This window comes from Echiichthys vipera, assembly GCF_963691815.1.
Source record: "Echiichthys vipera genome assembly, chromosome: 15".
NCBI classification, from domain to species: domain Eukaryota; kingdom Metazoa; phylum Chordata; class Actinopteri; order Perciformes; family Trachinidae; genus Echiichthys; species Echiichthys vipera.
Genome location: NC_139840.1, coordinates 16,920,908 through 17,065,086, shown reverse-complemented (window position 1 = coordinate 17,065,086; position 144,179 = coordinate 16,920,908). Strand labels below are relative to the sequence as shown.

Sequence of the window (144,179 nt, the reverse complement as noted above, 5' to 3'; positions counted from 1 at the left end):
TATAAGACGTATGAATGCTAATGTTGTATTTAAGGCCTAATAAAAAGTCAATTTAAAGCATGTGTACTCTGGATAACTCCCAACGTTTTGTGCTGCATTTCACTCGCCTTTTTTTATGCAGAAGATATGTGAAGGAACATTTTACCTCGCATTAAAATGAAGGGCAAACAGTAAATAGAAAATGAACACAAATGGATATTGTGAAACAGTAATTTAAAATCATGAAATTTAAAAAAAGTTTGACATCTTTTCAAATACACCATGATATAATACTAAGGCTACAGATCATTTTTTGCAGAAGTCTAGATATACTGTGTGTGTTTGCACAGTTGCCAGTGTAACCATTAAACCATTGGTGTGTGCACAGTTTATTTTTAAGTTTTTTATGTGGGGGGGTGGGTGGAAAATGAAACAATTTCAATCATATACCAACATTTCTTTGTAGATTCACATTTAAAGAGAATGTGTATATAAGTTTCGTGGATATTAGAGTTTACTGGATATATTTTATGTAAAAATGTATTATTTTACCTTGTTAAAAATACAAAATGTATGAGGTAAAAGCCAAGTTATTTTCCAGGGTAGGTCTTCAAAATTCCAATAAAACTTCTATCCTCTAGGAATAGTTTTTTTTTTTTTACTTTGCAAAACTCGACAAATCTATTTATTATTATTACATTTGTATCATGAAATCCAATGCCATTCAAAGACAACGTAGGTTGAACATGTGAGGTATTTATTTAATTAAAACGTAAATGACTCCTGAGATGAAAACATTGAATGGCGCCTCATCCTCCATGTTGACGTACTGACGGGAACAGAGAGACTCGGTTCACACTGCGCCACTTAACAGTTACAGTTCCGGTTCCACCTCGCAACAGCATTTTAGCTACAGCGACGGCGGGAAGCTGTTATCGGCAATTAAACCAAGAAGTCAACAACAAGTTAACGGACGTAACATTGTTAACGATCGACATTTCACTCGATGTGATGGATTTGTAATCGGAAACACGGTAACTGTACACTGAAGCTTGGCGGCGTGGGATTGAGCTAACATGGCTAACGTGGGAAACCAGCTACCAACACAGGCCGCGAGCAAGCCCGCACCGGGAAAACACGGAAATGTACTGCCTCTGTGGGGCAACGAAAAGACTATGAACCTCAACCCGATGATTCTCACAAATGTGCTGTCTTCGCCGTATTTCAAAGTTCAGCTTTATGAACTAAAGACCTACCATGAAGTCGTGGACGAAATCTACTTCAAGGTAACGTTAGCTGAATGCTAACCCGCATGATAGTTAGGTAACCACCAGTCAAGCTCTCGCTACGGCGGTAAAGTTAGCAACTGCAGTCGTCAAAAAACAAGAAACTGGAATAACACAGCGTTAGTTTTAACTTGTCTAACTTTAGGATTTTTCAGAAAGATTTCCGCTGTCTTGTCCTTCACTTTTTGCGCTAAAAACTATGTAACATTTGTGTTCTTCTCACTTAGTTGTTCGTAAGCCGCCGCTACCTAACATTAGCCACGGAGCTAGCCTTACCTCAATCAAATAAGGCGCTGTTTGCTGCCGTTACAACGCCACGTCTGGTTTACTTAAAAGTGATTATATTAACGTTAACGCTTACTAGTAGTTTAAATATCTTGGGGGTTTAGTCTTCAACAGGAGGTCCGGGACCCCCAGGGGTCCTCAGAGTTATTGCAAGGGGTCCGCCAAATTGTTTGATAATCCTTCCAATCTATTAAAAAAAAAAAAAAAAAAAAATATATATATATATATATATATATATATATATATACTAGCATGAATGTAACGTATAATTAGAAAAGATACACTTGTAAATAACTTTGATGATAGGGTTACTGGCTTATAGGCAAGGTAGACACTAAGGGAGCCATGCACAGATAGCTGGAGGATTCAATGTGCCTTCGTAGTGTATTTTAACATTAACATATGATGTATATGAATATGCAAATAATGGTGATTGTAATATAGCAGTATTGTATGCATCATTAAAAAGCTGTGTGTATAGGCTGTAGGCCATCATATAGCTGTTAGGCCCAACTTCATATACTACATTTAATACCATATTTGTAGTAGGGGGTTCCCGCTTGATCTATGTCTGCTAAGGGGTCCCTGGCCTGAAAAACGTGGAAGACCCCATGGTTTAAAGGTGAAGAGTAGTTATAGGTCAGAACTTAATGATGGATTATGACAGTTCAGCACTGTTATGCAACCCATAGTTATTGGTTGTAGAGTTAAATAGAAATGCTTTATGGTAATTGTACAGAAAACAATGGAATTACGATGCTACTCCTGATCAGTGCAATAAAATACACAGGGAAATAGAACAAATGTAAAACAATTCAAGGTGTGTTATTAGTACTGTTATTTGGAGTGGCAACATTCATGAAGATCAGCATTTCACATGAAGCTCCTGATGTAAGTTTTCAAGGAGAGGGACGGGATCTCCCTGAGCGTGGTGGGTAATGGCAGCTCTAATAATAATAATGCCTTTATTCATATATCACTTTTCACATTAAGTTACGTGTTTTACATGTGGATAAAAAAGTAATGGTTGATACAGCTCTACAAAAGATAACAAATCAACTATAAAATCTGTAGAAATGTTTAAAAACAAAAAGGTGAGACGTGTGGGTGTGTAAACTATCTTATATATAGTTTTGTGGGCCTACAGGTGACTCATGCTGAGCCATGGGAAAAAGGGAGCAGAAAGACTGCAGGCCAGACTGGAATGTGCGGAGGGGTAAGTGGGAAGTACGTGCTTTTTATATTCCCCATCTTTTTACCCCCCCTTTACATTTCCTTTAGCAATGTGGAGAATGGTGATTTATGTATGACACCTTACATTATTTCTTTGTTCTTGGATTATTGTTCTTCAATCAGTATTGTTGTCAAAAGATAGTTTGTCCGGAATGGTTTTGCTGTGTACAATGATCAACGATGTGCGTTACAAATATCTTTTCATCCTTGATAGGTGCGTGGAGTTGGGACTGGTGGTATCGTGTCTACTGCTTTCTGTCTTCTATACAAACTGTTTACTCTCAAGCTGACTCGCAAACAGCTGATGGGTCTGATCACTCACACAGACTCTCCATACATCAGAGCGCTTGGCTTCATGTACATACGGTATGATTTTTTTGGTTTGACCAAATTTGACCACCATAATTCTTCTATGTTTAGGTTTTTTTTAATAGTTCCAGAAATGTTGTGTATTACTAGATAATTGGCACATTTTTGTTCAGACAGCCTTTGATTGTTGAATTACCTGCCTTTTTCCGAAGAAAGACAGACACTTTTTATTGTTACGGCAATATATGTATTGAAAATATAATTTTTATAGAAAGGGAGTTAATGGAGGATTGTAGGCATTGTTACTAGGTGTGTAAAAAAAAAAAAGACACTTGAGTATCGCAATATTATGTTTTGTCTGTATAGATTTTTAATAAATAGTTTACATGAAAAGAGAGTGGTTCATTTTGTTTAGTTTGAACCCATAACCACTAGACTGCAGTATTGTAATGTACTGTATCTCCTCTTCCCCTCCAATGTAACAATATATCATAGTGGTATTGGTAGTTTATAATATGCATAAGGGAAATGTTATTGTAATGTCTTAGTTGCATCATTGATGCGGCTCACAAAGTATTTGCCGTAAATCATTGCCCATATTAACCTCACCTATCTTGACAATGAGTGTATGAGGTATCATTCGAAGTCCATAATTGAAACTATAACTGTGCAACATGATATTCTGATGCGGATGCTCATATGGTGCTCTCTGTTTTGTTCTACCTCAGGTACACTCAGCCTCCAGCAGATTTAATAGATTGGTACGACGGCTTCCTGGATGATGAGGAGGTATGTCACCTCGGGTAATAATTTGATGTTTCTTTCTCTCCATTGAATACAGAGTCATACGCACACGACATACGTTAAAAACTGTCAGCCCCCGCCCCTATTGTGATGCTCCTAGCTGATTTTTCACCTTTGCCTTCATTTGGCTTAATTGTCCCGCAGTTTTTGTCCTCTAAACCTGAGTAGCTAGGTTACTTTCTCACTGCTCTGCGGCTGATTTTTGACAGGGTAAGTACCGTATATGATGCTGAGTAAATCAATGTAATAATATATTACGGCATGCCCTTTGTTTTTGATAAACTTTTATCAGGACTTGTTGCACAAAACTTAATCTGGGATAAATAGATCGATACAAACTATACAACACATGTCAAGTGTAAATCTGTTGTGTTTTCATCATCTTGAATAGAATATAATTTGACACCAGGCTGTGCAGCCATGCCTCCTTTGATGTTCTGTTGCATTATATTTGAATTGATCATATGAAATCCTACCCAACTGGTTAATCCCCCTGTTTTTTTCTTTAGATCCCCATTGTGCAGCAGGTGAATTGGATATTGTATCTCAGCACTGTTGGGTTGCGTGTGTGAGTGCAAAGCGGCTGTTCTCTACCATATAAAGTCAATAACTCTTTAACTGGTGTGCACTTTGCCTTCCTGCTCCAATCTGTGCTTACACTGTGGGCCGTTTTTACGCTACTAAGCCCCCTTAAACGTTCATTGTGCTTTTGGGAGGCTGAAGAAAGAAGCCAGGGCTTCTCTCTCTCTTTGTCCCTTTGGCTCAATGAGGATGCGTCTCAATGTTTTCAGATGCTGCTCTCCCCCTCCCTTCATGTCTGGACTGTAGAAAACAGTATGTTTTGAACGTGCTGTCTTAAACCAATGATGTGAAGGAAAGGGGGGTGGATCTTATAAATATGATCTTTTTAAAGCCCACTCTGTAAATACAGACTCCAGGAACTACCAGGCAGTTTAGATGAGGCAAAGTTTTTTTAAATATACTTATTTATAGCTTTGTTTCCTCTTAATATTATCAAAATAAATCCAGCCACATTTTGATTGATATGAGATATTAAGCTAGATGAACAGAGGTGAAGGTTCAGTACATGGTCATCACAAATAACTTTTTGATTAGAGGCAAGTTTGTAAAAGCAATGACATTTGTCTGATCTTGTCTGTGTGTGCTAATTGAGTTTCTCTATGGTTCTTCCCCACCGTTTGATTCAAGGAACTCGACGTGAAGGCAGGAGGTGGCTGTGTGATGACTGTTGGAGAGATGCTGCGCTCATTTTTGACCAAACTAGAGTGGTTCTCCACTCTGTTCCCCCGTATCCCAGTGCCTGTGCAGAAGCTTATTGACCAGCAGATGAAGGCCAGGCCTCGTAAGGTTGTTCAGAAGGAGCCGCAGGAGGAAGAAGCCGCTGTGGCAGAGGCAGGGAGGCAAGGGGAACGACGCCGCTCCAGGTAATGCAGCAAATGATTCAAGCTATTTAGTGTTGACTTGTGTTTTCTCAAGCTAATCTTACCTGGCTCCATAAGTTATTTTTCCTGTTTTATCCCAGCTTTTACTCCAAGCTATTTAACAGGGAAAACTATACAAATTATAAAACTTTTTAAACTTACAGAAATTAATGCCTGTTGCCAACACTGGCCATTATTCTGTGGACTCTTCAATTATTCTGATGTGTGTAGGTATACAGTATGTGTTCTATAATTTATTAAATCTTAGCTCTCTGGTTTAACATTACCATGCCTACCTCTTGCCAGGACACCCAGACGGACACCAAGCCCCCGCAGGTCACCTAAACGGTCAAGGAGCAGGAGCCACCAACGTGAGAAAGAACGCCACGGACCCAGCTTTGACCGAGAGCTGGAGAGGGAGCGTGACCGCCAGAAGAAGGAGAGGGATGGGAGGGATGGTAGGGAAGTCAGGGAAGTCAGGGAAGTCAGGGACCGGGATAGGGAGAGAGGGGACAGGGAGAGACGACGGTCTCGCAGTGCAGATAGGAACCAAGACCGACGAGAACGTAGAAGAAGTCGCAGCGGCAGCCGCGACCGAAGGAACGAACGTCGAGACAAAGAAAGAGACGGCGGGGATGAAAAGAGCAGGAAGAAGGATAGGGAACACCATAAAGATCGAGGCGCCGAGAGGGAGAGGTCCAAGGATAAAAAGAACAGGGGACAGACCGACGACAGGAGGCATAAAGACGACAGGGAAAGGCACAGAGAAGAGAGGAAGGCCAAAAAGTCGAGCCGTAGTCGAAGCAGGGAGAGGAAGCACAAAAGTGGGGGAGAGGAGAAGAGCAGGAAAAAAGAGCGCAGCCACGACAGGGAGAAAGACGGAGAGCAGCGCTCTCACAAACATAGTGGTAGCAAAGACAGGAGCCATCATCAGCGAGAGTCCAGTAATGACCACAGTAAACATATTGAACGCAGAAGGAGTCAGAGCACTGAGTAAACGTCGCCTCCCAGCAATATTACTTCTTCTACTCCTATGTTTTCCCTCCTTTTTTTCTATCAAGCTGTCTGGTCCGTCACTTGTGCTAAAGAGAAGGAATGTCAGCACATTGGACATCTGGAACTGTCGTATTTGGCCGATGTAATGTTGCTTTACTTTTATGTTTTTCTGCCTTTTTCACTCCCCATTAGACCATTGTTAGTCTTCACTTGAAATTTAAAAAGTGGCAAAAATGTTATTTTAATTTTCTATGATGCATTTGTTTGCCCAGTGAAGAAATGGGTTTGTAAATACAGTTTTGGAGGCTGTCACTACACACGATAAATGGTCCGACTTGCATTGCTTGCTGGGTTGGGTACAGTCGGTGCTGAAAGCTCAGCTCAACACTGGCATCATATAATTTATATGATGTATAAAGAATAAGTGTTATTTCTCGTTCAAAAGCCAAACAAATTTGTATTGCTAAATGTGACTACTGTTACAGTGCATATGTCTGGAATTTCGTCATATGCGGATTTGAGCGTAGCAACGATGTGGACCAACAACGGCTCAGCACAAAGCAATTCTGTCCATGGTCGTGTGTAGACAGCCTGAGAATGTTTTAATCCTCTAAAGAGCAGTCTGCAAAGGGTAAAAAATTTTACCACACAGTGAGCCCTGCCCGTGCTGTGTTTGGGTTATTGCTCTGTTGCATTTTGTTTTCTAATAAAAACGCTTTTACAAACAACATGTTTTGTTCTTGTTTTTGAGAGAAAAAAATGCATGCAAATGTCAGTCAAACGCATATTTCTATGGAAGCTGCAGAATCATTAAGCTGAGACACAAATGTAAACAATATTTTTGACTTTTATTACAATATAGCCTGAGAATATTTTACATTATATTAAATACATATTTAGAAATTGTAAAAAGTAAATACTCCTGTTAAAAACATCCTGATAAATTAACTTTAAGACGACTAATGTATAATTTACAAAAGTGATTCAAATTTAAAAAAGTAGCAGTGCCCCAGGTATAAAATATATAACCTCCACCACTAGCAGACAAAAGATCGATAAAGTTTTTTTTTACACAAGCATAGCACAGAGGAAGTTACAAATAATTTGGGCATGGGTGCTTACTTGGAAGACACATCGCCCCTTGTGTCATGACCTGATTGGACAAATTGTAAGACACATCACATTTTAATTGGGACACGTGCAGACTTCTAGGTTTGTCTGGAAAAGTTTTTTCCTTATTGGGCTAGCTCTTGTCCTGTTTGCAAACACACAGGCTCTGACTCCGGTCCACCTGCGCCCATGGCCTTCACGTAGAAACAGTAGGTCGAGTTCGAGCTCAGGTCAGTGAGAATGATGCTCTCGCCGTACACCTCCATCTCCTGAGCTTTGCTGGAGTGGCCCTGCTGCCTGATAACCAGGCTGTAATGGGAAGCGGCATCTACTGGAGACCACTCAACAAAAACAACTGTTGGCGTTGCTTGTGTGACCTTCAGGACTGGAGCTGATTGGTCTCCTGTTAGGGGTAACAAGGAACAGTTGTGAATTAGGTTGTCTGATCGATAAATGTGGACTGAATTATGAGAAAGCTAATGGTAAGTCATTTTGCTTTAAAGGCAGAATTAAAGACTTGTTTGGCTCAACTACATCATGTATGAATACTGAGAAAATAATATATCACGCCAATTATGAATGGTTCACTGTTATACTATAATTTCTGTAACAGCTGTTCTTACAAATACAAACTCACCATTCTCAGGTATTTGTTCCCCAAGATCTCTCCTCCTGCGTCCTTGTGTGACCACTAGAGAGTAAAAGCTTAAATCAATGAGTTTGTTTTAAAAAACAAGATCAACCTTTATTGATCGCCAGAGGGGAAGTTCGGTTGTTACAGCAGCACAAGGACAGCAACAGTACACATAAATGGATAACAAAAAAATAATAAATAATAAAGCATTTAAAAACTATACTAAAATTGCAGTCATTAAGTTTATATTACCAGTATACACCACCCTGATGATATGATTAATTAAACACTAAGTGGCACATTGTGTTTGACTGTAATAATATAGAGAAGTAATATAACTATAATATAAAATATGATGCAAAAATCACAAACCAGAACATATTTACATATTATAGAATAATAATATATGTAATGTGATATGATATAAAGTTAAATGTGAAAGGTAGTCGTATAATATACCGTAGTAATAAAACAGGATGGAATAGAATAGAGTTTGAAATATAACTATAAAAATACACAGTAAAATGTGTCTTTTTAAATGTGTCAAATCTTGATGAGCACACACATCAGTTCCTACCGTTTGTGACTAACGTCCCTTCACTTTCTCCAGCTGTGTTGCCAGCTGTGATCACCAGGTTAGTGGAAGCAATGTTGGAAAGAGAGCAGGACAGGCCTGCAGTGCTGCACAGCTGGGTCTCTGGCGTCACACTGTTGTTGTACACCGTGTATGTTGTGGCAAACACAGACGTGTTCCACGAAACTGTGACAAAGGAGCTGTTACCGTCGTACACCACTCCTGATGGTGGACAAGGAGCTGTGAGAAGAGAAATTGGAGTTATTTAAAACATCTAAAACTTTAAAAGGTTGTGCTTTTGCCTTTAACTGTGACTCATAGCAATTCTTGTGTTACAGTAAGACATTACAGTATGACAGTGAACCAACATGCAAAATACCAGGACCCTGAGACAGAGGCACCGATACACCAATCGCTCATGTGAAATAATCTATTCTTGTAGGACCCCGTCGCTCATACTGTTAGAAACCGACTCAGAAAATATGTTTTGAAGGCCTTTAAAGTGTGGATAAGAGCTTTATTTTTTCCTGATTGATATAATCCAGTTAGACCTCCTATTGTTAATATTTTAATCACCATTTCGGTTGGTCACAGTAGGAATAAGACAGGTATAACTACATGTTTGAGGTAATTGTATTTGTAGAGTATATCTATTTCCAGCTACTTCATACTTCTACTCCACTGCATTTATTAGAAAGCAAAAAACCTGCCATATCAAGGTCATTTTTGAAGGGAAGTGTTATTTTTTCTCATCTTATATTTACTATTATTAATAAAAAGTTCTTAAATTCAGTAAAAAAAAACAAGGCAAAAACAGTACTAATAGCAAATATGATACCATCCCAAGTATATCGGCAACATATGCTTAAAGTAGTGAAAGTAGTCATTGTGCAGTAAAATGTTCCCTGTCAGTGTTTCACTATTGTGTTATGTCACCTTTTCCTGCTGTAGATGTTTACGGTTGTGCTAATATTAAATTAGTGTTGTTGGCGGGTAGTTTAATCTACAGCAAAATGCCAAAGACGTGAAAAGTGTAGTTTACCTGTTGTGTCGTTGAGAGGCACAGATGGCTCGCTGGTACCGCCAGCGTTCCTGCTTTCCACTGTAGCGACGTAGGATGAACCGCAGGGGAGAGGAATTTCAAAGTATATCCGGCTCGTCCAGGAGGAAGAGAGGTCGAACTGAGCCTGGCTGTCTCCCAGGAGACTTCCTGTTAACTTCAGCCTGTACTCTGTGTCTCTACAGGTGATCTCTGTCCAGCTGAAGCTCATCACCTGGATCTCCATATGCATCGGCAACAGCTGCACCTCAACAGTATCTGGAGGACAGGGAGCTAAGAGAGATAGAGAGGGAGGATTTAATGTATTAATGCATTTAAGTGCAAATGTTACATTTACTGAATCTTATGCAGCTCTTATACCTATTCCACTTTGCACTGGGTCACTGAAGGAGCTGTTGCATGTCCCATCTGAGGCCTGGACAGAGAAATTGTAAAGTGATCCACAATCGAGACCCTGGATCGTGCAGGTGGGATTTGTGCTGTGACAGTAAAGCATGTCTCTGTTTCCAGCCTGGGCACAGCCATAGTAATCTACAGCGTTATCTCTGGGCGTCCATGACAGCAACGCAGACTGGTTGTTACAGTTGAAAGTAACTGAGAGACCATCAGGCTGGCAGGGACCTGGACAGAAAAGAAAAAGATTAAACTGCGGAATCTAATATTGTTCAGTCATGTCAGGTCAATGTATGTTCATGCACTGGTACGCTCCATGTCTTCTCTATATAACGACCAATACCTGTGTTGACCGTAGCATTTTGACTGGCCTTGCTGGAGCAGTTTTCGTGGCTGGCCGTCACAAAGACTGTATACTGCTGGTCACAGTGGAGCTCTGATATGCTGCAGTTACTGGAGGTGGTGTTGCAAGTGTGCACATGCCCGTCTACACCCATGGCGACGACATGATAGGTCTCAGCCACAGGAGAGGTGCTCCAGGACACCATTGCGCTGTCGTCCTCACAGGTGGCGTTAACCACCACGTTCCTGGGTGGACACGGCTCTGTGGAAACATCCGAAATAGATGATAAATTAACTGCAGTTATATTGTGCTTTTATCCAAAGTGCTTAATATTTTTAGTCTCTCATTTACCCATTCACGCACACTCTCACACACCGATGGCTATAAGCTACAATGCAAGGTGCTGGCCAATCATCTGGAGCAATTTGGGGTTCAATGTCACACTCGAGGACAGTTCGACATGTGGACAGGAGGAGCAGGGGGTCAGACCGCAGACCAATCGGTGGACAACCCACTCTTCCTCCTAAGTCACAGATGTCTCGTACTCCCGTGCAGATTTAGCAGCACTTGAATTTATTTTATGAATTTCCAAATCTTTATGTAATTTTTATGAATCGTACTTTATTTTAACTGCTAAATTTTTGTATTTATTGTGTTACTTTTCTATTGTACTATGGACCTTCCATTGGGTCCTGACTAAATTGTATTAATAATAAAAGTAATATATAGACAGAAAACAAACCAAAAATCTACAAACCCATGCTAATTTTGTACGGTGGACTTCTGAGACTGCTGCACTGGTCTGATGAAGTAGCAACAATGATGGTGTAATGGAGATCACATCGCGCTCCTTGGAGGTAGCAGCTAGTGCCAGTGTTGTTGCAGGATAGGTAGGTATGGTCACTGGCTTCTGCTGTGGCAGTGTACACAGTGTTTCCCTCGCCGCCCTCCGCCACATTCCACAAGACGAGGATGGAGGAATTGCGGCACTGAGGGACCGCAGTGATAGCAGAGAGGGAGCAGGGGGCTGGGGCAAGAGACACATGCCATTAACTGACGCTGCAGCACGCATGGGTTTCTGTTTAACTCATTATTTTTTGAATTAAAGAGTGAAACATGAAATTGAAATATTACCTGTCTGCAAATCGATGGTGGCACTCGGCGGACTCTCACATTTGCTGTTTTTCGCAATAACACTGAAGTTATAGAGCACGCCACACGCAAGGTCTTCCACCTCACAGGTAGTGTTGGAGGAAGTGGTGCAGTTGGCTGTATAGTCCCCTCCACCTACAGCTGACACAGTGTAACTGTCCGCCCCAGAAGCAGCATCCCATGATATCCAGGCAGAGTTGGTCACACAGTCGAGGTTGCCTCGGATTCCCTGAGGCCGGCAGGGAGCTAGAAGGTAAACGTGATTGTTAAAATGGTGACAAAATAAATGGATTTATGCAAAGATGGATGAGAAAACGACGGTACACTGTCTGCTTATAGCTAACTTCTGACATATATGACTGGATCACAAAGACCCTCCATAGGCCTCCCATTGGATGATTGGGGCAGCATCTATGTATGTATATAAGTAGATGTTGTGTTGCTGCTCATTATACTTATTCACGAACAGTGGCGGGAGATTTTCTCATTGTTTAAGATTACACTTTCCTCCGACACATTCAGGTGTGCAGAGATTTTCTTCAAAGAAGTTTTCATACCTGACAGGATGCTGTAGGTCTGACTGTGCTGGCTGTGGCAGGTGTCTCTGACGGACGTGACTTGAACACTGAATGTATTTCCACAGGTCACATTAGTGATGGAGCACGCAGTGTTTGTGGTGTTACAGGACTCGCTGGTTCCTCCATTGTCCGCAATTACTGACACCAAAAAGTGGTCTGCTTCTCTGATGGTATCCCAAGAAATCGCCATGTCGTTTGACAAACAGTTGAGCTCGGTACTCACATTCTGAGGCGGGCAGGGGGCTGGGAATAAGACAACTTGAGTTAAAAAGCACAAACGTATAAAACTAGCTGTGTATAAGAGTGTATTCTTGTTTCCTCTCTTACCTGAGTTGATTATAAGAGCCTGGCTGGAGATACTAGAGCAGCCGTCATCCATAGCAACTACCTGAACAGTGTAGCGGTTGCCACATGTGAGGTTGCCAAGGCTACAGCTGAGGTCAGAGGTCTGGCAGCTGACGTTGCCATGACTACTGTTGGCCATCACTGAGTACTGTAGAGCACCCCGACTGGCCGACCAGGACACAACAGCAGTGTTGTTGGCACAGTCCATCACCGCTGAGACATTAGTGGGAACACACGGCACTGCAGGGGCAGACAAGAGCATGATGGGTAAAAAGGTCATCATGTTTATGTTGTTGTTGATGAAGTTCAGCAATAATAAATGAAGGTTTGTGTAGAAGAGTGATACAAATGAGGTCATCCTCAAGAGTAGTAAACGAGCAGTTCACCAAAAAGTCAGAAAAACGCTGTCAATGTCATTTTACCTCTTATAAAACTAATGTTGACATATATTTGAAAAAAAGTACAATAAAAAATAATAATAAATAGGATATTAATTGAATTTGGACATACAGTATGATATATATTTATCTCTCATAGTTATTATATAGTTATTTAGTTTAATACATTCCATCATCATTTTTCTTTTTTTTTTAAATACAATGCCCATATACTGTATAGATTTTTTTACATTTATATATATATTGGCCACCTAAAAAGTATTAGGTTTTAAGTGTAATGAAGTAATATCGAATTGGCAACAAACGCTACAAATGCTGCACAAGCTAGTAGGAAAATAATTTAATTTAGTCAGTCAATAATATCGGCCAATATTAGCTTACAACAGACATATCGGTATGCATTGATATCTATCGCTACTGGCGTGTATGTTTTATCGCCATATTGATAATCTGAGAATTATTTCCCATATCTGCTGGGCCCTAGTTAAATGTAATTTTTTTGGGACTCTAGTCTTTGCTGCATCAGCTAATAATAAATACTATAGCAATGAAAGGAAATTATGCCAGTGAGCTCTTGATACATACTAACAAACAGCCTTTCTTTAAAACCTCACCTGACTGCAGACTTGTGGTGTGACTGCAGGTGATGTTACACTGCTGGTTGGAGGCTGTGACTGACACCGAGAAGTTGTGCCCGCAGGTCAGACCAGGGACACTGCACTCATTAGAGTCAGACATGCACATTTGTGAGATGCCAGTGTCAGTCTGCATGGTGGCTTCGTAGTAGTCAGACCCATTACTGGCCTGCCAGGTTACCATGACGATGCCAGAGAGACAATCCTGCATGGTCGTGACTCCTGAAGGTGGACACGGCCCTGGGAACAGCAACGTAAAAGTTCATTTTAGACTTGTTTGAGCAAACTTTTGTCATATGAAAGTGAACTGAACTCATGTCAGACCAGTACGCACAGGTCTGTATGGAAGCTGGTGCACCGGTGTTTCCAGGACAGTGCTGGTTGTGAGGGGTGACTGTGAGGCTGTAGTTTTGTCCACAGGTTAAGTCAGAGAAGTGAGCTGTGGTGACATTAGTGGTGAGCGCAACTGCTGTGTTTCCGGCCTCGGCTGATACCGCATACAACTTTGTCCCATTACTGGCATCCCAGCTCAGCGAGACAACTTTCATCTCACAATCCACAGTGGCAGACAAATTCTGGGGCACACAGGGATCTGAAAGAAACAAAGATAAATTATGTTAAAACAGAGATGTCAACTACATGTAGGTTTTAGTACACCACCTGACTTCAGTGGTTCTATAAATGGATGTGTTCGTAAATTTATTTTATGGGTCGATAATTTGGTGGGAAATTTCTTGGAAGGAGCGATGTAATTCGATACTAATTACAAGGACAATGCTGTAGAAACGACTATACCCGTGCAGTAGTGGCATTTTCTATTTATAAACAGAATAGTTGTGACATCACAACTGTACGAATGTCCAGACGGCTCGTTTAAAGACACGGGCTGTGAGCATTGAGGTTTATGATACTTTCACGGCAGGGCCGGAGTGGTACTCATTTTCAGCCCTGGAGTTTCATACCTCAGACCGGCCCACTTTAGATCACGACCTATTATATTAAAATAATGTAATTATAACTTTACATGTTAAGCAAACAATAGCGCACTGTTCTCTAAAGCCTTGTAATTCCTACTGTAATTCTTACTATTACTAATGATCAAAAGTATAACGGGCCACTACTATCAGTGGGGCAAAGAAAGTGGTTTTATTGGAACTGATGCTTGCTTGTTCACACACTAGCTCACCTGTTTCTTCCTCACCACTGGCTCCTGGCTCTGCCTCTGACTCTAAATCATAAAAATGTTCATAAATCTCGTCACAAATCTCCCCTTTTTCAAGTCAAAAATTCAAGTCAGTTTCATTATTGTAGTGCTGAATCCTCTATCATCATCAATTGCAATCTGGGTCCAATCAGCTCTCGTTTACATCTTCATGCAGTGTTTGTTTACAGCCTGCGCGCAACGTGATTCCCGGCCAAACGTTAGCGATTGGTTATGGCAGATCCAGAGTGGCACTGGGCAGATCCAATAGTTTTAAATTTCAACAGACACCTGCCTGCCAAGTTAGTTAAAGTCTATCAATTGAGTAGGTCCAGACTCTCTGTGCAAATGAAATGAAGTACGAGTCTGGTAGGACCAGGCTAGGTCTACACCATGCTCTTCATTATCTCATCTCACCTCATCTCATCTTCATCCGCTTATCCTGGATCAGGTCTCAGGGGCAGCAGCTTTAGCAGGGGACCCCAAACTTCCCTTTCCCGGGCCACATAAACCAGCTCTAACTGGGGGATCCTGAGGTGTTCCCAGGCCAGTGTGGAGATCTAATCTCTCCACCTGGTCCTGGGTCTTCCCAGAGGCCTCCTCCCAGCTGGACGTGCCTGGAACACCTCCCTAGGGAGGCGCCCAGGGTTCATCCTTACCAGATGATCCTGAACCACCTCAATATTCACTTAATGAGCAATCCTACCTGCACACTCTGGACCTGTGGGCTGATGGCTGGTGCTTGGTGATGCATCTTGTATCTGAAGGGCTACAAATCCCCTAAAGTTTGTGGCCAGTTATGTGGCGTTGCATCATAATATTATTTAAATTATGTAACGTTAGGTTAGACAGGCTATAAGAAATTATTATGCCAATTATTAGTAACATTCAGGGTTGCCGCGGTATGCGGTATTACCAGTGGTTGAGGCCAACACCGAGTTATTTTGTATTATTTTTTTCCAGTAATAAAGAAAAATCCGGTCTTGTGTGGAACGCGGAAGACCGGTTCCACACAGCAACGCCGGTAAACAAACCCCGGGAAGCCCAATCCCTACGAGAGCTCCTCGTGCTACGGCCATCCGGAGGCGCACAGAGCTTTTGGCCGTGATATTATATATAAAATTATATTATACTATTATATGATCGTTATAAGACGCTGTCACCGAGTGTGAGAGGAGAGTTGGCTGCGTCTGTCTCCAGAGCTTTTCTCTTTTTAATCCTCGCTTTTTCTGCGCCACCCTTGCTCTTTTTATTTTCCATTTTGGTTTATTATTTTCCTTGTACATCTGTGGTTGGAGCTAGGCAAACACCACTGAAGTGTGCGGACTAGTGCACGACACGTACGTTACATCAGGCTGCGTCTGCGTCTGTGTCTTGTTGGTGGCCGTGCCCTTAACGTGCGTCCGCGTCCCAGTTTCATTGGCATGATCTAACAGATCGCCAGCTCCCTGATATGACCAGCGACAGCGGTAACAGCATACACGTGATACCCACTCCACTCAGTGCCATGACTGAACACCGGCACAAAATAAATAAAAATAATAATTGAACACCGGCCCTCGCGGCCCAAAAGTCAGACCGGCCCACCGGGAATTGTCCCGGTCCTCCCGATTAGCCACTCCGGGCCTGTTTCACGGTATTTAAATAGCACTTCAACTTGCTTTATGTTAAAAAACAACATAGAAAAATCTCACTTTTTACAATATGGGGCCTTTAAATCCAAGCAAAGATTCATTTTTTTCAGTTATTATTGGAAGCTTTATGCTGCATATGTTGAATTATATTTATTATATCAATTTTACATTTTCACCTGACCTTCTGTTCACTGACTAAAATCTTAAATTATACTAGAAATAAATATGATTCTGAATAACTGAATTAAAGGTTTACCAATTAAACTATATTTAATTATCACCAAATTATATTTTCACACAGCACTTGTCTTATTAAACTTTGCACCACATACCCATATGGATGACAGAGCTGTTGCTGGGAAGACTGGTGCAGTTGCCATCCTTTGCTTTAACTACAACAGTGTACTCCTCTCCACAGTGCAGGCCGTTCCAGGTGCAGGACGTGGTGTTGGTGAGACACTGTTGGGTGTGGCCATCAAGCCCAGTTGCTACGGCAACATATGTTTCAGCACCATCACTGGGCCCCCAGCTGACAGAGCCCATGTTAAACTCACACTGCACATAGGTCGTCACATCACGGGGGATACATGGAGCTGGGGAGAGAGGAAGGTGGTGAACTCAAATACACACAAGTGTGTGACGGAAGTTGTGCGTGTGGTGTAAGATATAAGATCGTACTAGTTTTAAAGAAGGCCGGGCTGCTGGGGATGCTGTCACACTCGCTGCCCTGTCCCTGTACAGTGACATTGTAGTCCTGTCCGCACGGTAAAGCAGCTGTCAGATGGGTCTGGGTTGTATTGTGGATCTTCACACTCCCAAGGCTCCCGTTCACCGTTATTAAGTAATTCACAACACCACTTGCTTGTTGCCAGGAGATCTGGACTTCCTCACTGTGACAGAGCGCCAGAGCAGATACAATCACAGGCTGGCAGGGCTCTGAGGGGAAAACAAGGGAAAAAAGGAGAGAAATGATGATTAGGATGATTACCACTCTACCAGAGACAAACAGAGTTATCAGATCCTTTACTTAAGTAAAAGTAGAAATACCACTAAAGCTGAAAAGATAAGTTGATTGATCAATAACCAGTTGGACACAAAATTCCTACTAACTAACTATTGTGATAATCAATTAATTGTTTAAGTCATTTTGCTGCTTCCAGCTTCTCAAATGTGAGGATTTTCTGCTTCTCTTTGTTTTACCTTAAGTGTACTAACATTTTCTGTCATTTTATAGATCAAATGATTGATTAGTTAGTAACAATAAAAATAATCGCTAACAAAGCATTATATTAAAATATATATTTTATTAATGTTTTAACATTACTGACGCCTTAATGTGTAAGCAATATTTAAATGTTTCAGCTGGTGGTGGAGGAGCTAAACCACTTTAAATATGGGTAATTCATTCACTGCATCGTATTTTATAAAAGTCAAGCAACTACAGCTGCAATAACAGGGAAAAGTGCATATTTAACCTTGAAATGTAGTTAAGTAGAAGTATGAAGTAAAAATGTATTTGAGTAAGTGTACTTAGTTATTTTCCACCTTTGAATGAGGCATATAAAACAGTTGAGCTTCTGCAGTACCTGTTTGGATGACCAGAGTGCTACTGGCCTGGCTACGGCAGCCTTGACTGTGTGCTGTTACAGTAAAGTTGTACGTCTCTCCACAGTCCAGACTGGCAAACTGACAGGTAGAGCCTGTAGAGTTAGATGTCTGCACCTCCCCTCCTGATGTCTTGATGGCACTCACTACGTACAGTTCAACATCAGACCTCTGCTCCCAGGACAGGACTGCGGTGCGGGAGCCACACTGCAGGTCGACAGCTACACGCTGAGGAGGACAAGGACCTGAGAAGAGGTGTTACAGGGTGAGGGTTAAATTTGAAACAAGAAAAGCTTGGCTCATGGTTGCAACTTGTGAGGATTGGCTGTATACACTCACGTGTGGTGAGGTTGGTGTGTATAGGCGCTATGAGGTTGCACTCTTTGTTGCTGGTGGTCAAGCTGAGGTTGTAAGTTTCCCCGCAACTTAAACCTGTCACATTACAACTGTTCTGCTTAGTTGCACACAGAATCTGAAGACTCCCACTGACAATGGCTGTCAGGGAAAAGTTTGCTGCACCATTAGTAGAATTCCATGACACAACGGCAGCGCCATCAGACTTACAGTCAACCTCTACCTCTACCTCTCTGGGCAGACATGGAGCTGAGGAAACAGCATGAGAAAGCATATGACTGGACAAAAGAACCCCAAAATGGACAGAAAAGGATATGTACACTGATTATATCTCTACCTGATGTGAGAGAGATCGCTGTGCTGTCAGAGCTGTTGTACTGCTGTCCCAAGGCCTTGACCCAGACGTTGTACACGGTGCCACACATCAGTCCTGTGACGACACAGACAGTTCCTGTGTCAGCACAAGAAGTGTGGTGGCCATTCTGGTCATCAAAGTAGGCAACGTAACCCACAGCGAAGTCGCTCTGCTGCCAGGAAACTGTCGAAGTGAGTTGTTCACACGCCACGTTGGCTTGAACATTGGTGGGTGGGCAGGGTTCTGAATGAAGGGAAAAAAACACATTAGGGAACAACACAAAGAGAGCCATACCTGCATGTGAAGGAAATATTTCACACATTTCTTCCTCCTTCAGATAACAAACCTGTCATGAGGAGGTAGGGTTCAGAAGTCACACCGTCACAGGCCCGGTTCTGTGCCATCACAGTGACATTGTAGATCTGACTACACTGCAGGCCATTCAAGGAGCAGTTGGTGTTGGTGGTGTTACAGGTGACTGTCAAGCCCTGGTCAGTAACAGCCTGGACGGAGTATGAGCTGGCACCTCTTGCTGCCGCCCACATCACCTGAGCAATGCTCACATTATAGTGGACAGAGAGATTCATGGGGACACAGGGCTCTGGAGGGAGAAAGGGTTAACTTAGTGGAAGTTACATTCAAAGCGATATAAACCTAATGTGAACAACTTGGCTCTACTCTTGGGTTTCTACTGGTTGTAAAATGGTTGGTCTCCCACAAAAACAATGTCTGACATGCTACAAATAGACCTGTACCTGTGGCGAGGTGTCCTCCCATTCGAGCGGTGTTGTTGCAAGTGTCTCCCAGTGTCTTCACAGTGACATTGTATTCCTCTCCACACTGCAGGGAACTCAGCTGACAGTTGGTGTGGTTGGTGGTGCAGCTGGTGGTGTGGCCTGATAAAGTAGTAAGCTCAGTAAGAAATGACATGGCTCCAACGCTTGGCTGCCAGGATACAGCAGCAGAGTGGGCCTCACAGTCCATAATGGCTTCGATGCTGCTTGTCTGGCAAGGTCCTGTGGGATTTAAAAGAATATGAATATGTACCAATATTGTCGTGATTAGTTCTGGACAGTTTCTCTCTCCTTTTTAATTGTTGTTTTTGTCTCCCTCTGTAGGTGTTTTTCTGTATGTGCTTTCTTTCTGTTTTCTGGTGTTGAGTTTGTTTTCCTGGCAGGTGATCCTTGTTAACATTGATCACCTGCCACTCTGTATATTAACCCGGTACTGAGCCTCACTCGGTGCCGGATCATACCCTCTACCTACCCTGATGTCTCCCTGTGTACCTGTTCCTCTTGTGTCCATTCATCGTGTCAGTTTGTATCAAGTTCTCTTCTTGTTTTTCCTTTGTGTTTAGTCCGACTTTTGTAAATAAGTTTTATTAAATTTGTTAATACCGTCTCCTGAGTTCCGTGTCTGCATTTGGGTTCCCTCCTCTGTGTATTCTCCGTCATCACACATGACAAATATAAGAAGAGAAACCGTATGTTGCTGCTAAACATCAAAAGAGCAAACACCCATGCACAAATTAAACTAACAAGCGTACATGTGTGGACCTGTAAGCATCCACCAGCTAATTAAGTTATTGAATTTACTTTGTTTATTAGCTGGTAACACTTTCTGTGTCACTGTAGACTGATACAGTCTCTGTACTAGAGCAGCCAACACATCTAACACCTGCCTGTCAGTTGATCCACCACATTGGTCCAGACTTTAATATCTCAGCGAACATTGGATTGGATCGATTGCCATAACATTTTGTGGACACTGATAGTCCCCAGACGAAGGACCATATTGACTTAAGTGATCCCTTCTTGCACCACAATGAGATTGACATTTGTGGTTTCGAGTAAAATGTCTCAGCAACGATTGAACGGATTACTGACACAATCAATCTGGATAACTTTATTGATGTATGTAATATGTGTAAATCTATAAATATCAAGTATGTCTTTACCTGATGTAAGAGTGGTTACTGTGCTGTCAGAGCTGTTGTACTGCCGCCCCAAGGCCTTGACCCAGACGTTGTACACAGTGCCACACATCAGTCCTGAGACGACACATTGATTATCTGTGTCTGATCCAACACAAGAAGCGCTGTGGCCATTCTGGTCGTCGATGTAGGCGACATAACCCACAGCGAGGTCGCTCTGCTGCCAGGAAATGGTCGCAGCAAGTAGATCACACGCCTTAGTGGCTTGAACGTTGGTGGGTGGGCAGGGTTCTGAATGAAGTGAAAGCACACACATTTAAGAATGAAAAAAAGCCATACTGCAAATATTTTCACGTACATCATTTACCGATTGGATAACGAACCTGTCATGAGGCGATGGGTTTCAGAAATCACACCGTCACAGGCCCGGTTCTGTGCCATCACAGTGACGTTGTAGAAACGACTACACTGCAGGCCATTCAAGGAGCAGTTGGTGTTGGTGGTGTTACAGGTGACCGTCATGCCCTGCTCTGTAACAGCCTGGACGGAGTATGAGCTGGCACCTCTTGCTGCCGCCCACATCACCTGGGCAGTGCTCACATTGTAGTGGACAGAGAGATTCATGGGGACACAGGGCTCTGGAGGGAGAAAGACATACTGTAGTTTTAGTTTTGTTCAAGAAAAACGCCTCAATGATAGTGGTCTTCATCATCCACAATGTCATTCTTACTCACGATTCCAAAAGCAGTAATTTGATCCCCATTCCCGAAGACTATCGACTATCTATAGTGACAGTTACTGTCAGTATGTATTGACTGGGTTACTGTGACTCCATCAGGTTTGGGTCTGTGTTAAAAAAGTATTAGCTGTGTGAGATTTGAGTTATATTCACCTGTGGTGAGCCCTGTTGGGGCACTGGCAGGGCCAGGACAGCCAGTATGCATTGCCTCCACAACAACAGAGTATTCCTGTCCACAGACCAGGTTGTTGAGGTTACAGGATGTGCCCATCTCACTGCAGGAGGAGTTGTGTCCATTCATGGAGGTTGCCTGGACGCTGTAGGCTGTGGCTGCAGCTGTGCTAGGGCTAATCCAGCTGATCAGAGCGTTACGTGCAGTACAATTCAGTTCAGCCGACACATTGGTGGGAGGACATGGGGCTAAGGAGAGAGGAGAGACACACAGGTGAGAAGAAGAGACCAGGGGAGCAACACTGATGTAAAAACCCCCAACTAAAATAGGAGAAATAGTTTGACATTTTGGGAAATAGGCTTACTTATTTTCTTTCCAGCAGTCATATGAGAAGATTAACACCACTCTCGTGTCTGTATGTTAAATGAAGCTAACGCTAGCATATAGTTAGCTTAGCTTAGCATACAAACAGGAAACAGAGGGAAAACAGCTAGCCCCTTTAAAGTTCATGATATATCTTATTTTATTAAGTGTATGTAAATTAACATTAAAGGTTGAATATGTAGAATCTTTATTAAAAGCCATAAAAAGACACCCATGGGGCATTTTGAGGGCTACAGAACGAAAGTATTTATTTTCCATAAACTAATATATTTACTCTGAATTAATATTTAAAAAAAATGTTGACAGGTTTGACAATGACTTTCTGTCACATTCTGTTTACATTGTACCAGCATTGCGGGTTGCCAGGGTTGTCTTTTGTTAGGGGGCAGCTACTGTAGGCTGGCACTGGGTAAAATGGAGTTTGCCAATCCTGCAACTGCTTTGTTATTTGTCCCAGCAGCTGAGTGACCGCAGACGGGCAAAAATGAGAGCCAATATAGGCCAAGCATTCACTCGATGGACTGAGAGTTCAACGGCATTAAAATAGTTATGTTTCTCCTTGATCGGTAAGCTAACTTTCACGTTTACTTAGCTGTAACGGCAAGAGATAATGGCTAGTGGTAACTGTCAGTCAATACTTGTTTTTATGTGGAGATTTGCCGGAGGGGATGGGTTCAAACAAACAAACCTGGCAACCCAATTGCTGAAATTATTTTTTTGTTGTTGCAACTACAATCTTGAGACACTAGATTGTGGTGTTCCACTCATTCTCCATATTCAACCTTTAACATCCTCCTATCAGGGGGACACTAGCAACCAGTTTGTTTCCCCCTGTTTCCAGTCATGGTGCTAAGCTAAGCTACACAGTGGTATCAATCTTTTCAGCTAACTCTCAGCAAGAAAGCGAAGAAGTATATTTTTGAAAAACTATTCCTTTTAGAAGTTGTTGTCAAAGTAATCCTAGTCAGCATACCTGTGAGCTTCTCTATAGGGGTGCTCATCTCGCTCATGCACACATTAGTGTTCCCCATCACAGTGAAAGTGTAGAGCTGACCACAGCTCAGGTCCAGGAAGGAGCAGCTGCTCTCAATGGACTGACAGGTGGAGTTAACACCTGAGGCACATGTCGCTGTAACACTGTAGTTCTGTGTTGTGCCTCTCTGGTGCCACTTTACTGTCATGACGTTGCTGCTACAGTTCTGGTTGACAGTGGTGTTCTCTGGTTTACAAGGAGCTAGAGGTGGTTAAAAGAAGAAGAACATTTATCAACATAACTTAGTTTTACAATGATCGTATACTGAAGTCATGCACGTGAAAGGGCTGCACTGACCAGACTGAACCTTGTAGTCAGAGCCAGCAATGATTTTGCAATGAACGGAGGAGGAGGTGACGACCACCTCGTACACTTTGCCACACAGCAGATCCTGAATGGAGCAGGAGTTGGACGTCGAGTTACAGGAGGCTTTGTGTCCATCAGTGCTGATGGCCCAGGCAGTGTAATTGTCTGAGCCTGGGGTTTGTGTCCAGTTCACACTCATCACACTGGTATTACATTGTAACTCTGCAAATACATCTTCTGGGAGACAGGGAGCTATGGGAGAAAGTTGGATTGCAGGTAAGAGCATACTCTACAGTATTCATAGAAAGTTCATATTGACAATGTGAGATTTAATACATAAATGATTAAACTGTTCATTAGTCATAACCATTAGGTGACAAAATATGCATAGATGGCCCCAAACAAAAAAACCTTCTGTCCTTACAGCTTACCAGAGTCAAAATTAATGTAAGCATGTTTGCTGCTGTTGCAGCTTTCTGTGGAAGCCACCAGCGTAGCTGAGTATGTCCGGCCACAGTGAAGTTTTACGGCGCATGAGGTGTCAGTGGAGGAACAAGATGCTTCGTGGCCGTGCTCTCCTGTCACCTCAACGGTGTAGAAACCTGCTCCAGTGCTCTCAGACCAGGAGAAATTCCCTCTGTTTGTCCCACAGTCCACACGAGCAGTGAGATTGGTTGGCTGACAAGGAGCTGAAAGAGGAGGAATTTCAATTATGTTCATGTTTTTTTACTCTACTGCAGTAGGTAAAACCTTTAAAGATGTTGCCATAGAAACACATCCTACCTGTGCTTATTTCTATGGGAGGACTCAAGCTGCTGCGGCAGTTTCCATCCTGTGCTGCGATGCGGAAAGCATATCTCTGTCCACACAGCAGGTTGGTGAAAGTGTGGGAGGTATTATAGGTAGTGTGCACTGAAGGAGGAAGTGTGCTGTCTGTCCTTTCAGTTTGTAAAGTGTAGTTGACCCCAGACACTGGACTCTGGTCCCATGTGAGGGTCAGTGTGTTGGAATCACAACTGACTTGGCCAGTCAAGTTAGTAGATGGACACAAAGCTAGGATAATACGGAAGGGAAATGATGAGAAAGGTGTCACTTAGCACAATTGCTCTATCTATGGATTGACATTGACATTACACATTATACTTTCTTCTCACCTGATCTCAGGAGCACGGCTGGGCTGGGCTCGCTCCAGCAGCCCCTGTCTACAGTCAGAACAGTGACAGCATAGGTTTCCCCACAGTTGAGGTCATTAAAATTGCATGAGCTGGAATTGTATCTGCAAGTGTGATTATGTCCATCATCTGCTGTTGCTGTTGCTATGTACATCTCAGCCCCTGGCACATCAGACCAAGAGACAGTGCTGTCATTACATGCCGGAGACACGGTGACATTACTGGGAGCGCAAAGACCTGGAGAGAAGAGGAGAACGAAGGGTTTAATATTGTCTCTCTTAGAAATATGTGGATATTTTTGTTCCAGAATATGGTTATTGAACTTCAAGTCTCTCTGCACCTGCTTTTAAGATGTAAACTGCACTTGGGTGTCCTGCGCATGTCTCAGAGTACGGTGTGATCGTGATGCCATAGGTTTCACTGCAGTGGATGTCAGGTATCTGACAGCTGGTAGTGTTGGTGTGGCAGTGGTGTGTGTGTCCATCCTGGCCCGTCACTGTCACGTTGTACCTTACAGCAGTGGGGCTTCCTAACCATGAGACCAAGGCTGAGTGATTGAAACAGACCAGAGTGGCGCTGACATTCTGCGGGGCACACGGGACTGAGGAGTGAAAAGACAAAAGACACAGTGACAAAGTAGTTATTAACATACAGTGCTTCAACTGACATTTTGTTAGGTAAAAAAAAAGCAGATAAATCAATCATTTGACATTTTGATAAAATACAAAATTGAAAATGTGTTAGGTAAAAAAAAAGCAGATAAATCAATCATTTGACATTTTCATAAAATACAAAATTGAAAATTTGTATTACATTTTTTTTCTTGCCAAGAGTCAGATTAGAGATTGAGAGATCAATACGACTGGTGTCTCTACACTCAATATGGAGATAGAGTGAGTATCTGGTTAGCTTAACCTCTAAACCTCTCTAAACAATACATTTTATCTATCTATTATATCTATCTTTAAAAGTGACAATATCTCTTGCAGAAATAGTTTCAGATCATATTCGACCTATTCAGCCTCATGGTGACTACACAATTACAACTTTTTGCTTCGGACAGAGCCAGGCTAGCTGTTTCCATCATGCTAAGCTAAACCTACCAGGTACTGGCTGCAGCCATACATGTACTAGACAGATATGAAGGTGTTATCAATCTTAAAGGAAATATGCATATTTTCCAAAATATCGAACTACTGGTTTATAATCATCCTTTTCCAGGACCTCTGTAAAAATCAGAAGTTTTTAGCTTGTTTTTAAGCACTACAACAGTGGAAGGATTACCTGTTTCAAGAGATTCACTGACACTTGGGATGCTGTTGCACTGCGCCCCCTGAGCCTGGACTGTTAAACTGAAATTCAAGCCACAAGGAAGATTTTGGAACGCACAACTGGTATTTGTAGTGTGGCAGCTATCCTGATACCCGTCTCCTGCTATCTGAGCCAGGAAGCTGAGGTGTCCCACAGGATCAGTCCAACTGAACACTGCTGTGTTGGTGCCACACGTATATTGCTTAGATACGATGGCTGGAGCACAGGGAGCTGAAAGCAAAGCAGGAGAAACTATATGTAGATGTGGGTTTAGCAGAAAGCAGTGTCTTTTTCACACGTATCTTTTCCACACACTCACCTGTGACAATGTTGGTGCTGGAACCATATTCACTATCACACTGGCTTCCGTTTGCCATGGCTTTGATCGTGTAGTTTTCACCGCACAGGAGATCCGTAAGGGTGAACGTAGCATTCGGTGAGGCGTGCACAATTGTGTGCAAGTTTGTAGATGTCGCAATAACTAAGTAACCTGTGGCATGGGTCACCGGCATCAGTGAAAGAGAGGAAGAATTGGTGCCACAGATCAGGGTGTTGTTCTGGATAGAGGGAGAGCACGGAGCTGAGAAGGAGAGTTGAAAGGAAGTTAGTTGTTTATAAAGACACTTAATAAAAATCTCTTTGTACTTTTAGGTCAAGCTCAAGTCTGTCCATGTTTCCTCTTTTCTACCTGTCATCAGGACTGTACGGATGCTTCCAGTGCTGTTACAGGTGGCGTCCTCAGCCATCACAGTCAGGTTGTAAACTTTTCCGCACTGCAGACGGTTCAGCTGGCAGGAAGTTGTGTTGCTCCTACAGGAAGTATAATGCTGAGAGCTGTCCTCTTGAGCGAGTACAGTGTAGGCCACGGCCCCGGCAGCAGCTCCCCAGGACACCGTGGCAGTGTCTGAATCACACTGGCTGGTCACATTGACGGGGTCACATGGTCCTGGTGGAAGAGGTAGAGAGAGAGCAAATGGTGTCACGCGATGTGATCCAAGTAAAAAACATGCTTTACACAAAATGTACAAACGTATGTAAACCCAACCTGTCATCAGGAAGGTCCAACTCGGAGAGCTGGAGCAGTTGCCTTGGGACATCACCGTGACGTTGTACTGACTGGCACACTGCAGGCCAGAGACAGAGCATGTGAGGTTCGATGAGGAGCAGCTTTCAGAGAAGCCGCCGGGGCCCATCACAGTCACTGTGTAGGAGGTGGCACCAAGAGAGGCGTTCCAGGAGGCCAGAAGAGAGTTTGTGCCACAGTCTGTCACTGCTGTTAAGCTCTGAGGGGGGCAAGGTGCTGGAGGAAGACATCACAGTACATGAAATGAATCAAAGCAACAAAATATAGGTCATTGAAATGATCATCGTCATCAACATCTTTATTACCTGTCTGAACAGTCTCTGCGGGGCTAAATGGGCCACTGCAGCTGCCAGAGGAAGCTCTGACAGAGACATTGTAAGTCCCTCCACACTGAAAACCACTCAGCCTACAGCTGCGGCCGCTAGTGTGGCACGTAACTGAGCGATTATTTCCAGCCAGCGGCACAGCAACAACACTGTAGTTGAGGGGCACAGCAGAAATGTTCCAGCTGACCGTCGCATCATTGGTGCCACATATCAGCTGCGTACTGATGTCCTCTGGAGGGCATGGTACTAACAGAGACAGAACATTAAGTAAATTATTTCTCAGTCAAAACAGGAAGTTGTTGAAGGAACAGTTCAACAATTTCCAAAAGTCAATAAAAAATACCTTGTTTGATTATTCAAATCAAAAAAAATGTGTAAAAACAACAAGTTGTGGCTTTACGGTGGTGTTATGTGGGGGACTATTTCTTGGGGGTGTGCAGCCACTTTCTGATGTCAAATGAGATATAGCATGTTTCTATTTTTGATTATGCCTCATTGCTTGCTGTTTCTACTTACTACTACTTAGTCTTTATGCTAAACTAACAGTCTCCTGTCTAACCATTTGCTTCATATTACTACCCAGAAATCAATCTACTCCTCAACTAGAAATCAAATAAGCCTATACACCAAAATGTCGAACTATGGCTTTATGATAGCTCTTTAACAGCTGATTAAACTAACTGTCACTCTTGGCAACTTAAATCTTCATCATCATTATTCTGCTCTTCTCTTGGCTGAATGTTTTAAGATCTGCTATTTCTTATCAGATTATGTGTCTTTTTCAATAGTTGATCATAAAAAGCACTTCGAAATGTATTACGTAAAACTCCTCATGTGAAATTCCAAAGTATTCACTGTCACTATGAGGAAATATTGGTGTCCATTTTATTATCACTGTTGGATACAACAATCTGAAATACGTACGCCTAGCTTCTCCACATCAGAGTGAGTGCCAGTCACAAAAGATGTGTGTTAGGTCTGATCAAACATGGTCAGACCTATCTCTCAGTACCTGGGTCTTGTCTGAAGGGGGCACTGAAGTTGCTGCCACAGGTGTCGTCAGTGGCATTCACAACGATGGCGTACGCCTGGCCACAGACCAGGTTACTCAGCGTACAGTTGGGGCTGGGGCTACTGCAGGTGAGGGTCTGTCCGTTGCTTGTGGCTTTCACGGTATACCTCACTGCATTAACACTCGGGGCCCAGAAAACCTGCGTAGTGGCAGCACTACACATCAGCTGGCTGGATACATTAGAGGGAGAACATGGCTCTGGAGAGGCAAGCAAATACAACATTATTCACAAGTCTTTATAAACTATTTAATATATCTAAAAACACTTCCATTTAAGTCTTGCTGGCGGTCAGTGTTACCTGTGTTCAAAGAGACAGTGTCACTCTGTTGACCTGTACAGTTGTCATCAGCTCCTGAAACACCAATGGTGTAAAACTCCCCACACTGGAGTCCAGGGAGACTGCAGGAAGTTTTATTGGTCGTGCAGTTTGATGTGTGACCTCTGCTGCTCACAGCAACAGCAGTGTAGTATTTGGCACTGTCGCTGGCCACCCATGAAACAGGAACGGGATCCGGAGCACATGTGTGAATGGCTTCGACGTTGGTGGGAGGACATGGCACTGAAGGGAAAAAAAGGAGAAGTTTGAGACTGCATTCAAGGAAAGTCCTGCTGCACTGTCTTACACCCTTAAAGATGACACATCTGTGTTTCTCACATGTTTGCACTGTGACCTCTGGACTTGGCAGACTGAAGCATGTCCCAGTGACGGAGGAGACGGTCACCATGTAGGAGCTTCCACACAACAACCCTCCCGTGGTGCACTGTGTCTCTGTAGAGTTACAATACAGAGGCTGACCCATTCCTCTGGAGATCATGGTGGTGTAGTTCTCCGCAGGAACTGAGATGTTCCAGGCGACTGATAGCTCGCCGGTAACGCAGGCCACACTGGCCGTCACATCCTCAGGACCGCATGGCACTAAAAGAAGAAGAGGACATAATACATCAAAAGAAATTTGTTATATTCATTATTCTTCCACTCAGAAATGGTTCGCCCTTCTCTACCTGAGTCCATGTTGATAGGGGTAGAAGTGGACGGACAGTTGCCGTCATCGTAGGTGACAGTGACGTTGTACCTCTTCCCACAGGGCAGAGAGGTGATTTTACAGTTGTTGACTGTGTTGCTGGTGCAGTTGAGCTGAGCTCTTCTCTGATCCTCTATGGTTGCTGTGTAGAGGCCGGTAGGCTTATGGTTCTGCCAGACTATCAGAGCATGGTTGGCATCACAGTCTCTGAACGCCTCAATGTTGGTTGGAGGACAAGGAGCTGATGGAGAGGAAGAGGAAGGAGATGAATAACCAGAGTTTACAGTTCTCGTGGGTCCTCTTCCTGATAACGCAACCATGACTCAATATTATAAATTCAGTTTTGATGAAATCCAATCTTCTGACCTACCTGTCATAAAGTTGACCTCATCGCTAGCGCTGCTGTTGCACTTCAGATTGGTGCCGACAACGCTGGCAGTGTAATTCTGTCCGCATCTCAGGCCTTCGATCAAGCAGCTGGTGCCCATTGAATTGCAGCTGTGTGAATTCCCATTTTCATCCACAGCGACGGCGATGTAGAATATAGCCCCGATGCTCGTCGTCCAGTTAACTCTAGCAGAGTCTTGCCTGCAGTCAACTGCTGCTGAGAAATTGATGGGGTTGCAGGGAACTGGAGAGGGAGAAAAAGTTTGTGTTTAATGTCAATATCGCAGAATAACAGAGCATCAATGATATCTGTCAAAAAAAATCTCGTAACTTAAGGACCAGTTTGGAATCATAATATATAATAAAATGACATTTATTCTTGCACAACAAGAGAACACAGTACACTTCAAATCAGTGTCTCCCAGCAGGTTCTGAGGTCAGACATCCTGAACCAAGTCTTTTAACAGTCAGGTGAAAGAGAAACAGTTGTCATGGTTACATAATTTGAAAACATTAGTATTTATCTCCAGAGTTCCCAAAAATAATTTGCCGAACTCTCAACCGGAGTTCACACATTATAGTATTCTGAAATTTCCCATCAATATCATTTGTCCATGTGTCACTAAGTGTCTCCCAGTACATACCTGTCTGAGCAATGTCTCCCAACACCCTGCTAGTGGAGCAGTTGTCATTGGAGGCGACGATCCACACGCTGAGGTGTTCACCACACGGCACCCCGTTCACCACGCAGCTGTTGGAGGAGGAGCTGCAGTTGTACGTTTCTCCAGTGTTCCCCTGTGCTTCTACAGTGTAGGAAAGAGCTCCAGCAGCAGAGTCCCAGGTTGTGATCAGTTTGTCAGAGTGACACCCAGCTCCTGTCCTGACGTTCGTTGGTAGACAAGGAGCTGCAGGAAAGGAGAGAAATGAACAAAGACGTATTTACTCTCTCTTCGTTTGTCTTACCACAAGTCGATATTGGAAAAATGCCACATTAATTTCATATATATATATATACTGTATATTTAATAAAAACTGATTTCCTTTCAGTTAGTCCAACTGCTTTGGATTCATTATCACACCAACTAAGTCTTATGTGGTAAGTTACAATGGTGCCAGTACTGTGGCACGTCTAATTATTGGCCACATCAAAATATTATATCTCAATATATTTAATATATCACAGTGATTATGTAGGTAACGTTTTATCATTTGATGACATGGCTGTAAGTAGAGTTGACAGAAAAAGAATTCCCTACTATTTTGAGAATGGATTCATTGTTAGAGTCATTTTTCATTCAAAAATGCAGTAAATGCTGTTTGCAGCCTCTCATTTTCATGTTTTATCTGTCTTATGTCATATTTAACTGAATATATTTGGGTTTTTTGATGGACAAACAAGACGTTTAAAGACATCACTTTGGACATTTCTCGCACTATTAATCGATGAATCCAGAAATGGTAATAATGAAAACTTTACATTAGTTGCAGCCCTAAATTTAAGTCAGTCAGTCAGTCAGTCAGTCAAAGAAAAGACATTTCATCCATTCAGACATCCATTCAACCAAACTTGTATTAAATCATATTTAATTGAATTCAACAGTAATGTTTGTTCTAAGGCTAAATTATGTAGTAATAATGTAGTTTTAGCACATGCTACTCAAACAGGAGGAAATAATTGCATTTGTTTGCTTATCAGTAGAGGATTACTACACACTTGGCACTATTAAATGTAGCAGGGAGGACGGTGCATGTGTGATTTAATCTAAATCAACTACAGCTCCCATGTTCATTGTTATAAGGGAACAGTCACTGTGATGGTGAGGAACATTAACGCGCTAACCTACTTAGAACACTTGGTGGATCAATATGGTGGGTATCTTATCACCAACATTACCTTATTACAGTTTCAGAAAAATAACAACAAAGACTATATTTTACCCCTCTATGTAAACAAAATCAAATCCTACTCACAGGTCCGGACAAACTCGGGTTGGCTGACTTCACTGTTGCATTCATGGCTGACGGCGTACACGTTGTACGTGTAGAACTGACCACAGCCTGTATCAGTGAAGTAACATGTGTTGTCTGGGGTCCTGCACTCAGTCGTTTTGCCAGTGTTGTCCACAGCCGTGGCCACATAGTAGAGGGTGTTGTTGGTGTGCTGCCAGCTGAAGACAATCACATTGCTGGAGCAATCGTGAAGGGTCTGAGAATAAGCTGGAGCACAGGGGACTGAGGGGACGGAATTAGACATTAAAACACAGTTAATGTGCAGGAAATAAAAGGGTGGAATATGTCCAAAATGTCTGAAATGGGAAAAAACGAACAGGTATGCGCGGAAAGAAGATCACAGTTCATATTGATTAAAGTGAATCTGCACTGTATTTGTCAAAAGCTGCCATTTACAGCAGATTCACCTGTTGTTTGGAAGCCTTCAAAGTGTAATCTACCTCTTTGTTGCATTTACCATTTCATTGAAGTAAACAGGCATCTATGCTGGATGTGTGCTAGCCGGTAGATCATTTCTCTGGGCAGACAGTATGTGTGTGTGTGTGTGTGTGTGTGTGTTCCAGACTGACACTATAGCTGACCTTTGAGATAACATGACTTCAATAGACTGTAAAGAGCTTTAGACTGACTGGTGTTGGATGGCAGGTCTTGCTGGCTAATGAGAGGGTGCGTTTCACCACTCATCATGAGAAAAGACCATAGGACACCATGGGAGGAACCTAAACAGCTTCCCACAGGACAGACTTATGGGGAAGGATTGTGATAAAGAGTTCTATATCCAGAGGTGTGAGGTAAAATGAGAAGCTGTTCTCTTGCATGTTGGAAACATATACAGACATGTGATGAGGCACGAAGAAAGGTGTAGATAATACGAGCGATAAAAAGGGAAATGACAGATAAATTCAAGCCACGTTTTGTAGTTTCCACACCTGTCTCGAACAAAGAGGTGGCGTTGGAGGTGGCCTCACAGTCGTCAGAGATGGCTGTCACATGGACCCGGTATTTCTCACCACATTTAAGCATGGTGATCTGGCAGCTGGTGGAGGCAGATGTGCAGTTAAGGGACGCCCCGGTGCCATCGACGGCCTCGGCCCTATACAGGTTAGCCCCGAATACCAAATCCCAAGTTACTGTCACCATGCCGCTGGAGCAGCTGTAGTCCACAGAGATGGTCGTCACCGGGTTAATGGCTGAAGAAAAATATGTGAACAGATGTTTGGGCTCAAAAGCATATTTTACTTTGTTTCATCAGCTTGATAGTTGATCATGATTTCTTCTAAATATAATTTTGAAATGACCTGAAAGACCTCAGCTGTTGAATATGGTTAAATACAACATATTTCTGTATGTTTTAAGCAACACTAACAGCTTGTATATAAAGAGGACGAGTTAGACCCTTCTGGCGTCTGACTGATCCCAGTCAACTAAAGTCATTATGCAAATGACCTTTAGGCCAACAAAATTACATTTTTGTTCAAGCATAACCCATCAAGTAGAACATACAACACTATAGATATTTGTTGTGTTAACGATTGCTCAGTTTATGGCAAAGCGAAGAATGATCGCTTCAATACTTCTCTACATATTGGTTGATTTTGCATTTAGGATTATTATTTCACACATGCAGCAGTGTGGAAGAAGTTCAGTAAAGTATCCATTATAACAAATGAATCATATTCCTTAAATACTCACTTGAGGTATTAAGTGAAACACTAGCAGCCTCCCCAGGAACTAAAAAGACGTTGACTGATGATACTCCCACTGTGTAGGTGGAGCAGGGCTCCAGATTACTGATGTCCATGGTTGTGGCCGAAGTGTTCCTGATGACTGGGGCGTTGTTGGTGTTGACGTCGCTCACAGCCACTTGATAAAGCAGGACTTTACTTACAGTGTTCCACGTCACTCGGGCTGTGCTCTTTCCCGTGGATACAAGGCCCACACCAGTTGGTGGCTGCACCACTTCCAAGAGAAAATACAGGTGTTAATCTAAAGCATTTACAAATCCCCATTGTTGTTTTTTATATACCCTATAATTTAAAGGATTGGCTCAGTAGATTTCTGGTAATCAGGCTTATAAATCTGCATTATATAGGTGATGCCCTCTGAATGAAAATCAACAACTCCAGCGTCTCATGTGCACTTACATGTCATGATTGTCTTTGTATTACTTCTGGCACCTCTTCCGGCACTGTTTGATGAGTAAACATAACAGGTGTAAGTTGTAGAAGGAGTCAGGCCGTCCACTTGTCCATCCAGGGTTGTGAAGGTCTGGTTGTATTTTTTCGCAGGAGAACTGAACAACTCTGCCAAATACAAGATGTAGCTGTCCGCCCCTATCACGCTGGACCACTCAAACTTTATAGATGTACTGGAAATAGCTTTGGAAAAAGTGATCTGAGATGTGGCGGGCACTGTGGGATTGTAGGATAAAGAATTTAACATTATTCAACAAAGGGATTATTCTATTTTATATAACTTTCAACTTTTTAAAAAATTGTGTCTTTACCTGTTTTTGTTATTTCAACGTCTGTGCACATGACTTTAAAATAGGAAAAGGCCTTCAGTGTGACCTGATAGGTACGCCCAGGTCTTAACCCCTGAATCAGCCTCTGTGTACTCGGGGCAGTCTGCATCACCACCACTGGGGCGATAGTGGTCGAGTTCACAACTCTCAAGTCCAGCATATAATACGACGCTCCAGCGTAGTTGCTCCACTTCACATCCAGTGTTGATGCTGAAGGAGAAGTCACTGACACAAGCTCACATCCTGAAAAAAGAAAGAAGAAGAAAATGATCTCTCTAGGAATATAATAAAGGGATAATGTTAATACTTACCATTTTGTTTAAGGGGGCAAATTCCAACTAATACAGAAGTATATTTTACAGAAGTGCAGAGCAAATTTCTTATCATGTCAGGAATTAAAAATTGAAATATTCTTCTTGTCTGAAGAGAAAATACAAAATTGAATGTATGTGCGTTAAAAAGATGTTTTTTCTGTGCTCGAAATGTTCCACTACTTTTTATTTGAATCGAAGCACAAATATAATTCCATATAGAAGAGAAACGTTTGTCGTGGTGTAAAAATAAATAAAAAATGGAATAAACAAAAAAGTAAGAAATAAAGAAAGAAAATGAAATATGCTTGAGAAGTTTTAGCACTAATACACATACTAATGGTTTCACTGGATGTCTATTATTCGTCCACCCTCTAGTGGAGGGCAGCAGCTATCATCATTTCCAATTAATCAAATCTTCAGTCGATCGAATCGACAAGCCTTTCATTTACCAGCAGTAAACGCACACTGTCTTATCAAGATACATGTGTCTTGGAGGAATTCCTGGATTGGCATGCATTAATTGACAAAACTTTTTGCTTTTCTTCCTCTATTTGCTCTTGTATTTTCTTTAATTTGGTCATTATCTGTAATTCTACAACAGAAGAGCCACTGTGCAAATATCTGGATGAATACAAACATTCAAATCTGTATCTCTATTCATCTATTTTCCCATATCATTATCAAATTTTAAACATCTACTGTACAAATCACCGTCAGCATCTCCCCTTACATGTAACATCGGCAAGAACATATGGCACTCACCTGTAGCCAAAACATGTTGTATCTAAAAAAAAGACAAAATAAATTAGTTAAAATCTATCCAAAAGAAAGAAAATATTGATACAGTTAAAGCATTAAAACAGCATAATTACCTGTATGACAGACAATAAAATGACTGATGAATAAAACATCTTATCCATTGTGATTACCAGGGTTTCACTGTGTTACTGTACATCCATACGTGGGTTCTGCAAACAGCAGCTCGTCTGAAATCTTTACAGGCCGAGCGCTGTAGATCAACTCCATGGGAACCAATCAGGGCATCTTAAATGAGGACATGTACATGCCTGTGGGCTCCCTGTCATCATGAAAAGGTAACAAAGTATGTGGCCTGTTACTGTAGGGGGGGTTTGATTAAGCTCAAACTGCACTTCCTCCACTTTCCCGGAATACTTCATTTCTTAAAATCTTTGATGGTGAAAACACAAGCTGTAACATCTGACATTAAGAATACATTTTTCTCTAAATATCTATATTTCTTTAATAAAGTTGACTTTCTAGACTTTCTATTGCCTGCTGTAAGGTAATATGATCTCCTTTGTATCACACACCAAGTAAACTCCCTCTGCTGCATCCTTCCTGGAATTATGTCATTTTTCTGCTCTTCCGTATACACAATAGCTGTCATGTGGTTGATATATTGTTAATATTTTGGTTGTACGAAGTAATTTGTTGATGTATTGATTTGTATTCCTGCTTTTGTATAAACCCCATTTTAACAGTAACAGCACAAAAGACAAATAAGAAGGTCAGCAATTAAAAAATACAGAAAAATTCCCCAATAAGAATCATGTAAAAGTAAATGTAAAAACCGTCAGAGCAGTTTAAAACCGTCACACAATGAATTAATAATAAGCAAGCATACTTTATTTCCAAAGCACATATATAAAGTGCTTTACGTGAGAAGAAATGGAAAAGATAGAAATAGACAAAAAGATACTTTAATACCAGCAGCCACATTGTGGTGTGATCAGTTTTCCGGTAAAAAGATTTACCCGATTAACACAATTTTCACAGGTATTTTTATTTTACAGTTTTGTGGTGAAAGTTCCTGAATCCAGCAAAACAAGCAAACAGCTAAGAAAGTAAATGGTAAATGGACTTGTACTTATATAGCGCCTTTCTAGTCTTCTGACAACTCAAGGCGCTTCACAGTGTTTGTCACATTCACCCATTCACACAGACATTCACACTGATGGCAGTGGACATCTACATACCATCTAATCTGATCTAACCATTCACACCACATTTACACACCCATGCGCAGCACGGGGAGCAATTCAGGGTTCAGTGTCTTGCCCAAGGACACTTCGACATGTGGACCGGGGGGAGATGGGGATCGAACCACCAATCTCTCGAACAGAGGACGACCCACTCTGTCACCAAGCCACAGCCGCCCAAAGTCAAAGGCATGTGTTGAAAGAATCCTGATCAAACTATTTCACCTCAATTTCTAACTCCACATTTGTCGTGAAAAGTAAACCAAAGACGAGGAGTTCAATAGATTCCCACGACTAACAGACAAGTAAATAAAAGTATCATCAGCATAAAATGTAAACATCACATCATGTTTTGACACTGTTTACATAGATACAAAATGATCATTGGTCGTATGATGGATCTCTGCGTCACACCACTGTAAGTTTAACTTAAGTTTTCAAATACATTTCACATCACGTCAAAATATTTGGACGGGTCAACAAATGATTATTTTCGCCAATTATCATCTCGACTACATGTAATATAAAACTATTATGAAGATTGTGTCCAGGTAGAACTGGACATTAACAATTACAATTGTGTTAGTGTAGTTTTCAATTATATTTATGTGTTATGTTTGTATGTATCCTATTTAATCATTTTTATTCTGCTTATTATTGTGGCGGAGTCACATCATTTGGGCTGTTACCTGGAGCACAAAGCCATGCCAAGTGTTAAATGATAAATCTGTCTAGATCCTTTTTGATTTCCTTATATTCCTGACTGTCAGGAGCATTAAGAGCACAGTGTCCTCAGTGCTACTGTGATGTAATTTCAGTGTATCATGTTATACAAAGTATTAACTCTACAAAGCAGAGCAAATTAATATAAACCACAGACAAAAATGTACGTTTCTCAGCTTTAGTTTGTCACAGTTTTCATCTTAATCTCTCCTTGATGCTGCTGGTTCCCTCTCCTACGCTTAAGTGGTCAAGAAGATATATGTGATGTCCAAAACAAACTCTCTAAAAATCTTGTGATAAAGTGCATTTTATTAATCAATAAAGTTCGATTGCTTTATATAAGTAATACATCTTTGATTATTAATTTTTGTGACCCAGGATATCGCATCTATAAATGATTATGGACCAGCAAATATTTTTTATAATGAAATGGATTTCATGTTCATATTATGTACAGTCTCCAGATTTTAAGCTCACTATTCTGCTGTAGCTGTTACATAAACGATTGTGATAGCCTGTAGCGTGTTGCATTGTGTGACAATGAGAGCTGTTGACAATAGGTCCACTCCTCTGTCTCCTCTCTGAGCTCTGGCCGCTGGCTTCAACAAGAGCTTTGAGTATTTGAGTATGCAAATTATCAGGGTGAAATTCAGTATATACACCTGAGTGTCGAGAGGCTTGTATCTGCCACGTGTGAACAAAACGCTCTTGAACACATGCAGTTTTTTTTGTGAATTTAGCCAGTAATTGTATTTGAAAGTCAACCTTTGTGATGTCTAACCATCCTGCTTGTTGGAATAGAAAATACACTGAATGGAAACAGGAATAAATAAATAAAGTTATTTTTTGTACCAGATACAGTTTAGAAATAATCCAAATTGGACAACGAAGATTTTATTTCCCTAACATCTGAAAAAAACAGAAAGATTTTGCAAAAACAACTATTTTTGAGATGCGTAATTGTGCATTGTTGTGTATGGTGTGTGTTGTTTTATAGATACATTTACATTTAACACAAATCTAAATAAAGTCATCTGATTCTGAATCTGAATGAATCATTAAACAATGCATATATACATGGGTACTCTTTTAACCTTTATAATACATAAGTTTATCTCAATGTTCATACAATTTTCTACATTTGTATGTATTAGACATTGAAAATGGTGGAAGGTTTTGTATTTTGTTTTTTTTTCACTGTGATTTAACTGTGAATCACAGATTTTAACCGTGCTGTTTTTTTTATGGTGATATGGATCCACTGGGTCAGAAACAAAGGAAAAACTAAACTAATATAGTGTGAAACTGAATTCAAATGATTTAAGTTTTCAAACTATTCATTGTTATCTTATTAGATTCAATAATAAGCAGCTTGTTCAAATTTGGTGGTCATTGTCAAAATTTCCAGCCAAATCATCATGTTTAATACCTAAAGCTCAAGCAGAGACACTTGGGTCAGTTATGCAACTTTAAGGTCAGTGAAAGTGAAAACAAGTTTCCTGAAAGACCTATTTCAAGACGTATTTCTGATGGATTTATTTCAGGATTACATTTGGAGGAATGAATATAGCTCATGTACCCAGCCCCACACACGCCTGAACAAAATATCTTCCCAATCATGAAGGAAACCCACACAGATGATTGACAGCAAAACACGCGGTGTTGGTATGTAAAAACAATATGCTTTATTGTCGTCGTCTGTCAACAGAGAGAAAACAAACCCAACCGAGGCAAAGTTGACATTGAATCTATCTGCAGCAATCTGATCGGACATGTCATCCACAGGCCCTTCCATGCATGACTGCGGGCTAACGAGATGGATACCTGCTGCTCCACTTAAACAGACCCACTTCTGGGTCACCAACCAGCTTTTATAACCCGGTGTCGCGCGGCCGCCGTGTGGAGGTCTTCTACTTGGAGAAGCCCTAACATATTATTTTAAATATATTTTGTCTTTCAGAGACTATTTCCATGATAAAGTGGGAGGTTTATTGTAACGTTTCTGTTTCTTCTTCTTTTTCATCTTTTCTTGATGTCATTGCATGTTAAGTTAATATTGATAATGGATATCATTTTTATGGATAGTATTTTTTAATATTATCTTAAGTATTACAGTTCATCATCATGTGCTATACTAAATTCAATACCATGAGCTATATTGTTTTCGTTATCGTGCAATATACAGTATATCTCTATTACATCATATTGTGTTATGCATTAATACAATGTGCAATACCTTCACTATCATGTGCATTATTACTTTTTATTATTATGATTAATATCATGCCCAATAACCTTTAATATTATGTTATATCTTAACATTCATTATCTGATGCAATACAGCTTCCTTTTCTAACATTACTCTTAATGTAAATTGCGATTGCTATTAATTTGTCAGTTTAGTTTACTTTTGTACCTAACTTATCTTATCTTCCATTGTTATTCTATTAGGGACTGTTTATTTTTCACTTTACTCTCAAGACACTTTATGCTCTATTCTTATATTCTATTGTTATTGTTACTGTAATTTTGGAGCAATCTGGTACAAGAATTCTCCTAATTTTAATTTTAATAAAGTTCCATCTTATCTTGTCATAGATTATCTTATCTTATTTTAAATGCCTGCAGTTACATATTTTAAAGCACTCTTCCAAATATTTCATTGCTTTAATTGAGTGTTGTAACTTTTGTCTTTCATATTTATTCAGTGGAAAACAGAGAAATACCTAAACAAAAGTGTTATTTCTTGATCTTTACAGTTGTCGTTGATGTTAAACAGATGCTTCTGTCCGCGCTGGTAGTGATGGGGTTGTTGTTGGGGTGGTGGTGATTACTGTAGGGAAAGAAAGAGAGAGAGAGAGAGAGAGAGAGAGAGAGAGAGAGAGAGAGAGAGAGAGAGAGAGAGAGAGAGAGAGAGAGAGAGAGAGAGAGAGAGATAGAGAGAGAGTGAGAGAGAGAGAGAGAGAGAGAGAGAGAGAGAGAGAGAGAGAGAGAGAGAGAGAGAGAGAGAAATTATCAACCTGGTCTTTGTGGGGTGGGGGGGGGGGGGGGGTGATTATTACAAATGTCTCATCATAGCTCCAGTACTCATTCATCACACTCAATGAGCAGTTGTTTTGTGCAAAATAAACTTTCTTTGTGGAACTTTATGGTTTATGTGAAAAAAGCAGAATCCAGGCTCGTCATACTGAGTCAGGGGATATTAAATATCCATCATTTTGTGTATCATCACAGACACAATAAGATGCCTGTGTCACGTTGCAGCAGCAGCTCGCCATCTTCATTTACCTGAGTCACGTTCCCCTCATTATTCACCCGTGTTTTATAGACATACACGTGAAGTCCCAGAGGTAAAGACAGATAGAGATCAGCCTCACCTGTGCTTGTCTATACCATATACTCAAACCTGCCTATTGTCATTCCAGAGTCCCCTTAAAGATGCTTATAATGCTGTCACAAGATACCCTTTGAGCTGTGAAGTAGCACAATGGATGTGTCCTGCGAAAGCAGCGTTCATCAATTTCTTTCACACGTGTTCACAATCACGAAACACTGTCATGTCAAGGAAAGAACATTGTTTGTCTCAGGTTGTTACATAACTCCAATTGGTACATTGTTTTCTTATCTGGAGTGACAATAAACTTACCGTAATTAATCCACACTTCGTCTTCCGCGAGAGATCACTTTAGAAGAAGAGAGAGATAAAGTTTCAGTGCAGTTGCATTTTTAAACAGTTTAATTTGAGTTCAATAGCTGTGACATTTTCATAAATACAATTATTCTATTTCTCACCCAGAGTTAAATTAGAAGATCAATACCACTTTGATTACCTTAGCTTAGCATAAAAACTGAGTGGTGTCAATCAAATAAGCACATAACAAAACTACTCCTTTAACTACTGCAAAACAAAATAGGAAGTTTAGAGTATACTCACCAGCATTGCCAGCATTGCTTCCGGGGCACAGAACTGAGAATATGACAAACAATATAAAACATTAATGCAGCTTCTCACTACAAATATTAAGAACAAATATCAAATGTGTGATATTATTCATCCACTTCTTGACTCACCTGAGTATGTCCTGGGTTGACAGAAGCTGACTTTGATCCCATTCTGTCCCACTGGTGCCGCCACTACCGTGTACACGTCCCCACACTTTGTCTCCTGGATATCACAGTATTTGCTGCCCGCAGCTGCGACACAGGTGTAGTTGGCTCTCGTCCCCTCCAGCTCTACCGTGTGGTTCTGCATCTGAGGGCCCATAGAGCGCCAGTACACCCTGAGGGTGTTGTTGGCCCTGCGATAGAGCTTGATGCTGGTTGGACAGCAGGCACCTAAAAGAGCAAGTTTTGAGGAGTTGAGTTTGTGGCGGTGTTCATGTCAAGGATAACACTTGCTATGGATGTTTTGTCCAATTAATTACAAACTACTTTACTACTGACCATGCCCAAAATTAGTTTAAGCATTTTACATTTCTGTTATTATCTTAGCTTCAGTTATTTTCATTCTAAATTAATCTATATATATATATTATTCTAATGGATTATTTATTTAATGCATTGATCTATTTAACAGTGCATTAGTAAAGATTGGTGTAAAGCACGAGAGGTACTAATAAAAACATGCAACACAGAATCACTGAATGTCTAGACTAGAATGTCTCGAAGACTGTCTTGTCCTACCTCTTAAATTTCTTAATAAATTAATTAATTAATTATAAAATGTTTGCACATTGTCATTCAAACATTCATACTATGACAAAGTGACTATTTGTATCCGCTCCGCTCTTTTGACAATGTAGCATTAAAGTATGTGTGAGTTGCAGTGAACTGCTCAAATATTCAAAACCACCGGAATATTCCTTTAAGGTTACAGAAACATATTAGTCAAGCTTTTTTCACATCAACCTTAACGTTCACCCTTCGCCTCACAGGCATCCATGTGTATATTTCTGTGTGTTTGTGTATGCATTTGTCCTCACTGGATGAGAATCCACGATATTTGCACTCTGACTTGTGTCCTGTGCTGCTGATGGCCTCCAGGGTGACGCTGTAGTTGGTGCCACAGATGATGCATCCCATCAGGCAGTGGGTGTCCAGGGTGTGGCACTTCGCGTGTCCGCGTGAGGACGTCAGGGCGGTGATGTAGGAGCGAGCTCCGCTGCCAGGTGACCAGGTCACATTGGTCATAGCCTGAGTGACCTGGGTCACATTCACATACATGGGGCAGCAAGGACCTAGGGGAGTGAATTACCGAACAATAATCAATACCAAAGCAGATAATGAGAACATTTTTGAGTGATTCTGTTGCTGGACTTCATGATGTGTTCTCATCCATTCATTTAAGACACGGGTGATAAAAAAGTACTATTTTAAGTTACAGTCAGCATTATTTGTTTGATCATATTTACTGAAGCTGACATTATGCTATGATAAAACAACATAAATCATCCAGTTTTAGAAAAAAAACTACACCTCTACGCACGCTTGAGCTAGTTGTTTGTGTTACACAAATCCACCGCGCCCGTATCATCCTGTCCACTCAGCGCAGTTCACAGTTCGTGCACACACCACAGATCCCCCCTCGCGCATGTTACAATGTCACAGGCACAAGCTAGGCATAGGCTAAATGACGTTAGCAGTTGCTATCTCTGAGTAAGTTAGCCAGCCTACTACTAACTTCGACTGCAGCTCATATTCTTTCTACACGGGATCTATTAGCCTATTATTGCAGCCTGATCAATATTTAACTCCCCTGGTTTTGGCCTTAGTTTTCATACTTTTTGCTGGTGTTTTATATTATTTGCAGGATATGGTTCAGCTAGGAAAGTAAAAAAGAGATTCAATATAAATACTTTACACATAATAAAATTGTGGGTTTTTTGGAGGGGGGGGAGAAGGGGCTACATAAATAAAATTGATATGACTTGCCATTTAATCCCAGTGATAATCAATCATACCGACATACCTGTTTCCAAATGTTTACTGTATCCGGGTAAACTTCTCCCCACACTTGAGGTGGCCACTGCCATGACCTCATAGGTTGAACCACAGGACAGCTCTGTGAGCTCACAGGAGTTGTTTCTTGATTCGCAGGTGTGTGTTTCGTAATGTCCGATGGCTTTGATGGTATAATCTGTGTTGGGGTTGTTGGGGGTAGTAAAGTGGACTCTGTATGTGGAGTTGTTGCTCTTCGTCATATTCAGGATCTCTGGAGCGCATGGAGCTGTTAATGATGTGAATGCAGTGAGAAATTATTTTAAAAGGGTAGTTTGACACATTTTTGATATATGATCATTGACTTTCATGCCAAAAGTACATAGTTCCTGGCTGTGTATTTTCATATTTACTGTACAGAATGAGAGTGGTATCAATCCTCATCTAATTCTTGGCAAGAAAAGCAAAAAGGTTTATTTCCCAAAATGTCAAACTAGCAGTACTGTTTCATGTTTCAGCTGTTTGATCAAATAATTCCCTAACTTCCCTCTCCTGTGTGTATTTATGATGCAAGATGTCACTTTAAACACTTTGTTAATACCTGTCTCATGTGTGTTGGCTGTGCAGGTGCGGTTGCATCCTCTTAACTCGCTGCAAGGTGTGACAGTCACAGAATAGGCCATGTTGCACCTCAAATCTGACAGCGCGCACACCGGCGCCGTGTCATTACAGTGGATGACATCATCAGTCTGTGCCGCTGTTGTCTCGTACAGCTCGGCCCCTTTGACTGGTGACCACATGATCTCCAGGGTCTCTGTAGAAACTAGCTTTATGCTAACATCCTGTGGGCAACAAGGAACTGGGAGAGAGGTGGAGAGGAGAAGTGCAAAATGATGTGAGAATATTAACTAACACCGTACAAAGGACCATAGTGCAGATTTTACATGTTCAAAGTTGCTGCTAATAAAAAGGCACTGGCATGTATTGGAAGATCGTTGGTTGTAATGGACACAATCTTTAAAAACAAAACAACAAAAAAACACTAGTATTGTGATTTGACCTGATATCAAATACATGCATTGGTGGAGGTACTATATGTTTGTGCTTCTGGGCCCTACTGGTGGTGTAGTTGCGGGCGTGTGCATATGGGCTGGAGCCGGCCTGGTTGTGGGGGAAGACAGTGGTGTGGTAGGTGTAGCCACACATGCAGGAAAATGGGCAGGTGGTTTCAGTGGTGTTACACGACTTCTCAGTCCCGTCGTCCCTCTTTATGAAAGCCACGTAGTACTCCACCAGTGGCACCTCATCCCACACCACCGAGCAGTTGCCTGCTTCGGGCTCCTCCACCCAGATGTTCTCTGGGGGACAAGGATCTGTCAGGGAAAGAGACATCACTTGTGAAATGTATAGTTTGACATTTTTGGAAACATGATTAATTGCTTTTTTGCCAAGAGTGACATGAGAAAATGCACACCAATCTCACCTCATGGGGAGCTACAGATATGACATGATTAGCTTAGTTTAGCATAAAGACTTGAAGCAGGGGGAACAGCTAGCCTGGCTCTAAAGCACTTTTGTAACTTTTGTGAGTTTGGTGAAAGTAGTGTTTTATTTTGTTTAACAGTTGGACAGAATCATGCTAGCTGTTCCCCCAGGTTTCCAGTCTTTCTGCTAAGCTGAGCTAAACTAAGATAAGTGGCTACTGTAGCTTCATATTTACAGACATTAGTTGTATTGATCTTCTCTCAGCAAGAAAGCTAATAAGTATACCAAATTCATCCAAGTAGCTATGTTGTATCTAACTTGGCCGTTGTTGTGTGTGATATACCCACATGTAATGTAGTCTACTGGTTGTGATGGGCTGCTGCCACCAGCTATGTTAAAGGCTCTGGCAGAGACAGAGTGGTTCTGGCCACACTCCACAGGTGTGATAATACAGTATGCATTATTTGTTGTACAGTTTTGGCCATTAGTTGTCCAGGCCATGTAGTTCTCAGCTCCCAGAACTGACGTCCAGTACACAGTGAGGCCAAGACCCCGACCCTGAGTCACCAGGACATAAGTCACATCTGGGCTTAGAGGACCTGGAAATGAAACCAGACGGAAATTAGTAACAAAGATCTGCTTTGTTCACGTTTAAGTATTTATCATGCTTACGAGTGATCTGGCAGACTGTGATGTCGTCTCCAGCTCGACCCTCAGAGTCCCAGGCTGTGCCCTTTATACAGTAGGAGGTCCCGGCTTCGAGGTCACCGAAGGTCACAGTGGTGTCAGTGGTGTTCAGTTTGTGGCGGGAGCTGGAGCCCTGCCGGATGATGCAGAGCGTGTAGCGGACGGCGTTCTCCACCGGGGTCCAAGTCACAAGGATGGTGCTGTCTTCAGGAGAGGTGGTGTTCAACTCGGGCGCCATTACCACTGCAGACAGGAAGCGAGTGGCGAGGGGAAAAAAAATGAAATGGAAAAACACATTTTTCACACTTCTTAATGGAAACAATTTCCCCGTGATTATGTTACATTACTCCTTCGGGAAGGGAGACAACCCAATTCTCATGGTTTCATTTTTCACATTATGAAAATAGTAAAGTGCAAATGCATGGATAAAGTTTCCAGCCTCCTGAGTAGGGACTCTATGACAATGGGTGGTGAAATGACATGCCGTTATGGCCCGCGGAATGAGTAACAAACTATTGTCTTGCAGGAACAACAGAAAGACTGCGTTTCACCCTTCGTACAGTGTCTGGACATGTGAAAGTGGTCAAAGGAGGTCATGATTATTCCAGTTAATTTGTAATAACATCATTAGTCTCCATGAGTAAATTCATAAATGTGTTAAATGAATGTTGTTGAGTATTTGAAATGCGTGTGAGTGTTTTTAGGAATATCGTATAATTGTCTGTACCTGTCCTGGAGTCCATGGGGTACGAGGGCTGGCTCCTCCCTCCAGAGTTGACGGACATCACACTCAGCCTGTAGTCCGTGTAGGGCTGGAGCCGCACCACGGTGCCTGGGGAGCTGCTCACCTCGATCTCAGAGAAGAAATCACCGTTCTCTGACTGTGCCCTCAGGATGTAGCTAGTTGCCCCGGAAACCTCTGTGAACTCCACAGTGATGCTGTCGCTGTGTTTGGAGTAGGCCTGTTCAATGCTGGGGACTTCAGGAGCTGAAGAACATAGATAGAAGAGACACCAGTTAGACAGTTAACAAAATAAAATGCTTTATGATCACAATACTATTAGGACTGTAATGAAGGTTTTTTTTTTTACTCCTCAAAATGTGGAGTGAAACTAACATTTTCCCTTGTTGGGGTCATTTAAACATCTAAGAAATAGTGAAATGTTTTGTCTGACAGTCCAAAACCCAAAGATACTCAGTTTAAAATTATATGAAATGGGGAAAAGCAACAAATCTTCACAGCGGAGAAACGAGAGGGGATGTTGGCATTTCATGAGAAAATGACGATCATTCAATTACTAAATAGTTGCAGATTAATTTCCTGTGGATCAGCAAATCATTTTACCTCTAAAATATGATGCATGACTTAAGATAAACTACAGTATCTTAAGTAGTTAAAATGAGCTCCACCTCAATCAATTAAAATGCTGCTACCATATTGATGCATCTCTAATACTAATACAATACTAGTGCAGTGGAGTATTTTTACATTGTAGTATTGCTATTTTTACTTAAGCAAAGAATCGTCCACCACTGTAGAAATGTAAGATACATGAAGTCTGTCTTAATTGATCTGAATGTAAATCACCACCAGCACTCATTGTCCTCTTTGACCTCTCCTGGCTGGTATTACCGACCTGTTGTCTCCTCTGTCTCTGCACTGCTGAGGACATTGAGAGCATTGTCCATGGCTTCTAGCTGCATGTTGTACACTGTGTTTGGTGACAGGGAGTTGACTGAACCCATCACGGTTTTCCCACTGAAATGAGCGAAGACAGGTCTGTCCGGAGAGTTCCTTGGTGTTGCTGTGATCTTAAAGGAGCTGGCACCGTCATAGCCGCTCCACTGCACTGTCATACTCTTAGATGTGACCGTAAACACAGACAGAGTGATGTCTGAGGAAGATAGAAAAGAGAACAACGATGAGAAAATGGGTAGAAAATGGCCTGATCCTGAGGTAATTTGCATTTGAAGGGATACTTCACATTTGAATTTGGGACCATCACAAAGTAACTTAAGGCAAATGTCAAAGAAGATACTTTACCATCCTGAGCAGCACAGATCTGAAAATAACAAAACACGGCAGGTTAATGAATGAAAGAAGGAAATAACCTGATGATAACTATTACAGGAAATATAGTATTTTCAGGACATCATTCCAAGGGTAGCAAGCTATTGGTATTTCACGTTATATCCTGAGGCTAATTATGCCACAGGATATAATGGCTGTATCATATTCTCGGCGCATGAGAGGCAGCAGGCTGCACATTACCTTCACTCAACACAGATTTCAGGACTGGTCAGTGCAGGTATTTCTTTCAGGTCGGAATGAATTTGTCTATTGAGCTAAGGTTGGGGCATGCCACACACACTTGTTGAAAGCAGTGGCACTCAAAAGAGCCTGTGTTCATACAGTATGTTTCAAAAGTGCTCCATTTATACATATTTATCTGGATGTATTCTATATGTATTATATCAAAGTTAGGATAACAAGCCAACAACTGCACACTGATGATGTTAAAATTGATGTCTGAATTGCTTTTTGTTCAAATATTTAAGAGACAGTCAGTGTGTAATGAAAAAAAGAATCATCTCTTACCTCTGTGAAGGTCAACAAAAGGAAAAGTTTTAACATTTTTAACTGTGTTGTTCCCATGCCTTCAGCGTTTTTCTGCTGCCTGGAGGCGAGATGTGTGATGCTGTTTCTCAAAATGACTTCAGGGAAGCAGCTCAGGCTTAGGTTTGACTTTTTTTTGTTCTCCCTCACTCCCTCCCTCCCTCAGATGAAACGACAGGTCCTTTATTGTTTCAGCAAATACCAAAGAGCCCAGAGGCTGTAACTCCTCCCCACAGGGGTGTTTGGGTGTCCTATCAGAGCGAGAGGAGTACGCTCATCTGTCTTAGATGAGGATGTAGATAAAAAAAACACAACTGTGTCTGAAGTATTTAGTTTTTACAAGCATGTCTTTAACATGCACAAATGGTGCAAATTGATTCCGGTCTTGTAGTCTTAAAATCTTTTGCACACACGCTAGAAACTAGTTGAGAAACATGCATCATTACCCCTTCCATAGAAGAGATAACTTGATACAGGTGGGGCCCTATTTCCTTGTCTGAAAGAAAGTTTTATGGCGTGTTTAAGGTTTCATCCAAACAATATTTGATCTCTCCTGGTTTCCACGTCTGTGAAATCTTGTGACATATGAAACCTCTTTTTCAGCAATTACTCATTTTGCCCTCAATTTGTCAAGGCATCTAGTGACATCTAGTCTTGTTTGCTTTAAATATACTCTAGATATGACCTGTTGGTTGGGTGTCAATAAAGTACAACTTAATATCTCTTTTGGAGTCAACTGAGTCACTGTCACTTTCACCTCAACACTGACAAACAAATCAAGTGAGCAGAAAGGGCTTATGTAACCACACACAACATGCATTTGGATAACTGTAACTTCATACTAAGGAACTAGACTGTTCCCTATAGAATTACTGTACGTACAGTACGGTGTGTTCAAATAGTCCCAGTCAAGGTATAATAGCTTTTCTGTTCCCCAGTGGCTGAGTATCCGCGTCAGTTGTGTATTATGAAGATGGGCTGGGTGCATCCCAGAGGACCAGATAAACGCTTTTGTGCTTAAAGGCCAAACGGAGGGAGCTCATCGAATTCAACTCCACACAAATGAGATAATCACTGTTTTCACAGAGTTCAAAGAACAAAAAGTGACAGTGTCTGTTTTCCCAAATCACCAGTCTAATTGTTTTGTATATAATGCTCAAGCGTACATCAATGATAGAAATATTTGTTTTGTGTTATTAAATTGGCTATTTGAGTCATTGACCATTAAGAAACTTAAATCAAAACTAACAAATAATGGAATTGAACCTTTAAGATTCTGTTCAAGTTGGACAATCAATCAATCATTGTTCAGGAGGTAGAGTGGACCATCCACTAATCATAGGAAAATCATTAGGTATTTGTCTCCAGTCAGCATGGTGGCACCTGTCGCAAGAGAGCCTCTGTCATCAGTGCATGAATGTGTGCAGGTCCATTTATCAATGGAGTGCACAGAAAAAGAGTCAACCAGTTGAATGGATCCTTAAAATGCACATCTTTTCAAGCTTGTCTTCAGCTCTAATAGGTGAAAAACTGCTTTTTCAGTTTGAGCTGTGTAATCCAAGGCTCCATGGTCTTTTTCAGCATAAAAATACATCAAATTAGCCACCGACACATTTTTTTCATTAAACAACCATGTATAGTGAATGCCTGGAGATACGCTAACAGCCCCAAAGGGCTAACACTGATTAGCTTGGGGTGGTGCACTGAGCGCATCCAAAACGTCATTTTTGAACCACTAATATTGCTCAAAATAGCACCAAACCTCTGCAGTAGCATGATTAGGGTCCCTACACATAAACCGAAGCACCAACAACGTAGATAGCAAACTTAGTTAAGAGTTTATTAAAAAAATGTCCTCCTTGAACTGAACTCCAGTGCATTGGTAATCAACCTGTAAGGACTACCTGTCAACATGGACCTACTGGTAAGGCATAAAACAGTCTCTTTTATAAATGTCCAGGTTGGCTAACTGTGTTGTTGGTGCATTGTTCTATGTGTAGGGAACCAATTCATGCTGCAGAGGTTTGGTGCTATTGTTAGCAGTATTAGTGGTAAAAAAAAAATGCCGTTTTGGATGCGTTCATCGCATGGCCACAAAATCACCAGTGTTAGCCCTTTGTTGTCTCTCCGGGCATTGACTATACATGGTTGATGTACGAAAAGAAAAATTGTCTTGATGGCTTATTTGATGTATTTTCATGCTGAAAAAGATGGAGTCCATTTTCGCCGGACTTACACTTTAAAGATATCTCTAATTGAGAAAATGTTAAATGTGAGAGGTCAACTGTGCTGGTTGAGAAGTCGTGCTTGCTGCTGCCCTGCTGATGGCCTACAGGTTAGTGAACAGAGAAGTTTATCTGTTCTTTGAACAATCAGAGGGAACGGTTGAGGAATGTTCTTTGGACACATCTTCTTCTCTGATACCCGTCTCGGAACAACAGTGAAACTAGATATCCCACAACAAAAACTGAACACACACTGCCCGGCACCAGCAAAGCCCTCCAACAGAAACTCAGTAAGGGGACACTGTGTCACTAGCACCCACAGGCCACCAGAGGTGCGTATTAGAGGCGTCAAATGAGCGTATTAGCTAAAAGGGTAACAGTGGATACTCATTCAAACTAAAGGCAGAGAGGGATTTTCCTGTAATGTAATATTACAAATCTGACCTACATTTAATGTGATTTAACTTTATCTCCTTAGCCTGTGGCTGCTTTTACACTGGATAGCTAACAGTTGGAAGGAAGGTGAAATAAAGCAACAAAAGAGTTATGTGAAGGGTACTGACATGGAGAATTGTGAAAAGATAAAGTTTATGTTGATTGCCTCATCTGATGTGTCTAATATTGCCGCCCCCACTAACTAGAGGTCACAACTTGATCATATTGTTCCTCATATGGAATTTACATTGATGCAAACATTACAGATAAAGCAATGTTTGATCTAATGCTGCTCTTTATAATAATAGAAAAAACTCCAGAAAGTAATTTTGTCCCACTTTAGTGGTTATAACGTATTTTGGGTTGCATTTATTTGATGAATATAAATGCTGTCCATCAACAAAAGTATCAATCTGCTTTAAAACAAATCCCCAAACCTAACAATATCAGGTATAGTTTAAATATCATTCATTAATTCATTCAACTTCAACCGCTTGTCCCAATCGGGGTCATAGGGGGGCTGGAGCCGATCCCAGCTAATATCGGGCGTGAGGCGGGGTACACCCTGGACAGGACGCCAGTCTATCACAGGGTATATAGTTCAAATATCCAATTTTTTTATTTTTACAGTGTTATTCAAGACTTTTACATGTATAAACATACACCCATGTAAAGCATCACACAAACAGCATTGATCAAAGATATATTCTACCGAGGCTTCAGGTATCACAGGGACAATCAGACTGATGATTACTGAGTAAACTGATCAGTGCTGCTTGTCATAATGCATGGTGTTTCCTGCCCCCTGGTGGCTGCGTGCTGTGCAGTTTCCTGTGGAGTTGAGCCTCAGCCAGGTCAGCTGACAGCCTCTTGGCCATTCGGTCGGTGGTCCTCTTCATACTGCGGGCCACCTCAATAGCCTGGTCTAGAGTCCTGTTCATGTCTTCCTCCTAGAAAACAGTTTTCAGCAATGACAACTATTGGCTCTGTTTTTTGAGAAACAGCAGCGGATCTCAGCAAACGTGCATGTGAACAGATGACACATCTTACTTTACTCCCTCTGCGTCTGCCTGTCCTGCTTCCAATCTTTGAGGGCACTGATACTGGGGAGGGTGTCCGCTGGAAGTACACATTACTGGGCAGGAGTGCCGTGTCTGACTGGGTAGAGCGCTTTCTGTGATGGGACATAGGCTGCAGAGGCGGCTCCCTCACTTTATAGCTAGATTTGAAGACACACGGTAAGAAAGAATGATTCTAGGGCCCGGCAACTGTCACGTTTTTTTAAGGCCGATACCGATTTTAGACGGTAAAAATTCACAGATAACCAATATGATGACTGATATGGAATGAAAATAGACCTTTTCTAAGTGGATTTTGCACTGATATGACTCCGCAAAGGTACTCGAAAGGCTAAGGTCTAAACAAATAACTTTATTAAAGAATATTTAACCTTATTATACATCATTAAACATTATATATACATACAATGTAATACATTGGCAACCAATTCTAAATAAATACATTTAAAATGAATAGCACTGTATGTTCAGTATCAGTCAACTGCTTAACATTTAAATAAACAAAAAATAACAAATAGCTACGACACCAATTCAAAATCAACCCAAGCACAGTTTTCTGCATTATATGTTTTGTAAAAAAGGTTTTCATATCAGTGCATATCTGAAAACATATACGCCAATACTGATAGATACCGAAGTGTCTGTGATATCGGCCAGAAATATCAGCTGACCGCTGGATCTAAATGATTCACCTTCAACAGAACTAATTATATATAAAAAAAGACAATATATATGCATATATATTATTATTATCTTTTTGCTTTTAGAAAGTTACGTGTCATGTGCATACCTTGCAGGCAGGCTGCTGGAGGAGCCGTAGCTGACCTGGAGAAGGGGCTTCTGAAGAGATGAAGAGGAGAAAAGAGACCACCTCTCCTTGGAGTAAAAACGCTCCATGATGGCTGCTGACCGCGGAAACATGAGAAGCACTACAGTATGCATGCCAACACAATACTGCACATATTTACAGCCCTGGTGTTTGTGTTGAAGTTTCAAAGAAGGACTTTAACGATGATCTTGGTAATGACAACGTATTGTCTCAGCCCTGTTTCTCCACTGTCACTCTTGTGCTTTTCTTGTTAACAGTATATTCTGAATTTTCCAAAATGTTATAAACATTAGAAGATAAAATCACTTACTTTGGGGTCTCTGCTTGTCATAGTTGTGAGAAGCCTTCCCTCCTTTTAAAATAGAGCTGGTCAGACGAGGGGTTTTCACTGAACTGTTTCCCTCCGACCCTAATAATAATAACACACATGTCAATATTTTGGATACAATATCACATCACCCATGTCAATTATATATCTGAAAATGCTGTACTATACTGTGAAGAAACTGCTGTGGCTCTGACCTCTGTTGGATTGCAGAGCCCAATTAAGTTTATATTGAAAGTCAAGTGACGAGCGCGCTCTGTCGCTGCCTCTCCTGCTCGCTATAGGTGAGTTGTGGAGCTGCAACATGACCTCAGAGCCAGCTGTGTCACCACTGTCTGTACCTGTGTAGAAACACACTTTGAAAATGTTTTGCTACAATTTGCCTACAAGTGTGTTGCGGCGGTGGAGTACCGTTGCTCTTGCTGGGGTCCATGTCTGAAGAGATCCAGTCGTCTATCCTCACCCTACTGGAAATGAGATCGCTCACATTTTGTGTGCTACTTGATGGTTTCCAAACACTATAGAGTAGAATAAAAAGGGTTACAATAATGATTGTATGATGAATAAATGGTAAGAACATGAAAGGACTACCCTGGACCGTATATAGTATCTCATGGAAGCATGTATGTGCAGTTGTGTGTTTATTATCCGATAATTAAATTTTTTTAAACTAAATGTCACATCAATACAACCCAACGTGATGAATGAACATTTTCCTTGTGTATCTCCACTAATATCACCCAGCAGGATCACCTGTTGCAGGCTGTTCTGTGGTGGGTCCGGGGTCTGGTTTTACACCTGCGCTCCTGTCGATCCTGTCTGTATTTGGAGGTGAGATAGTCCATCTTCTGTGCTAGGTGAGGCAGCTGGACCAAACCTTCCTCCAGGTCCTTCTTAAGCCGGGTTACCTCTGACTGCAAGGCCAGAATAGCCTCACTAAACACAGATGTAAACAACAGGCAACAGCGTAGAACAAGATGATTATCTTTGCTGAGACCCCTGCTTTAAGTTCTAGTTTTTAGTAGTTGTAGCTGTCAAACTCCACCGCTTGTTGCTCCTGAGCATATACAGTACTGACCTATTACAAGAGCAGGAGTTCAGTGGGCTGCCCCTCTCTTCTGTATCCATGGTGGTGCTGAGTGCGGTTTCAGATACGTGGTGATGGAGCTGGGCAGGCAGGCTGCATTCAGATCCTGTTCCGTCAGCGGTGGAGAGAAGTTTATCGTTTCAGCATTGACCAGACAAGATGTAATAAAAAGAGAACTTTCCTTATGCAGAATAACTCACCCTGCAACCTCACTGAAGGCTCCTTAGTGGTGCTCTCCACCCACTGCTCCACTGCAGCTGCTGCACCACAGGACTGTGTTTGGACTGATGGGTGAGGGCTGGCCCACCGCTGGCTGGTGAGGGAGGCTGGGTGGATGGCTGTCTGCAGGTTGGAGCAGGAGCATTCACTGTCTGAGCTGCTTAAACCATCATTCTGGGACTGCACACTGTAGATGGGAGGAACAAAATGTGGTTTCAAATTGAGATGTAGATGGCGACTGTGGCTCTACAGGAACTCATTTTACTACATACTTCAAAATGTATTTCACTGTTGCTTTGTATATAGACTTGTACCTTTCTGTGAGCAGATGTGGTTGAAATGGTCCAGAGGCTGATTGATTCAAGTAAGAGCTCCCAAATCCACTGTCAGTCTCTGGGCTCACAATCCTCTGCACCCCAGAAACCCAAACAACAGTTAAAATAAAGCAGCCAAGTGTAACCTCCACACTGCTGTCATTTAAACAGCATCCCTGAAAATCTGTTGCACAAGTCAAGTCAAGTTTATTTATAAAGCAAAAAATCGCATTACATGCCCCAATGGGCTTCACAAACGCACATTGATGGATTGAAGTAGGCAACCACTACCAAACCAATAAAAGTGCTTTAAAACAATTAAAAGCAGTGTATTGCTTTAAAAACAAACATAAAAACAAATAATAAAAACCCAAAAGCAGATGCATAATTACAAATAATACAATTAAGGGTCAGTCATAGGTAACAGAGAAAAAATGGGTATTAAGCCTGGATTTAAAAATCTTGATCTATCTAACCTTAGCTGGTAGTTTGCTCCATAGTGGAGCACAGTGAGAGAAGGCTCTGCTGCCTGCAGACTGCTTATTGACCCAAGGTGCCAGCATTTTGGGAACAAAGGGCGCGTGCTGGTAAATAGGGTGTGATAATGATAAGGTCAGATAGTGCTTGTCCATGTGATATTTTGTATGTTAGCAATAGTACTTTAAAATCAGATCCAGCCTGTATAGGAAGCCATTGTAGGGAGGACAGAATTGGTGCAATGTGGTCACATATTTTGGTTTTGGGGAGGATCCTAGCAGCTGCATTCTGAACAAGTTGGAGGCTTCTTACACTAGACTTAGGTAGGCCAGAAAACAGTACATTACAATTCTGGAGTCTGGATGAGACAAAGGCGTGAACAAGGGTTTCAGCATCAGGCAGAGATAGAAACAAAACAGATTTTTGAAATGTTGCGGGGGCTGACAGAAGGCCGTTCTGTTATTCTCTTTAATATATAAGTTGAATGCAACAAACCAAAACAGTTGCGACTGACCTGTGATATAGATGAGCTGTTGAGAGGAGGCTCTGAAAGGCTGTCAGCGTATCTGGGTGCATCAGAGGAAGATGAGACCTCCACAGCCAGACTCACACAGTCACCCAGATCACATTCACCCACTGGGTTCAGGACACTGTCTGGGGTGCAACGACTGCAGCAGCAGCAGCAGCAGCAGCAACAACAACAACAACAAGATATTTAGAGTCTATGGGGTGGAAAAGAGGGAAGTTAGGGAGGGGTGATTGTTTTGTTTACAAAATGACAATACATACAGTATGCAAAGGTAGCTCACTTACACTGTGACAAGATTACAAGGCAGATTACTTGTATGCAAAGCAAAGCAGTAGAAAAATACCACAACAGAGAGTCACAGTAAGCTCTCTCATATGGTCAGGTAGACTTTAATAACACAACACTGACCTGTCAGGCGTCCACTGCTTCTGTCTTGAGGATGAGCTGCTTCCACTTAAGTACGCTAAGACGTTACTGTGATCTATCACCTCTGACGAGACAGAGGTCCTCTCCTCCTCGGACTCAGCTGTTCCCAGTCCCTCCACAGAGCCCTGCAAGCTCCTGACACAGGACAGAGAAAAAAAAAACCTTCACACAGAGACTGGAACACTCGGTGGAACCTAACACCAGTAATGCACCTGAAACACTATCTGCCAGTGGGGAGGCTGAGAACGTGCCTGTTATGAGCACAAACACACAGCAAAGCCCCGCTCAAAACACCAATAGCTATAGACACAATAGTAAAAGTGAAACATGCACAACAGTGGTGTGTTATGTGTATGTCCTAACATTTTTTCATTTTTATATATAGAATTAAACCTGGTACCCGTTGGACTACATCATCCACATCATTGTTATTTTATTGCAGCATTTCAAATATTTTAACACGTACCTTGAATGGAAGTAGCTGTGTCCGGTATGTTCTAGTGGATCGTCAGTTATTATGAGTTCACTGCTTTGCTGTAATTCATCATCTCCATGGACCACACTGTTCTCCTCCACCTCCCCCTCTTTTTCTTCTTTTTTCCATGCCTCCATCTTATATGCCACAGTGGAAAAACCTGTACTTGGCCCCTGAAACAAGAGACCCAGTCAAATAATTTGTGGTTAGTGTAATCTTACACACACACACACACACACACACACACACACACACACACACACACACACACACACACACACACACACACACACACACACACACACACACACACACACACACACACACACACACTCAGAAATTCCTCCAGGAAAGGATTTATCACAAATGAAGGTGCAGGGTTTGGATGCTACAAATTAGCTTCTGCTGTTCAACAGAGCAGAGCAGGTTGCCCCCAGGCTGGAGTATATAACATTATAATTATATATATATAATGTTATATAATTATATAATTATATAACATACATTTTGGATTCAGACATTTTGACAGAATCCAAATGGAAATATTAATCTGTGAGGAACATAAATTTCAGTAACGGTAATTTATTTAAAGGTTACGTGTTGTAAAAAGTGAGAATTGGCTATTTTCTAATATGAAAGAGTTCAGGGTGCTATATAAACACTGTGAAAGTATCAAAATGCTCAATCCTCAGAGAAATGCAGAGAACCTATTTGAGGGTGAGGGTGAATACAGGTAACGTGACTCCAGATGTATTGATTCGCAGGATTCCATTTGCTTTGCAGATCTTTTGGGAAGGGGCGAAAATACTGGTTGCTGATAGGATAAACCATCTGTCTATCACCAACATACAGGCCAAATCAACCAATCAGATCAATGAAGCATATGACGTACTAGCAACGTTGAGGCAAAGCCCAGAAAGTAAACAACATGTCGGTAAAGGATATTTGCCGTTTGTGTAACGTGTGTTTGCAGATAAATGGCACAATTTCAGATGCCAGGACCATATTCCAACAGAAGGATCAAAGAGAAAAAGCGTTAGCAAGCGGCAGCTCTCATCTCATCTACGGAGTCGCTTCTCGTTTTGTCACACTTAAATCCGCCTCAAAACCAACGCTGATTGGTCGTTCGCTTGGCAAACGGCTCTAAATTCTCTCCGTCGCATGTTACCAGACTGATCTGTGACTGAACAGTAAAATATAATGGAGCCCGCGAGATCAGGATGGCTAGAGTACAGGTATATAAAGACAGACAGCATGAGAAAAATAATGTGTTTTTTGAACAATAGAGAATGTTAATGTGTTCTTTTAGAAACTAACAATACAAGTATGAATATGGAAACGAACATAATATTTTTTATTAATTTATTAAGAAATTATTTAACCAGGAAAATCCTCACTGAAATCATAATTCTCCTTGACAAGAATAAATGATTCCCCATTTAAAGAATAAAAATATAAACAAACAATCAGAAAACAGTATTTCACTATGCTGCTGACAATTTCAACAATTTTATTTTCATAGTTTTTAGGTATCAGTTGCATAAATTGTGATAAGATTATTATAAACACAGACACCAATGGGAGATTTTTATACACACTGCTATACAAAAGCTGGAAAGCTGAAGAAGTGACCACAAAAAGCAAGTTAAGTATATACGTTTAGCATTTCAACTGTAAAATAACTTTCCACTCCTCACAGCCCACTGTGAGGAGTGGAAAACACTGCTCAGCCACATTTATAAACGTTTTTTTTCTACTGACACATTGTGATCTGTGTAAAACAACATGTCATACCAGAACTCTTAATATGAAGCGTGTAAGGTTCTAGAATTCTACAGGAGTGGACAGTATAGAGTCAGAAGTTCATATCTGAAGATGAAGATTTATTACAGTGTGTAAGACAAAGCTCTCATTAGACTATTAGCAGAGAAAAGTATTTTCAGTGACGTGGAGAATATAAGAAAATGGAGAACTTGAGCAGCCAAAAGCAAACTGAGGACCTCTTCGAATTATATGAGAATGAGTTCAGGGTCCTTTGCAGCAAACACGACGCCCTTCAGCTGGAGAATGCAGCGGTAAAATTGCGCTACATAAACAAGCTCACATCGGAGGGGAAGAAAAAGATGGCTCTGAGTCAAGAAATCGACCAACTGAAGAAAAAGCTTCAGGGAGTTAACTCCATGAGAGTCGACAAGGTGACTGGTGTGAAGGAGGTCTCCTACTCAGGCGCGGAGGGGCCTGGTCAACACCTGGAGGTTAAGTGTTCGCTTGAATACCAGATACTTGCTGCTGAGCTCGACATGGTCATACAGAAAAAGGAAGTTCTCTCTGAAAAAATAACAGAGCTCAACCGTCAGCTCCAGACGGAGAGGGACCTGAGGGCTGAGGCAGAGGCCGAAGCAGGTGAGGCGTGTGATATTGCAGATGAAGCTATGCAGAAACTGATTGAAATGCACAAAATCTCACATGAGCCCTCAGTAACACCCCAGCTGCTCGATGCTGAGCTTAAAACGAACCCGGAAATTCTGCAGCTCGGCCACATCCTTCAGGAGGCAAAAGAATTAAAAGCCCAGACGGAGGCCGACAAATCTGAGGCGGTCAAGGTTGCAGAGGCACTCAGCAAAGAAGTAGCGGATATGCAAAGGGTCCTCAGTGTGTCAAAGAGGTGCTCCCATAATGCCCTGCAGACGCTCAACACAATGGAGAAGAGCATTGAGAATGTTACCAACAGGTACGTGGCAGAGAAGAAGGAAAGGGATGGTCTCCAACAGGAAATTGTGGAGCTGCTCCAGAAGCAAATTGACCTGAGTGACCGGATCGACACAAACAGCCTAAGGGATTTTGAAATCCTTGAAGTTCTTTGCCAAGAATGGGTAGAGTTGGAAAGAGTCTCCAAGGACCTATTGGCTAAAAGGCAGAATCTTGAAATGGAAGAACAGAAGCAGAAAGGCCTCTGCCACAACATGTTGATGCGCATTCAAATGTTCGAGAAGGAGATGGAGTTGAGGGCACGGGCAGAAACTGAACAGCTTGAGGCCGTTGAAGTTGGGGAGGAGCTTTGCCAAAAAAATGAAGCAATGCAAAGTGTGCCCAGGGTCCCAGGAAGGTCCTCTTCCAAGACAGTGACACCCAGAGGGAACAATGATGCTTTTGTATGCAATTTCTAACATCAATATAATGTTTTAAAAAAAAGTTTGCATTAGTTTTGGGGCGCCTAGTAGCCCCAAATACAGAAGCTAAAGATCCTTCGACTTTTCGAGCACTTTGCTGCCTTTCATCCCCTCTCTTTGCCCATTTCCTGTCACTGTACTAAGAATTAAATGCATAAAAAGCCCCCAAAAGTTTGCATTTGTTTAAATCTATTATATGATATAGTAATGTAGTAGTATGTTTTGTTATTATGAGCAGCCAGCTTGGTGGTGTGTGCCAGCGCAAAGGGAAAAACACAAACTGCCACAGCAATATTGACTGTTAACACAAGTTTAACCCATGAAACTAGTGACCTGGAACTCTGTTTTTGAGACATTTCACACAGAGCTATAAATGTCTGTGACCCGGGTGGTTAACATGCCATTCGAACCCCGCTTCCACAGTGGCAAAAAACTTGAAGGTGAGTGAGTGTTGTTGAGGCAGTAAGGGTGTCTGTGAGTTTGTTACCTCGTGCAGGGATGGGGTAGGTGAGGGTGTGGACATGCAGAGACGACCGGACTTCACACGCAGCGCCTCTTTTATGGGCGTAGGAGTGGAGGATGAGTGAGGGGGAGAAATCTGCTCACACAAGTTTCTGTCGATCATCTCCTTTATGTCCTCAAGGTGCATCCCTATCCTGAATATGTCTCCCTCCAAAAGCCTGCACACATAATAACACACACACACATCCATAAATGAATGGATGCATTAACATGATGCTGACACATTCACAAAGGTGCCATAGCGGGGTCTCTTAAACCTGTTTGGGTCAAAGGTGCCAGTGTTCCTGGACAGGCCCATGTAGTTTTGCATCTCCAGTGCTCTATGCTCTTCCTTCTTACTGATGTATTTTCTCTCCAGTTGGTCCTGGGCCTCCATAATGCTCCTCAACATCTGCCAATGGGCACATTTTACATGTATACACATGCAGAAGGAAGAAATTATAATGTACATCAGAGACATAAAATCAAAATGTTCAATATTCCCGTATTCAGTGCATTGCAGGACGTAAACAATACTTACCATTTGCTGTTCTGAGGTGTTCACTGACATGTTGCTTACACTCAATTTGAATTCTTCCACCTGAATAAAAGTTCATAAATAGTTTTGTGCATTTAATGGTACATGTACTTATAGTTAGTGATTTCGTTTTTTGACCATTCAAGGTGGTTTTTACACTACTTGTCACTGTCAACCATAAACAGACATTCATACACTGATGGCAGAGACTCCTCTAATTTAATCATTCAAACCACATTCACACAATTTGAGGTGTTGGCACATCAAAGTTACCTGCTGCATAAACTGGCTGATGATGTCCGTCAGCTCATAGGTCATTCTTTCCCCATCACTGAGACCCTCCTCAGGCCGGCTGGACGAAGCTGTGTTCGTCTCTTTAGTATTGCTCTGCTGGGTTGTTTCTCCTTTCTCATCAAAGTTTTCTGAAAAGAAAGCAAGACTAGAGCGATATGCACCAATCATAGGCCGTCAAATGATGTGTAACTGATATTGAGTCTTTGGTAAACTTCCATATTTGCATCTCATCTATCCTGTTGGTTGCCTACTGATACGGGGAATCAAAGGATTTTTTTTTTCTGACCTGTCTTTACCTCATCTATGGAAGCCGGTGAGACAAGTGAGAATTTTTTTTTTTAAATTACAAAATCAGGGGGCAAAAAATCTTACTTGGCTTCCAGGACTTCTATACTCATCAGTGTACGTGATGGATAAAGTGAGCTAATATCTTGTACTTTTAGTATACACTTATATTGTAAACAATATATTCATTTTTGAACTGATGTCACACGATGCATACACTGATGATCTTCTGATTTAAAACTGACAGAAATCAAAAGTGAAATATTTCAGTGTTAGGTATTCATAGTCTACAGTCATTGTTTCACACTTAATTAAAGTGCTCCAAAAGCAAAGGAAGATGTTTGTGTAACTCGAATAGTGTCATCAGACCCCATTTGTCTCTATGGAAACCAGCTGCACTTCACTGCGTGAGTTAAAGGTACGGCGTAGCAAAGCGGTGACCTGTCATAATATCAGATGTCAGACACAGAGACATACCTGACGTGGGAAGGAGAGGAGGAGCCGAGGATCCAAGACGACTTCCCTCAACTAAGTTTACCTGATGATCATCATCACGCTCTAAATAAGGCATCAGTTCTGAGGAGGGCTGAGCCTGTGGAAGATCCATAAACTTTAAACTTTCACTGCAAATATGGCTCTGAAACTGTAGTTGATTTCTCACGTCTACACACTTTAGGTCAGTCAAAAAGCAACACTTTTTTACTTACATTGGTTCCTATTCTCATTTGATCTATAAGGTTCTCTGCCTCGGCATATTTAGTTAGTAATTTATCATATTCAGCCTAAAGACATGAAATGAGACGGATGTTAGTCCTATGTACCATGAATAGCATGCATATGTGTTACTGTTACTGAAATACAAGCAAAATACAGTTGTAGGTGCAGGTGCACTGTAAACTCTGAATGTTTTCTACCTGCAGGTGATGCACTAGTGCTGGAGCAGACTGTTTGTTCTCTTCTTTGAATGTGTAGGGCTTTTCTGATGGATAGACTGAATCCTCCAGGACTCTGTTGATCACCTCTAATATCCCTGGAGAAGACTGGGCTCTGTGCATGGAGCTCAGAGGAACAAGTCTGGCTGGTCCACTTGGAGCTTTGGGGATTTTTACCTTGGGGGCAATCTTGGAGAAGTCAGGGAGAGGGTAATGGACTTGACCTTGGCCATACTTCATTTCACTGAAGGACCTAGCGCGAACAAGTGGCACTCTCTGAACCTGCTCATCCTCCTCTGCTTTGTTCTGTGTCTCTACATCTACGGCACTTGTATCCCCACTGTCCTGTTCTGAGCGTATACTTGCGTCCATTTGCCATTCTGCTTCTTCCTCTAAGATTGAATTTTTTGAAGCACTCTTCTCATCTATCCTGTCAGAGCAGAAACTCTGATTAATCTCAGAATTACATGTAGGGCTCTCAGAGTGCTTACAATGAATCGTTGTGCTGTTGTGTGCTGGAGCCCAGCTAAAAACACTTTCATCCACGCTCTCCAGTAGAGACACCTCCGGCAAGGTCTCTGCCTCGATCAGCCTACCCGACCGTAGCAACTCCTCCTGGGAGAAGTGTCGCAGAAACAACTGGTTAATGTCTGGAGGACAAGGGCAGTTGTCCTGTTTGATGTTGGTGTCCTCCTGCGATGGACTTGATGGTTTTTCAGAACCATGCTCAACAGAAACCAAGTGTTCAATAATATCATCTCTATTTCTTGTATTACATTCAGGAAAACCAGGAACATCAGGACTTGAATGAACTGTTTCTCTTCCATCGGAGCTCATATTGGCTTCAGAGTCAGCAGTCTGGTTGAAGTAGGGGCTTCCAAGGTCACCATCGTAAGGTAGATCATCGTGATCCTCATCACTAGTATCTTGTCCTGGGTCCTCGCGCTTTAAGGGCAGCTCATCTTGCATGGTGTTTGGTCTTTGGGCGGACATGTGCAATATGCTGCTCTTGGTCTTGCCCTCTGCCACCCCCTCACTCTTACCGCTGACAATACTGGACTCAGAGGAGGTGACATCGAAGCCTGACAGCTCTGCACTCCCTAAAAAAAGAAAGAACACCAACATAAAAACCAAATTAGATGGTTTCATTTCTTTGCATTTACTTTTTTTTAAGACCACCCACCATAAACAATGACAGCTCCAATTTAATCTGTGACTCTTCTAACATCATTACATGTCACCAAAAAGGAACAATAGCTCCAAAAAATAAAAAAGATGTCCCCCATTTGTGTTGTATCCTTAAGTCTTTTCCATTTTATGGATTTCAATTCATGTCCTAGCCTCACCACTAATTAATTGATTTGATATGAATCTGTGAGAGAGCTGTTGCTTGCCCTTAAATGCAAACGTTGCTACATATGTGTTATATAACTACATAGAATTATTCAGACAGTGTGATGGATACCGTAGCTTAGTGCAGATTAAAACAAAGTTTAACATCCAACAAAAACAACTCAATAGAAAAAAGTAAACGGTGGTGATTCTAGGACTTACCGCTGAGATGGATGCTGGCCTCGGAGGCTGCAGACTCTGCCCGGGACAGATGTAAGGCTAAAGAGCTCTCTAAATCACTGAGGTGGAGACTTTCATCCTCACTGAGGTCGACAAAGATGCTCTGCTGAATGCACTTCTCCCAGAGCACGGTGGGCTTGCCCTCTCCCTCAACATCTTCGTCTGGTTCCTCTGGTTCTCCCTCCATGGACACTTTGTCTTCACCTGTGTCAAGACAGGGGGGTAAGAAAGGAGGAGGGAGCACCTGCTTATCACTTAGCAACGCAACTTGCGAGCTGACAACATTGGATCAAAATGTGCTAAGCTGTCAATTATTTAACAATCAATGCATTGTGTGCTCAGAGCTTTGCGTGACATGTGTAAGCTGTGTGTGAATGACATTTATGGGTGAAAGTGTGTGTGGAAGAAATAAGAATGGCAATTGCAGACCATACAAATATTCCATGACTAAAAAACATTTTTTGTTAAGTACTCATTCTGCTGCATATAACAGAAGCAGTACTTTTAACATGGCCCTGTCAGTTTTATATTAATGAAGTATAATTATGCATTATTATTCATTGAAATGTTTGCGGCATTTTAACACTGTAGATGGTCAAGGGAGATTTTAACATTCTGCTGGGCACATCATATTTTATAAGATGACACGTTTTGCATACATAATAACAATATGTAGGCTATGTACTATAGAACTTTACTTTAAGATAAATGTAAAAAGTCCTTTTGGTTCTGAACTGTAGTGGTATAACGTTATAAGTATAAAGTAGCAAAAATGGAAATAATCAACACTGTATTTAAGTTCATAAGTAAAGCGACATTAACTTTAGTAAATGTGCTCAGTTACTTTCTACCACTGGTGAGTGTGGAGTGTGACATAACAACAAAGTCATGTAGAATAGCCTCCTACACTACAGACTGTTAAAAAGGCATTTCCAGCGTCTCTTTTACCTTTTAAGTATCATATTGTAATGTGGTGGTAACTTACTCGGGTTTTGAACTGGTCCTTCAGCAGCACGACATTAGTTTTAAGTTGATCCGATCCACAGCCGTGCTCTTGCTCCTCCTGACATCTTCTTGCACCTATAGCTGCCGTATTTCCTGCCTCTCTCTTCCTTGACATATGGTTTCTGGGACAGGTTTAGTGTCTGCGGCATCATCAATAATGTACAGTGGCCTGCACGGCAGCGCTGAGCGTCTGGAGCCGGGCTGGCAGCAGGACAGGCGGAATGTGGTTGCTAGGTAACGGTAATCTCCGATCTCCACACAAAAAAAGACCAGTAAACACAGTTTTTAAACAGTCAACTTTAGTATTTTAAGTTTCTATTGAGAGTATTTTATAAGGTCTGAGTAAATGGAAAGTTACCGCCTCACCTCCCTTAACAATACTTAGTGGTCCTTCGTGCTTTATGGAGTAAACTAAAGTGACTTAAGTCTCGGTTAAAAAAAATAAATAAACAAATAAATAAATGAATAAATAAATAAATGTGTACCTAAATGTACTAAATGGATGGACCTTTTCAAAGTTGTAAACATAAACATGTCACAAAACAGTCCTAGTTTATTTCCTGTTGCAGTGCGTATGAATGACATCAGCTGACAGGAAGTTACCAAGGACCAAGGCTGTTGCCTAGCAATGGAATTCCGTTGAAAGGTCTATAAACAAATAAATACAAGAATAAATAAATAAATACAGAAATAAAGAAAAACATGGATAAATAAATGCTGAAATAAATGAATAAATAAATAAATGCGTACATCAATGTATAAATAAATAAATACACCTTAAATACATAAATGCATAAATACAGAAATAAAGAAAAAATGGATGAAGAAATGCTGAAATAAATAGATAAATAAATAAATATTTATTTAAATATATAAATACATAAATAAATAGACCTCCTACCTCATTAACATATGGACACAGAAATACAGAAATAAATAAATGTAGGTGAACAAAAAAATGTAGAAATAAATGTAAAGCATTTATTTATTATTTTATTTTATTATTTATTTAAGTATTGTACATGTATTTCTGCATTCATTTATTTATTACTTTATTTACGACGTTATTCCTTTCTTTATTTGTAGATTTATTAATGCATTTATTAATTGAGTCTGAGGTCATGTTTAGTCCTCCACGGTGCTTAGGCTACTTTGAACGCCACAGGGCGTCAAAATGTCAAGATAAAGCCCGTCAGGTAGAGTCTGGCAAAGCGAAGTAGTCACTTCAATTCAATTTAATTCAATAGAGCTTTATTAGCATGACCATATTGCAACGGTGTATTTAACAATTATGATAATTGCATTGAACAAGTAAGAAATATGAGTATGAACAACGTCCAAGAATACAAATACATACAAATGATACAAATGTTGATACAATAAAATACAAATATATAATGGAAATATATTAAAATAAAGAGATCAAATGATAATAACAAAAAATAATAGTACATAAGTATAAAGTTTAATTACTGACAGCCAAATAATGACTATACGTCATCCTTTCTATTCAAATCTATTGGTCCGATGACTGTTACTCGGGGGCGTGGCTACCTTTGAATGTCGTGCCCTGATTGGCTACTCGGCGAAAACACATAGGGTAGTACAGCCACACAAGGTTTCGTCTTGTCTCCCATCGAAGTTAAGTCGAAGTTTTACGAAAGTTAAAGGATAATGTAGAGTTAGGGTTTGACATCGTACAGTTTGTCCTTATTTTACAGACGCCCGTTTAGTTGTTTTAAATCGTCTTTATGTTTTTATTCTCGTGAGAAAGTAAAGAAGAGAAGTCACCGTTGTTCGAACTGGATCGTCTAACGTAAGTTTAGCAGCTAACGTGCTAACTTGCTAATCCTTTGCTGGATGTGGATAACTGTGTTAAAGTTATAACTGACAGTAGTGACGCTACCCATCATGAACATGTGGTGTTCACAGACCTCTCTATCGAGCCTCCTCACCATGAAGAGAAAAGGCACTAAATGTGTCTGAGTAGAGCTCATACTGACAGGGATGTGTCCAGTAGAGATTAATAATAATAATCAATAGTGTAACTCTTTGTTCATGTGTGAAATATGAAATAACTGTAAGAATCACAGACCCATGTTGAGCATGTTGTATTATATTAACCTTTACTATATGAATATAGTGCATAACTGTATGTATGTATGATTGTGGCCACTTTGATACAGGCATGCCATGTTATTCTTACATCATTTAATTTATATGCCAGTTTAGAAATATACAGTTACACCCATCAGCCAGGCCTTTAGAGCATATACAGTCTACCCTCAGTTGCCAGTTTAGGGGGTACACTTAACTAAAACGAATGCAAAAGCCCTGCAAGAAATATTTAAATGTTTAGTTTTTGTCAAAACATAAGAGTTGATTCAAATGTATGGTCATTTTTTTAAGGCTGTAGTTTGAAGTGATGTTGAGATGTATTACTTTATACTATGATGTGTTTCTAATATTCAGCCTTCCCTCATTGATAGTTATTAATTAGGTTTACCTGGTTTATTATGTACAGGTAATTGTAGGTTGGTGTAACTGGCAACATATCATCTGAAGTACCAATGTACGTACTGTTAGTTTAATGCTATATAAAATGTGTATCACAGGCTAAAACACTCAAATGCGTATTACTGTAACACCAGTTTATATTTAGGTGTAAAGTTATTCATGGTCACAACACTCTTCCTTACAGGCTTCCCAGATTTCCTGTTCCTGTGTGGAAGACTTACCGGTCAGTATCCCAGTGCGTATTGTTTCTTTCTGGTGTTTTCGTAGGCTTTTGCTGGCTCATGGTGTAATGCTGAGTTGTGTTTCTATCTTTAGATTTTGCTCTCAGTAGCAGCAATCATTTTTAAAGAATCAATGGGGCTGTACGCACAATTAAAATAGATCACATCTGTGTGTGTTCAGGATGAAATCATGGCCTTTTTGCGACCGATGAGTCAGTGATTACCGAGCGGTGAAGCTGTCATTAAAAAACAACCTTGTTTCTTTTGATGTGCCTTTACACTTCACTTCCCCCTGTACCACACTTCATGCCCGCTGTAGCTGTAACACACCCAGTTGGCGTACAATGGTGGAAAAGGCTGCACCAACACTGGCAGACATCAATCTGTGATTATAATAAAGTGCAGGAACCTGTACTGCACAGGCTCCCAAAAGCCCTGGGTATTAGTTTGTGTTAATACGGTTCACATGCACATGGCAGCAGGAAGAACCGGCTGGACACAGAGCTGATTTCATTCTCATTTATTTTTTAATTTTTCTCAGACAGGTTGATTAAAACACAATTACTCAGTATACAGTATATGGGCTAGAACTTGTCTCTTTTTCGTAAGTTCATGGATGGATTATGGTAGAATACAAACCTCTGTAGAAACTTGCGATATCAGCAACAACGTTACCCTTATATTCACACTTGTTTGAGAGTGCAAACAAGCTCCTCTCTGTGTATTTGTTTCTAGAAAGCCTTAATCTATAAAATGTCCCCTCAGTTCTACAGTAAGTTTACTGTTGTATTTCTACTGCTACTCATACTGTGTTGAGTCTTTTCATAGAGAGAAATTTACCAGCGGAACAAGAAACTTTGACATCAACAAGACATGATGGAGCTGTTGCAGTTTGTCAAAACAGTTCTTGTTTTTGTTTCAGTTTTTGTTATAATCTGTGGTTTTTTTTTAAAGATTTGCGCTCTTCCTTTTATGAGTTCAGTGCTGATCGAGCAAGCCTGTTTCAGATCAAAGGTCCTAATTCAGGCTACTTTATAGTAGACTGGCCTCCTTTCTATGTCCAGTCAGTAGAACTGGGCCTTGATTAATAAATGCAGTACCTACATATATATATATATATATATATATATATATATATATATATATATATATATATATATATATATGTATGTATATATATGTATATATATATATATATATATATATATATATATGTATATATATATGTATATATATATATATATATATATATATATATGTATATATATATATATATATATATATGTATATATGTATATGTATATGTATATGTATATATATATATATGTATATATATATATATATATATATGTATGTATATATATATGTATATATATGTATATATATATATATATATGTATATATATGTATATATATGTATATATATGTATATATATGTATATATGTATATGTATATGTATATATATATATATATATGTATATATATATATGTATATATATATATATATATACATATATATATGTATATATATATATATATATGTATATATATATATATATATATATGTATATATATATATATATATATATATATATATATGTATATATATAAGAAGCTAACTAAGCATACCATTGAGTGGCCTATATAAAGTAGGGCTAAGCATATTTAGAGTAGTTTAATGTGCAAGTGCCATGTGTTTTAAATGTCCCTGAACAGTCTTTAAATTAACACAAGACACACTGTTATTCAGCATAAAGAATTAACCTAGTTTGCAAATAACTGGTCTGCCCCATTTTCCATTTTGTGTGAGTGGGGGAGGGGAGGGGCTAATGGGTTAAATTTGGGGGACAAATGGGTGTGGCTGATATGACCTCATGGAGAAATGAGGTAATGGTTGGTTCTGGTCTTTACTTGATGCAGTCTGTCTTATCCATATAGCTTGCTTATCACTGTCCTTTCCTTTGGTGGAAGTTGTAATTCTGTCCAGTATGTTCTTCTGTTTGCTGTTTTCTTTTTTCTGCAGGGCTTCAGTTTTAATTTAGTGACCTTTCTCTTGATGAATCATGCAACTACCTCTCATTTGCATTTAATTACACACTCTGGAGAGGATATTTTTCCGGCCATCTCTGCCCGCATAGGTTACATTCTGTGCCGTTCATAGCTTGCTCACCTTGTAGCCACTTTAGAGCACACACCCACATCTCCAAGCCTGGATCAATTGAGTCACCTTCTTAGATTGACAGCTTGCTTGTGTTGACCGCCATCCATTCATCCCCACTCTGCTCTCTTACTTTTCTGCCTGCCCCGCTTGTGCACGCTGCTGTTTGGTTGGTGTTGCCATGGCACCGTGTGGCCAGAATGAGGCTTCACACACAGCATCTTGTGTTCTCTTCACAGAGGGCCGCTGACGAGATTGAGGTGCAGTGACGCAAAACTCACAAGTATACGAACGCAGCCGTGTGGACTGACGCTCAGGACTCTGCAACTTTGTCTAACACTCGTGGGGTTACTTTGCCCCCGTCAACATTCGACAGAGGGATGGTCACAGGCTTGACCACATTTCCTAACTTTGTTTGGTTAACCTCCTCTTGCCACGCTCCGTTTGACCAAAGATTATTTTTTTTTCTTTCTCGTTGACTATTGTTTTTAAACGCAACCATTTTTTCCGGAACAAAACTGGGATTTTCCCTCATATTATGCACATCAATGGATACCAGTGGCTCAGTGGTTAGCACAGGAACTGAAGAGCAGTCCTTTCATGTCCGCTACAGGTAGGAATCCCTCCTCTTTCAACTAAGGTATGGTTGTAGAGTAGATTTCCTGGCTCTCTTTTTTTATAATAACATTTCTCTCATTAGTTTTAGAAGGGAAAATTAAAGTAGGGTAAATTAAAGTATTGGTCTTTGGTTAAGAGAAGAAAAAATCTCTTTATATTTCTAATTATTTTAACACTTGTTACATAAGATGTGTCAGGTATTTATTTATTTAGTGTTACCTTGTTGAGGAAGTGATGGTGTATCGTGGGATATTTCAATGAAAATTAAGGCCTAGGTTAAATTATCGAGTAGGAGGACTGTTTGTTCACTAAAGACAGGTGAGTTTCCCACAAAGGCATCAGCCAGCTGTCCCCACAGTACGTACCCAGGTATAGAGCTCTGGCAGCAGGTGTGACCTGCTCCGGTTGGCTTCAATATTTAACAAGCCCTGAAAAATTCATCACTCACCGCTTGCTTTGTTTTTCGCCACGTGTGTCCAACTTATTTGGACAGAGTAGGCGTTGTTTTTCCCCGTGGATACTACTGTCTGGATGGTTATCGTTAATGACTTGATTCCATTAAACTTCACTACAGAGTCTGCTTGTGCTTGACACGTCTAATAAATCTACTTAGTACTCACCAGCAATGTAATCCGTCAGGTGCGCACTCAACAGACATAATCTCAGGTGACCAGGTCATAAGAGAGAGCTTTAAAGACAGGCAGATTAGCCAATAAAATGCTGATTCTGCAGCTTCCTTGCTGCCATGCATTGGAAGTTAATACTCTGACAACATCACATGCGTCTGAAAGTTTTCCGATGCGTGATGCTAAAATCTCTAATGATGTCAGATGACAAATGGTTTTGATGTCGCAGGAAAGGAATGCTATTTTTATTATTCTTTTTTTTTTTTTAACCTTTTTAGATTTAAATCAACAACAAACAGGATCTTGATCAGCTTCCTTTAGTAGAGACCACTAAACTGGGTTAAATCGCTCTCTCTATGCGAGCTGCAACCTGGAAGTTTTTCTATCGGAAACGTCGGTAGATGCCTTTCAGAAGTTTCATGTGCTACTGTTGTTGTTGTTGTTGTAAGACACGAAAAGCGAGCAGGTAGGCTAGTATTTGCTACACTGTTCGAAAAGTATGTTGTTAACTTGGTAGTCAACAGAAAGTAGGCTTTGATCAACATGAAGATGTAAGACTGCTGATTATATGAGCTTTATCAATTATTCACAACTCTATGGTCGCTTTTGTTATTAATTATAGCCTAGCTTGATGATAAAACAAGCTACCTTGTTCGGTATTTTTGTGTCATTTTAAAAGCACATCATGGATTATGTAAGCTATTACGTCATGTCAGGAATCTAAACTAGATTGTGTCTTATGTTAGTGTTTCTGGCCCTGTTTTTGAGAGCTTTCAGTACACGCAGAAAAGTTTAAGATTAACTGATTAGACTTTGTTTGAAGCCGATCACGTCCCAACAATACGGTTTCCTGAAAAACAAAACTTGGCAGATGCACAATTTTTGCTTTGCACACATTTGCCGCTTAATCTAAAGATAATCTGCGTGCAGATAAGCCGCCGGCCATTGTCGTGACACTCCTTTTATCTGGCCTTGAAACGCCCAAGCCGAACATCATTTGAATTCAAAAAGGCTTAGGTTATTCAGTTTTCTCAACACCCCCATTCGGATTGCATGTTACATATTATATCCTATGTAATTTCCTACAATACCCAATCTAGATGTTTTAAGGCATAACACACAAAGTATTTCTAATTCTAAAGCTCAAACTAATGAACATGTTAATGGTGAACATTTCTGCCCATTGCTCTTTGCCTCATTGACTGTAAAATGAACCCACTTCACTTTCTCAGGCATGTCAGAAGGATGTGAGATTTATCATAACAAACAGACCCCAGTTTGAGCCATTGTTCTCCGTAAGTGGAAGGAAGCAGCTAAAAGCCCTCTTTCGAGCTGAAAGCTTTGTTCCTCTGGTTGCGAGTGGAGTTGAGTCAGTTGGCTGTAGGTTTCAGCCAGAGAAGATCATCTATTTTTCCACAACTTCTTCATAATTGGACCTTAATTGTTGTCTTTGGATTCTAGATACCTTGCTGCTGCTCAGTAAGAAACCAGTTCAAACAGCAGCCAAGAACCTTGACTCTTCTTCTTTCTGCTGTAGGATGGAGGTGTCCTGCCTGGAGCTGGCGTTGGAAGGCGAGCGGCTCTGTAAGGTGGGAGACTACAGAGCAGGCGTCTCCTTCTTTGAAGCTGCAATTCAGGTGGGCACGGAGGACCTGCAGGTGCTCAGCGCCATCTACAGCCAGCTGGGCAATGCCTACTTCCACCTGCACGACTATGCGAAGGCCCTGGAGTTCCACCGGCATGACCTCACCTTGACCAGGTTGGACCTCCACAAGAACCCCCACATACCTGTTATCATTACTATATCTATTATTACTAACATAATGTGTGTTGCATAGGACAATTGGTGACCTGCTCGGAGAAGCCAAAGCCAGTGGAAACCTTGGCAACACATTAAAGGTGCTGGGGCGGTTTGACGAAGCTGTGGTTTGCTGTCAGAGGCACTTGGACATAGCGAGAGACATTAATGACAAGGTGAGGCAGCTGGATGTTAGAGCCCATTAGTGATAATGTATCCAGTGAATTATTCTGTAGTGTATGAGAGGGGTTCAGAAGACATCAACCTTCAGCACTGATGTGCTTTTTTCTTTCTTGATTTGTGTTAGGTAGGTCAGGCGCGAGCTCTGTATAACTTTGGGAACGTGTACCACGCAAAAGGCAAAAGTATCTGTTGGAGTGGAGCCGAGCCTGGAGATTTCCCAGAGGAGGTCATGACGGCACTGAGGAAGGCAGCTGAGTACTACGAGTAAGTGACTGTACAGTATGGGGCTGGTGAATATTTCTGGGTGTCATTTTAATCATACCATGCCTTCCTGTTATTGACTGAACGTGTATTTTCAGAGCAAACTTGGCGATAGTGAAGGAGCTTGGGGATCGCGCCGCTCAAGGTCGAACCTATGGCAACCTCGGCAATACCTACTACTTGTTGGGAAACTTTCACAAAGCGGTAGCTTCTCACGAACAGGTGTGGTGTAACCCTTGACAGCCCTTTCACTAACAAAGCCTACACGCTCCATAGACAAGCATTATGTGACTGATCCAGTAATCAGTCTTAACAGAAATGATGAAATGTGTGTCTGTGTCTTTTTCTTGAACAGCGTTTGCTCATAGCTAAGGAGTTTGGTGACCGCTCGGCCGAGAGACGAGCTTACTGCAACCTGGGGAACGCCTACATCTTTTTAGGGGAATTTGAAGTGGCAGCTGAGCATTACAAGTAAGCCACAACCTACACACTCATCGTTTTGAATAACTTTCTGTATAAATAATGTATAATATCATGTCACATGCAAATACATTCTTACTTCAACAAGAGGGACACTGGGAACTGTGTGAGCTGATTCTAAGCTGATGTAAGAAGCCAGAGGCAAATATCAAGGCCTCTCCACAGTGTTTTGAAGCAGCTTGTCTCCGTGTTTGTCAGGAGGACACTGCAGCTGGCTAGGCAGTTGAAGGATCGAGCTGTGGAGGCCCAGGCCTGCTACAGTCTGGGCAACACCTACACCCTTCTCCAGGATTATGAGAGAGCCATAGACTACCACCTCAAACACCTCATCATAGCCCAGGACCTCAATGACAGGTGCACACACAGAACACACACATTCACTATAAGACGGAAAAAATGTCCTATGTCCCCATACATATATTTAATGCGGTGTGTTTTTTTTAAATGTAGGATTGGAGAGGGCCGTGCATGCTGGAGTCTTGGAAATGCTTACACTGCACTGGGGAACCATGACCAAGCCATGCACTTTGCCGAGAAACACCTAGAGATCTGCAAAGAGGTACATAACCTAAATGAAAGCTGTGTAAAATATTATTTGCTGCATTATAAGCAGTTTTACTAAGGTAAATAGAATAATAGTAATAATAGTAATAGTACCTCTCTATGTATATATGTATATTCTATATATTTTTCTAGACTGGAGACCGGAGCGGGGAGCTGACCGCTCGTATGAACGTGTCTGATCTCCAGATGGTTCTGGGTCTCAGTTATAGCACAAACAACTCCACTATTTCAGAGAATAAGGATATAGACTACAACCTGCATGGTAAGCTTAAAGTTATATGTCTCCTCTTAATGGTGTAGTTTGTTTATCTGGTATTTATGTTGTTGTAATTGTTGTGTTTTAGGAGCAAGGCCCAGGATGAGCAGAAGACACAGCATGGAGAACCTGGAGCTGATGAAACTCACTCCAGATAAGCTGAATGTAAGAACTTTTGTCCCGTCACATGAAGTCCACAATCCACTAATGCACATAAAGTTCCATGTCATCTTTTCTGGCTAAAACCTTATTTTCTGACCACATAAAAGAAATGGATGCTTTATCTTCCCCAAGCTTATCGTCCTTTTCCTCATTTCCTTCTGCGTTGTGGTAACTCATCTATTCCTTTGTGTTGAAGGGTCAGAAGTGGAACAGTGACATCTTGACCAAACAGTCCAAACCCTCCCTGGCTAAAAGCTCCTCCAAGCTGTTCTTTGTCAGCCGCCTGCGGGGGAAGAAGTACAAGTTTGGTGGCTCCAGTAAGGTCCTCCAGGACACCAGCAACACCCTGGACACCAGCCAGACGCCCGCACAGGGACCACAGAAGGTACACACAGTACAGCATTCAGCTGATTATCGCACACATTTAGTATCCTGCAGCTATCATCAAACACAGCTGGTTCTGTTAAGCTATTTTTCACATTTGTGTTTTTGTACTTAATCAGCGACTCAGTCCTGACATGCTCGGAGACGAGGGCTTCTTCGATCTGCTGAGCCGTTTCCAGAGCAACCGTATGGATGACCAACGCTGTTCAATACAGGATAAGGACAGCAGGTTATCATTAAGCAGTGGTCCAGAGTCGCCTCCCAGAACCATCAGGAAATGTGAGTCCTTGAATTCACATTCAAAAGTCATCCACTTATCACAGTATATGTAACTTTGCATACTGACATCAAACTTCTCTGCTGTGTATCTCTTCTGGCTGCATTCTCTTGAACTCTGTAGCTTTATCAGAGTCTGCCAACGTCTCTGGTGCCCAAGGCCGGCGGTTAGAGGAGTCGTCAGCAGCAGCGGGGGGAAGCCTTCCTGGCCTCAGGCTCAATCAAAACAGCAACCAGGCCGTGCTCAGCCACCTGATGGCCAACGCTGACAATGCTGAGCCTGATGACGACTTCTTTGATATGCTTGTCAAGTGCCAGGTAATTGATCTATACTACTGTCTCCTGCATAAGCATACAGTACATAGAGAAGTTATAATGTGCTTTTCTAAGCAGATCTCAAACTGCTGCTCTCTTCCTCCCTCTCTCTACCAGGGGTCCCGTTTGGACGACCAGCGCTGCGCCCCTCCCCCTCCTCCGGTCCGAGGGCCGACCGTACCTGACGAGGACTTCTTTAGCCTCATCATGCGCTCTCAGGCCAAACGAATGGACGAGCAACGCGTCACCCTGCCTTCTGCAGCAAACACTACAGCCAGGCCCAGCTCCAACTGAACTAAGCACTAAAAAGGACCTCCTTTTTTTAAATTTTTCTTTTTGTTCATTTCATGAAGGTTGGACCAGTGGGGTGGTCTCTCATAAGAAAACCTTGTGTATCTTTAATTTTGTCCTTTTGGACAAAACAAAGCACTGTCAGCAGTATATGTAGTGTACAGTATGGAAACATCTCAAATTAACACGGACTTTGTTTCAAACTTGTTTCGCCCAAGTTGCACACAAACAAACTCTCAGCGGTATCAGGGACAAAATAGTGTTTTGTTTTTTTTTAATCCTTTTAATTTCACCTTTTGTGTATTTTTCAATACACAACTGCAGATATGTCTGTATTTATTGTACTTTTCATGATTATGTTGTAATTTTGACTGCCGTCCCACCACTATGAACTAATGTGGTTTTTACTCACCGTGGTGTCTGAGTCAGGGTTGACACAGAAATACAGCACTCTTTCCATGTATTTAGTTTGTATGTGACTTTTTTTTCAGATGGGGGTTAAGAGTTACCGAGGTCAGGGTAAGGAACTGGTATTTTAAACAAGCTGTTTGATAAAAGAATTTAACCCATGTACAGCCTTTATACTTGTTTGTACTAAATGTTTCAATGATGTCGGATGAATAAAGCCTCATCCGTGTAGGCTTCTTGTTTTGACTTTTTAAAATGTGAACTCTTCATTTCAACCAACCACAAATGCTCCAGCTTGTGTAAAAGACACTTTATTGAACGTACCAGCAGTCAGACTTGAGTTAGCTTTAATTAATTTAAGTCACTTTTAAAAACAAGAATTAGAAAGGCTTAATACATGAGCCACTAGCATTTCAAAAACATTAACTGTACATTCATAAACAAGAGAAATAAATACATCTATGTACGTATTAGTTTGGCCTTATTTGTTTAAACAATATATACTATACATTAACATAAAATATGCATCTTTGTAGGTAAATCAATATTAGAAGACGATGTTAAAAGACAAAGTGCGCATGTAAAATACAAGAAAAAAATAAAATGCATATGCCTCAAATACTGGTACTAAATAAATATCAAAACACCCGTGCTTCCACTCATATCATTGTGCATATGGTTAAAGACTGCCACCTACTGTTGTTAAATTGTTATAGCGGTAGACGAACCAAAGTTTGGAACACTAAAAACTCCTAAACTGAATGCTAGGGTGTTCAAACACGAATTAAACTTTGTATTTCCCTTTGATGCTGACATATCTTCCATTGCAAGCAAGCCATTGCAAGACACTAACAGCTTCAGCGCAAAAAAAACACTGATTTCAAATAAAAAAACAAAACAAATGCACAAGCTAATTTGTACAATTTGAGTTGTAGCAATGCAGTACAGTAAGTACAGTCACATTAGACATCAGCACATCCCACAGGGAAGCAACAGCTGACTGATCAACTGATAGTAGGACTTCCACATATTCAGCTTCACTACTGGAAAAAATTTACGCTCAATATTCAACTTATTTTCCCACACAATAGCAGCATAACACCAGCTGAGAGAAAATGATATGTAAAAGAAGGAGGAATGTAGGACTTCTCAAATGACTTAACACAATTTGATCTCTAAAAATGACCACATTTTCTTTTTTCTGTTTGTTTTTACACTTTTGCTATGGAAAGTGAGAACTCAAGGAAGGCACCATCATGAACAATGCACTCTGTCCTGTCTAACCTCAACAACTCCTCGGTGAAAAGAACATGCAGCAACTGACTGGTGTGTGTGTAAGGAGTGACGATGTGCATGAAGTGATGGTGAGAAATAATGAGTGATCCCACTGTTTTTCCCTCGCGATGACGACAGCCGGTGTGACAAATGCAATGTGAGTGATGTAAAGAAATAAAAGAACGTGCAACATGTGCTTTTGATGCGTCACAGGTTTGTATCCATTTGGTTTCCTAAAGACGGGGTGAAAGGCTCATTTACCTGTATGTGTGTTCATATGTGTGTGTGTGTTTCTAAAGCTGTGAGTGTGTTGAAAGTAGGGCTGGGCGATGTGGACAAAATCTTCTATTTTAATAGATTATTTTATATCTCAATGATAAACTGTATGTTTTCTGGCAATTACATAGTCTATACGATATTACATGACATTTGATATATGTATGAATTAAATACTTGACAAATGAAGAGTACTGAGTATTTTCCCATTTTAATAAAAACTTTGGTGCAAATTAAAAAAAAGTCCAGCTATACGCTCACTATGTTTACATGCATGCACACAAATAGTGTGATGTAAAAAACAAAACCCTAATCTCCAAATGATTTTCTTAGAAATTTGAGTTAATGTGGGTATCAGTTTAAATTACGAAATTGTATATCACAATATGATGTATGATTTAATCACAATACGGTGCCACTGAAAGAGGATAAATTATCATTGAAATATCGCCCAGCCCTAGTTGAGAGGATGTGACGTGTGGATAGTGCAGGAGGAGTAGTGTTGTTGTTTTAGGGGGGAACGTGTGTCTTTGATTATAACTGGCTGTTTGTGTGCGTGTGTTTGTGTGTTACGGGTTGTGTGTCCACAGTGTGACAGTGCGGTCAGCGGAGGATGACAGGAAGGACAGGTCTTGTGTGTGCCATCGACACTGAATCACCTTGTCGCCGTGCTCTCCCACCACGGTCTGAGGCAGCGGTTTGGTCAAGTCCCCTGGGAACACACAAATTATGACACACACTGAAACCAAACTACTAAGATTAAAAACAGTTTTTCCTGTAAGACGCTGTCGATGTGGCGTTTGCTTTTGGTTCAAGGATCCAGGATCATTCCTGAGCTTAGGTAAGGACCCCTTTCTAAATATTCAGGAAAAAACATGCAAGTGAATAGGTAAGTCTTAAAACCCTGTACAAGCCAGATAATCGCTTTCTTTTTCGTTCTGTAGACATTACAAGCTGGGGAAACATACTGTAGTAGAGTCTCCCTTTCTTCATAAGAAGGTACAGAACAATATCTACTTAGAACAGATGTTTTCATTCATGGCAACAATATCGGTGTAAAACTAGATGTGATGAAGCCACAGGGATCTCTACACAATTTTCTACACATCAAGCAGGTTTTGCACCCAATAAAAAGCCACTAATGTATAGCGTAGAGAGATAACATAGCTTTTCAGCCACTGTAAGTGCCCTGCTTATTCTGGGAATAGTTCAACATTTTGGGGAATATGCCAATAATTTTTTTTGCAGATGGGAAGATTGATATCACTCTAAGTATGTACAGTAAATATGGGGCTACTGCCAGTAGCTTAGCTTGGTAAAGACCAGAAAGAGCTAGCCTGGCTCTGTCCGCTAACAGAATCCAAAGTGTACAAACGACACATTTGAGGTTTTGCAAGGGTTTATGTGCCTGCTTCTTGGCTGGGAGTCGTGACTTCGGGAAGACTTGTAGTTTCCCAGAGCCAATTAGTCTTCCAATTATCATTCACCATGATGGATTTGTATGTATTGTGCTGTTTTATGTAATGTATTTGTGTGGTTTTGTGGTTGTTGCCCAGGGACAGACAGATGTAAATTAGCTGCGTTATCATTAATATGTGAGCAGATGAGACATACCTTGGAGGTTGGTGACTATGACCTTTGTGTCGTAGGAGCCAGTGAGCAGGTAGTGTGCTCCAGGGGAGAACCTGACGGATCGCACGTCACTCGAGTGTGGCCGGTACACCTGAACAATTCGTCCACCTCTGATGTCATACAGCATGCATGCACTGTCTTCCTGACCTGTTGCTAGGAGACGCCCACTCGGATCTACTGCTACCGAGGCAACAGGACTGCCTGTGAATACATTTTTTTTTTTAAACAAAAAGGGTGGTGAAGCTGTTAAAATCAGTACATGATTACCGGTAAAATCCTTCTGTATTGACAGAGAATATTGTTTTCGTATGGAGATACATTCCATAAAAACATTTGTTTTTGGAAATAAAAGTCATAACACACAGGCGATACCTGAGCCATGGAAGGCAGTTCCCACTACTCGGACACAGCTGGGCACCCTGAGGTCCCAGAAACGAACTGTCTTGTCTTGAGAGCCAGAGGCAATCATCCAGCCTCCCCAAGTATACAGAGACAGGATGTGACCTGAAAAAAACAACACGTCACACACTTGCCTGAGGCAGTCTTTCTCTCTACATCCTGTTTTGAGTTCAGGTTGATAGGTGGAAGGATGTGTACCTGTGTGTCCACTGAGGGCGTGCAGGCCCTGTCCTCTCTGACAGTCAGTGGTGTAGATGTTACAGTCTCCAGCTCCGGCGCTGATCAAGATGGCTCCTCCACTTTCTGGACCCTCCATGAAGGCCAGGTCTCTGATGGTGCCGTCATGCATGCTGAACTCCAGGTCTGGGCCTTTGGCACAGAGAGACAAACATGAGAATGACTTGGAGATTCTGATAATAACAGGCCCATGCCCTAATTTCAAAAATCAAGGAGGTAATCCTATGTATGTATTGTACCTGTGGCGTTGCAGGTCTCTGCACTAAAAGGTAGGACTTTGACATATTTGTCATTGGAGCCTGTAGCCAGCAGCTGCCCACAGTGGCTCCAGGCCACACAGTAGATGGACCCTTTGTGGTGTTTGTTCCTCTTGAAGCGCACAACTGGCTGCTTCAATGGACTTGAAACACTGAGTTGAGGAAGAGAGGAAAAAAAGAAAGGAGAGGAAAGAAAGGTGGGAGAGAAGACGAGTTAACAGGTATTGTTTACCTGTAGTCAACATACTGAGTATTTTCTGAAATAAAAAGTGTTCAATTAATTTAAAATCCTACATAAGTAACGTCTCACATTTTAAGGCGCCCCCCAAAAAGATGGAAATTTGAACTTCTATGACACGTGATAAGGTAAAAAGCTCCACAACTGTTGAGTGGTGACTGAGTGGACCTTGTGGTGCGGTTGTTTTTGAAATTTCCATCTCATCTCAGTTTAGTGTAATAGCTTTCTTTTACAAAGACCATCATCAGTCGTTCTAGTTAGTAGTCCTTGTCCAGTGAACATTAAAGCCCTTAAATCAAAGTGTAGGTGACTAAAAGAAACATCTGTACCATCTATGAGCCAATTTATACAGTGCTTTGGATATACTGTAGGATAACTGTCACTGTCACCAGATGATTTTTGTTCCGCCTTGACTCCGCCTAGCTCCACTCAACCATCTGGAGTCGCTGCATAGGAAATTTCAGGAATGATTTCAGGTGCTCGAGCCAAAAGCAGGCGTCAACATTGATGCTGCTATTTCATCCGTGTTGTCCAAACTAGCGAATATATCTTTCTCTCTGAAAGCTTTTGTTGGTGGAAACAATGTTTTCGCCCTTCTCCCGACCAGATTTGGCTTTTCCCTGCGTCGCCCTCATCAGTGTCACCAAGTAGCAAGTCAATAAAGATGTTGGACAAGTGGTTTATCCAATCATATGCAAGGATTTTTCATGAAATCACTTTCCTTTGGAGCGATCCCAGATGTATAAGTCAAGCAAGGCAGAACAAAATTCATCTGGCGATAGTAAGGTTAGATATAGGATTCCCTGGATTACATACTTTTATCTGCACACTGCAAGAGACGGGCAATGGGATGCATCGCACAATCAATCATATCAATAATTCTGTAATGGAGCTACTCTTGATGGAACTGTTTTTTTCTTGAGGCGACTCTCCATGTTACCTTGTGTCTAATGTTTCTGGATAAGCACAGACACGTAGAGTTTTGGAGTTGGATCCAACAGCGTAGAGCGATCCAGACGGGTGAAAGGCAACAGCTCGAATGGCCTGAGTATCTTCCAGAGAATGCACTGGCAAAAACAGGTCTTTAGACTTGGCGTCCTGAAAACACAGCCACATACGAAAACACATGAAGACACAGATTACATTAATTAGCAGTATAATCTCCCTGCTTCTTATCAACCCTGTGATATCCGTTATGATGCCAGCATGACATAATTATGATCTGATTAGTCAAATGCCAAATAAGCGTTACACTGTGTCCACACAAACAAGAGGGAATGTGCTCAAGTTTAAAATCAGATCAGAGAAGTTAAGAGTGACAGAAAACTATTGCTCTGTGACAGTAATAACTGCTTAAGTAAGAGAAGCTTGTTTAAGTATTTACAGCAGGTCTGACAGGACTGTTTGAGTGTTACCTACCTCTTTACTTCGGGATAAGGAGCCCTGAGAGTCATCGTGTTGACTTTCTTTCTGTTTCTGCTCACTGCAAAAGAACGTAAATACAGTTATCACCAAATTCACTCCTGCAACAAACTCTGGTATAAAACAAAAGAAACCGCACCCACAGTACCTTTGGGAGACGACGGGGGACTCATTTGGGGGCGGGACCGGGCTACCCCCCACGGTGCGTTGTGGGGTGCTGCTAAGTACCCCTCCCCCTCGGGTCTGCTCTAAGGTCACAGCTCGAGGGTTGTTATTGTCCTCAGAAGCAGGCGTGTTCCCGTTGCCATTACACTGCTGGGCCAGAGACTTCACCTCCTCCCCTAAATCCTCCATCCCTACATTGAGCTCCTCCAGCTTCTGGATGGACCTGAGGAGCACACACACATACACACTCATGAACTGTCTCCACAAATCTTACTTTCTTTTAGCCTTCTCCCCTTCTTCCTCTCTCATTTCATAAGAGCTTTCTTATAATTACAGTTTGGAAAAGGAGAAAAGTATTTCCCATTTTATTCTTGCCTACAGGCTGTCAGTACACTGACTGAGTTGACTCAGTTAAATCTAGTTCAAACTACAAAAGGAAAAGACCTGGAAGGAGTACAAACGGCTTTAAATTTCAATTTGCCACTTTGTCAGCACAGAGATTGATCCCACTCTACAGGGGGACACCTCATCCACCAAGCTGCTCAGTAGCTGACGGAGGTGATGCACCATCTGTAACTTGAGAAACTGAGATTCACAATACATGTGTCCTCTGATAATTTGGAAACCATAAATGGATTAGATCAGAGCTACGCTTTACACTCCGTGTATGTTCTTTTGTCTTTTTATATTGTTGTATAGCTGTTCTGTATGCTTTAAACCACAAAGGGCAGAGGACAAAAGAAAAGGGGAGTAATAATGTAATTATGCACAGCTACCCTTGTGAATAATGTAGAGGATCCAGAGACAGGGAGAGGATGGGGAAAGGGAGGACTGGAGCAACTCTCGAGGGACAAATCAAAAGGGCCTTTGTCCTGCTCACAGCATAAATTGACAATTTTCCAATGTGATTTTTGTCATAGACTCAAAGCTAAATATACCCTGTGTTGGTTTGGGAGAATGCTTAAGTTGACAAGATACATGTTTATGTTGGGTGCGAGTCTGGGGCTATTATTGTGTAAAACTAATACACATGGGTGATGTGATGGTCCCATGTGATGTGATGTAGCTGATCCCCACAGATGGTGCCGTGTGGACTGGCGGCGAGTTTTGGGGGAGGTGTGTGTCATATTAGGAAAAGCCACATGGGGCTCATCATTATCACAGCCTTAACATCTACTTCTCCTTGTCTGACAGCTGCTCCTCTATTGTATGAATATTTAGACATAATCTATATTTAGACAAGCTGCATCAAAACTACCCCAATATGGAACACTGATTTCAGGAAGTTTTCCATAGGACTTGACAGGTGTCTATATGTCACAGGTGTATACTATCTGTCTTGAAAGCGGAACATTTCGGGTATCCCTTTGCCGTGTCTGTACCTGTTGAGGAACTTCTCTGTAAGGCTGTGCTGCATGTCGCTGGGCGGGGGCTCCTGCTGGACCCCTCCCTCCAGCAGCATCTGCTGGTACAGCTGCCTCTGCTGCTGCTTCTGCTCCAGGTGCTGCTGCACGCGAAGACGTTGCCGATAGTACTCCTCGTACTTCTCTGTTGAGTCACGAAGCTGAGGATTGAACATGATGGCACAAAAAAACTGATTAAATCACTCTGAAGAAGAAAAAGGTAAATGCACACAGGTATGTGCAAATGAAGGAGACAATTTTGCACATACAACGCATAATATTCCCAAATCCATCTGAAGAAAGTCAATGCCAGCTCCTATTAACTCTACTCAAAGGCAGCATTGTGATCAGTTGACCCCTGCTCTGCCCGAATCTTCTGGCAGTTTCGGGTATTAGAGGAGGAAGGAGGGCGAGTCTGCGAGCTGAGGACAGGTCACTTCCCCTCTCTGTCCTTCGCTTCCTGTCCTGACAATCTGATTGAAACGGATCTACTGTCTGTTTGGAGAGGGGAGAGACACTGGCACTGTGCCCGCGCTTGAAAAGGGGATGGAGGGCAGAGGGGAAAACAAGAAAGAAAGGGTAGGAGGAGTGTGGCAGTGAGATCACAGAGGCCCCAAAGTCTGCTTCAGTTTCGGGCCTCTATGCGTCTCTAGGGTGACGGGGAAGGCAGTACAAAGCACTAACTTCACACTGAGCTGCACAAGGAGACCAGAATAGAAAGCATGAGACAGACATACACGGATACTGTGTTAACACTGTGTTTACAGGCAACACGAGGGCAGTAATGACTCATTTTTGTGGTTAAGCTCCTGAGTTACTGAGCCACGTGTCTCCACTGACCTAGAACCCAAATCCACCTGGGCTTCTTTTCCCCTCTTTCTGTCCTGCTCAGTCTTCTTTGTTAGTGGCTGTATACTAAAACAACTAGAGTAGCATTATGTCTCATAACAATCACAGTGTAAGGGTGGAAAAATAGGACCATAACCGTTAAATAATGAAACACCTCTTCATTATTAATATAGGAATTTATGCAGAAAGTTGCCCCTAGACAAGAATCAAGACAACTTCATCTTGTTGCCATCGGTATAGAGTCAGCTGTGGGCTAGAACTTGAGCTCATTTTTTAAGCTTCAACTTGTATACATTTTTGGCAAATTAGCACCATTAGAAAAGTATGCCGAATTAGCTAATAGCAGTTCCAGTTTGCACTGAACTCTTGGATGTACAGACAACTATCACTGGATTATATTGATACTAAAGAAAACGTGATTATTCTCAAGCAAGTTCTGGAGTTATAAGGAGAGTCTTTCTTCTAAGATTTGTAGACGTTACACTGAATCTAGCAATATGTGCATCATTGTCTGTATGTTTGGATTTGAGTTTTAAGTACGAAATGTGACAATTTAGCAGGAAAAACTACAATAACTAACTTCCATGTGTCTACACAGACATACAGACACAGCCCCTCTCACACATGCTCACAAGTTTAAGGTGTACATGAAGTGGTGGGAAATGATGAAAGCATACTGAGGACGTTTTCACACCTGAAGTTTAAGTCCGGATGTATTTGTTACCCCCCTTGGTGCAATTCGTTTGGGCAGGTGTGAACAAAGTAATCACCCTCAGGTGCGGACCGAAACAACTGCACTGAGGCCCGAGGAGGTGCTGTTGGTTCGGTTACAAACAAACTCTGAAATGGTTCGTTCACAGTGGAAAACTTCGATCCGACCTCAATCCGACCCAGCTATCAGGTGTACAGCTCCTGAAGAGATGTTTTTAAGGGGTGCTTCGCTTTTCTGGGATGCGGCAGAGCAGACAAACTGTTGCAGCCAAATGATTGCATAGGAGTGTTACTCCAGATATATGCACTAGTCCAAAACACAGACCCCAGACACATCTAACCAATAGGCAGAGTGAACATTATCGTGTTATTTGTAATGATGCATTGTGGTTCACTTTTTTTGCCAACCAAGAGGTAAATGGTCCAAGTTTACAAACCTGCTCATATGGACCAGAGAAAACAAACTACAAGTGAAAAACGCACTACACCACAAACAAACCAAAACACAACACAGAGAACTTAAACCGAGTTTTTCATGCAGGCAGAGGACAACAGAGCTAGTATCAGACTATCACTAAAAATGTTAATCAGGAACTGGTCTATATAGAGAGCTTAAGTGTAGGCAACACCCATCAAGGAAAGAAAACAATGCAGGGACATAAAATAAAGTACTTCAGTACTGTGTGACGTACAACAGGTCCACCAAGTTAAATAGCAAAAGCCACTGATGTTTACCTCGTTCCTGTCGCCAGAGTCAGCTGAAGGCGCATCCTCGCCCGGAGCTGACGCAGGACGCAGGTTCTGAGCTCCACCTGAACTCATCATCTTATCCACAGGCGTGTCTGTCCTTGACCTTCACAGAGAAAACAAAAACAGGTTATCCAAGAAATCTGAAAAGGTACTGCATAAAACTAGAGACTGACAAAAACTTGTCCAAACTTGTCTGCTCCAAACCCTTACGTTTCAGGGGATTCTTCAAAGATGCTGTGGCAGTCAGAGCTCTCCATCATGAGACTCCTGCTCAGGCTCTGCCCTCCTGCTCCGGGGTAGTGAAAGTTGGCAAACGAGTGGGACATAGGAGAGACCCCTTTACCCGGCGCTACCTCCCCGCCACTCGCTCTCTTATCCTGGCCAGACAGCCCGTAAGACAACCCGTCCAACGCTGGGTTCAAGGAGCGTGACATGTAGGTGTCAGCGGACTGAGGGCGGCGCAGTGGGGAGGAGGGGTATGGTGAAAGTTTGCTGATGAGTGGGGTGAGGAGGTCAGAGTAGCCGGTCTTTGCGGGCTTGGCCAAGCGGTCCACATGGATGTTGAGTTGCTTCTGTTCGAAGGCGCAGGAGAAGACGGTGTGTGAGAGGTTCTGCATCCAGGAGAGCAGGGACAGGTCCAGGTCATCACAGCCATTACCGCAGAGCATGTCGACACCCAGGAGGACCTCGCTCTCTGTGATCTCTTCGCCCGTCGCCTTGCTCTGCACACAAATTCATCCAACAAATTGGAAGTTTAATCGTGTGCAAACAATACCCCAACTGGTTTAGACATCAGTATTTATGTTTGGATTCAGTGACTCTAACCTGGCAGAACTCCACACAGCACTCATAGAGGACTCCCTTGAGGAGCAGCTGGAAGAGTCGATCCCTACTGGCCTTGAATCCAGCCTCACTTAGCTTCCTGTCTGCAGGGATGAACTCTGCTACCATGGCGCAGGCCTCCTCAAAACACTGCACTCTGGCCGTGCTCGGGTTCCAGTCCTGCAAGGCGCCAGCAGAGAAATAACAAATCAACATACTGTACATGTCGAACATATGGAAGTAAAAATTCCAACAAAAGTAATTAAAAGGAGATGCATCCTGACAAAAACAAACAAGAAACGTCAAGTATAAATCCAGCATCATATTCTTGCCTTGAACTCAGCGTGGTTTGTGAGGCGAGGCAGTGTGAGGAGCAGACACAGTTTGCTGTAGTCATCTTTAGAGGGACAGAACTCTTCCAAGGCATGAAGACACTTAACTGCTTCCTGCATGGTAAACTCCAACTAAAAAACATTGAAATAAATTTCAGATGGTCACAGATGACTGCGTAGAAGTTTCCCTCTGAACACCAGGGATAGAAAAATGTGTGACTTTTAGAGAGAGCTTTATCTCCAGCAGCAGACTGGAGGCCCATATGACTTTTAAATGTCAGTGAGGCAACAAAAGATCAGCTTCCAGGATAACATGCACGATAAATCGGAAAATGATACAGACAAAGAGGACAACGCTTTGGTCTTATTCTGAAAAATTTGAACTGCACCACCCTGAAAAATCATTGCCAATACACATCCAACAACAACCAATACACACCCGTCTGCACTAGAGATTAAACGATTAGATTTCGACTTCTAAATGAATTGCCTACTATATTGACAATCGATTAATCACTTTTGAGGAAAAAAAGTAAAAATTCTCTGATTCCAGCTTCTTAAATTTTAATATTTTATAGTTTCACAGACAAAACAAGACATCTGAGGATGTCATTTGGGGATTTGGGAAACACTGATCAACATTTTTCACCATTTTAAAGACAAAAAAAAAAAAACTTGAGTAATCGAGAATATAATTGACAGATTAATCGACAATGCAAAAAATCATTAGCTGCAGCCCTACTCTGCACGCCACTGACTGATGCCCACAGATGTCCAAAGAAGTCTGACCTAATCCAGTTAATTGGGCACGATAGCTCTGGCACAGTGCCACGAACTGCAGCTCTGTCATGTGACAGTAGGCCCACAGCTAGAGCGTGATTAAAAAACAAAGAATGAGTTCTAATTATACATGTGATTGACACAGATTTATCGATTTGTTTGATAACTTTTTTTGTAAATACTTATAATTCAAACAATTTAATCTGAATCTGTCAAGTGTTTATGACAAGACGGCCACCGGCATTAACGTCAATATTTCATTACGCATTTGTTGTGGTGACATTTCTACAATTCATAAAAAAACTGGAAGGAGTCTTTGTCCAAACGTCTGTTTGAACCTAATTTTTCTTGATGGCCGTTCATCCGATCGACACACTTGGCGGGTTTATTATTGATGACCCCAGGAAGTGCGGTGTTCTTCTTGAGCTCTACAGGACATATTTACTAGTAGTGCGTTATGTACACACTATGTAGTGTATTGAGAGCCGTCTAATAACTGCTCTCTGTCGCTCACTACAGTATATTCAAAAACAAATGAAGACAGAGAGACCGGGAATGTTATACAGTAGCAAACTCAAACATTTCAAGCATTGGCGATATAACTTTTGAAATGAACATTTTGTTCCCAAAAACAGCCTGGTCCCAAATAGCTAGCCGTATAGCACACATATAGTCTAGCATTGCTATGGAGACAGCTGTGTCATCATGGTCAGGTGTATCGCTCAGGACCCGAAAAAGTTAGCGCCAAGTGTGAAGTTGTTTGAGCGGTTTTTGAGCAATACCAGAGGTCTTCAGTTGTATTTTATTCTTCACTCACTGTTTTTAAGTCCTCTGATCTCCCGTCCTCAATTATTTTAATGGCAACATTTACATGTACTATGTGTTATTCGGTAACAACATTTTGGATTGACACGTCATTATTGAGCGACAGTACAAAAAAGCCAACACTCTGATTATCAGAAGCTGCAACTTCCCATAAATCACTGCAGCATAGAAACATCTTATTTTTGGATTTCTCTTTAGATCAATTTTAATTTCTGTGCATGTTCATAACTGTCTTGAACACAGGTGAATTACCTTATACTAACATGGACAGTTGATCATGTAGTATCAGAGGCACGCATAAACATCTTAATCTGGATAAATCCTTTTGTGCAGTGAAGCCAACAGCAATGTCACTCCCTGCATGCAAATGCAGCCAATTTTGAGCATGCACGCACACAACCTGCCTTCTCTCTTATAAAACACAAAGATGGTGAGGTTTGTTCAGATGACTTGGAGATTTGCAGTTTCAAACCTCATGTATTGAACACATTGTCTTTAAAGATTGAGCCTTCTTGTTTACTGTCATGACAACCATTGACAGTCAGTGGGAAGTCAAGGCAGCGCTGTTACCACGTCTAATCAGAAAACAGGAAACAGGATGAGAATTCAAGGCTGTGTCGTCACTCAGGAGGCTTAGAGAACATTAATATAATACTGATTATTAGTACAGTTACAAAGCTTCCTGACTTACATGCTGTGGCTCATCTTCTGCAGACATGGCATTATTCACACACAGAGCCTCTAGAAACTTCTGCTTGAGGATGATGTAACGAAACCTGCAGGACAGGACAGTCGACATTAGACATCGTGACACAAAAAGAAGCAATTTAAGTGTTGACAGAGGATACATGGACCTCGACACACTACCAGTGACTCCCAGAGAGAACAGGGAACCCACCTTTTTCTGTCAAACTTATCCATGCACTCCAAAGGCTGAATGAACTGCAAGACTTCATCCCACTGGCCATCAAGCACCAGTTGCCTGGAACAGAAAGAGTTAATTTTTAATACACAGACGACCTCCTTATTGTCCTTATTTTCAAATGTCCCACAAACTTTAGTGAAACATGGCCATATAACTAAACTCTCTGTGGTATTGCTTAATAAAGGTTTACCATGACAAGGTAAGACAGCCTATTATTGGACACTTCAGAAGGTGAAATGCCGAAATGTATTTAATACTCTGAGTGTATTTGCAGATTGCACATTGTTGGCTGACTTTCAAGGGAGCACTCAGTCAACAGTAGCAGTGCAGTGTTACATTAGCCCCAATGTAGAGGATACTATCAGAAACACTAAACTTATGAGTGGAACAGTTGCCTGTTGTTTCTGCATTATAGAAGGCAGCTTTTTAGAGAAAACCCGAGACGAGTGTATCAGAGACTTGTCGCTGTTGAGTTCATCTACCTGAGGAAGAGCATGTCGTCTGAGTAGAGCCCGTTGATGACGCCGCTCTCCTTCTCCAGAGCCAGCATGCTGATGTGCAACTTTCTGGTGTTGAGAAAGTCCAGGATCCCCTTGATGATCTCCACCTCCTTCACATTTATGGTTTCCTCCGCTGTCATGGTGACGACGGGCTGCCAATGACAAGGGCAATGAAGTAAAGCACTAATAAAACCACACACACACACACACACACACACACACACACACACACACACACACAGACAGACAGACAGACAGACAGACAGACAGACAGACAGACAGACAGACAGACAGACAGACAGACAGACAGACAGACACACACAGACACACACACACACACACACACACACACACACACACACACACACACACACACACCACATCTAGATAAACATTAATATATGGCTGGGTGTTACGGTCAATCTAGATTTAGGAATTTAATATCTTGTTAACAGTATTTCATAATATAGGATATTTAAATAGTCTATATAAATAACCCACATGGTAAAGCCAAGTTTTTTTCTCTCCATATTCTATTAATAAATTTAGTGCAAAGTGAACCGTTTCAATTTAAATTATAGAGATCCAGCTTTACACTGAGTATGTTTACATGCATGCAAACAAAACTGCAATCTTCAAAGGATATTCAGATTTTCTGTGATAGTATGTGCTTGTTATTATCAATTTAGAAAATGCAACTGTTTATAAGACAATACGTTATCATATTGAGTTATCACCCAGCCCTGCATGAATATCAGAAAATATCCTTGATGATATTGTGAGAATGATTTCAGCCCTAGAGGCAAGTTTCTCTTGGAGATATCATCTTAAATGCAAATGTTTAAGTGAAGGTCAGTGGCAATGACTGGATGTCTGAGGTTGAACTGGAAATCTCCCCAATATGCATGTGTGAAACTGTATGCATCTGAAATGAGTAGTGCCTCATTTTGCAGCAACAACAAACTGCTTCATGAATCTGAATGTGTAACTGAATCTAAAATGCATGGAAACCCAAAATGCATAGTCACATTACTTCTACTCTTAAGAATTAAACTTTTACAGATCAAAGGTGTATGTAACCGGACAGCTGTGCAGTCTGTTGTGATTTGCAACAAACTACTGTTTCCACCTTATCTTTATGCTACAACTTGAGCCCGAGACTGTGCAAGAGACATTTCAGCATTTGATTTACCCAGCATCATTAGGATAGTGTCTGCAGATCAGTCCCTTAATCACATTTAACCTACAACTTAAAGAGGTTGTTCACTCAAGAAGACAGTAAGTTAACTGCTGAATGTAACTGGGCTTGATAAAGGATTAACACTCCTCCTCTACATACAGAAAATCATCTTTTTATATTATTGTCATGACAGTTAAGTAGCCTCTCATGCATTTATGGTTAAATATCTATCCACAGTTGCACACAATCAACTTCAAAACTAGCAGAAAAGCATTACAAGGCACCACAGACACTGCAGTGCTGCTTCAGTGGAGCTAGCTTGGGAGATGGTTAGCTAATAACAGTGGCATTAAAACCTCAAGTCAAACAGTATTAAGAGGCTTAGGCTACTTGTTAGCGTTACGCAGCTTCTGGATTTAACGACCGGATTAAAGCGAAAAACAACAAATAGCTAGTTACCGTGAGAGCTCGTACGAAGCAGGCTAATTTAACCGGCGGTTGGTTGGAGGGGGGAGACCGTCTAGCTAGCCCAGGCCGAGGGGAGAGGCTCCATGAACGGGCGGGGTGCGCACTGTCAGCCTCCCCAAGAACAACACAAATGCGTGCTGCGTTCAATGCTCACCTGTTTCTAAAGATACATGTGATGGGAAAAAAAGCTTCCCCCGGGTGTTTCTGCGCTGTTGACAGACGCTGTCACGACGAGTACCGCCGAGTACTGTCAGTTTTGTGTCGCCTTGGCTGTCCTTTCCCTCCTCCTTCTTGTTTGACTGTGTCTCCTCCCTGCTGGATCTTTCTCTGCCGCTCCGCTGCGGTCGTCTGCTGTTGCCCAGCCCAGCCCAGCCCAGCCCAGCCTAGCCTGCTGCTGCCGCCCGCCTGCTGTCTGCAGGAGCACCGCCTCCATCCATCTCTCCATCTCCAGAGAAGTAAATCAAATGAATGCATATTGTGAAGGAAGATAGAAAATTAAACATGTCGAGCATCAAAACGGTTCGTATAAATGCTGTCATGAAACAGTGGCGTGCACAGAAAGTGAAATAGGGGGCCTTTTTCATTTTACAGTATGTGCAAAAGAGTACTTTCAGTTGGTTTTACTTTCCTCACTCATGGCCTTTTGTTCAGTGGTGGGGGGCATTTTAAAGGCACTTGAGTATTTGCATTTTCTTTTGCTCTATACCGTATCCACTATATTTTGGAAGCCAATATAGCACTTATTTTTCACTCCATAACATTTATTATCGTTGTGTACACCTTACTTTGCAGAGTCAGATTATTAATACAAGATAGAAATGAACAAAAAAAGATGTATTTGGAAGTAGCCCCATCTTTAACAGCTGCAACATGAGTGATACTTAAATGCATTACTAAATATATTCCATGGATATTATTTTGATATGAGCCATTCTGCACGAGTACTTTTACTTTTGGTACTTTAATGTATATTTTGATTCCAGTATTTTGACTTCACCAAGATTTTGAATGCAGTATTTTAACACTGTCTTCCCAAAGATGGCGTAAATGTGTGTCAGCTGTTAGTGCTCTGTATGCCTGCAGTGTCCTGTCCTCATTAGCACTGACCCTCTGAGGCTCCTGAGACAGGGCAAACCTTGAACCCCCTGACTGCCCCTGTTAGTGTTTGTGCACTACGCTGGTCTAATTCTTCATGAAATCCACAGTCCATTCAAAAGGAAATATCACATATAACATTTATATATGTATAAATACTGTATGCATTTATAATGATCTTTCTGAGGATATCACATGTGTCCATAGGCAGCTATTATAGGTTTAGAATTTGAAAAATAGCAAACAGCAGAACAATTAGAGCCCAATACTGGTATTTGATCAGAATTGATGGGAATATATCAGCTAATATCCATTTCTTTTGAAAATAAATAAACATTTCGATAAGGATTCCTTTAATTCATGTATTAGATAATTGTCACCAAGATATTTGAGTGGATTGCCAAATAACCCTGAGGAATAAACACTTGACACACTTTACTAAACAAATTACCTCTTTGGCATTTCTGTCTGCAATTTCCTGTTAATAATCAGCCAACATAGATACCAATATATCTGCAATAAGCTGATATTGGCTGATATATGGACCCAGCTGATTTATTTATCGATAAGAACAAGATAAGGATATGATTGAGAAAGTGCAGACTTTTCTGAATAACTCTTATGTTTTATTTCACAGCCAAAAGTCTCTAGTATTAAGTGTCTGCCTCAGTAGTCTGAACAAAAATACACAGCTACACTACTAGAGATAATAACTATGATGATGAGAGGTGAAGGCAACGGTCTGAGTCCCTCTGATGGTCTGTGTTTGTGCAGACTACATTGCACAGTAATGATGATGGTGATGAAGGCAGGTATTGCATAGGTAGGCTATATGATACTTCTGTTATTTACTTTGCTCTTGTAGTGGTGGAGTGATATTATTTCCATTTAAATAATGCTGTTATTAGACTTAAATCAGTCAAGACAGGGAGGTCAAATGAGACACCATGAATACTGTTGATAGCTGGCATTTTAATAAAGCTCAAAGTAATAAAAAAACAAAAAATTGAACATGAACATTTGAGCATATTTAGTTAACTGAAAAGAAAATGAACTCAGAGTTGGGAAAAATATTATGATTGCATCAGTATACTTAATGGATTTCATACAATACCACAAAATAAAGCCATCATTAAGACTTTATATACCTTGCTTTTGCTTTCAACACATTTCCTTCAAACAACCGTACGGCTTCATTAGTAAGCACCTCCAACAGGTCAATGTCATTACAAAAAATACTTCTATATGTCAAAATATATCTGTACAGTGTCAACACATACTGAAGAAACATGATAAAAAAATGTATCAGCAATGTTAAAGTAACAAGCACGACAGAAGCGGAAACAGTGGACAGGGTCTTGAAGTGCTTACATAGGTGAATTCATTTATTTACAACTGTGGACTACTTTGAGGGTGATCAAGATCTAATAGTTAAGACACATTAAAGTGGCATTTTGAGTATTTGTTAGTTCCACCTGCAACATGGTCAAGGTTGTTATTAAAATGACTCTTAAATTGCACAGACTGATGACACAGGGTGGGATTTCCGTCTATTATACTACTGATGATCGTCTTACCGGTGATGTTGTTGCGTGATCACACTTTTTGCATTTGTAGAACAATTAAAGGCCCCAAACAACAACATACTGAAACACACACGTGATAAATTATAAAAGCTACTCAAAAGCTACCACAAGCGGACTTGTTCATTTTGAATGGATCTGCCATCATATACAAACTAATTTAACTTATATACCTACAGTATATTATCTTTCTCTGAATAAAATCTGAGAATATCTTCAAAGCATTATCAAAATGAAATAAATTAAGTCGATTGCAGGTGCTTTCCAGAATCGTTTGATGATATGCCATTCGCTCAAAACACTCATCATATCACACTTGGCTTGGAAAGTAATTGCCATCCAACTGAGGTATTTTCCTCACTTGTCTTGGCACTTCACTGTACACACACAAATCTGAACTGTTAATATGTTTTCAGTCACATGTACAAAAAAGAAACTAAAAAAACTTGCCTGTATAGCAGCAAAACGCTCATCAAAAATGCTGCCTCTACCTGATCACAGATCAGAAAAAGGCCACCCTTTTAACAACCTGGGCTTGGGTAGGGTGGGGTGGGGGTGGGAGGGGGGTGTAATCTGATCCCAGACCCATGAGTACACACAACCTCACCTGTTATCACAACACACTTTTTCAACAGGCGCTGACAAAATGACACCAACACTCACAGCGCATCCATATGACACAAAACAAGCATAAGGCCACACATGATCAACTTATAGAAACCAAACTGCCTCTTTCTGAGGCGTGACATTCAGTGCTTCAGTGGTTCAACTAGGTAAGGCAACGGTCCGCCTATTTGTTTCTTCTCTTTTTTTTGGCACATGAGAACATTGATACACATGCTGTAAGTACAAACTTGTGCCCCATTTAAGTGGTCCAGAGTGTAACAGTCAACTCTGTCACAATAACGTCTCTGAGGTGTGTTCTACATTCCAGTTGTGATTTATTACAGTGGGACCGTGTGTCCTTCTAATGAAAAAATAAAATCCACAAATTCCAGAGAATCATGTCCAAAAATCCTCCCCGGCATCTGGCGCTACTTAGTGTGCAGTTTTTTGGGCGTCCCCTGCTTCTTGGTTTGCCACAGATGGCTGGCGATGGTGATGGCGTCCACACTGGCGGACATGGTTTTGGCTGGGATCTGGCTGAACTGCTTCCTGTCCGAGTTGTACTTGTACAGGCCCTCGATCATCTTGGTCGTGATGCTCCTCGGCCCGATGCCCGCCAGTTTGGTAATCTCCTCTGTCTCGGGGCAGTAGGCGTACACAGACCTGAACTGGCATCCGCCGTCACGGAACAGCACCAGGAAGTTATTGGCTTCCGATTTCTCCATTTCCTGCAAAAAACACAGAGAAAAGTCATTGTATAGTGCAGATCATTAGTGCAGAAAGACACAGAAACATATATGCAAAAAACATACATCAAGTATCTTGTTCTTCTGCCCTTCATTGACTTTGCCAGCAAGGCAGCAGTGAGCCAGGGCATTCTGGATGATGTGCTTGTTGGACTTGGCACTGGGCTCCTTGTACAGTTTGGGTCCTGTGGGAAGAAAGCACAAACAAGAGATTGCAAAAATGAAATGTCAAGTCATATATAGTAACTGTTTAAATGTTGACAAACACTACATATATGTCTCCTACCTGTGTACTCATTGTTGGAGGGAGTGGAGGAGGTGGTGGAGTCATTTTCCCAATCCTTTTCTCCGTTACGACTACCAGTCGAAGGACAAGAAGAGAAACCTTCTGCAGAGTCTGGCCTGGAGACGATCACATACAAACCAACAAATGACGCACGGACAGGACAAAACCCCACAACAAACACGTAAATGTTGAAACACATAAGCATGACATGCACACACACAGACACATTACACGCACATACAGAGAGATGTAGGAAAACAAGGTCAGACGCTGTGACACATTTCTCCAAACCCTGCCTGTTGTCTTGCATTACATCATACTGTACATACTCTTGATGAAAGATGTGCAGTGAGGACACAGAAAAGGCATGTTCAGCCAAGCAAAGCAAACTCTCAGTGCTGTCTTTATGGCTACTGTGAGGGATGAGCTTGAGTACTTGTGGAGGAAACAGCAAACACAGTGTTGAAGCGCAGAGCAAACAACAGCCTGAGAGCAATACTGCAAAAGGCAGAGAGAGGGTAAAGAGCAGGAGAACTGAGGCCGAAACATTTCAGCAGCGCAGGTCCCATGTAGCCTAATGCAGAAGCAAAAACTGCAAAAATGAAATATGTCAGATTATTTTACTGTTGACACATCTGTCTACTCTTATGGGAGTCTGTGTTGAAAGAATGAATGATACAGGTTAAAGTCACATGGTGCCATTTCTACAGGGAGACACATCCAGAACACTTCGTCTGTTGAAGGGTCACTTTTCGAAAGCATTACTAACCTTCCCTTTCTTTCTTTGGGAGAGCTTAGAAAGAACGGGATATGGGATACTTTATTGCCTCTGAAGGATGCATGCAAAATAGAAAGAGAAATGAGACAGGGATACAAGAGTATCAAGAGTTTAAGCCTCAACATGAAAACACCCCATGGAATTAAAATCACAGCAGAATTTATTCAAGTTAAATCTGAGGTGGGACTTGTGAAGTGTTAAAAGTTAAATTGTGCACATCACAATAGTGATTATATAACGATGATTGGTCAACTGCACAAACTAATTGTTGCATTTGAAGAGGTAAAAATGAAAGAAGTAATTCTGAAATACTTGTCATAGTTTACCTAACATTATAAACATACATAACTAGTGTGACATAATTGTTTGGAGCCTGAAGAAACAGGTCATAAAAAGACATAGTCAATTCATAGTACTATAAATTGTCAGCCATCTTTTATGAGTAACTCTAATTTGGCAGAAGATTAGTTATTTAGTTTATCGTTTGGGGTTTTTATACAGATCCAACGAGAGAATATGATTTCAATTATTAGATACGACCAACCCACCACAAGGTTTACAAAGCAGCACACTGTGCAGTATTTAAAGGATGCCTAATAACTTCTTTCATCGACATTGAGCCTCCTTGATACTTAGGTTTTTTAACATCTTACATTTCTTCACATTATATGTCCACCTGATTATGTGATTCCAATGTTTTTTTAAGCTAACAGGGTTGTTATTCACAAAGATGATGCTGGTAGAATATCTGTACGTGTTGTGCTTTTTACATCAACGATTTGTAAATCAAGTGCAAGGTAAGAGAGTCTAAAGTCCACACTACAGGCAGAGAACAGGCCTTACCTGTTGTTCTTCCTGTTATTTGGCTGATCTCTGTCGTTGTCAGCCAGATTGAGAGACGCCAAAGAGACACTTGATACTGAGAAGCCTCGAGGACGCACCCCTGCAACACAAGGATGGATGAAGCACGGATGAGTGGCTGTCACGCAGCGATAAGCATGGGTTTGTGCATGTGATTTGTCTACTGCTCACCTGTCACTCTCACGGGGGGCGTAGACGACTCCACGACGTCCCTGTGGATAGACTTGGGTCGTGGCTTCTTCTTGAGACTTCCAGATCGGGGCTTGATGACCTCATTCATGTCATCCATCAGCTTGAGCTGCTTCCTCCTCAAATATTCATTCTTGATGTAATCCCTCCTCGCCTTCTCCTCATCCTTCTTCAGCTGCTCCTCCTCGGCTTTCAACCTGGTGGAGGAGACCAAGATAAAGATTCACTGTCTGGCTGCAAGTGTAAAAGGCAAAATGGACGTGTGGACGGTATAAACCTGAGAACATTGTCAACACTGACAAACAGACAGAAAGTAAGACAGTCAGACAGACCGTGCAGCTTCCTTCTTCTGCTCCTGGTCCAGCTCCTGCTGTTGCTTCTTCTCCTGAGTCTCCTTCTCCCTCCTCAGCCTCTTCTCCAGCAGAGCTGCTTTCTTTGCTGCCATGTCCTCTTCCCCTTTCACATCATCCTTTTGTTTGATGGGTGGGGACAGGAAAAAAAAAACACAAATCAGATTATATGTAGAAATATTTACACAATTGACAAGATGGCAGACATGTTTATTCAGTTGATGAATTATTACGTTGTCTATTAAGTTATGACAAATAACTCCCTAGTGTGTAATTATTGGAATCATTGTGGTATTTGGTATTGACGTGCCAGTAATGTTATTACCCTTTGTCAACAAAATTCCGATACTGCTCTATAATCAAAGCTCTAATGGTTTAAAGTGAATCTGTGTTCTTGCTGTTTTTTTTGGCCTATATTACTCAGGTATTGTCTATGATGAGCTCATGGCTCAACAGGCACTCTGCTGCACATGTGAGCCCAGCTCACACAGTATGAGCTGTAAGGCTGTACAGGACAGAGTGTATTATTAATGAGAAGTTAACTAAGTGAGTATATCAGTTGGTATCGTGGTTTTAATGCAGTGGTACCAAAACTGGGGGAAGAGTCACCAGGGAGATAAAATGTGGAGTTAAACTTAAGTTGCATAGGCTACAGCCTTTTTTCACAGAAGATAAAGATCCAACACAGGTGCAACTAATAACATTATTAACTGCTGCAATTATTGTGGGTCAAGTGCCACCTGTTCCTTTCTGCTATGACGAGTCAAGCGTCTGCTGTGAATCTGACTCATTTCAAACAGTATAGAAACAAAGGGGCTCTGAGCAGGATTCGTGCTATCAGGTTAGCTAAGATGGACAGACTTTTGACAGGAAGAAAAGAAAAGCTGGCAAAACTCATCGAGCCAACATATCATAAGCATATCTTGGTCTTGAAGTGCAGCAGTGCCTTGTGTCTAGCTCACCGGATTTAGCCTTACGTCCATTGCCCTCTCAAGCACCAGATGTCAGGCCCCTTCTGCTATCTCTGCTATCTATTTTGCAAGGGAACCGTCGGCTTAGGGTCAACCAAAACAAGTGTGATTGATTTAAAGAAATAGAAAAAAGTCTCTTTTTCACAGATTATCCCAGATTAATAAACTGGTGTAGCCAGACCATACTTCACAGCACTGAGGAGACAGGCCTGGCAAGGTGAGACTGGGAAATACACTTATTTGCTTTTTGGTGGAAAGGTCTTAGCCGCCATTTCCATAAAAAAAGTCACTACAAGCAGTATGGAGGTAAAAAGAATAACAAAAACAGAAAGCAGACAATGTTATGTTATTTCAGATTATGGTTTGAGTTCAGGGCTAAGCTTTTGTCCAATTCAGCCCCCACTTACATGTATGTGTGTCTGTCCAGCTCAAGTACCGAATTAAATTCATGTTACAGATAATATTTAGAAACTATTACATGGATCATCCGAGACAGATGGAAAATGTCTATTGTGACTATAAAAAAGATCCTTTATGTATATTCTGTAGCTCCGGCTCACCTTGAAGAAGAATCCACAGCACATCTTTTGGTCTTCTGCATAAGTGTCTCCTCCTGCCTCTCCCTCTCCCGCCACCTCCTGACCGCGGGGTGATACTTCCGGAGGTTTCAGCCCACACAGAGGTACCTCCACCAGGTCTTTTCTGTCCTGGGCGTCTCCCTTGACCTGGCTGCCTGTGGGCCCTTGGATCTCAGACAAAGGTTGACACAAAACTTCTGATGACCTTGTTTGCTTGACTTTTGAATGAGTCTTTCTCTCCTCCTGTCTCTCATCTTCCTTATCTTTGGCTGCTTCTTTAGTAGAAGGCTGAGGAGTGCCAGCACTCTTCTTTACCACTGCCGTTTCTTTGTCCTTAGTGTTTTCTTTGTTGTCCTTTGCCTCTTGGTTCTTGTTTTCGAGATGCCCCTCATCGTTGCCCAGGTAAGCAAATGAGCAGATCTGGGATTGGCTGGAGGTGAAACGCCTCAGTCTGGGGAGGCTGTCCACTGAGGTGGGGGTGTTGAGCATTCGACTGAAGGGTGTGACCTTCAGATCATTTGGTCGTGGAGTCCGAGGTGTCCTGGCATGGAAGGAGGCTGGCCGCCGCTTAATACCAGCAGGGGAACGATTTGGAGCACGGGGAGAGCCGGAAGAAGAAAGGATGGGAGACAAAGACCCAACGGAGCCTCGGCCCGATCCCCGGCCTGTTACACTGCTGCTACGCAACTCACGGAGCTGCCTGAAGGGGGAGAGAAAACACAATGTGGTAAATGGTGTTAAGCTAATTTTTCAAGTAAAATAATTCCTATGTATCATTAAGTGATACCTGTGTGGAGACGGAGCAGGAGGAGGAATGACCCAGGCTTGTTGCTGCTGCTGCTGCTCTCTCATGGACATGATTGTCTCCTGCTGCTGTGCCAAACGCTGCATCTCTGTTTGAAGGAAGCCCAACGATGTGTTCAGCCTCTCAATGGAACGTGTGTATTCTGTAAGGTCGATTTCTCCTGGAGCCACACCTGTATCACCGCACATTACATGCACAGCCAGACAGTTACCAATCTAATCATCATTCAAGGCTTGTCTGTCCATTTCTCAGGAAAATTATCTATCAGGTTAAAATATCAAATATTAGCTGATTGCAGGCCCTGAAATGTGAGGATGGGAAAATTGGAAAATACAAAATGCAAAAAGTCTGAGTCCTTTCTGCAGTTTGCTGCCTGTGATCCCCTCTCTCTTTCCTGTCTACATTAAGCTGTAAATAGCTCAACACGGGACTTGATGATAGCAAATATGTGATTCAAACATAAAATATAAAGCTTTAACTGCTAAAAAAATAATGTATTTAATCTTTATTTAACCAGGAAAACAAGATTAAAAATCTCTTTTTCAGGAGTGTCCTGGCCAAGACAGTCAGCAGAAACACAAACATTTAACAATTAAATAATGACGAGGAAGAAATAACCTCTTCTAACATATTAAACATACTTCAAAATTCAAAACATCTACAGCCAGATGTGACGGCTTCCAAGTCTTGAAATGAAACCAGCTCCCGAAGATTCAGGTGGTTTTATAACTGGTACAAATCAGAGGGAGCAGCAAAGGCCCTTTTTTCCCAGTTCAGTAAGGACTTTAGGGACAGTAAGAGGGAATACGTCCTGGGAGTAAAGACAATAACCATTACTTTTTTGAAGGATGTAGGTCCGTAGGTAAGATGGAAAGCAGTCCAAGAACAGCCTTAAAAATAAGAATATGCCAATGGTTGAACCTAAGGACGGACAAGGCAGACCATCCAACCTAAGCATATTCTGGCTATGAATAGTCAAAAACTGTGAAAAGGACTTAAAACAAAGCGGTGTGCTTGTGACCTTCTCTGTGCATTTTGGCAGTTCCTCAATCAAATGTAAGTACACTCACACAGTAACTTTAGTCATTTTTTGAAAAGCAAACTTTAGTTGTGTCCCTAATGTGGTTACCCACCTCCACCATCCTCACAGGGGGATTTAGGAGCTGCTCCGTCTGGCTTGCATCTCTCTGCTCGCTCCATGCTGCCCTGGCTGCTTTCCTTTGAGGCTGTGAGCGGCTCTGGAGAAGGTGTTTCTGTCGCCCCTGAGCTGGGGCTGACGGGGGCGGTGATTCCTTTTCTTCTCACTACATTCAGAAAGGCCGTTCTGCCCATCCTCTGGCGATGGCGGGTGAAAGCTGCTTCCACCTGAAGAGAGCGATATGGTGTGAGTATTTATATTCAAAGATACTGCTGGCTGTCATTCTTTGTCTGTGTCTGTTTACCTTCTTCTTCTGGGCTTCGATAGCTCTGCGTTTCTCCTCCAGCTTCATCCTCAGCTGAATCATCTCTGTGGCTATGAGGTGGGAGGGGTCTCTGGGGGAAGGCGTTACTGGAGAGGGAGATGTGATTGGCAAAGGAGGTGTTGACATCTAGAAAAAAATGTGAAGATCAGTGACATTAATTCTATGCCAACTAACCCACTCCTAATTGTATTTCTGCCTCTAAGGTAGGGCACAATAGGCCACAAACCTGAGAAGAAATGCTTCTTGGCAGGTGTGTATATGGCACATTGAGATCTGAACTCTCTGGTGTGGTTCCTCCACTACTCCTTCCCTCCAGCTTCCTGAACTTCTGCTCTGCAAAGCTCGTCATCCGGACCATTCCGCCTCCTGAGCCTCCAGAGGACGAAACGGGGCTGACTGTATGAGATCTGGGGATTGTGGGTGCTGAGCTGGGACAGGGGCTGTTCCTGTCACCTCCATCACCCCTCACACCCTCCGGGTCAGCATCTCCGTCACCTTTCCGTCCTCCTTCCCTGCTTCTCTCCCTCTCTGGCTGGTCAGGCAGAGGGCACGACCGGCCAACGGCCTCACAGTCTGGATCTATATCCGAATAGTCTCTAAGAGAGGAGGAGTCCTCATCCAAGCTCTGGATGTCCTCTGTCCTCACATGGATGCCCGTGTCAACTTCATCAGTGGACACAGAGTTAGGGTCGTGGTCGTTCAGGCGAACCTTAGCTGAGCCCGGGTCATCTCCTTGACCTTGGGCCCCTGGAGGGTCTAAAGGGTCTGAAGGCTCCGCACCATGGAGAAAGAAGCCATTGTCACCTTCCCCCACGCCCAGGCTAGCATGGGGCCTTTCAGTGTCGTGAATAATCTTCAGGGCCTCCTCAATGCTCGGAGGAGTTGATGGGCTGATGTGGCCACTGTGGTTGCCTTGGTGATTGTTGGGGCTGTGTTCGCTGTCTGGAAGGACTCCATTGGAATACCTACGGACAGGTTTGGGTAAATTTACTGAAGGTTGTTTAAAGTAGCAGTCAGCTTAGTGGGATGTTTACTATTTCTCCTGCTTACCCAGAATCAGATAAACTATTGGATGTACTTCTTACTATACTTCTGTATCTTCATGCTGTTTAAATGTAAAGTTTGACTGTAGGATTAGCACTTGTTTAGCAGGGCCCTTAAGTAACATATGAACTTAGCTTAAATCAAACTTATTGTGGGGTCTCAGCTAATTTTTTTGCTATTACTATGCAAAATAAACTTTTTTCCCACATGGGTATAAAAAACAATCATTATGTCACTAAATAAATAAGCACACAACTTTGCTTAGACTACCCTATAACTCCATAAAAGTGTATTATAGAAAAGCCATCCATTCATTAATTTCATGTAATAAAAAGTAGATACATTCCCTCCATTAACAAAACTATCCCTCAAAATATGGCACCCTGTGTTGTACCTGCTTTGGTTCTTGATTGAGAATGTGTTGCTGCGCCCCAGGGATTTGTGGGTGGTGAACTCATCATCCTCCTCAGGTATGTGTCTGCTCTGGCCATTTACATCGACAGGCATTAGGGAGAGGTGGCGCTTCATGCCCCCTCGAGATGCATAGTGAACTTTGAACCCAAGCCCGTCACTGCTGGCGGAGCGTGTCATACCGTGAAGGGAGGGAGCTTCACAGGGCGGCACACTCGGGTCTCCATCCAGAGGAATCTCAAATGAGATCCCCCGAGAGGAGGAGCTTTGGGAGGAAGGAAATGTATTGTTAGTTTAACAGGGAAACAACAGACCACTGCACATAAACTCATAGGCCAGTGAATTTTATCTGCTTTAGTAGAGCAACTGTGGAGCGTAGGTACTAACCGTTTTTCTTTGGGCCACGTCCCAACACAGCCATCCACATAGGACATGGAGGTAGACCTCTTCATTATACCTGTTACAGACACAGAGTGGATTCTTACTAGACATATTAGATACATTATTTCACCATACAAACAAGAACAATAGCTGCAGTGGTGAGCTTTTGTTTCAGGAAGACAAACGATACGCAGTTAAAGTGAGAGTACTGGTTGTATTTTGCCTTAATAAATCATACTGTATAATTAATAGCTTATTTTTCAACTGTAGGGCTCAAATGTAGTATAAAAGCTACTGCATGCATGCAAATCAGCCACTAGAGGGCCTCTGGTTTCAAAACAAATCCACATATTCTTCCACTGTTTTGCATTCATGTCCTATGTAACTGCTAATAGGACTGATTTCTTAAAAAGACAAGCCAGTATTTATGAGCAAATTCAAGAAAGTAGAGGAAAGACTGTGTTGAATAGAATAGTGACACCAAGGCTCCTGTTGTGAGGAACATGAACCAACATTGTGACATTTCTGCCCACATCTCCAATTTGAAAAGACATATTTTACCCTGTGCAGGGAGGTTCTCTGGGCTGTCAGGTCTGTCTGCATAGCTCTGTTTAATTGGACTGGACACAGGAGCCATATTTCTACAAGACGATACAGGCTCACAGGCTGCAGAGGGAAACATACAGTATGACAGATTCTCAACTCAATTTGTCTGCCCCCTTCAAGTAACTATTAGAGCAGAATCAGTTAGCGTGCATAACATGGTAAAACTGTTCTTCGTCATCAGTACTTAACAATAGCATGCTGATTATCGTGAACTTGTACCGTACCGTTTGGGTCGAAGACTCTGGGCTGTACAAATGAGGGCTTAACAACTTCAAACCACCAGAAAAGCTCAGCCATAAACACCAGGTAGTTACTCTGCAAGACAACACACACACACACCTTTGTGGTTAATTTTGCAGCCATACATGTAGCTATTAATGTCAGTAACACAACATTTGTCTCTCTCTTTTTTTTTAAAGATGAATTTTTTTGTCCATTTTCAAGCCTTTTATTATATCGGACAGATAGGAAATGGGGAAGAGAGAGAGAGTCAAACCCGCGGCTGCTGCCTCGAGGACCTTCAGCCTCTTTACATGGGGCGACTGCTCTAACCACTGTTCCACCGGCCGCCCCGACATTTGTCTCTTTGCAGTCACAGCTCCTTCTCCCTGGTTCTCAGTGAAGATGTTGAATGAGCTACAATTGCAATACCATACAGCATTTTGACAGATCAATGAGGTCATGGCCTGCAAGCTGTTGCTTGGTAACAGGCTCAGGTGTTAGTGTGTGTGTGTGTTTGTGTGTGTGTGTGTGTGTGTGTGTGTGTGTGTGTGTGTGTGTGTGTGTGTGTGTGTGTGTGTGTGTGTGTGTGTGTGTGTGTGTGTGTGTGTGTGTGTGTGTGTGTGTGTGTGTGTGTGTGTGTGTGTGTGTGTGTGTGTGTGTGTGTGTGTGTAAATGTGTAAATGTGTAGTTGAATGCTAGTACATGTTTCATTGTCTGAGTGGTTTAATGTCAAAACCATAATGCTAATTAAAACCGTCCAAAAACACCATCTGGAGTTTAGTTTAAATATGTCACATGTGCACACGCACAGATGGATGCTCAAAGCAGCATGTGCGTAACCCAAATCAATGATAAATGCATTCATGTTATAAACAAAAAGACTCTGGGGGCCCATACAGTTGCTTTCGTCTATAGGAACACACACACTTTATTTACTTTGTAGCAGGGTTAAAAAGACTGACTTTTAGATACTGCTAATGGTATAAACATTTATTTGTGTTATATATTCACACACTCACACACACACACACGCACGCACGCACGCACGCACGCACGCACGCACGCACACACACACACACACACACACACACACACACACACACACACACACACACACACAATACACTCAGTGGGTAGTCTATGGTGAATGAACAATGTGTCAGTCATTTAACTGCTCTTCATGACCATTTTTCTCCCTCTCCTTTGCCTACTTGTACAACTATAACACTACACAGCCAATACACACTCACTATGACCATTATAGTGAATGAGAAAGGAAGGGAGAAATACAGAGCAAAGAAAAACGTCTGCTATGTTGTTTTAAAGAATGGAAAGTCCCAGTCAGTTCGCATCGTGACTTGAATCTGAAAGTTTCTACCCACGCTCCTTGCATACTATTTACGCACAATGGCTCTGCTGCTACTAATGTCTGGATGGAACAGAGATGCATTCAAAGTTGTATAGTAAGTATTTTATTAATCAGACACAAATGTGTGTGAAATGGGGAAGTCTCAGCCCGAGGACTGAGTGAATCAGCAGTTGTTCTTATCTCTAAAGTTTATATATTTTGTTGCCTGATAAAACAGAGGGGATGTGCAGGGGGAGAGGGAACAAGGGAGGCAGGCAGAGACGGGTCGGGACTGAGAATCTCCTCTGAGCAGAATCTGTCCTCTGTCTGAGAGAGAGAACGGAGGGTGTCATTGTGGGGGGAGTTTTTGGCTTGCAGCGCTGCCTGTACTAGAAAATCACCAACACTCACACACGCACAGGCTGTCATATTAATTGAATCTGGCAGCATTGCAATACTCAGTGTGACAAAATCATCTTTATGTCCCTGCTAATACGTCCACACACAATAACAGCCCCTGTGAGAACACAGCCGGCTCACACACGTTCACTATTAAACTTGTCCTTGCATGACTCATTTTTGCCTATTTGTAATTTCCCGCCCTAACTCTCCTTATTACTCAAAACATTCCATTTCTCTTTCTTAGTTGAACCCACATTATAAAAACAGCACTTTCCACATCCGCCACATACATTTCTTTTTTCTTTTTCTTTTTTTAAATATTTGTACAAACTCCTTACCTTTATGGATGCATGAGTGTAGAGCATGTCCTCCAGGCTGAAGTGACAGCAGTGGTTGAGGTTGTTCCTGCAGAACTCCTGCACTAGCTGGAGGTTGTACAAACTGTCCGCCAAAGACATGGTCTCCTTGAGGCAGATATCTGCTCCACCAGGGAGGGGTGAGACACATACAAACACACACAAGGGAGGGGTGATAGCAAGGGCCAGGCAGGAAGACAAGGCAAAGATAAGGCATAGTTTATGTTTAAAAAGAAAAAAAGTAGATGGGAACAAAATTACCCTACTTTTCCTACTTGTATTTGCACCATATGCAGAAGCTGGATGAATCATCACCATTTCTATCCCCTGACGTTACTGTAAGCCCATGTGTGTGTATAATGTCTGACAAAAGGGAACAGACCATGGGACAAACTACCAAACCATTACAGCAGCTGATTTCTGGGAACTTATGTCATTCTGTTCTTTACTGTAACTCTTTGTTATTCTTAGAGTAAATAAAGATGCCAGCAAGAAGACCTAAATGAACTCGCTTCCACATCTGGTCCACATGTGTACAGCATGAGCGCCCTGTGAACTATATTCACTCCCAAGAGCCTCAGAGCACAGACACAAGAGTTGTTTATCTTTGAAATAGCAGCCAGCTACTCCTCCAACGGTCCTCCGTCACATACCCCTCGTGACCAATCGCAGACCAACCTAGGGCATTTTTAGAAATGAGGACGTGGGCGAGCTGAGGGGAAACCAGTCTTTGTTTCTCTTTGTTTTACACTCCATGTATGTCCTGAATCCTCTCTGCCTCACTTTGTCTTTCCTGGGTCAATCTTTTAAACAATGCCCTCCATTTATATTATTATTTGTAACCACCAGAAAGTCAAAACAGGGTCCTTCATTTCTGGATCATATTGCCCTTTGAGATTAGGATTAGACTTTAGTCATTTCCAAACTATAAAACATTTCCTGCAAAAGGATACTGTGCTATCATTGTATATTTTCATTGGACTTACTTTCTTTTATATTCATAAGGCAAAAGCCCTCAGAAAATAAGGGCTTTGTTTGAAGCCCTCTGTTCCAATGTATGGTTTTAGAGCAGCGGGGGAGAGCAGAGTGTCCTTTGTGTTGTTTCAGTGGTGACTGAAAGTCATTGTGGTTAGCTCATTGTATGCCTTAATTCTAACTGTATGAATCTATGACTTTAGTCTAGTCTGGAAAAATCACAATAAAAGAGGGTGTGGCTCGTGAGATCAAGTAGTAGTGGTTACAGACTGAAGGGTTGTTCCCACCTTCTAGTCTGACAGCCTGCGGGCAGTAGAAGTGCAGCAGGGCTGTCATGGCACAGCCGTCTGTGTTGTCCTTCAGCAGGTTCTCCACCAGGGGGAGCGATGGTGCACTCCTCTGCTGGGCATGCTCCCTCCTGTAGCGAGCCTGAAACCATGGCAACGGCACAAAGGCATCATGTGTCATCGGCATGGATATGTAAAGTCGGCTCTCTGATTTTTGGTGCAAACATCTGCAGAAGCACTTTTATCCGCATGCACCAGTGCAAACTCAATCACACACACTCACACAAGGTGTTAATTTGAGGGGGACATAGGGTGGGCTTCAGACTAAACAAAAATAATGCAGATTAAATTAATCATGCAAATAATCAGACACCTGGAATATATTGTTATGATTAAATGGATAGAAATGATGCATGTAATAAATGAATTGTTTTCAGTATTATACATATATTCCACTGTGGTTCTGTAGCAGACAGCGCACTTGATTTAAAGTTGAATAATAATTTGTGTCAGCACATCGATCCATTTCTGTTCCTGTCTCTCTGGGCCTTTTAAAAACACTTCCACATATGTCTTCAAGGGATCAGTACTCCCTGTTTGCCCATAAACACACAAGAGTGGCGTCACATATGCATTTTACAAGAGATGCAATGGAAGCTTTAACCACAGCAGCTCTCACTGTCTGACATCTTCTTAGTCTGTTTGGCACTGTTTTCAATGCACAACACAGACAATAGACATGCCAGATCAAACAAGTGAATGAGTAGTATTAGTACTACTGGGACTGTGGCATTAGTTAATGATATGTTTAAATTGGAAAGTCTTACAAAAGATAAACTGACTAAGATCGTGCCACATGTACAGGACTGCTCTTCAGGTAGAGTTTCTGAGCCTGAGAGTGATGCAATCATATATAAAGATCTATGGATGCATGTTTAAAAAGTTGACTATATTATTCAATCAGATACCTAAGGTATGTGAAGACAGGTTACGGTAGGGTGGTGGGGTATTTGACCAATTCATGATGGGGCTCAGGGCCACATGCAATACCAAGAGAATTAGAGGGGACAATGTGAAGGGGTCTATCCTTGCAGATTATTAGAAAGAGTGGAAGCAGATGGTGGTGGGTGGTGAAGAGAGAAGTTCTTCAGAATGGATGGACTTACAGGTACTAATCTCCAGTACCATTTGCTAGGAGACTTGATGGAGGATGATGGTTGGACAACAACAGGAGAGAGTGGGAGACGCATTAGGCCAACAGCAACAAACGATATTACAGCTGAGACTGGGGGTCAAAACCACTTAACACAAGTAAGAACTCAAAGAGTGCATGCTAAACCTCTGCAAAGGCCGCATACTCATCTTAATTTAATTAATCTGTCAATAACTTCTTACATGTAACATTACACTGTAAAGAAATAACTGTGTCTCCCCTCCCAGGCTCTAAAAAGAAAATCTGCCACAAAAAGATGCTTTGATAACTTAAGTCTAAATTATAATCATCCAACGAGAAGACTTTTTTAGAAGTGAAGGACATTTTACTAAAGGTATAGAATGAAATCTTCATATGAGAAAAAAATTACACAGAGTACAAGCTGAGACTGATAGGAGTTTTGTAGTTATTTAGTCATAAACTCAGGTATACGACAATTAAAATGGTGCTGGTGGTGCTATAGAAAAAGTCAGAATTCCACACGAATCCATCCAATAAACATTGAGGTATTTTATCTTGCACTATTAAAAATGTAGATCTGCACTCGTTTCTTGGCCTCTGTCCAAGATGTTTTTGAGATATGTTGTAAACTAATAAACAGACAAAAAAATGGGAGGTAAAACTTAACTTTCTAAATGGAAATCAAATCTACAAGCTTGCATTCACACAGTACTATGCACACACAAAACGCTGAGCATCAGTCACAAGACAACGGTTGAAGATTTTTCACACCGTCCCAGAATAGACGAGATCTTGTGCTTATCCATTAGTGTGTGTGTGTGTGTGTGTGTGTGTGTGTGTGTGTGTGTGTGTGTGTGTGTGTGTGTGTGTGTGTGTGTGTGTGTGTGTGTGTGTGTGTGTGTGTCTTGAAGTATGTCCTACTCAGTGAATAGACTTCTGTTGAAGCTGATAACTCAGAGAGGGAGCTGTAAGATGGAGCGTGCAGTAGGAAATCAGCTGACTGACACTGAGTATACAGCGTTTTCCTCTCACTCTTTAAAAGTCCTCCTTCTTCCCCCGTTGTCATTTGTTGTCTTTGAAAAAGCCTCAGTGTGTCTATATGAGTCAGTGTGGGATGGGTCACATATACCCCATGTGTATTATCAGCTTACAGAGCATTCGCACTAAATGCAGTGATCCCTCTTACTATACGACACAAACACGAAACAATGAGTGAGAGATTGGCCAAGAAACTCTCTCAGCAGATAAAAGTTTGCGACATCCTGCGGCTCTTTGAAGGGAAAGAGAATTTAGATTCACTTGAGCAAACAGAGACACACTGACTATGCGACCATGTTACAACCTGTTGTATGTAAACAGATTTAGGATGTTTTCAGCTGTCCTAGTCGTGCGCCTCTATGGAAGGAAATTTCAGTCTGTCGGACAGATTTGTGCAGATATTCATTGTGCCCAGAGGATGAACCCTTCCTACTTTGGTGATTCCCTGACTGTCCCTCTTGAGCCCTGAATTATTGATATTGGCCTACATGAGAACTTCTTTTTACAGAAGCTGCCATGCAGAAAACGATACTTTAGGTGATTAAGACATTGTGTCATTATGTAGGTTTTTTTTAATGGTCAGCAATTGATGGACACTTAACATGATTATTAGCTATTTTTTTTATATAATCTTTATTTTCTCAGTGATAATTTGTAGAATTAGTTGACAATGTACAACACTGCCCCCCCCCTAAAATCTCATATCGTCTAAATACCACCATGAGGTTGACATTTGTGCTTTTGAGTGAAATGTCCCCCTCAGGATGAATTTGAATAACTGACTTGTCATCTAGCCCCGTCATCAGGTCAAATTTGATGGTGCTGTGTTCAGGACCAAATACCTGTAAGAGGAAAAGTAAGCCTCAGCTTTATTTTGTGATTAGTACTAACATTATTTCCAAACATCAGCATGTTACTATTGTCACTGCGAGCGTGTTGCCGTTCCGTTAGCATTCAGCTAAATGCACCTCTGTGTCTAAGGACAGCCTCACAGAGCAGCTGCCATGGCTGTGGACTTTTGGAGACCACTTAGCTAAAGGTATATCTTTGAAACCACGCAGGTTCGCTCAATGTCAGTAATGGTACTTACATATTCAGCTAAATCATTCTTTCAATCAGTGTTTACCTCTTTGACTTTGTAATGTATTGCAGGAAGTTAACCTACCCATTCCAAACTGCTCTATTGTTGCCTGTGTGATATTACTTATTCTTTAAGTTTTTAAATTTCAGCCCCTTGTCACTGTTGTGTAGCACCAACTCGAGGCGAGGGTCATGACTTGATTAGGCACTGTGCTCTTGCTTCATGGTTAAATGAATAGAAGAGGACAGTAGCCGACCCCTGTGTGTTTCTCCCAGCAGACTTTATTGTGTCACATGGACCTTACATAACTACGAGGCCTGCAGGATGACAACACTGTCTCTGTCTGGCACTGACTCTCTTTGGCTACAGCTGACAAAAGTTCCTGAGTGGCTCTCTCCATGTCTCCCACCCTGGTGTCATTTCTCCCATTCCACTCGCTGATTTTCTCTCTCTCTATCTCTCAATTCAATTCAAATGAGCTTAATCAGCATGACCATATTGCAACGGCGTTGCCAAAGCATTCAGTGCAATAATAATTATATTGAACAATTCTAATAATTATATTGAACGAGTAAGAAATATGAGTATGAACAACTTCCAAGAATACAAATACATACATTACAAATTATACAAATGTTGACACAATAAAATATAAACATGTAATGGAAATATAGTAAAATAAATTATTAAGATAATGATAACAAAAATAATAGTACAGAAGTAGAAAGTTTAATTAAACACGGACAATAAATAAATCATAGGACATAAAATGGATTAAGAGCAGTTGTAAAAAAAAAGCAAAGAAAGTAAAAAATAAAATAAAATAAAATAAATAAAGTGATAAGTTGAGGCCTGGTGTAGATTAAATAACTATGACTATTTTGAGAATTTCTTTTTCAGATAAGTTATAAAAAAATTATCTCTCTCTCACACACACACTCACACACAGACACACACAGACACACACACACACACACACACACACACACACACACACACACACACACACACACACACACATACACTCTCTCACACACACACACACACACACACACACACACACACACACACACACACACAAACACACACACACACACACACACGGACACACACACACACACACACACACACACACACGGACACACACACGGACACACGGACACACACACGGACACACGGACACACACACACACACACGGACACACACACACAGTTCTCTGCAGCTGGTGTAAAACTGAGCTCATCTGTTCCTCTGATTTAAGGAGCTCAGAGAATTCATCTGGTTGGCACTTTAATACATAAGTGCTTATTATATTATTATTATATACATTAGTGTCATTCTGGAGCATGAACTGCAGCGATTCACCGCTGGGAGTCCATGAACGAGGCATGTGATGTGGTTAGTTCATATGTCTATTGTTCTCTCTGAAGTTTGCTGGAAGTGATGCAATGTATCCACACTGTGCATTATCTGGAGCGACTGCATCGACCAAATTTGACAAATTAGCCTTTTAACAGCTACACTGTTTGTCCGCAACCAATCACAGGAAATGTCCGTTCTACACTCATTCTATTTCTATGGTTGTAAACACTGTTTTATTTAGACAACTGACAAATGAGAGTTTGCACGTTAGTGTCTGTTCTTACTTTGTGTGTTGTTGTGTTTGACTCCTGGAAGGAAGCCTCCCTCAGCTTTTGCTCTTCGACAAGAATGTCCCTCAGGTGTTCATTCACCTGGAGAAAGAGACAGAGAGAGAGACAGAGAGACAGAGAGAGAGAGACAGATGGACAGAGAGAGATCAAGGTCAAATTTCAGACAAGCATTTTGTGCAAACTGAGAGACTGAATGGTGAGTCTGAGGAGGAGAGAGGAAAAACTTGAACATGAGAACAAGAGGCTCCACAAATCAAACCACATATCACCACCACCTCTCCCTGATGTTAATTATCACCGTAACCTGATAAACAGCATGCGGCTGAATTCCAACCCAAGCTCAATGTAGAAAGAACTTCCAAGATTACTCTGATAAAGCCCTCTTTTTATTTTACGTTTACTGCTTTTCTGTCTTCAAAGGTTCTGTACAAACAGTGATGTAACGTTTTGGCTTGAGGATGCACGAGGTCGCATCAGCCAATCCAAACCATGCCATGCTGTGTTTCAGGGTTACATAGAGAGACCATCCCCATCCCATGTTTTTTTTATGTGCGTGTCTGTAAATTAATCTTGCATGTGTATCTTTCTGCCTTTGACCGAAAAAAGGGAGCAGCAAACACATGACCTTTGTCAGCAAGGACTGTCAGTGATCATTGTACGTTAACTGACTAAGTTATGCCATGCTGGGGCTGTTTTCATTATTTTAAGTCGAATGTGTGTCAGAATTCCCTTTAAATCGCCTGTAGGAAAAGCAACTTGGCATTCTTTAGAATGATGAAATAAACTAAAGATGCAATCCCAGAGACTTAACTACTGCCCCTCTAAAAGCTCACAGCCCACTCCAGGACCACAACTTTACCCTCCCAATCCTGCTTTAGCAGACCAGAGGAGTTAGGTCGAGTCATTTGGTAATCTCTCTGGCATGATTACATGTGCTTAGAGCCATTTCTTCATTTAGATCTCTTGCAAACATATGAGATTTTGAACCGACGGTGAAGGAATTTAGCTCTTACACACTTCCCAGCTCCTCTCGTGTCTTCTATATCCGGAGTAGAACAAAGAATTGTGTGTAATATCGTAAAAACGCTCAAGGATGTGTACATTTGTTATCCTCTGAAATGAGAAATCAGATGTTCTTTGTGTTTTTTTGTGTGCACATAAACGTGCTCCTGTGTATATGTGTACCTTGTTGATCCAGGTGGCTATTGCATCCTCGGTGTCATAAGGCAGCTCCTGGATGTGTCCGTCGCTGTGTGAGGGTTCGGCTGAGGAGCACCTGTTGATGCAGGACATCACCCTCTCCACACTCACCATCTCCACAGTATACGCCATCATCAGGGTATCTATGAGTGCCAGATGGGAACTCTGTAGAGACATGACAGCGTTGCAAAGATTGTCTTTATCTCTTTTCTTCCCAGAGGCATCAAACTGACAATTAAAGGCCTAACTTAATATTTTCATGCTGTTCTCATACTCTGCTTTTGGACATCACATCGACTGTGGACAGACACTTTGTGTGTGTTTTTTGAAGCACAAATTTGACTCAAACTGAAGTTTTCTCTTGAAAGAAAAAAAATGTGCCAGCATCAACCCTTTGCTCACAGCTCTAAAAGGCATCTTGACAGCACAATTTAATAAATTCCCACATTTCCTCTGTTTAAAATGCTTTCTGCCATCATGTATCCTCACTTTAATGCATTGTATCAGACCTGACAAATGTTTTGAAATTGCAAGTGGTGTCCTTGTGCATGCTGACCAAATGTATTTTAAATGCAGTGACGTGATGCTGACAGCTGTTCAACATTACACATTTGAAGTTGGGTTTTTAAAAGAAAAATACTGAGTAACTATTAAAGTAATTTCCTGTGAAAACAAATTCCTAGTCCACCGATAAAAAAAAGATTAGAGTTGGGAAATCTGACTTGTTATGCTGTGTGGTAATACAAATGAGTCTATAGCCAGAGATTGAGTTGTATTTGACAGTAGAGAGATGACAGGAAATGAGATGGGAGAGAGGGGAACAATATGCAACAGAGGTGTCCAAATGTACTCGAACTGGGGGACATTGAGGTTCAGGGTCTGCCCCTTAAACCTTTAGATCACCATCATCAGCAACAAAGTAACACTTTCTAAATTGATCTTCAGTAAGATCACACTGGCTTTGCTTCCTCTATGTGAAATTGTGTTTGTTAACTTTAGCTGGAGCTCAGTAAAGCCGCAGTGCAAGTGTTTGCTATGTGAGCAAGGATCTTACATGTGCCACACACACACTTTTGTTTGCTCAGTATGTACTTTGTAGCAGACCTGACCCAGAGTATATCTATCATGCTTCAAACCTACTCTGTCTTGTCATCAACTGAGGAATGTTTTGTGGACGCCATGGATGTTGCTGGGACATCAGCTAAATAGGATCCTACATATACCAATATAAATCGGTGTATGTGGACCACTATGCACCAACATGAAATTTTTTTTACGGAACAAAAAATGCAGAAAACGATGCTTGGATAATTTAGAAATGGTGTCATTACTTAGTTTGTCCAACAGAGCTAGCAATTCACTTATACTGAACATACAATACTGATATTTTTTATCTATTTTATTACAATTTATTCTTTATTTTCTCTTTGTCCATTTCTATAATTGGTTGACGATGTTATACATTGTATATAGAATGTATAATAATGTTAGATATTCTTTAATGAAGTTATTTATTTAGGAAAGCAGACTTCTGAGTACCTTTGCAGCATCGTATTCGCACAATCCACACGGTCTATTTTCATTCCTGCTCAAAATCTCAACCAAATTTCTCAAAAGTCCTGAGCTGGACCCTAATCCTATTAGGTTTATATTTATAGAATCAATGTTTGTATCCAACCCCTCTGAAACACGCTGCTAAACAGTCGTACAAGTTGAACTACTTTTATAGTGCACACATTACCTAATGTGGTTTTTACCAGGCATCAACAACTACAGCACACAAAGCTTGACATTCTCCTGGCCTTTCTAATCCCATTCCAGGCCGGTCAGACCAACAGACCTCCCCTTCCTTTTCCTGTCACACCACCAGGTCGCTCTGTGTGTGTGTGTGTGTGTGTGTGTGTGTGTGTGCACCATAACTGAACAAACACCTAAAGTCAGGTGCTCCATGATCCAGGTGACTCAAACCAACAGACACAAATAAGCCACCGGAGCCTGTACCATCAAGCACACAGGCCTCTCTATTCATAACCACAGAGCCTTGTGTAACAGCCAGTGTGACCAAGTGTTTCCCCAAGAAACCAACAACTGATCCAGTGCTACGACTCTGTTCTGCTGCTGGTGGTCAATGCCTACCAGTCTAAACAGACGGCGAGCAATGGAAAATGGAAATAGAAACTTTTTATGGAAACAAGTGCTGAGATACTTAAATAAACAGGAGTTACATGTCAGCATATGTTTTTAATTGGTCCTTTATCACTGAATGATTGATTGAGAGAGAATAACTATGCAATCTTCTAAGCGGAACATTACTTTGTAGACACTGATGCAATTTTGACCTGTATTGTGATGTATGCTGGTGGACATACAGTTTGTTACACTGGATGCCACAGCTGGAGTGCATTAAATGGGTAAACATGATTGTTTGGATTGGAGCCTGATACTGAACTGTCTACGAAACAGTAGCAGACAGTGTTTTTAAAATTCTGCATCTTCAGGATATTGCCAGATAGTTGACATTGTCTGCATTCTCTGGCTGACAGCTGGACAGAGAGCGAAAAGACAGACAGAGGGTGAGACAGGCCAAAAAGCTTAGACTGGAGCTGGAGATCAAGAAAACGTGATTTTCATGAAAACCCACTGAGCTTTTTTTCTGTGATTGAAGCTTTTCTGAACTATTTTGCATAAACCCCCCCTTAATCTTTAATGTTGCTAAGAAGCTTGTGAAGGTGTGTGCGCACACATCTGTGATGGGCGGAGAAGTCACATTAATTAATGACAAATTACTTTGTTAGTTTATGTTTTATTTGGATTTTTGTAAATTAACAGTTAAAAAAATGTGACTTGCAATGATATCACATCAGCCCATCACGAAATCGCATTATGGGCGGAAAATACTGGGGCATTAGCCCCTTCCCTACTTTCTACCTGCCTACTTGCGATGCCCTTGCTCGGACCACAACCTTCTTTGTATTTGGATAGGTTTGTCTTTGTCACTGTTTGGAATTGGACATTGTTTTCAGATCTAATATGCATGTGTGCATGTACATACAGGAATGTACAAGTGAGACAGAGACGGAGACAGACAGTTCTCATATCCAAAGAAAAAGAACACTACTGTTGACACTACAGTATGGAACTAAAAGACATGTGCTTATCCCTTCACAAAGACCTTTAGTTGGTGTGTATGTGTGTGTGTGTGTGTGTGTGTCTGTGTGCAGAAGCAAGTCTAAACCACTCATTATAACAGACATGCCTTATAAGGCTGTGGAAATGGCAGACACTGGTCATAAAGAGCTGCAGTGCACACTCTCTAACATGAGCATCAGTATTCATTGTCGTATGCCGGCATCGTGTGTGTGTGTGTGTGTGTGTGTGTGTGTGTGTGTGTGTGTGTGTGTGTGTGTGTGTGTGTGTGTGTGCCCTTGATCAAAGGAATAAATTGGAAAAGCACAATACAGCTGAGCAAACAGACAATCAAAGTAACCCACAAACATCACAAGTGTCTGTTCACTGCAGGTACACACTCAGAAATGACCTTCATCTGAACAACACAAGTGTTTTATTGTACATCTTTACACCTACATGTCTGGCTCTATTTAGATGTTACCACTAAAAAAAATGACCACTCTAACTATTTTTCTCACACATGTCCATGAAGTCCTCCAAATCTCTCAGCGCTATTTGGCAGGATGCTTTAAGTCGAGGGTATACACGCCCCTCTGCAGGAAAACCCAATTACCCCTACAACTTTCTCGACGTAGCGTTTAAACACTCAGACAGAAAAAAAAGTCCCAGAGAAACAGGAAAGTAAAGCTAGACAAGGACATGCAGGTCTTGAACAAACTGCTAGAGGTCTGACAGCTCTTTCGAGGCGTGTGTGTGTGTGTGTGTGTGTGTGTGTGTGTGTGTATAGTGTGCTTTGACTCACTGTGAGACCCCACCCTGCACAGTGCTGCAGTAGTGCACATCACGTCTACCTCCTCCTCTCAACACTCCCTGCTCTCCATGTACTCTGCTCTCTAGTTCCCCCGTCATCTCCCCTCCTCTCCCCTCTTTCCAGATGGTCGTATTAACAGTAGGCCTTTTCCACTCGTTCTCTGGCACACACGTGTCGCACTGCCTGCCAAAAAGGCAATACCTTCCCTCTCCTCTCTTCTCTCTTCTATCTCCCTTTTCTGCCTTTCCGTAGCTCTTCCCCATCTCCCCCTTTCCAATCGCCTTCTTGTGGACTTCCATATTCAACCTTTCCTTTCCTCTCTTCTCTTGCTCCACTTTCCTGCTTCCCCTCCTGGATAACAGCCAAATGTCAGCCCGTAACTCCACATTTCCCCCCACATCCCTCCTTCCCCCCCTCTCCATATATCCATCCACCCTCTGATTGCCACGCTCCTCCCCTTCCTCCTCCTCTTCTTCCTCCTCCCTGACATGAGGTATTCTTCTGCTGCACAGTATTTGGAAAACCATGAGGTCATCATTTTCTCTGCAGATATACCATAACCCAAAACGAAAAGCCTCTACTTTAGCGTGACTGAAATTATCCTGCTGAGTCCACAAATACACACACAGGCAGCCTCCTCTACTTTGCAGAACCAATGTACTGAAGTCAGAAGGGCACAGAGCAACAATAAGGACGGACAGATTTATGTGTGTTAAGCTAATGAAGGTCAACAGTCAGAGAGAGCCAATGTGCTGTAGGCTCCATTTGTCTACTTAACACTGTCACTTAAACTGTAGTGTAAATCACCCGCTATGCACACAGAATCACAGAGACAAGGAGAGAGCTGTATAGACACACACATGCACTTTTATAGGTGAGAAAGGACATGGGATCATTAAGGACCATACCCTAATCATTCCCACCTTCATGACATTCTCAATCAATGAGTGATGTAGTGAGCACAATCAGTCGTAAACATAAAAAACGCTCTTGATGGGTGACTTTGAATTATTCCTTAAAAAAGGGAGAGCAGAAGCAGAGGGAAAATAAAATACTGGCTACAACCTGAGAGAGACAGAAGGGTTTGATGAAATATGATTAAGCTTCATTTGAATATTCAAGAGATAACAATGTCCCGGTCTCATTTAATCCACAAAGATATAGAGTCTGGAAGGAGAAAGAGGTGGGGGTAGGAAAGGATTAAACCAGACCATGAAAAGACAGGAAGAGAGAGATGGAGGAAGGAAGGTGGCAAACAGAGAGTTGAGGAAAGAAACAGTAAGACAGACAGGGAGACAGCATGAAAGCAGGAGAGAGACGAAGGGAGGGAGGGAGGGGAGAGAGAGGGTGCACTGCAATGCAGACACCTTTTGGCGTCAGCAGAAGTGCCCGGTCTCCAGCCATGCGTGTTCTAGCAGTGTGTCTGGATCTGCCGCAACAGACTCACCCTTCTGTTATGACTAAAACACCGTAAATTAATGTTTTTTTGGGGCTCAGAATGTAATCAACTCTACTCACAGTCCATTTAAAGGTGGCAGCATCAGGCTGCGCTCTAGAGCTGAAATTGATTAGTCAATTATGATATTTTGCTCGAGTCATTTCTCAAGTGACTATGCCCCATATTAGCTTGTTCCAAAATCCAGATGTAAGGATGTTCTGTGTTTCTGTTTGATATCATTGGAGTCTGAACACTGGCAAAAAAAATGTATACATTACTTTGGCTTTTGTTTCCATTTTCTGATATCCTACAGTAACGATTAAGATAATCAATCAATAATGAAAATAACTGTACATCGTTGCCATGTTCTTCCATCTGATGCTGCACGCAGAATTCACAGCATAGTACTAGACTATCCCTAAGGCCTGTTTGTCCGGAGCTGTCTAATGACACAGAAGCCGAACAGTGAGTAATGGGTTGCTATAGGAAACCTGTCATTTGCGGTTGTTTTTCTCTCAACAGAACAGATCTTGGAGGACGGTCTAACAGTCAGACACATGGAGCGCTACACACAAACACACTATCATATAACTCGCTCATTCCCCATGAGGGGAAGACACAGCAAAGCACACATCCACTGATAGTGTAGTCCTGAAGCGATTTGTTTTTGCCATCTATTGGATGGTTACAGCTTCTCAAATGTTGGGATCTGCTACTTTTACCGATTCATCATTGTTAAAATGATTGGTTTGGGTTTTGGGACTGTTTTGACTGAAATCAATCAATTTGAAGATGCCTCTGGGTAATCGTATGGACATGTTTTGCTAGTTTTTAACATTAAATAGACACTTAATGCAAAAGAGCTTTGTAGCTTTGGTTTATGTCCTCATGTACTAACGTGGGTTAGAATATGTATGAATGTGTGAATGAAGAGATTGAAATTTAAATATGTAATCGTAAACATGTACATTTGTGTTCGATACAAAAATCAAACAGGATTTACACTGAACTCTGAAATGTAAAACCGGCAGAAAAAACTAGGATGTTTTCAATCATCGTACTCAGGTGCATCTCCACTCACCATGTGTATAGGCGTGCTGGTCAGATCTCTCTCGGTGACCAGTCGGTCCTGGTCAGTGACGTACAGGCCTTTCTGGGCCAGGGCCTGGATGACAGCATTGTGTCCCAGTAAAGGTTTGACAGCATCACTGCGGAGGATCAGGCTTCCCGCCCGACAGTAAAGCTCTGCGGACTGGAGCAGGCAGGCCACTGGAGGCTTCAGGTGCTCCTGGTTGTACTGGTCCCTGTATAAAGGCTCAGCGAGCTCCTCTGGTACTGAATCTGAGCAGAGAGAAAGGCACAGAAACGGAGAAAGCATATAGAGCTGATTTTGATATGCATCTCCTGTCCTCCAGCTCCATCGCTACAGAGCCACCAGAAGCAAACATCGAATGCATGCAGGCAATGAAATAGCTAGGCTGCTATTCTTAGTATATTTTACTGCCTTTGTTCTTGTGGCTCTCCAACATTGTAGTTCAGAACTTCACATTCGTGCCTACAACCAGCTCAAAGCTACACGACAAAACCCTGATCCAGAAGATCATCACCTAAAAGTATATGTTCACAAAAACATAGAGGGAAATGAGTTCAGTCAGAGAGATTTTTCACCATGACAATAATAAGCACACTGATGTCATGTGTGTAGTTGTTGGTGCTTATCTTATGGAAAGTCCACACAGGGCATCTTGTGAGCACAAAGACACAGTGTGTGTGTGTGTGTGTGTGTGTGTGTGTGTGTGTGTGTGTGTGTGTGTGTGTGTGTGTGTGTGTGTGTGTGTGTGTGTGTGTGTGTGTGTGTGTGTGTGTGAAGCTATTTTCTTCAAATCAGATTTACTGGATGAGGTAACAGGATTAGAAGGTAGACACGCTTAGTAACATACACTTCCAGCTACACACACACACACACATACAGATGCACAAACACACACACACACACACCACACACACACACACACACACACACACACGCACGCACACACACACACACACACACACACACACACACACACATACACACACACTCACACTCTTTCTTCTTGTTAACCACATGTTGTGACTCAAAGTTGTCCTATACTAGTCGTCAGTCTGTCATTAGATTATATATACTGTATACTCTATCTATGTACCACTAACTCATCCTTTTAGTCAGATGAGACTCTTGTGTAGGAATGTCTGCGTGCGGTGACACACTTTTATAACACGCCGTGCTCCAGTAAAGTGTGTATTCCTGGTGTGTGGGGTCATTTCCTTTCTGCTTTCCTCTGAATCACACTGAAGGAAACAAAGGACACTAAAGGACTTTGTATTTAAGGTACAACTTTCTGCTCTTTAAGCAACAGAAATAACAACTCTGTCGAGGCAAAAGAGCTCAACAAAACAACATAAAATGTAATATTTAAAGCTAAAAAAAAGAAAACATTAAGCTTGTGATAAAACCACTGCTGTTTTCCAGTGGCTGTGGTTAACACAGCAGCTCTCCCATGCCCCAGTGCCGTTGATGAGAAAGATATTCAAAGCGACAGGCAGATGTTAAACCACATCAACATCTACTTTATAACAAGCCCCCCTGTGTCTAGTCACAACGATTAAATCCATCTAACTTTTGTCAGAATGTCTATAAAGCTGATTAATGGTGCTGTACTTAAAGAAACCTCTAAGAATACAAAATTGGTAACTAAAGCAACATTTGTTTTACGAAATGATTGGTCTTTTGTTCGAAATAGTTTGTCCAACTACACTCTTTAAAGAAAAAATCCTTGAGAAACTATTCAGAAAGATAAAAGCTTTCTTTTCAGATAATGGCAGTTTATACCTGAAAGTGTTAAATAGATGACCTTTCAGCTTCAAGTTTTATAAAAATAGTTTTTAAAAAGTTTTTTTTTTTTAAATAAAAGAACAACCACAGTTATAATAGCGCAGAAAGCAAGTTTTTCTAGAGTTCATGAAAATCTGCCTTGTCAAGTAAAAATCATCTCCTTTGTGTTGGCCATCAAAGAGGAAACAGACGGGAAGTAGCTGCCACAGGAAGTCCAGGCATGGAGAAGACTGCTCCCCTGGAGACCCCTGGGATCACAGCTCAGCATACACAACGTCACGGTCAGCAGTGCTTATCTCTTCTGGCTAAAAGCTCTTTGTTAAAGAAAATAAAAAATTCTGATCTGGGTTGCCTACTGCTCATGGGTTTGTTTTTTTGTTTTTTACAGAGATTACATGACATATTGTAAGTCACTTTTATCCAAAGCATCTGCCCATAAGTACAATAAGTGAAAAAAAAACATGTTTTTTATTGATTCATGGGCCAAAATACAGTCAGGGGAGTTTTCAATCTGTTTCTGCTGTCCTGATGTCAGTGAGGAGCTTAATTCACCCCTGTGGAGCCAGGACAGCAAAGACAGGATTTAGAGAGCAGTTAGCCTGTAGTGAGGAAGTAGCAAGCCATAGTGGTCAGGCTGGGGTGTAAGGTTTGACCAGGTCCTGGATGTAGGAAGGGCCTGAGCCATTTGCAGCACAGTAAGCAAGTACCAGTCATATGAATCGGATTCTGGCCGCCACAGGTAGCCAGTGCAGGGTGTAGAGGAGAGATGTAGCGTGGGAGAACTTGGGCAGGTTAAAGACCAGCTAAGCTGCTGCATTCTGGACGAGCTGCAGAGGTCGGATGACACATGTAGGGAGAGCAGCCAGGAGGGAGTAGCAGTAGTCTAGACTAGTCTAGAATAAATTATTAGTTAGCCCTGGCTTATACAGTATGTTGTTGGTATTTGGTGTGCTCACTGTTCATTTTAAGTAACACTAATCACTTCATAAAGATTATTATCACGTGATGGACATGATAATTAAAAAAATACTGCACTAACAGATGTTTTGGTCATCTGGATGCAGCAGAAACAAGCTGTCAGCAAAACTAACCTTTTGGTAATAATATGGCAAACTCGTTAGCACACAGTTGCCAGTTTATACATTTGGCAGTTGCGGAGCAACATTATCATTCATTTTGAGTCGTTTTTCTGGCCACAAGGTGAATGTCAGTCCAATAATCAGTCTCTTTTAGATCTGTTTTGGTCTCAACCAACTCCAGAGGGAAATACCTGGCTTTCTAGCTGCTGAATGTTTCATGTTCACCAGCAAGAACTGTGTCTAGCTGCCATTTGGTTCTGGGCAGGTAGAGCAGTCAGTTTCAAAACGTTTTTGCTAAAAAACGCTGCCTCCATGAGAGTGGACAAAGAGAACCAATGCTTTCTAACATCTCAGCTACAGGATGGCTGTCAACCAGTGGCGATTGATATTTTGTTCAGAATCAGCTACTTATCACAGGTAACCGCCGCAACTTCCTTCTCATTCATCCACACAGTGTCACAGCACTTTACACAGTCGGATTCTCAGCCTCTACTGATTTCAAAGGGGGAGTGTAGAGCTTGTTGTTCCACTGCAGCGAAACTAGACGGTCATTGCATAAATGCTGGGCTTTGTCCCGCCCATCAGACGCTCACCGTTCCCAGCGACTTTGTCTTTGTTAAAAACGACTAGCGTTGTGTTTGGCGACTCTGTTCTGTCACTCTGTGGTTTCTTTCCCTAACGAGCAGCAGCAGCTGCGGAGCTTCTCCCCAAGTCACAATCACTCACAGTCCCAGGCGGTAACACTTCACAGCCTGACGCAGCAGCTCCAGCTGGGCAAGGGCTGTTTAAGCAGAACTAGCTCTGCTGACCATTGAGAGGACACTGGTCAATCCCTGGAAAAGACGCCTAGTTGGTACGACAAGGTCACAGATCATTTTCTTGAAAAGGAACGAAGGGTAGAATTTACATATAAATAAACAAACACATTTAAGATGTAGGCCGGAAAAATGAGCTTCCCCTTCTTGAAAGACCAGCAGCCGCCACTGATGTCAACGTAGGTTACAGATGACCCCTCATAGCATTTTGGTCCATGATGGTTGGTGGCAAATGTTTCCATGTACTGATAACCAATTTTTTTTTTTTTTACATTGGTTGGCTTACATGCTAATGCCAAGTGCCCACAGCTTTTGGAGCTTCCCGAAGCTGAAGTCTTGCCGGGGGAGAAGCTACTGTTTCCTGCTACTTTGTCTGGGCCCTCTGTGTTTGATACCAATGCAAATGGTGATTTCAAACACACTGGGGTTTCAATTGTAAACCCAACTGTTGCAGAGTAAGTACCCCAAAGACCAGACACACACATTTGGGATTCCTCCTGGTGAAAGATCTTGTAGTTGTCGACTCCTTGTCGCTGTCAGTACTGGTAGTGTGAAAACCAACAAAACAACTTCAAGACAGCATGTTGTGTGGTATGAACAGTACAGCAACTGACAACTTTGAAAGTGTTTTAGTGGGAACTTGGACAGCATGAGCTAGCTTTGCATTTCAAAGCAGCAAAGCATATGAAACACAGAGCACAAAGCCATGAAAATCACTGCAAAGCTGTTAGCTAATCAAAGCCTAAAGGTCCCTTCACTTCAGGGAAGAAGTATGCATGTTTTCATTCAAGCCAATCACGACGCCATCTGATTTCACTGGTAAGTTCCATCATAGCTTTAGAAGCAGAGCAATATTAATTCGACCATGTGTAGAGAGTACACTCTTGGCTCTACATGGTCATTTTTTCTTTGTTTTAAGTGATACTGATAGAGTTGAAGAATTGATTAAATTTGATGAAATATTAACCAATATTTCTCTTGAGTGCAATTAAATTGAACCAACATTGAGGTAAACAAATGCCAGACAGTGACTGAGCACTAACCACCAGCTACATCAGTCCCAAGAGCGGAAAAATCTATGCTGTTCATGAATTGATTTTTAAAGCCCCCTTCCACTCAAACATGTGCTTCATTTATCGTGTTACTTCACTTGCATGCCTGAGCTCCACATGTGCACAAAGCATGTGCAGAGTTTTCAACTTCATCTGCTGGAGGGCATAAATGTATCTGTCCTTACTTAACACTTAATGATTTGGAAGCCAATAGTGGCTCAATATGCACCAGGAAACCTCCAGACACACACAAACACACACACACACACACACACACACACACACACACACACACACACACAGAATTGCCTTTTCAGTGAAGTATGACTAGGAGGCATCCTGTGTCCCGCAATTAAACTTTTGAAAGAATTATTTGCATTTTCATAGATTCTGGGAAGAGGGAAAAAGTAGATGTAATCCTACAAAAACAATATTTAATATGATAACTGAACTTTTTGTGGAAAAGTAGAGTACTGTGATACGTCTTAAAACATGATGTTTGTTGGCCCTTTGCTCATTATTCAGAAAATCTAATGTGAAATACTTAGGGAATATCATTTGAAGATGTGGTTTTGTTTTTACATCACACTATTTGTGGGCATGCATGTAAACAGACAGTGTATAGCTGACTTTATTTTCTCTATTTCGCTCTATAATTCAATTTTAAACCGTTTAAACAGTTTATTATGCACTAAAGTTTTTAATAAAATGAGAAAATACTTGATTGATATGATTTATATCATTATCAAGATATTTAATGTCCTATTTCGGGACAGACGATTTTGTCTCTAACATCAGGCCAACAGTGTGGAAACAGTAAAGCTGTGCTCTAACATTCATTACACACCCACACACAAACCTCCACATGCACAAATGTGCTTTGCCTCAGTATTATCAGCCCTCATCTTAGCAAATCATCCTGTTTTCTTTGTCTTTCTTTTGATTTCTTACCTGTTAAATTGGGGGTTGTAGCCTTTATTGTGCCTATTTTTACAATTATCCTCTACGTCTCTGCACTGCTCTTACTGTAAATCACTTATCATATGTGTGTAATAAAACAGTCCTTATGCAAATCAATCTCTTTGAAATTTCAGTACAAACTTGCAGCTGATTAGAAAGTTGTTACAACTGAGTGCCTTCAGATTTGTCCAAACTAGGCCAAACAAGGCTCTGAGGACTGGTTATGAATTGGGCCACAGTTCTCAGTGGTGCTGGAGGCTGAAACTGTGTCACTCGAGGCATTGGGGGAAAAAAACAAGGCAGTAGCAGTGTGCTAAAGGCCGCAGGTCTTTTTGAGCTAAGACATACTGCTGCCCTCTACCTTGTGTGTCTCTCCAGCATTTCAGCATTAAATCAAGTGTCACATGCAGCTCTATGTGGCAGTCACTGTTGCATCAATGTGTGATTCAGAGGTCTTTCTTTCTAGGTTGGTCTGTCTGTGTGGCAGCCACTTGGAGACTCACTCACTCGGAGTAATGTACATGTGGGAGCAGCCGTTAAAAGCATTCATTAGGAGTAAACCTCTGGGCTGAGAGCAGCCTGGAATTACTCAGTCTATATGAGGACAGGCTGCCAGAGCCCACTGAGGACACGAGACGGGCCAGAGCTCAGATACATGTACTCACGTGTGAAGAATAATTACTGACACACATAGTGTAGACATGTGAAAACATCACCATTATGACTGTGAAGAACTTAACAGTCAGCTATCTGTAACTGTTAAACTATGTGCAGCTATTACAGACCTTACCAATGGAATTCCATTGCTAGGCAACAGCCTTGGTCCTTGTTAACTTCCTGTCAGCTGATGTCTGTCACATAAACTGTAACAGGAAATAAACTAGCACACATTTAGAATGTTTATGTTTACATCTTTGAAAAGGTCTATAGTGTACTAGGAATACCTTTAGGAGAGATTAAACAATTAACTTAGATAACTGGCAACATGTTTGATAGTCGATTAAGTCCAGATTTGCTATTTTCTTTGTCTTATGTGACAGTGAATTGAATATCTTTGGGTATTGGATGTTTGGTCAGACATAACAAAACATTTCAAGACGTCAACTTGGGCTTTTGGAAAGTGTGATGGACATTATTCACTAAATTCTGACATTATATAGAGCAGCAAAAGTTAAACCCTTTAAGAAAATATGTCGAACACTCCTTGTTTATATCGTCACCACGGTGAGGCTTTGTTGCTTATCATCAACTAATGTGATAGTAAACTGAAAATCTTTGGGTTTTGGACTGTTGGTTGGGGTAAAAAAAACAAGCAATTTTCTTTATTAAGGCTCTGTGATAATTGTAATCAACATTTGATTAGCTATTTTAGAACATTTACATTGGCTGAAAGCAAAACAAATAGAAGGAAGTTAGATTTGAATTCAGAAGTCACAGCAGCAGAGACAGTCTGTTTACAGTGTGTATAGAATAACAAATGCACACATACTTGTTGACATGATGTGTCTTTGAGGTTTTGTTGGACACTGTTGACCAGCTCTTACATTACAATATTCTGTATGTTTAGATTATTTTTTATGGAGGTGAATTCATGTTTGTGTTTATTGTGTTTGCAAACATGCTTGCCTCTCATGCTGCATTCGATTCCACTGAATTTTCTGATATCTTTGACTCAAGTTACAACACAGGCGTGGAGTAATTTGTATCTATTGATCAGGCATCAGACAGAAAAGTAGTAGCAGTACATATCTGCAGCAAAGAAAGTTACATAATAGATTTAGCCTCACTTCTGCAGCAGACAATAATTAGCACTATAAGCAATGACACTGTGACATGAGCAGTGATGCTTGACCTATGAACTCCAAGTTATTATATGAAAAAACAATGTTAACAAAAATACAAAAATGCAACAGTGCAGCCTGCTATATAGTTTAAATTAGTCTCACTGCATAAATGGACACTATTTTGGGTGATTTTATCCAATATCTGCTCTATTTCATAGAACAGAAGGGAGGGGGTATTTTAGCTTCTATTATTATTATTAATAATAATAATAAACAATAATAAACATTTAAGTACGTGAGCAGTTAAATTAGGTTTGTCTGACAGTGAGTGTCTCATTATTGGCTGCTGTTTACAAAATAGCCCCCTCACCCCACCCCCGTCCAACACGACATCCGTCCACATTATGACACATGTTTAGATGATTATCTTAGCAATGTCTTCCACTGATTAAATGTGAGATGAAAACGATAAAGAGGCGCCACCTACCCGAGCCGAAAGCCTTGGCCACCAGCCACGTCAGGCTGCATGATATCTTGGCCCTGGTGAAGTCGTAGTGATCGAAGCTCTTGATGGCAGGGACGATGAAGGTGCGTCTCATCCCTCTGTCATCTGCCGCATCTCCCATCTTCTGTCTCTCTGGAGCCCGCTACACTGCAGCTGGAGGATCGGTCAGCCGGAGGAATTCCTTCTGACTGCGGATGACATCCCGTCCAGAGGAATTCAATGCAGCAAGAAAAAAAAAAAAAGAATCCCTCCTTCTCCTGACAAAATGGAAAAAAAAAACTTTGAGCGTGGCCTGGTTGTTGGGAGAGCACGACGAGTTGGATACCACTCCTCGGTCACACGGGCACCGTCCTCAGTCTGATGTTTCAGTGATACCCTCAAAGCCTGACAGCGCAGCGCAGTTTAGCAGCAGGATTTCTGAAGATTTCCTCCATTCCCTGACATTATTCTCCTCAGGGTTTCCGACATAACGGAGCAGCTGTGCGGCAGAGCAGGAGAGCTCACAGTCCAACACACACTTTCACACATGAACTAAAAGACGCCCTTTGCGTCCATGTTGTTCTTCTTTCTCTTTTCTAACTGTTTTCCTTTCTCTCTCCCTCCCTCTATCTCACGGCCGCGTCTTCTCTGCGCTTTTCCTGCGGCACAGAGAGGAGGACAGAGCGCACTGAGCATGCGCGATCCACCCACCCAGTCTCCACACCATGAACTATACAACTATACAACTGTAGTTAACTGGCAGGATGGTTTATGACTAAATCCTAGATTCAAAGGAGAAATAAATACTACTTCTGAACCTCACTAGACATTTGGAAAGGAAAACAAAAAGACTTGTCCACTCCTAAAGTATGATTCATTCTATTAAAGTCTACTAGAAGGCAGACTTGACAAAGTGCGCGTCTATATATCAGATTTCTTTCCCCAAATGTCCAAGTCCAAGTTGTTATGTATTATCTTCTAATGAGGATTCTTTGAAAATGACTGCAGATGGGTCTGAAACACACAAAAATGTCCACAAGACGTTTTTATAACATCTGATCTATTTACTCAGGCCTTTGTTATTTTAATTTATTTCATGTTTTTGATATTCTCATATGAAACATGAACCAAATGTAGGGACCGTCATATTATTGTCCTGTTAATCGTCATGACAATCAGCTTTAATGGCTGAGAAATTAGGAATTTGATTTCAGCTTCTTGTTGCTCTCAAACAACATACAGAAACAGACATGCAGCTACAGAAACAGAAAACAAAGCTGAATAAGGTAAACATTTGACAAACATTTGACAAATATGCACATGGAGACACTTAAAAGTGTAATTCTGGCAAAAAATTATCCCATGGTCTTTTTTTTCACGCTTACATACATCTAATAAGCCAGTTTTTTGTGTTTAAACTATTAACAGACAAATCCCGGAGAGTCGCTAACAGTCGAACGTGGCTAACACTGATTAGCTCGGGGCAGTGCGTTGAAGGCATTAAAACGTCTTTTTTAACCACTAATACTGCTCAAAATAACACCAAACATCTGCAGTAGCATAAGTATCCATACACATAAAACGAAGCACCAACAACGTAGTTAGTGAACCGGGAATTTATTCAAAGAGTGTTTTGAAAGATTTCGCTACTGGCCCCGGTACCAGCTCCTCTCATAGTAAAGTCCATTCAAGTCGATTACCAAAGTTAATCCAAAAGGAAGGAGCCCAGTGGTGCTTTGTTTTCTGTGAAGGGATAATTATCATGCTACTGCAGAGGTTGGGCGTTATTTTGAGCAGAATTAGTGGTTAAAAAAGGTGTTTTAATTCCTTCCCCATACTGCCCCAAGCTCATCAGTGTTAGCCACGTCTGGCTGTTAGCAGATTTCTTTGTTGTTACACAAAAAAAATGTCTCGATGGCTTTTTATGTATGCAAGTGCCAAAAAAGACCATGTGAGGATTTTGCACCAGAATGATACTTTAACTGTTGCGAGCACCATGTATGCTTGCTGCCATCTGTGTGTGTATGTGTAAAATTGTCACACCATTTACATATATATGTATATATATATATGTAAATGGTGTGACAATTATATATATATATATATATATATATATATATATATATATATATATATATATATATGACATTTGTAAACAATAAAACAGTAGTGCAAGACTAAATATGGAAGTATTAATGTGACAGGTTGATTTATATAAATAAGGTAAGTGGATATGACAATGTACACCACAATGCTTAGATTTATATTGATAGTGATGTGATTAACATGTTTAATAACACTGAGTATTTCAACTATTACATATACAGTTTACTGGTAAATGGATGCTTGGTGTTTTGAGGTTATTGCACAGGGATTGTTCCTGACCCTGAACAGTGATAAAGCCTCTCTTTCTCTTTCTCTCTCTCTTTTTCTTTCTCCCAAACCAGTCAAGATAGATGGCCGTCCTCCATAGAGATGGGTCTGTTCCTGCCTGTTAAAGGGAAGGTTTTGGATGCCACTGTGTGCACAAGTTGGCTGGATTGATACTTTGTATAATAACTATAATAATAATTATCATTTTTATCAAAGATAGTGTGACTTGTTGCTCATGGAGGAATTTTTGGGTCTGTAAATCATAAATAACTCAAAGGGTGGTGTCTAGACCTACTCTATATGTAAAGTGTCTTTACTTCTGTTATGATTTGGCACTATAAATAAAATTGAATTGAAAAATTGAATCAAATTTGAAGAAATTGCTCCTGTGTCTTGTAGTTTCAGTGGTCTGCAGCTCCTCCCAGAGGGGAGACGCTGGAACAGGTCGTGCCCATCAGTGATTCTGGAGGAGTGCAAGTCTGAGAAGATGTTAAAGATATCAAGAAAAGGAAATGAAATTGCTTCTTGGTAGACTGAGTATTTGTATTATGTAAGACTTAAGACTTTTGCACCATCCACACACTTCAGTGGGAGGTCTGTATTTCATACTCCACTACTTTTATCTCTTGTGTCTCCAAACTGTGATGAAGTAAAAAAAAAAAAAAAATCAGCCTTGTATTTGCTTCATTACTGTGATTTTTGTTAGATTTTTATTTTATTTTATTTTTTTTACAATAATTAGAATCTTAGAAATAGTATGAGGTGGAGCACTTGTCTTATCTTATCAAAAGATGTCATCAGTGGCGTTCACAGACTCTTATGAGCAGGAGACAAAATGATGAAAGTGTCACCATCCAGGGCCCCTCCTGTGTTGTAAAGGAAATTGCACATGCTGAAATAGTATAGGAAAGAGTTTAGGCTGAATTAGGTCACGTACACAAAAATACCAGAAGCAAAGAGTCGGTCTCTTTGGTTCTAAACATTAGAATGAAAACTGCACTTTCAGCATAAGAACTCACTGAGCAAAAAAAATACCTTAAAATAGAAAGCTGAAAAATGAACAGATACTAACAGAAAGTGAGGAGACACAAGAAGAAAAGAGCAACAACTTATTATCTTTAAATAAGAAAATGAAGTGTAAATGAAGTGTTTTACCCGATCTCCTCCAGTTGTTTGTTTCACTACTTGTCCTCATTTTCAGTATGAACGATTAAAAGCAGGTTGTCAGGCAGTGGTGGACTCAGGCCTTCTGAGGGATATAGGCAAAAAACAAACAAACAAACAAAAGAGCACTAAACTGAAGCACCTAGAGGAGAAAACAGGTGAAAATGCAAACTCCACACAGAAAGCTCTACCTTCTTGCTGTGGGGCAACACTGCAATCCACCATGTCACCAAACCTTTCTCTACTGGAAGGGCACTTGAGGGCACATTATCATGTTTCATATACTGTAGGAAGAGATATCCAGGAGGCACTTTTTGCCCGGGGCACGAGTCCACCATGTTGTCAGAGAATCACAGGTTGCAGTTTGTCAGATAGACATGGGAAGACCCTAGCTAAGCTGGAACCTGATTTGATCAGTAAATCTTATTAGTTACTCACAACCAGTGATGTTTATGTTTGTTAACAACCTGCTACTTGCTGCTGTTGTCCTCTGTAACGAAAGTTGAGGTCAGACGAGGGTCTGAATGATCCTATTTTCGTTTCACCGGCATTTTTAAACACACACACACACACACACACACACACACACACACACACACACACACACACACACACACACACACACACACACACACACACACACACACACACACACACACACACACACACACACACACACACACACACACACCAGAACCAGAACAGTGGTTCTATGGGATGACGCTTCAAAGACCGTAAGAAGAGCAATGAGAAGGAAGTGTGTAACAATACTGCTCCCTAGTGTCTATACTGAGTTCATACAGCTGCTAAGATCAGGACGTGTTCACATACACACAAACACACACACACACACACACACACACACGCACGCACGCACACACACACGCACAGACACACACAGACACACACACACACAGCACACACACACACACACACAGACACACACAGACACACACACACACACACACACACACACACACTACAGTCAGTAGATGGCAGTCCTCTCCTAAATATTCATCTCGTTCTGCTCAATAGACTCTCTTTATCATTATGGTGGCACTTAATTGCTCTTTTGACAGTTTTATTGAATGTCCGTCCACCAACAGGTTTAAATACAATGAAACAATCTGCATTGAATTACCCACAGTCTTACAGCTCTGACATTTTAGTGTTCAGACAAAAACGTTATTATTTCTCAAATGTTCTACAAATACACTGGCACCGGCAAATTAGGGATGCACCGATCCGAATATTACTAATACTGATATCAGGCAGATACTCACTCAAATAGATATATCAAGTATTAGTGACTATAAGGCTGATCTATTCAATTCAATTCTATATGTTCATATGCTATACACATTATATACTGTAATTTTAATCCCTGTTTTTACCAAATTGCTGCTGCTGTTTGAAAAGCTTGAACACTACACTTGAATTGTATTTTCCTGTTAATTTTGAAGATTTATTCTACCAAGTTGCTGGTGCACAGTTTATTATTTTAATGATAAATAACAATTCAGTAAATATATATCCATGTATTTATTTGGGGTTTTTTTGTTGCAAAGTTAGGAAAGCAATATTTAAGTCAAGCCTGAAGCTTATTAATTAAACACTGTTATCGGCTGATACTCAAAGCCCAGGTGTTGGTCCTTGAACTGAAAAAGGTCACATCAGTGCATCCCTACAGAAAATGTCTTCTTTTTTCATCTTTAAGGTTATTGCTCATCCTCATCTTTGTCTGCACCTCCACCCAGGTCCACAGTCATTCGAGAGTCATTACCAATCATGATGCACTGAGCATTATTAATGTGAATATTTGCTCCCGGTGGCCACGGAACGCTGCCGTCACCACCGGCTCGTTCTGGTGCCATTAAAAGCCTCAGGTTCTCTTGCTCCAGCAACTGTGCTGCTGTACACTCACTAAGCAACTGCTTTTGGTGCTGGTTTAAATGCTTAAGCCTCTCCTGTCTCTCTATCTGCTTTTTCACAGACTGCTCTACTGTCCAGATTGCCCTCTGTTTTTTAATCGGCGCCGGAGACAAAAACATTTTTATTTTCCTCTCAAAGTGTCTGTCCTCCACAAGTTTATTTATTCTTTGCAAAACCAAAGGCAGGCTCTCTCTGGGCATGCAGTTCTCCCGTGGCAGCAGGGGGATAACAGTGTTGAACTTGTGTGTGTTGTTTATGGAGTTGAGGAGAGCAGAGTCGGCCTCCATCTCCTGCATGCGGGTGTTGAAGTTGCGGGTAAGCAGCAGAAGAGTGAAGGCTGAGTTGTTGATAGCATCCTCCACACACCTCAGAGTGCTCTTTCCAGGGACGGCAAAGTCCCCAGAAAAAGTTGCACCTTCCTTCCTACCAATGACCGTTTCCACTCTTTCCTTTATGCTTTCGGCCATATCTTCATCCTCTGGTGCATGCAAGATAACAAATGAATAAAATATCGCCTCTCCCTCCTCATCTGCATCTTTACGTTCAAGCATGTAATTGGGAACAGGCATCTTGGGTAGATTTGTGTTAGTTGCAGTAGGTAGTGCGAAGTTTGGTTTAGTGGGTGGTTTGGTGGTTTGGTGTAGAGTCTGAGTCTTAGTGATAAGACTATCCAACTCACGACCCTTTGCGGCTAATATTTCATCCATCTTCTGGTGTTTCTTTGCACCAAACAGAGGTTCACTGGATTTAGGCTGAGGCTGAGATGTGAGAGATTGCCCGAGTGCATTTTTTTCTACACATTCAGCAACAAGCGGAACTGGAGTGTTTAGTTTGGATTCATGTGATGTTTCTTGAGTTATTTTGTTTTCTCGAAATGAGGCTGTCGGAGGCATACTTATCTCTAGATGAGTAGGGTATGAAGGCATTGAAGAGGTTGCCTGCAGTGGGCTGGGCAGACTGTGAGCTCTCTCTGTCTGATCCTGAGACAGGGTCACTTTTAAGGTTTTGATTCCTTCATGGAGGCTGCTGTGAGGATTATCGTAACACCCTGACTTGAGAAGCTTTAAGGAGCACATCCACTCTGCAAACTGAGGCCCACAGACAACTTTAGCTTCCTCTCTGAGTTGATCATACTCCAGATCCTCACAATTGCTTGTTTTTTGATTGTCACTGGAAAGAGCTCTCTTATATGCCAGATTCCTCAGATGTGAATCACACAGCCTCTGTTCTGACAAAACCTTGAAAATACGAGCCAACGGTGTCAAAGATTGTCTTGTACACTCTTGAAAATGACCACAGTGGAGGGAAAAATCTTCTAATTTGCCTCCGCTCATCTGCCACTTTTCAGCCAGGTGGTTAGCGAGGCAGTTGTCCTTCAGCATCTGGAGCTTGTTCAGGGCCCGCGCCTCTTTCTGGAGTATGATCAAACATAAGGCGTGTATGATACTATCTTCAGGAGACTCACCCAGCTGGAATGTCAGGCTAAGCAGTCGTTCTGGAGGTGCTTTAACTAGTATGTCCAAGATGTCTCTCAGTCCCGTGCCTTGATTTTCTTGTCCTGTGTGACTCATTTTCAGTTTAATGTGCTATTGATCCTCCAGCCTGTGACAGAAGCCATCATATGCAGTTAACATTTGGTCACAACATGTTTGGCTTTTTAGTTCTGACTGCATGTTAAAAAAAAGTTGCACAAGTATCCCAAATTAAATTTAACAGATCAAACTGGCACTAAAACAAACTTAAACGTGAACAAACTTGATGACATTACTCACCGGCATGGAGTCCTAGCAGCCAAAACATTGAATTAAGTCAGTGTGTTTCCAGCTCAAATAAGGAAGTCACACCGTCTCTTCTCCAGCTCAGTTCCAACAGTAGAAAACGCTTTTCTCCTAACAGGAAGCTCTTAGTGCACGACTGAGGTCTGTTGAGTCTTGTCAAACTTTCGATACCAAGGTTATCAGTGACCGTACTGTCAGTTATAGACCTGTTGCCGCTTGGAACACATTTATGCAACACAATGATGATGTCACAGGTTATAAAGTAAGGGAGCTCATGAAGGACAAAACAAAAAAGCAGGAAGAAGGAAAAACATAGTTCTCCAAATTACCAAGTAAGTTGCACCATCCTTACAGACCTAACGCAGACATTCACATAACAATAACATAATAATACCATAACAATTGCTGCCCACTTCTATTACATATAATTTGTGGCACTGTGAACGTTTGTATACTCAGATTTATCAAAACTTTGCAAATCTGCAAAAAAGAAAAAAGAAATCACTTGTTTTGAGTGTGGAAGTCTTTAGCTCCTCGTGCACAATGGGTGCAGAAGAGAGAAGTATTCTGGCTTTTCTCCCCCTTCTCTGCTGAGAGGCAAGTGTATTTTTATCCATGGAGGAAACATCCAACCCTGTATTTACCAGGGGTGGGGTCACACCAGGCAGAGTGCAAGCCAGCATCAAATCCCTCAATACAGTGCAGACAGAGAGCCTCTCTGTTCTTAGTTCTGAGTGCAGCCTGATATGTTTACTGTATGACCACTTCTGAGGGATTACAGTAACTCCATAGGAAGTGTGGTTTCTATGTATATTGTGGCATTGGTATGTATGTATGTATGCATCTATATAGGATAAAGTATCAGCATTCAGTTGAGTTATATAGCGCATGCCACCAAAACCACAGCTCTGTTGTTTTAAGCATAACCTCATCTATAGCCAACAGTATACCAAATTAAGGACTGTATGAATTTTTTTGGGGACAAGATGGGTGGAGGGTGTTCAGAAATGAGGGATGGTTTCTTTTGGCTAGGACAGAAGTTTAACTTTTCTGGGTTGGCATCTGTTTTGAACTATATCAAGGGGTATTGGTGTTTGGAACTGTATTAGTAAATGACCAGAGATGGGGTTTGAGCATTTTAATCCAAGCCCGGAGTGGTTAATCAGAAGAAACTGTGTGCTAGGCTGGTAGTTGACAGTGTTGGTGAAAATAATTCTATAAATAGATAATTTAGGTGGTCACACAGGGTTGCGGTGAATCTCTTGTATAAAAGAATTGTACTAAAGTTGGCTGGTCTGTGGAATTAAACTGAGCTGAAAATGAATCCTACTCCAGCCCTGATGAATCTGAATCCAGTTCTGAATCTGCTTATCTAATTCAAATACATTTGAATCCTTTATCAAATATTTTCAGGTAGTTTATTCGGTGGAGAATTAATACATCTAAAAAAAAAAGAATGATTTCACTCAGTATCATTCCTATACCACAAATATTCTACTAGGCTGAAAGAATGAGGAGCTTCCTCCACACAGCTTGTCACTGCTCTGTGACATTCAGTAACCCTGGCCTGACTCATGTGTCCCTTTGCTGCAAGCGATAACAGCGTTTGCGCCCCACTGGGGGGCTGTGCTAATGCAGAACAAGACAAGGGAACAAACAACACAGTATAAATCATATTAAATCAACTTTATCATTCTGCAAATATCAACTATATATATCACTGATTTTTCTGCATGCCTGATGCACTTAGAGTTACCTGAAGGCGTAATGGTTGTTACACTACCAGAGGTCGCAGGACCTGACGGGTCACAGAATACAGTGTAACACCGGCACTTATCATTCTCAGGTTATCAAAAATGCAACAACTTTTACATGATGGACGATAGATAAATATTTCAGCAAGGGTTATGTTTTTCCCCCCGTTGTTGTGAGTGTCCTCCAGCAACTATTGCATGTAGCAGCTGTTCATACGTATATCCACATGTTCAAAGTCCTCCACCAGACATGTTTTAAGGATGTAAAAATGCTCTGCTATGATTAATTTTTTGGGGGACACGGTGGAATGGTGGTTAGCACTGTCGCCTCACAGAAAGGTTCGAATCCCGGCCCTTCTGTTGTGAGTTTGCATGTTCTCCCCGTGTCTGCGTGGGTTTTCTCCGGGTTCTCCGGCTTCCTCCCACAGTCCAAAGACATGCACATGTTAGGGTAATTGATGACTCTAAATTGCCCGTAGGTGTGAGTGTGAATGATTGTCTGTCTCTGTTTGTCTCTATGTGCCCTGTGATAGACTGGCGTGTACCCCGCCTCACGCCCCCCGCCTCACGCCCAATCTCAGCTGGGATCGGTTCCAGCCCCCTCTCGACCCCGATAGGGACAAGTGGTTATGGATGGATGGTAAATATTTTTTGATTATGGTTTTCCCACAAAAAAAGGGGCTGAAAGCCAATCTATTCTTCTACCTCATTGAGAAATTCAGGATCTGGCTTTGAGTCCCGCCCACCACCGCGGCCATAGTTACGCTATGGAATGCAACATCCAAAAGTTGATGCAATTGGTTCCTTAGGAATTTACAGACTGTCATTGGTGCACTGTATTTTCAAGGCACTAACTGCTCATTTTACTCAAGATATGTCTTAGATCAAGATAAAGACCAGTTAACAAGGTTAAAAACTTGATTTTTACTGGAGGGGGTCTTTAAGTTAAGGGTTCGCATCATTCAATATTCAATTCAATATGGCAACAGTTATAGGGGTACAAATATTCTTTCAGGCAGTATTTTCTGACATTCTCAGTCTGCCATAATGTTACCCCTCTCTAAAACAGACAGATGATGTCCTACCATCAAGTGTTTAATTCTGCAGTAACTTTGGTGAATATGGAGAAGTGTCTTCTTCCCTAGCAAAATGTGGATACAGATTTGTTCAGACTTCGGCCAGCTCCCCTGACATGCGTCAGGTGCAAAGGCCCGTTCATTGAGGCTTGCAGCTTTAATTAACATTCATTCCTTTTATTTGAAATCTGGGGTTGCCTAAAACATTATAGCTTGATATTGACCCTCAGAGCTTCAACTCAAAAATAGATGCTGGAATATTACAAATTTTACGATGTCTGCTATATATTTGGCATTTTCCAGTTTCACTTCTAATCAGTACATTGGCTGTTATAAAGAGATTTACGTTGTAATGGGGTTACACCATTAAGGGTGTTGATTTAAGTTTCAAAGTTAAGTAAAGGTTGCAATGATAATATTTCTTTTTCAAAAAAGTAAAATGTCAGCTTCACACTCCTCCTCATCCCAGTGACTTTTGTACGGTCCCTAACTGCACATGATTTTTTTTTATAAACACTCGCACGCTATATATGCCTGCGGTATACCTCCCTCACACATACACACATGCAAGCAGATGCACACATAATCTGTCCCTAACATGAAAGCGCTTGCATAAAAAACAACACACACATTCACACAGCCTCAGGATCATCCTCAGTCAGTTACATAACGGACTGCCAAACGTCCATCTTTATTGAGGTCAGTTCTTTTAACGAGGAACACGCTCTCCCAGCAGCTGTGTTAGTCAGCCTGGCGGTAAATGTGCCTTCACCTACAGGCAAAACATATAGTAAGAGGCTCTGTCAGTTCTGCATATCGTGACTTTCGGACAGCTCTGGCATTGGTGTTGGAGCAAATGCATTCTTACCTCTGAATTTTTACATAGTTTCAACACAAACACATGCAACTTTGCAGGGTTTATTACATAAAGAAAAAATGCACAGATGTGTGTGTCTGTGTGTTTGTGGTTTCTGGCCGTGGGAGAGAGCCCTGGGGGAGACACAGAGGGGTCACATATAAGAGGCTTTAGGGCAGAGGAGTGAAAAGGAGGCCCTTTCTTGGACAGAGACTACGGATTAGGATGAAAGACGTATGAGTGGGGGATGCTCTCTCTTTTTTATCTGTCTCACACATTTGCTGCATTTCTCTCCCACATTCTGCATGATATCTATTAAAAAAAAAAAATAAGCAAGAAACAAAGAAGAAGATACAAAGACAGAAAGCAGAAGATGAAGAGCGGGTGATACAAAGCCATATAGATAAGACAGTGCGAGAAAATAAGAATTGAGACCTTGACAGATCGATAGCCTCTTTAGAATTCAGTTTGAGAGGCCATGCAACGCGCTGCCCTTTTCCCAGCCACTTGATTCGTCACACATGCTAAGAGAATTTAACACACTTGCTTCTGGTAGGCAAATATATGCTCCACACACATGTACATGTGAAGACATACACAGAAACAAGGCCATGCACTCATTCAATCGAGCGTCCACACCCACAGTTTGGCTTCTATTGAAACACTGAATGAAACACCTGCACCGCAGCCACGACTGCACTCAGCAGAGAAGTTTTTTATTTTCCTACGTTCTCTGGAATTCTGTTCCAAAGCAGCATATAGCTTTAAAATATTACGCCACAGTGCATTTTGTTCAGATTATGTTATATATGGATGGCTGCAGCTCTAGGTACTACATACATTCAGGCACACTCAGTCCATGCGTGTGCTGTGTATTTAAGCAAAAGTAACCCTGGCTATCACACGAGGCTAGTTTATGTTGTTGACAAAGCAGGGCAACAGATCTGAGTTAATGTGACAGTTAACTAGCATTAATTCAGGAGCAAAGGTAAATGAAGCGGGCCTGCGGACACGACAGGGGAGTGCGGTGGGGATGGGAAGACGTGTGTACTGTAGCACACTGGACCATGCTTGGGTGAGCATGTAGGCCATGCCAACAACAATGCATAATACAGCCTCTGGTGATGGGGGATGGATATGCACACACACAACACTCCCATCTCACGTACACACACAAATACACACAAACTCACACGCATGCACAGACATTGACGGTGATGGGGCATGGAGCAGTTTATGCTCATATCAAGAGAAAGTCTTTGATCAGTGTGACAGGAAGGGCACTCGCCCCGAAGGAATTAGCTAACTCTTGCCTTGCAAAAGCACATCCACAAAAAATCAGGCATGTTTGCATTTGCAACTGAGGAGAGAGAATGTCTGATATTTAACTTCATTAATATGCTAAATGTATGAATATGATTTGTTCCGGTTCAGTGTCCAGAGTAGCATGTCCGAGAGTGGCATGATAACCATAAAGAGAAGAATGTGCAGAAACTCAGGTTGCGTGTATAATCCTCTCAGTTTAATAGGTTGTTAAGCTGCACAAGAAATTAACATATGGCTTTTAAATATGCACAACCACAAGTTTTATTTCTCCTGTAAAAAATATTAAAGTGACACAGTGTTTCTGACATGAGGACTGTGTAATAGATTTAACATTATTTCTGCCTTTGGAGTTACTGTGTTTTAGTACAATTGGAAGTGGCCACTGGAATCTTTTCTGATCCATTGCCTTCACTTCAGTTCACATTCTGCCTGAAATGATTCATTATATATTATGTTTATGGTTTACATATTATTGTATATTTATAAGCTATTTCATCAGAAAGGAATAATTTGATATTTTTGGAAATAAGTTTACACTGAACTGTAGCTTTTATCTTTGCTTTTATACCTCTCTTACTCTTTTCATTTGTTTATATATTCTATTATCTTTAATGACTGTCTAATTGTTTTTAAATGTCATTTTAATGTGTCATGAATTGCCTTGATGCTGAAATGTGCTATATAAATAAACTGGCCTTTTCTTCAGTTTTCGTGCAGGTTAAACAAAACATAATATTACATGTCAATGAGTGAGCTATGGTAGTTTTGTGAAACCTTTGGACAGAGCCAGGCCAGCTGTTATCCCTGTTAATTCATAATCTGAAACCCAGCAATCTCAGAGATGTTCAAATAGTAAATAGCATTAATACAAATATGTGATTCTGGGTTAAATAGAAAAAAAGTACATGATTTGACCTGTGAATAGTAAATTGGAGCTAATTTTGGCCAGTGAGAAAGGTTGCAAAAGGTTTTTAAAGTCATCCACCTGTCATGTACGAAGACAGAGAAAGAGAAAAGAAGTGACAAAAGAGCATATGCAGAAGAAGAGAGGAATTAAAACCAGCATTGTATCTAAAATGAACAGAACTAAAAGAATAAATGGACCCAATCTGGCTGCACTTGCGGTTAGAATAGCTGCCCGTCCAAAAGCCTGTGCCCAATCCCCCATGTCACTTTTGTCCGTCTCCAAACCCTGCGGATGCTCCGCTTGTATAGCAGATGCACATAACCAAAGGATGTGAAGCATGAAAGCAATGGGAAATTCATTACATATTCCTACCCCCCTCCGTTCACCATAATCACCACAATTAGCAGACATCTGCAGTGACTCCAAAGCTGGGAGTGTATTCAGGCAATCAGAGCAGCTTCACCGACAGCACTGACTGCAGCCCCCTCTGTGATGGGCCTCATCCTGAAGGGAAGCATTCCATTAGAAACTCAGTGATTAATTGAGACGGAGAATTTGCTCCTGGCATCGAGCAAGAATAAAACCCGACAGGAGGCTTCCATGATGGCAGAGTTGTACGCGGGGTTGGTGGAGGTGGTCTGGAGTTGCCGGGGACTTTTGATGATGTGAGATAAGGCGCTCACCCCATGGTTTTGCAATTAGCTGTATGAGAACTGTTACCAGACAACAGCTATATGAAGATTTTCTGACCCATCAAGTAAACAAAACCTGTGTGTGTCTAATGAATCCATTTTATAGCTACTTACGTTTGGAGGCAAAACAGAAAAAAACGATTGGTGGTGATCGCTATTGGTAATACCCTCAGTTTGAAGAGAACAGGAAAATCAGAATATTCCCAACTTACCCAAAGCACCTTCCCTGTATGGTAACATTACTTTAGAGCTTGTAGATTAATGTATCTCATATGTACTTTTTAATTGCTGAAACATTAAAAAAGAATAGTTTGACATTTTGCAAAATGTGTTTATGTGCTTTTTTAGATCAAAAGATTGATACACTCTCATGTCTGTATGTGAAGCTTCAGCTAGCAGACAGTTAGCTTAGCGTAGCATAAAGGCTGGAAACAGCTGTCTTCCAACCAAAGACTTTGCTGTCATGCTTATAAGTGTGGTGGACTTTTATGGATAAAATATGTTTTCCTTAAAAAAAGGTTGATTTTATAAAGTTGTGTGGCTTCTACCCTTTTCTACATTTGATAGTTAAGACACTATGGCTAGTAATCAAAACCCAGATTCAGAAGGGAGCATACCTATGTTTCTCGCTTTGTATGTGAACGGGGAACATAGGACCCTTTTTTTAAAAAAAGGGTCCTATGTTCCCCGCTTGTCACAGAAAGGGTCCTATGTTTCCTGGTCTGTTATATTTTCCCCAATCAGTGCCAAATAGGCCTATGTAGACCCTAACACTAGGGTCTACATAGGCCTATTTGGCACAATGGGGTCATCTCTATGTTCCACGGGTCCTATGTTCCCCAGTCACATAAGCCTCTGTCTTTGCGGATTAAAGTCGGCATTTTGTTAGGGCTAGAGGTTAGGGTTAGGGTTAGAAATAGGCCTATGTAGGGTCCCGTGGAACATAGAGATGACCCCATTCAGAATATGAAAAGGATTTTCACTTCTGGAACCTTTGTTTGTTGTGTTCAGATTTTTTGCCGATGAGTCTGACGTCCGGTCTGGTTCAGCCGTGTTTTATTCTCCGGTCAAATAGTGTTTCCCTCCTGTTACAATTATATTTCCTGTAGTTTCCCCCTCCATGGGTAGGGATAGGGAAAGGGTTTGGTTCACATTTATGTAAGAGGAAATGCATATCCACGGGGAAACAGTCTTCGACAAAACAGCGGCATGTCGGGTGCCAAAATCCGCAGGTACTGTATGGGGGCGTGCCGTTAACTGTCACAAGAGTGAACGCTCACTTCCCATTAATTAGTTGCAAATTGATATGTTCAGTTCACCGTTCATCAAATAAAATGAGCATGTTCCATGAATGCGCTCCTCTTAGCACTGTAGTCTTTGTGTTAAGCTAAGCTAACCGGCTGCTGGTAGCTTCATATTTACCATGTAGACCTAAGATTTGCAATATCAATCTTCTCATCTAATTCTCGGCTAAAATGAGAATACACATATTGTCAGAAATGTTGAAATATTCCTCTAAAACATCTGACTGGATAAGTCTCAGAAATGTTGAGTGGCCTACTGTACAGTATGAGCTCCATCTGTAGAGGGTGACAGCATGTTAGACAGCTCATTACTGACGCAGTTGGAGATGTCACTCTCACTAGGCACAGTATGGGACAGCCATGGTTTTAAGCCTCAGCTTAATACCTTGTCATGGTAATCGACAGTAGCACATCGGACACTTTCCATTTATGTAGAGTCCAGGGCTAGCTTGTGTCTGGATCACACACACATATG

General features: G+C 41.5%; 7 protein-coding genes and 1 long non-coding RNA gene across 10 annotated transcripts in view; 4 read left to right on the top strand and 4 right to left on the bottom strand.

The window, feature by feature from the left end:
- The window catches only part of LOC310957462 (EEIG family member 2-like), a 7,745-nt gene extending 7,694 nt beyond the window's left edge, over positions 1–51 (top strand). The window contains exon 11 of the mRNA XM_083928035.1: positions 1–51. This exon is cut by the window's left edge and continues 914 nt beyond it. The gene's annotated coding sequence lies outside the window, so the exon portion shown is untranslated.
- An 825-nt stretch (positions 52–876) lies between these two features.
- prpf38b (pre-mRNA processing factor 38B) lies at positions 877–7,042 on the top strand. 2 transcript variants are annotated; one of them, XM_083927775.1, is made up of 6 exons: positions 877–1,265; positions 2,698–2,766; positions 2,998–3,149; positions 3,821–3,881; positions 5,106–5,341; positions 5,645–7,042. In XM_083927775.1, exons 1-6 carry the CDS (start codon positions 1,056–1,058, stop codon positions 6,333–6,335), a joined length of 1,419 nt encoding a protein of 472 aa, XP_083783901.1. In that variant the 5' UTR covers positions 877–1,055; the 3' UTR covers positions 6,336–7,042. The 2 variants fall into 2 exon arrangements, with proteins under 2 accessions (XP_083783901.1, XP_083783902.1); XM_083927776.1 differs by having other exon boundaries at positions 1,130–1,265; positions 2,698–2,777.
- A 44,341-nt stretch (positions 7,043–51,383) lies between these two features.
- Positions 51,384–63,843, bottom strand: aknad1 (AKNA domain containing 1; the record flags this gene model as incomplete). Its single annotated transcript, XM_083928629.1, has 20 exons — positions 51,384–51,554; positions 51,655–51,823; positions 52,474–52,588; positions 53,035–53,178; positions 53,249–53,355; positions 53,591–53,773; positions 53,916–54,030; positions 54,125–54,330; positions 54,458–54,552; positions 55,449–55,602; positions 55,872–56,024; positions 56,356–56,537; positions 60,022–60,214; positions 60,314–60,447; positions 60,577–60,636; positions 60,847–60,995; positions 61,630–61,744; positions 61,860–61,934; positions 62,067–63,184; positions 63,639–63,843. The coding sequence occupies 20 exons, from the start codon at positions 63,841–63,843 to the stop codon at positions 51,384–51,386; spliced, it is 3,843 nt and encodes a 1,280-aa protein (XP_083784755.1).
- A 2,493-nt stretch (positions 63,844–66,336) lies between these two features.
- Positions 66,337–69,898, top strand: LOC310957600. The gene is made up of 3 exons (XR_014593513.1): positions 66,337–66,477; positions 67,363–67,401; positions 69,798–69,898. It is a non-coding gene; the product is annotated as an uncharacterized lncRNA (long non-coding RNA).
- A 74-nt stretch (positions 69,899–69,972) lies between these two features.
- Positions 69,973–76,378, top strand: gpsm2 (G protein signaling modulator 2). Its single transcript, XM_083928236.1, has 14 exons — positions 69,973–70,171; positions 72,340–72,561; positions 72,641–72,776; positions 72,908–73,047; positions 73,143–73,266; positions 73,400–73,515; positions 73,723–73,878; positions 73,975–74,083; positions 74,221–74,350; positions 74,433–74,509; positions 74,703–74,891; positions 75,010–75,169; positions 75,291–75,484; positions 75,599–76,378. The coding sequence occupies exons 1-14, from the start codon at positions 70,107–70,109 to the stop codon at positions 75,773–75,775; spliced, it is 1,995 nt and encodes a 664-aa protein (XP_083784362.1). The 5' UTR covers positions 69,973–70,106; the 3' UTR covers positions 75,776–76,378.
- Positions 76,379–76,475: 97 nt separating this feature from the next.
- Positions 76,476–91,917, bottom strand: wdr47a (WD repeat domain 47a). Of its 2 annotated transcripts, none has more exons than XM_083927692.1 (17): positions 91,781–91,917; positions 89,961–90,130; positions 89,452–89,535; positions 89,245–89,329; positions 86,949–87,080; positions 86,620–86,796; positions 86,005–86,516; positions 85,780–85,897; positions 83,464–83,645; positions 82,065–82,304; positions 81,914–81,977; positions 81,435–81,592; positions 80,239–80,408; positions 79,961–80,131; positions 79,727–79,867; positions 79,346–79,564; positions 76,476–78,443 (listed from the first exon to the last, which is right to left on the bottom strand). In XM_083927692.1, the coding sequence occupies exons 2-17, from the start codon at positions 90,116–90,118 to the stop codon at positions 78,301–78,303; spliced, it is 2,754 nt and encodes a 917-aa protein (XP_083783818.1). In that variant the 5' UTR covers positions 90,119–90,130; positions 91,781–91,917; the 3' UTR covers positions 76,476–78,300. The 2 variants fall into 2 exon arrangements, with proteins under 2 accessions (XP_083783818.1, XP_083783819.1); XM_083927693.1 differs by having other exon boundaries at positions 79,736–79,867.
- A 1,761-nt stretch (positions 91,918–93,678) lies between these two features.
- On the bottom strand, positions 93,679–129,145 carry camsap2b (calmodulin regulated spectrin-associated protein family, member 2b). Its single transcript, XM_083927936.1, has 21 exons — positions 128,546–129,145; positions 120,575–120,834; positions 114,101–114,280; positions 112,910–112,996; positions 107,970–108,111; positions 106,690–106,829; positions 104,604–104,694; positions 104,335–104,439; positions 103,780–103,849; positions 103,376–103,657; positions 102,164–102,902; positions 101,917–102,063; positions 101,608–101,839; positions 100,457–100,646; positions 99,652–100,369; positions 98,103–98,239; positions 97,753–97,967; positions 97,564–97,663; positions 95,943–96,058; positions 95,723–95,841; positions 93,679–95,638 (listed from the first exon to the last, which is right to left on the bottom strand). The coding sequence occupies exons 1-21, from the start codon at positions 128,682–128,684 to the stop codon at positions 95,339–95,341; spliced, it is 4,509 nt and encodes a 1,502-aa protein (XP_083784062.1). The 5' UTR covers positions 128,685–129,145; the 3' UTR covers positions 93,679–95,338.
- Positions 129,146–133,555: 4,410 nt separating this feature from the next.
- ticam1 (TIR domain containing adaptor molecule 1) lies at positions 133,556–135,871 on the bottom strand. The gene is made up of 2 exons (XM_083929197.1): positions 135,784–135,871; positions 133,556–135,613 (listed from the first exon to the last, which is right to left on the bottom strand). Exon 2 carries the CDS (start codon positions 135,580–135,582, stop codon positions 133,798–133,800), a length of 1,785 nt encoding a protein of 594 aa, XP_083785323.1. The 5' UTR covers positions 135,583–135,613; positions 135,784–135,871; the 3' UTR covers positions 133,556–133,797.
- Between the last annotated feature and the right edge of the window lie 8,308 nt (positions 135,872–144,179).

Coding starts and splice junctions, on each gene's coding strand:
- ticam1 (XM_083929197.1), bottom strand. CDS start 135,582: ATGAGTCACACAGGACAAGAAAATCAAGGCACGGGACTGAGAGACATC.
- gpsm2 (XM_083928236.1), top strand. CDS start 70,107: ATGGATACCAGTGGCTCAGTGGTTAGCACAGGAACTGAAGAGCAGTCC. Junction 74,892..75,009: donor CCGCACAGGGACCACAGAAG/GTACACACAGTA, acceptor GTACTTAATCAG/CGACTCAGTCCTGACATGCT. Junction 75,170..75,290: donor TCCCAGAACCATCAGGAAAT/GTGAGTCCTTGA, acceptor TGAACTCTGTAG/CTTTATCAGAGTCTGCCAAC.
- camsap2b (XM_083927936.1), bottom strand. CDS start 128,684: ATGGGAGATGCGGCAGATGACAGAGGGATGAGACGCACCTTCATCGTC. Junction 104,440..104,603: donor CAGAGTCTTCGACCCAAACG/GTACGGTACAAG, acceptor TTCCCTCTGCAG/CCTGTGAGCCTGTATCGTCT. Junction 103,658..103,779: donor ACGTGGCCCAAAGAAAAACG/GTTAGTACCTAC, acceptor TTCCTCCCAAAG/CTCCTCCTCTCGGGGGATCT.
- prpf38b (XM_083927775.1), top strand. CDS start 1,056: ATGGCTAACGTGGGAAACCAGCTACCAACACAGGCCGCGAGCAAGCCC. Junction 2,767..2,997: donor AGACTGGAATGTGCGGAGGG/GTAAGTGGGAAG, acceptor CATCCTTGATAG/GTGCGTGGAGTTGGGACTGG. Junction 5,342..5,644: donor GGGGAACGACGCCGCTCCAG/GTAATGCAGCAA, acceptor ACCTCTTGCCAG/GACACCCAGACGGACACCAA.
- wdr47a (XM_083927692.1), bottom strand. CDS start 90,118: ATGACAGCGGAGGAAACCATAAATGTGAAGGAGGTGGAGATCATCAAG. Junction 86,517..86,619: donor GCTGTGTGGAGTTCTGCCAG/GTTAGAGTCACT, acceptor ATTTGTGTGCAG/AGCAAGGCGACGGGCGAAGA. Junction 81,593..81,913: donor CCTTATCCCGAAGTAAAGAG/GTAGGTAACACT, acceptor CTGTGTTTTCAG/GACGCCAAGTCTAAAGACCT.